Here is a 110,650-nt window from a genome sequence, read left to right on the forward strand (position 1 = left end):
GGGCTTGAATTTAGGGCCTACACTTGCTAGGCAAGCGCTCTACTGCTTGAGTCACTTCACCAGCCCTTGCCCAGCCTCTTGGTCCATGAAGGTAGGTGCTGCCCCTTAGCAGGGCCTCCAGGTGATAAGGTGCGGGGGCAACTTGTCCCCTGCAGTGTCTAGCCTAAATCCCAGAAAATGTGGCAAGGTTTTTTTTTAGGCTTTGTGTGTGTGTGTGTGTGTGTGTGTGTGTGTGTGTGTGTGTGGCACCAGAGTTTGAACTGTTTGGTTTCTGGTTTTCTTTAGTCACAGCACAGTTCTGAGACTGGCCTTCAGGTCATAGAATAGCAAGGTCATAGAACTTGGTTCCTGGGGCTTCTCAAACAGTGGAGTCCCGGCCCCTTGTTTACTCTAAGAGGAAGAGGGAAAAGGTCAGGAAACCAAGTGAGCAGGTTGGGGACTAACTCCTGTCCACAGTGGAGCCCCTCACCCTTCTCCACCCTCCCCTACCCCATGCCTTCATTTTCTATAGATGGCAAGTTTTCTGGACCTTTTTCAGTTTGTGTTTGTGTGTGACTGGGATTTGAATTCAGGGTCTCACACTCGCTAGGCAGGCACTCTTAACACTTTAGCCACTCTGCCAGCCCTTTTGGGTGTTGGATATTTTTCGAAATAGGGTCTCCTGTGTGTTGCCCAGGCTGGCCTTGAACCTTAATCCTCCCGATCTCTGCCTCCCAAGTAGCTAGGATTACAGTTGTGAGCCACTCGCACCCAGCTGCAGGTTCAGTTTTTGAGCCTGGATCTAGGTCAGTGGTCCTTGGTGAGCTAATCCACACATTCCAGGACCGGAAGGCTCCTTGCCTGTGTGCAGGCAGTCAAAGGAATTTCCTGACCTTTCCTGTCAGGCATAATATATGGGTCTACAGATGAGCGCAGGAGATTGCTGTACTTCTGAATACAAATATTCCACGTGACACATCTTTGTTAGTTTGATACTTCAGCGCCGAGGATTAATTTTCCTCTGTCCTGTGATCATGGGAGGGAGCGGGAGCTGTCCTTGAGAAAGGACCCTGGACATCTTCACTCCTGGCAGCAAGTCTCTTGTCACAGCCAGCTCACTCGAGGGCAGATTGCGCTTCATAAAGCCAGCATGGATTGTGATATAATAACTTCTGGGATATGGGAGACTTTAAATGTGGTCCTTTGATTTAGCTTCTTATACAAGATAACATGTATCAGGAAAAATTGGGAAAGACTTCAAAATGGACCCAAAAGCCAGGTGCCAGTGGCTCACGTCTGTAATCCTAGCTACTCGGGAGGCAGAGATCAGGAGGATCATGGGTCGAAGCTAGCACAGGCAAATAGTTCTTGACACCCTATCTCGAAAAACCCTTCACAAAAAAAAAAAAAAAAAAAGAGAAAGAGCTGGTGGAGTGGCTCAAGGTGTAGGCCCTGAGTTCAAATGCCAGTACTGCAAAAAAAAAAACCCAAAAAACAAAAAGCCCCTTCATTGAAAGCAGCCATTGTCCAGTGCATTCTTGTACTTGTTTGATTCCGTGGGCTGTCTTTCAGGGTCTTTGAGCTACTTTATGACTCCTAAACTGTAGAATTCTGGTGGTGACGCAAATAACTCATACCCAGAGAAATGCAATGCAATTTGTGTTCCGTGGGGGCAATGCCAGGGCCGATGATTGTCGCCCTACTGATATTGGGCAAATTTTGCATCAATTAAGCAAATTCATTTCAGCATCCCTGGTGGCAGACACTCACCTATAGATCAATCAATTGATCCATCACCCATCTATCACCTATCTTTCACCTATCTAATTGTATATGTATATATGGTTTTCGATTCTTCTTTGTGCCAGTCAGACCATCTCACTGGCTGCCTCACTAATTGATAAGTTAAATAAGGTATTTGACATATGTTCATTTTATTTCTTGTTCATTTTTTATTTGTGTGAGAGTTATGATTTTACTCTAGAAATTATCCTTCAACCTAAGGTTACCATTGAGTTTTCATTTCAGTAATAATAGCTAATATTTATGGAAATCTTAGAGCATTTCTCATGGTTTATTTCATTGAATACTGTGAGCCAAATGAATTTTGTAAAATTCATTTTACAAAAGAGAAATAAGACTCTAAGAAAGGTCAGTATACTCACCCAAGCTCCCACTGCTGGTTGAAGTGACCAAGCCAGTTGGAACCAACCCTGAAACCCTAATTCCTCACAAGGCTTGTAGAAGAAAAACACTTCAGGACTTCTTAGAATGCCCTACAATAGAAAAATCTTTGACCTAGAACAAAGACAGAAGGGGTCAAAGTATGAAAAAGTTGAAATACACAGAATGTGAAATATTTATTCACAGAAGTTATTCTAGGATGTCATCCTTCACTTTGTTCTATACAACTGTCTTAATACTTCCTGTTTCTTTACAGCTTCAGTAACTGATCACACAGAATTACAATAAATAGATGCATAAATACCAAAAAAGGCAGCGAAGTTAGAGTGTAAGAACATGCAGAAGAAACGGTATCAGGGCAGAAGTGAGATACGTGTGATTTAGGAGCAGGCCAGGAGTCTCTACAAACATCACTGATTTTAGGAGGGAGAGCACATTTTGAGATGGACTCTCCCAAATGTACAGGGCCTGATTTAATGAGAGCTGTTTGAAAATGGACCACTTGCTCAGAGAAACAGACATCTGCTAACACTGAAAACCTGGACATAAGTGTTCACAGCAGCTGGATTTGTAATTCAGAGTTCCTGAAAAACAGGAATCAACTGGGAAGTTCTTCAGTGGGTGAATGGTTAAATAAATGATATTACATCCACAGCATGGAATATTACTTAGTAATGAAAAGGAACACACTGTGTAGATACACAACTTGGGTGGATCTCCAAAGAAGTACGTTGTGTAAAAAAAGCCAATCTCCCAAAATATGAATTTTATCTATAAAATATTTTTGAAATGACAAAAGAATTTTAAATGGAGGGCAGATTCCGGGTTGAATCCCCAAAGTCCTCACAATTGAAATCTACACTGATTTAGAATCAGTGAGTGCCATGTGTTGACATGAGTGGAAAATTCCACATCATGAAACTTTGTTTCATACATAAGGTGATTTAAAATATTGTTTGAAATCAGCTGCAGGATGTGCGTAGGAAGCAGGAGGAGTCTGTGTTAGGCTTGGGGCCTATCTCTAAGCCATCTTATTTTTATATGTGCAAATATTCCCAAATCTGAAAAAATCCAAAACCCACAATGCTTCTGGTTCTAAGAATTTCGTATACAGAACACTCAGCCTGTAGTTTTTAACACAGGTGTGGACTAGGGGCTGGGGAGGAAGAGGGGGCGACTACCCAGGGGTGAAAGGAAGACTCCATGTGCTGTTGGAACTAGTCAGTGACAAACCTGAGGGACTTTATCCCCACTCAGGCACAAATGAGAGGTGCCACACTGGGGAAGCTCAATGATATCAGCACGAGTGTCTTAGGCGTGACCCTATGCTGTCATTGCATAAAATATCACGGCTGGGGAAAACTGGGTGAAGTGGATATCTCTCTGTATCTCACCATGAATGCATGCAATTCTACTATTAGCAAAATAAAAACAGCTATTTTTTAAAGGGGGGGTGTGAGTTTCCTGTTTGTGGGACACAGGGTACCAGTGGTGATGGGTGATCCCTGAGGCCAACATTGAGGGGTTACCACCTCAGGGTCCCCATGGCCTCAGCTCTGGAGGTCTCTAAAGGTCTTAGGGTAGGGAGATCCCTCAGGCCAAGGAGTGGTACGTGGAAGTACTGCTTCCTGTGGTCCAGCCTTTGTACCAGGGGGAAGAGGTAAGCTGAACTGTGACAAAGGCCTTACTCTGTTGCAACTGGCTTTCCCTCAGGCCAGTATTTCTTTTTTTTTCTTTTTGAGACAGAGTGTCACTATGCAGCCCATGCTGTCCTTGAACTCACTATGCAGTCCAGCTGGCCTTGGACTCTCAATCCTCCTACCTCCACCTCCCAAGTGCTGAGATTACAGGTGCCCACCATCACACCTGGTTTAAGACCAGCATTTCTGGGAGATCTCTTAGGACAATTTACACAGAAGGACCATCAGGATAGGACCAGCCAGAGGACTGCCAGGCCTGGCAGTGCCTGGGGACACCCCAGCCAGGGAGCTTCCTTCATTGTCACTGGGATCCCCCACTTACCTTGTGTCCTCTTATCCCAACACCTGACGCAGGTTTATGGGATTCCAGGCCCCACGCTCTGGCCTGGGCTCTGGCCTCTAAGGACTTGTCTGTACCTCCAATCCTCTGAAATCAGAGTCCTCCTGGGGCCTCAGGCCGGAAAGCCCACCCCCTTGAAGGAGCCTTTGCCCAGACAAAGGGACTTTGCATTTCAGTTTTTGTAGCCGCCTTGGGTCCATTTTTAAACCGACTGGCCTCGAAGGAAGGGGAAAAGCAGGGCCACCACTCAGCCTAGAGGCCACATTGTTCTGCCTCCTGCATTGTTCTGTGGCCGCTGACCCAGCCCCCAGGGCCCTGGGGAATCCAGGGTGATTGTTTTTCCCAAGCTGGGGCCCTTCAGGTGTGAGCTGCAGGACTCAGGCCACGTAGGTTCCTGTGGCATTTCTGCCGCAGGAAAGAGGAAGGAACTGTGACCTGAGCAGCCATGCCATCAACAATGCACCCCAGCAATCACAGGGAAGGAAGCAGAAGAGAAGAGGGCTCAGTTTCCATGGTGATCCGGCACCAGACTGGAGAGGCGGCCAGAGGATTTTTCCCTGCCTGGGCTCCCTGCACACACATCCTGATGCCATGGGGATTGGATGCTGGGCCACTCCAGATCCGCAGGTCAAGGAAGGAGGAGGACGAGGCCTTGTGAGAGAGATTTCAGCCCCAGGCAACTCAAGTTAACAGAGAAGCCACAAACCTCCCCAGAAGGTCACCCAGGCTTCTATCTGAGACTTTCTCTTGCCCAAACCAGATTGTTTTCCACAGAAAACATGCAAAGTTTTTGTTTGTTTGTTTTTGTTTTTTTTTTTTTAAAGGCTCTGAACTGTCATTTGTCTCCGTTCTCAGGCCTCTAACCTTTGCAGGTGCTATTCCCTCTGTTTGGAATGCTGTTCCCTGCTTCTCCCCCCACCCCCAGGAGAGATGCCTCATCCTACCTTCTCAGGGGCTCAGACACCTTGTTTTCTGGGCTCCTACACCAGGAGGCTACACAGAGCAGTGGGAAGAGAAAAGGCTCCTCTAGTCTCAGATTTTCTATATGATCTTGAGGGACTTAACCTCTCTGTGCCTTAGTTTCCTCATAGGCAAGATGTACTGAATGACTCATCTCTGTATGATGTAAGGCCTGGACGTCAATACACATACAGCACAGGGCTGGCGGTGCGGCTCCAGCAGGAGAACACATGCTCTCCACAAGGCCCTGAATCCAATCCCAGACACACACACACACACACACACACACACACTCACACACTCACACACACATGGGGGCACATTGTTCTCAATAAATGTGAGTTGCTAAAGAATGAACTTTGACCTGGTACCAGTGGCTCATGCCTGTAATCCTAGCTACTCAGGAGGCAGAGACCAGGAGGATCACAGTTCAAAGCCAGCCCAAGCAAATTAGTTCTCCAGACCCTATCTCAAAGAAACTCAACACAAAAACAAGGTTGGAGGAGTGGCTCAGGGTGTAGGCCCTGAGTTCAAACCCCCATACTGCAAAAATAAAATAAAATAAAATGAATGAACTTTGTGCCAGTCCCAGGCAAATAGTTCCAAGACCCTATCTGGAAAAAACCCAACACAAAAAGGTCTGTGGTAAAGTGACTGTCTCACAACATGAGGCTTTGAGTCCAAACCCCATTGCCGCCAAAGAAAAGAAAAAAAAAAAAAAAGAACTTGTTAAACCAGGAGTCATCTTTCATGCATGCCCCTAGATCAAGATGCTTTGACCCTTAGGAGCGCTGAGGAAAGGTGTGATTCTCTGGTGGGTGGTGGTGGTGGTGATGGTGGTGGAGGTGATGGTGGTGATGGTGGTGGTGGCGGTGGCTGTTTTCCAGCCACCAGCACCTGGCTAAGCACCTTGACTTGCACTATTTCCTTTAGTAAAGCCACTCCAAGTGACCAAGGACCACAGTGTAGCATGAAGAAGTTCAAATGTCACTTCCAATGGTCTGACATGGCACACCTTCCTTTCCTTCCCTGCCCTGGCTAAGTCTAGAAAGAGCAGGCCACTCTCAGCTCACTACAACTGGGTGACCTGTGTGGTATGTAAGTACCCAGATTAAGACAATACACTTACCTGCAACCCACAGACTGCTCAAATGACAATAGACAAATTCCACGGTGGACAGCCAGTCTCCTCTGTGCTGTCACTTGAAAAAATGAAACCAAAAGCTTCATGCAAATATTTAGCAGAGAAACTAAAGCAGATACCTTAAAAGCAACTGAGGCCAATAGGAAAAGGGGACCAGGAACTAGAGAAAAGGTGAGATCAAAAAGAATTAACCTAGAAGGTAACACCCACGCACAGGAAATCAATGTGAGTCAATGCCCTGTATAGCTATCCTTAGCTCAACCAGCAAAAACCCTTGTTCCTTCCTATTATTGCTTATACTCTCTCTACAACAAAATTAGAGATAAGGGCAAAATAGTTTCTGCTGGGTATTGAGGGGGTAGGGGGAGATGGAGGGGGTGGAGTGGGTGGTAAGGAAGGGGGTGGGGCAGGGGGGAGAAATGACCCAAGTCTTCCATGCACATATGAATAATAAAACAATAAAAAAAAGAAAGAAAACTTCATAGCCCATCCCCCGCCCCGCAACATAGATCTTACCACTCAGATCAAGTTCCTCCAGCTTTTGACTGGAGTTAAGAGAGTCTAGCAAGGTTGTCCCTGGTCTATTGGGAACTTAATTAATCAACTTTTTAATTTCTTTTTTTTTTTTAGTGCTGGGGACCCGGTCTGGAGCATTGCATGTATGCTGCGCCATTGACCTACACAATCAGAATATCAGAGCTGAATTTTTTTAGGAGTAAAAGAAACTAACTTGTTCCCAAGCACCAGTCTTTACATGCATTTGATGGGATTTTCACCTAAGGACTAAATTCCATTGCACTTTATCTCTTTTCTTCCCTTGGACTGAGATGGAAGAGAATTTTTGAAGGGAGGTATTAGAGGTTAAGCTTTTTTTTTTTTTTTTAATTTCAAGTGACTTAAAAGAAAAACAAACAAAAATAAAAAGAATACCTGATAGAAGAAAGTTAGTGGGTGGAGGTTTTCTTTCCAAGCTTTATGAAACTATAGGAATTTGACAATGGCGCCATCTAATGGAGGAGTGGAAACGTGCATGACATTTTTAAATTAGCATACATCAAAAATACAAAGGGACTTCAATCTTTTATGTTTCAAATTTATTAGTGGTAGCTCCTCCTGAACACCTCTTTATCACCTTTGGGCATCCTCATTGCGTATTTCACTTTTAAGTTGTTTCTAATAGGGATACACCACTGATGTTAAACAAAACAAAACAAAAAAACTCCACAAAGCAGCGGCTCACGTCTGTAATCCTCGCTATTCAGGAGGCAGAGATCAGGAGGACTGAGGTTTGAAGTCAGCCCAGGCAAATAGTTCAGGAGATCCTATATCAAAAAAACCCATCACAAAAATAGGGCTGATGGAGTGACTCTAGTGGTAGAGTGCCCGCCTAACAAGTATAAAGCTCTGAGTTCAAACCCTAGCACTGTCAAAAAAAATATATATATATATAAAATATATAATATGTGTCATATAGAAATAGTATGCAAAAATACATAAAATTATAGATTTCCCCATTCCTTCCTCCAGAATAGTACTCTATGCATACACAATAAATTAACAAATACAGAAATAAATGTATAAACAAAAACATGTATATATTTGTGTATATTTTATAAATAAATATGATAATATTTATTTATTTTCTCCAACACACTTTTTGTACTGTTTGCCCATCACGAATTTATTTCCACTGACATACATTGTCAAGTTCCCATAGTTTCAAAAAGTTGGGAAGGAACCACCAGTGGCCTACTAACTTTAGGCTTCTAAGATCTTGTTTTTATTTTTGCTTGTTTTTCTTTTGAATCACAGGAGGCAGGGTCTTATTATGTAGCCCAGGTTGGGCTCAAATGCAACATCCTCCTGCCTCAGCCTCCAGAGTACTGGGATTACAGCCAAGTATCACCACACCCAGCTCATTTTATAGTGGCTCCAGAATATCTCATTCTGTATGTAGTTCTAAATTTAGATTGGGTGATGACAGTACAGCTGTATAAATATATGAGGAAGCACTGAACCATATGCTCTGAATGGGGGGGGTATGCTTTGTGAATTATATCTCAATAAAGCTGTTTAAAAGAAAAAGCAAGCCAGGTGCAATGGCACATACCTGAGGCAGGAGGATTTCAGTTCAAGGCCAACCTAGGCTATATAGCAAGATTCTGTCTCAAAAAAAGAAAAAGAAAAAGAAAATAAAAAACCCAAAATAAAAACAAAAACCAAGTTGAGCGCCTGTAATCATAGTTACTCAAGAGGCAGAGATCAGAAGAGCTGTGGTTCAAAACCAGCCCCAGGCAAATAGTTGTAAAACTCTATCTTGAAAAAATGCCCATCACAAAAAAAGGCTGGTGGAGTGGCTCATGATGTAGGCCTTGAGTTCAAGCCCCAGTACTGAAAAAAAAAAAAAAAAACAGATGCAAAAGTAGCCCAATGTGATGGCCATTTAAATAGGTAGCTCTCAAAGGCAGATGACACTAGGTGTTTGCAGTTTTTCACAATTATCAATTATAAACAAAAACCTCACAGATACCCTTGGATGCCTGCCTTTGTACATTTGTGCATCTCAGTGTAAGATTCTTGGTCCATGCAAATAGCTCTGGACCTGAAGGAAGGAATTGTAATGTTAATCGGTGTGGTAGAAACCATCTCAGATTTCTTCCAAAGAAGAAAACCCAAAAATATAAAGGGTTTGGGGTTGTTTTCTTTTCTTGGTGGTACTGGAGTTTGAATTCAGGGCTTCAGGTTTGCTAGGCAAGCGCTCTACTATCTGAGCCTTTTCACTTCACTTTATCTTTCAGATAGGGTTTTGAGCTTTTGCCTGGGGCTGGTTTTGGACCATAACCCTACATCCACTTCCTGAGCACCTCGTATTAATGCGTGTGTACCTCCACACCCAGCAAGAATACAAAGGGGTTTTTGTGTTTTGACATCACTGAAGTTTGAACTCAGGACATCATGCTTGAGCCACCCGCTAGCATTTTTTGTGATGGTTTTTTTCAAGATATGGTCTCCAGAACTATTTGCCTAGGGATTACAGAGCTATTTGCTAGGATTACAGGCATGAGTCACAAAGGTTTTTAAGTGTGCTGAGGAAAATTTTCCATGACAATGGGCTCTTGTTCCCCTCAGTGACCATGGCGAGGGCAGGACTGTGTTAGTTTTTGTTACTATAACAAATACTTTAGATAGTTAACTTATAAAGAAAGAAGGTTAGCCAGTTGCTGGTGGCTCACACCTGTAATCCTAGCTTCTTGGGAGGCAAAGGTCAGGAGGATGGCAGTTTGAAGCCAGCCTGGAAAAATAGTTCATGAGACCCTATCTTGAAAATACCCAACATAAAAAAGGGCTGGTGGAGTGGTTCAAGGTGTAGGCCCTGAGTTCAAGCCCCAGTACTGCAAAAGAGAAAGAAAGAAAGAAAGAAAGAAGGTTAATTTTGGCTCATGTTTTTAGAGGTTTCCATCCATGTTCATTTGATACCATTGCTTTGGGCCTGTGATGGCCCATCATGGTGGGAGGGTATGGCAGAGCAAAACTTCATGCCAGCAAACAAGAGAGAGAGAAAAAAGGAGGAAGATACAGAGGAGGGACTGGGTGGGCTCATCTGTGGCCTGACCTTTGGGCATGGGGTACTCAGTAAATACTAGTTCCTTCTTTCTGTCTTCTTTTTTTTTTTGTGGTACTGGGGTTTGAACTCAGGGCCTTCACCTTGAGTCACTCCACAGCCCTTTTTTGTGAAGGGTTTTTTCCAAGATAGGGTCTCATGAATTATTTCCTCAGGCTGGCTTCAAACCACGCTTCTCCTGATCTCTGCCTCCTGAATAGCTAGGATTACAGGTGTGAGCCACTGGTGCCTGGGTGCTAAGTCCTTCTCTTTACTCCTTGATAGATCTAAATGAAAGCACAGCAAACTCAGAGAGGCAGTGAAGACCCTGTAAACCCACTCACAGATGGTGTTTCTCAGTAGTGACCCCTAGAGTTGGAAAGTCACCAAAACTCACTTATTCATGGATTTGTGAATTATCCCAGGACAAAAGAGGAGAAAGGGGCGAGGCCAGCAACTGGCCTATGTGACCTGACCCAGCTTCCCAGAATCCTCAGCATCCCCTTCCTTGAGAGAGGGCTGGGGGTCAACAAGTATCACTTGGGGCCCAGGCCTCTTCCTTGGCAGCAGCCAGGGCCATCTTGGATACAGGGGAACAAGGTAAAATTACCAGAGCCTCTTGCCAGCCTCCTGCCCCTCCAAGGGCATTATGACCTAAATGAATAGCCCTGTTTGTTGTAAAATATAACTATTTAAATAAGAGAACAAATTTTGGAAAATTTGCAAATTAGGGTCATTACAATTTAGTTTTTTGGCAGTACTGAGTTTTGAACTCAGGGCCTCGTGCTTGTTAGGTAAACACTGTAACACTTGAGCCATTCTGCCAGTCCTAAATCAAGCTAATGAAACTTGTGTCATCATTGCCAAAGATATAGTTATTTCTGTATTTTAAAACAATAATGTGCAAAATTTAAGACTTCAGGGTTTTTCTCCTTTTTTTTTTGGTGGCACTGGAGTTTGAACCCAGGGCTTCACGTTTGCTAGCAGGCACTCTTACCACTTGAGTCACTCCACCAGCCCTGTTTGTATTTTTTCGAGATAGGGTCTCATGAACTATTTGCCCTGGCTGGCTTCCAACCGAAATCCTCCTGATCTCTGCCTCCTGAATAGCTAGGATTACTGGCGTGAGCCATCAGCGCCCAGCTTTTTTCTTCTTTTTAAAAATTTCTTCCCAGCTTGTTTTTGAAAATAATTAGAAGCTAACTATGGTTATACAATGTGAATATGGTGCTGTAATCCCAGGTCTTGAAGGCTGAGACAAAAGGCCAGTCTGCAATACACAGTGAGATTCTGTCTCAACCCCAAATTTTATGGGAATACACTAACAGAGTTTTTTTTTAAAGTGCAAAAACTAGGAAACATCCTATAGTTCATTAGTTTTGGGACAGATCAGGAAGACCTAACTCTTCCTAGGGCATTGGGGCAAGGGTTAAGCACTGTCAAACACTGTTGAACACCATTAAATGTGGAGAACGTTTTTTTGGTTTTTGTTTGTTTTTTGTGGTACTGGGACTTGAACCCAGGGCCTACATCTGGAGCCACTCCACCAGCCCTTTTTTGTGATTTTTTTTTTTTTTTTTTTGCAAGATAGGGTCTTGCAAACTATTTGCCTGGGGGCTGGTCCCAAACTGTGATCCTCCTGATCTCTGCCTCCAGAGTTGCTAGGGTTACAGGTGTGAGCCACCTGCGCCCAGCAATGTGGAGAATGTTAACTAAGCCTTTGTTAAGTATTTTTCTGCAAGCATCCTTTGATGTTCTTCTGTAAATAAGTGAAGCTGAGGGAGCAGCCATTGCACAGACCTTCCCCTTACGCCTGACAGCCTTGGGCCAGGAACATCTAGAAAGAACTGCACTCCAGTTGCAAGGGACATTGTAACCATGGCTGTTGGAGACATGACTTGTGCTTCAGGGGGCTTGTTCCAGTCACAGCCTTTACTCCAGGCAAGGCAAGCCTCCATGAGCCATAGCCAATCTCGCTTGCAGCTACCCAGAGACTTCCAGAGACCCCTGCCTCTGGTTTCTCAGGGACCTTGCAGAGGCTGTCTTGAGTCAGGTCCAGAGGAAGTAGTGACTCTACTTGTGATGGACAGCTGGGAGAAGTGGATTTACCCTCGGTTGTGATCAGCCTTGGTGAAACTGGAAGTTGTGCAGTAACTGATGCAAGTTACAGTCAGCACATTTGCATGCCTCACCCCCCTTCTGGTTGAATATCCCCTCACACTTTTTGGGTAGCCAGGAAAGCCTCTTTTCTGGTTCTCCCTGATGTCAGAACATTAGGTCTCCCCTCTCAAGAGAATTTGCAGGGTCCTGGATGCTGAAGGAATTCCAGGAAGCTGCAAATGCCTAGAAAGAAGGGTTCTGGCCCCTGAAGGTTAGGAGCTGTATCACTAGCTGCTAGGAAGAGCCAAGGGTTACCCACGCCAAAACTTGAGAGGCATAGCACTGGCCATCGAGTTTTGTTTCCATTGTTAACAGCTGCCACAAGCCATCTGTTACTGGCTGCTGAGCCGGAGGCCACTGCCAGTCAAGACCCAAAGCAACAGGTTTCTGGCCTGAGTACCTACAGCTATAAGTCCCTCCATCCTGTTCTTGGAGCCATAGTCTCTAGCTGTCCTCTCAGGAACCAAAGCTATAAATCTCTCAATCTATTAGTCCTTACCACAGGCCCTTGGCACTCAACGAGGAAGCCACCTTTTGCTTATTCACAATTTCCATCTGGATAGAGCTAAAAAACCCCAAAAAACCCAGCAGCAAACTGGTGACACTTTCACTTCTTCTTCTGTTGGCTTCTTAAACCTTGTTGTTAGTTCTGTGCTTTTTCACCTTTCATATTGTTAATAATATTTTAAATATTCATAGCTACATCTCTAGTTCAGATCTTCCTCCTGAGATCCAAACTCACATATCAAATTGCCTACTGGGATCTCTCTCTGGAAGTCTCACAGGTTTTCAAACTTCAGTAAGCCCAAACTCAGCACAATATTTTCTTCTATTAACCTTCCTCTATTTTCTAAGTGAATGATACCATCCACCCAGTTCCCCAAAACTCTAAAACCTTGGAAAACTCCTTCCCCTCTCCCCTCACCCCAGCTGTTAACAGCCTGTGTATGACATTCTTCTAAAATCTGTTGGGTACTTTCTACTCTTCTGCTATTTAATTTGGAGTCTTGTTTTCTATTTTTAAATTTTTGATCTGAGTTCTGTATTATCATTACTTTACTGATTGTTAAGGATTTTTCATACTTGTACACCCCTCATTTCAAGTTTTCTAAGGATTAAAAGACCTTTATCAGTACACAGCTCTTAGCTCAACAGAAAGGGGCACACCACCTTCATTGTGTGTTAACTGTATTTATTGCTATCAGTTTTATAGTGTGCTAAATTACATAGGCCATGATAACGTGCCTGGTCTGTGGATGAACTTTTTCTCTGTCAGTCTGAGACTTCGCCTCAGATTTATTGTGTCACACTTGACAAATTAGTTTTCTTTTCTGGGGCCTAGCTAAAGTGCTCCTAGCGACAGCTATCAACAGCTGTAATCAGTGTTTCACTGCTTTGTCTGTGGTCAGGGAGCTTCCGGCTTGCTAAGGATTCTACTCTAGACACGTCGTATTTTCTGTGTCTGTTAAGTTTTTAATTTACTTTTGTTTTTATTTATTTTTGTGTGTGTTTTTGAGAGAGGGTCTCACTAAATTGACCAGGTTGGCTTCAAACTGGTGATCCTCTCCTCTGCCTCTGCCTCCCTAGTGCTGCGTTCACAGGGGTACAACACTGCACCCAGCTTGACACATCATCTTTTCTGAGAGAGTCCCCATCCACCCAGGCATGATGGTTTTTAGGGTCCCAGCTCCATGCTCTGCCTAGGCAAGGGTGGGAGACAAGGTGCCGAGAAAAACGTAGAAACAGTAATGCCTGTCAAATCTCCAATTCCTGTTAGCGGAGTTTTTAGCAACTTGAACTTGTGAGGCTCTTTCCATATCCCTTTATTTGGTGAGAGAAATGACTATTACAGCCCAGGTTGAGCAAACCTAATCAGAAAATCCAGTGTACAGAGAACTCCCAGATGCTTTTTTTTTTAGTATTGGAGTTTGAACTATACCTTGAGCCACTCCACCAGTCCTTTTTTTGTGATAGGTTTTTTCAAGATAGGGTCTCCTGAACTATCTGCCCCAGGTGGCTTTGAACTGTGATCCTCCTGATCTCTGCCTCTTGAGTAGTTAAGATTACAGGCGTGAGCCACAGGTGCCTGGCTTAAATATAAAACCACTGCCACACCTAAATAAATTAACCATCATTTCTTTTTTTTTTGGTGGCACTGGAGTTTGAGCTCAGACCCTGAGGGCCTCACACTTGCTAAGCAGGTTCTCTACCACTTGAGGCACTCACCCAGCCCCAAATATTTTGAGTCCTGATGCCACAGTAGGAAATTTCACACTTGACCTCATGGGATGGGTTGTAGTCAAAATGTCAGGCTCAAGCCTGGAATCCTACCCACTTGGGAGGGAGAGATCGGGAGGATCAAGGTTCGAGGCCAGCCAGGGCAAATAGTTCATGAAACCCCATTTCAACCAATGGGTGCAATAGTGTATACCTGTCATCCCAGCCACTCCAGGAAGCATAAATAGGAGGATCTCCATCCAGGTCAGCCCTGGCATAAAGTGAGATCCTATCTCAAAAAAATCACCGATACAAAAAGGGCTGGCAGAGGGCTCAAGTGGTACAGCACCTGCCTAGCAAGTGTGAGGACTTGAATTCAACCTTCAGTACTGCTAAAAAAAAAAAAAAAAATGCAGACACACCGCACACACCTTATTCAGGCTCCCCCAGGGATAAAAGACCCATGAAGTTCCCTTCAGCTGTGATCTCTCTTCCACTTCCACTTACACAGAGTCCTCCATGCAAGCACGCCCACACAGGGTAATAATATGACACATGTGAAACAGGTGTCCCAATGGCGTGTAACTCATGATGCCTGCATGGGGCCAAGACCTCCGTGCATCTCTCTCATGGTTTGTTTTTGCTGTTTGCTTCTTCTCTGCTCTGTAGCGTGAACATATTGTTGAAAATGTCAAAATGGCCCTCAGATACTCTAATGGGTAACAGTGATAAGAGAAAGAGGAAGCAGTGATGTTTATCTGCAGCACAGGAAGCCAGGCGGCTGGGGAGAGTGGACAGCGGTGTAAGTGTGGAACAACTTACAGAAGGGTGTGGTGGGGACTGACCACCAACTATGACCAGAAGAAACAGAAGGACGCACTCTTGAAGTTCCAAGCTAAAAGTAATGAACAGAACTGAGAGAAAAACAGAAAAAACACTGCTTAAAGCTAGAAATGAAGACCTTGATGGTGTGGGAAAGCCACACATCAGTATCTCAGGGAACATGTGACGCTTGATAGCATGCAGATAGTGAAAAAAGAAGGATCTATCAGGATGAACCAACACTGAAGGATTGTAAGTATTCAACACCCAAGTTACAGAAATCTAAGAAAAGGCATTACATTTTTTTTCCTCTTTTTTTTTTAATAAATTTTTTAATTAAAAAAACTGGTAGTACTGGGGAAGTACAATCAGGGCCTCCTACCTTCTAGGCAAGTGCTCTGCCACTTGAATCACATCACCAGTCCTTTTTCTTTCAGTTTGTTTTTGAGGGGGCTACCCTCGAACTGCGATTCTCCTATGTCCATGTCCCAAGTAGCTAGGATTACAGACACGCACCACCATGCCTTGCCCTGCATTTTAAAAGATTTGTGATGAGTGTCTACTGACGCCGGATGGATGGTCTTCTTGTTCCTTGATAAAGCAGTGGAAAAATTCACTGTCAAGGTTACCAAGGTCATCGCTGATGAAAATCTCACGCAGGAACAAGTCTACAGTGCTGAGGAAACACTGCCGTTTTGGTGCTATTGCCCAGAAAGACCCTGCCTGCCGTCTGCAAGGCAGTCCTGCAGGGAGGAAGGACGCGAAGCGCAGAACAACTGTGTCCCGGGTACCAACGGCGCAGGTGCGCACGAGGGGAAACTTGCTGTGGTCGGCCAAAGATGTACCTCACGTTTTAAACCTCACGTTTTAAAGGAGTGAATTGTCAGCAGTCCATTGCTAGGCTAACACAACGGCACGGATCACCAGGGACATCTTTCTGGTGGTTCCCATTGTGCACCAGAGGCTCCTGCTGACTGCAGGGAAGCCGGGGGACGGTCTCCTTATTCCTCGATTACCATTCTGCTCGTCCTGCTGCTGAAATTCTCGTCAAAAATAGTGTTCGCGACACGTACTTTCCACCAAATGTAACGTCATCGATGCAGCCACATGACCAGGGTGACTTCAGGTGAATAAGGGGTAAATATAGAAAGACTGTCCCGGTAGCGTGCTGCAGCAGTGAACACAGGTGGGGGTGTGGGAGGTTTGCAAAAGGAGTTTGGCAAGAGGATGCTGTACATGTTGTCACAGCTGGGGACACAGGGGCTGAGGACACTGTTGTGCACACCTGGAGCCAGCGATGCCCCAAGACTGTTCAGTAGCAACCATGAGCAAGGTGGTGACTTTGAAGGGTTCTGAATATTGAGCGAGAAAAGAATGACCCCTGACTTCCTTACATATGTAAAAGACAGGCCTTCAGAATCCCTCACAAGCTGGAGCTAGTGGCTGTCACAGGTGCTTTTAGCATTGACAATGAAGCGCCAGTTATTCTCACCTAAAATAATAAAATACATAGACAGGTGTGCTGATGCACGTCTGTAATCTCAGCATGCAGGAGCTGAGGCTGAAGAATCATGAGTTCGAGGCCAGCCTGGGTGGCATAGTGAGACCCTGTCTCAAAAAGTAAAAGAAAGGTACCATTCAGCATCCTTTTAATCAAGACGCAACATTGTACTTGGACACTGGAAACCGCCTTGTTGTGTGACAGCTCATACAGGCATTCTGGGACACCACTGTGCTGCTTGCTGAACTCTGTCACTAGGAACACATGATTTTTTTAAACTTTATAAACGGCACATCATATTTTTACTATCATGCACTTAGTGTGAGGAAGTGAAAGAGTCAGGAGTGACATGGTCTCTGCTTCTGACGGCTGATACACAAAACTTTGTTTCATGCACAAAGTTATTTAAAAAATATCTTATAAAATTACCTTCGGGCATGTATATAAGCTGTGTGTGAAACAGAGATGAGTTTCGTGTTTAGATTGTGGTCCTGTCTCCAAGACAGCTCATTATGTATTTATGCAAATATCCCAAAGTCAGAAAAACACCTGAAATTGGAAACATTTGTGTGTCCCAAAGCATTTGGGATGGGGACATGGAGACTGTGTCAATAGCACGGTGATTCCAGCCTTTCACTGAGTGTCACCTTCTTCAGAAGAATGGGTACCTGAGAAGTAACTTGGAATACAAACCTTCTGGCAGCTGAGGATTGAAGATGTTTGCTTCCAGCCCCTGGTGGCCAGGCCAGGAGGAGGTTGGGGTGATGGCAACAGGTTCTGGCTCTGTTTAGACCCTGGCAGTGGCTGCTGTGGGCTCTGCAACAACTGGCCACCGTGGGCTGGGAACACTCAGGGGGACCTGGAAGGTGATGTTGTCTTGCACCTGCTCACAGGATATCTGCCTGTCCACAGACGTGGGGTATCTACTGGGCCTGCCTGGCATGGTCACAAGAATCAGCAACTCAGGTGTCCCTGCCAATCTTAGCTTCCTTGCCTCAGGGGCCCTTCGACACCCCCTTCTCCTGGCCTCAGACAGGTGAGATGACAGACAGTGCTCTGCTTACTTCTTGCACATGTCACACAGCCAGGAGTTTCTAGATCAGGTAGAGGTGGAGCACAGCCACTCTGGGTTGTCACCTGGACACTGTGAGGCCCAAAGTCAGGAGGTTCTCGTCTGAACACTGGGCAGATGGATGTATGGAGAAGGCTGGGAGCCCTGGCTGTGACTCCAGGCACATCAGGCCTTGAGTCCGCTGTGCTGATTACTAGTTGAGTGTCCCCAAGTACAAAAGGGGAACAAGAATCCTTCAGAAGGTTAAAGGACAGCCTGTGAGGAAAGCCTGTCACACAGGGCTGATCTAGGTCATAAACTATAGGTTGCCACTCTTAACCACGGTCAATGATAACCTGTCCCTAAGCACACATGTGGTCCCCTGCAAGGAATGGTGTGGAAGCTGTGGAGGATTGGGTGGAAGCAGAATAAAGCTGTAGACAGTCGTGAGGCAGAAATGATAAGTGGGAATGAATTATGCTTTTACCTGTTGGACATTTTCTTTGTTTAGTGGGATGTTTCCATTATTATAATTTGCCAGACTTCTTAGCACAGCATAGCAGGGAGGCACAAAGCTGTAATCCCAGCACTGGGGAGGCTGAGGCAGGCGGGTCAGGAGTTCTAGGCCAACCTGGGCTGCATAGCAACTCTGTCTCAAAAAAACAACAAAAAAGGAGGTAAGGGCTCTTATCTGTCAGCCTATGGGCCGCCTGAGGACAATCTAGGCCACAGATGGGTGCTTCCAGGAAGGGATAGCTTTGTCACCTTCCATGTAAGACTCACTTTCTCCTTATCAGTAAGTTAGCGGTTTTGAATCCTGACCTCTGGGGACAGTCCCTGACCTCCTGCCCTTGCTGAGTCTCATGTCCTCCCAGGCTTAGAAAGATTCTTCCCCTTCTGCTGAGGACCAAGAGAGTGACAGGTCTGATCACTCCCTCTGCCACCCATATAATTACAACATCAGTGCAGAAAAGTAATTCAAAGCAAAGCTAAAATTAAGAGAAACCCTGCTGTTCTAATGCCAACGATGGCTGTCGTTAGCATTGAGAGAATATCTTTCCAGATGGTGTATCTCTAGGGTGCAAACGACACGCTTCTGTACCTGTGCAGATAGTCAGTGCCATTGCAACCGCTGAAAACTACATTTTCTCTGTCTCAATATGTGAGGATTCCCTATGATCGCGAAATTTTCTTTTACGACGCCATCAAAAATCTGTACTAAAAATGTTGAAGGGCTGGCAGAGTGTCTCAAGTGGTAGAGAGCCTGCCTAGCAAGCGTGAGGCCCTGAGTTCAAACCCAGAGACCAAAAAGAGAGGGGAGAGAGAGCCAGAGAGAGAGAGAGAGAGAGAGAGAGAGAAAGAGAGAGATTGAGAGACTCCCCAGACTAGCACCCTTGCTGTGTCTCACCATGTGATTCCCACATGGTGTTGGGACCCTGCAGAGTCCTCACCAGCTCGGCCTTCATTAGATGCGGCACACCCACCTGAGACCACAAGAATCACGGGTGACTACACCTTCTTTAACATTTGAAAAATGTTGAGAAGTAGATCATTTTTTGGTTGATAATTGTGATGATTGGGTATTCACACTGTTCCGTGACAACTGCCTCACTCAGACTACACCATCCACACCACACCCACACCACACCACTCCACACCACTTCACACCACACCACACCACTCCACATCACTCCACACCACACCACTCCACTCCACCCCACCCCAGACCACTCCACTCCACTCCACTCCACGCCACACCACACCACTCCACATCACTCCACACCACACCACTCCACTCCACTCCACACCACACCACTCCACATCACTCCACACCACACCACTCCACTCCACTCCACACCACACCACTCCACACCACTCCACACCACTCCACTCCACACCACTCCACACCACTCCACTCCACTCCACTCCACACCACTCAACACCACAAAACTCCACTCCACTCCACTTCACACCACTCCCCTCCACTCCACTCCACTCCACTCCACACCACTCCACAACACTCCACTCCACACCACTCCACAACACACCACTCCACACCACTCCACTCCACTCCAGTCCACACCACTCCACTCCACTCCAGTCCACTCCACTCCACTCCACACCACTCCACTCCACAACACTCCACAACACTCCACTCCACTCCACTCCACACCACAGCACTCCACTCCACTCCACACCACTCCACTCCACGCCATACAACACCACACCACTCCACTCCACGCCATACAACACCAAACCACTCCACTCCACTCCACTCTACTCCACTCCACTCCACACCACTCCACATCACTCCACTCCACTCCACTCCACTCCACTCCACACCACTCCACTCCACTCCACTCCACACCACACCACTCCACCCCACCCCACACCACTCGACTCCACTCCACCCCACACCACTCCACTCCACACCACTCCACACCACTCCACTCCACTCCACTCCACACCACTCCATACCACTCCACTCCACACCACTCCACTCCACTCCACACCACACCACTCCATATCACTTCACTCCACCCCACACCACTCCACACCACTCCACTCCACCCCACCCCACACCACTCCACTCCACTCCACTCCACTCCACACCACTCCATACCACTCCACACCACTCCACTCCACACCACTCCACTCCACACCACTCCACTCCACTCCACTCCACTCCATACCACACCACTCCATACCACTCCACACCACTCCACTCCACTCCACTCCACACCACTCCACTCCACTTCACTCCACTCCACTTCACTCCACTCCACACTACTCCACTCCACTCCATTCCACACCACACCACTCCACTCCACTCCACTCCACTCCACTCCAAACCACTCCACTCCACTCCACTCCACACCACTCCACTCCACACCACACCACTCCACACCACTCCACTCAACACCACTCCACTCCACTCCACACCACTCCACTCCACTCCACACAACACCATTCCACACCACTCCACTCCACACCACACCACTCCATTCCACACCACTTCACTCCACTCCACACAACACCACTCCACACCACTCCACTCCACACCACACCACTCCACTCCATTCCACACCGCTCCACTCCACTCCACACCACTCCACTCCACTCCACACAACACCACTCCACACTACTCCACTCCACACCACTCCACTCCACTCCACTCCACTCCACACCACTCCACTCCACTCCACTCCACACCACTCCATACCACTCCACACCACTCCACTCCACTCCACTCCACTCCACACCACACCACTTCACTACACTCCACTCCACACCACACCACTCCACTCCACTCCACTCCACACCACTCCACTCCACTCCACTCCACTCCACACCACTCCACTCCAGTCCACTCCACACCACTCCACTCCACACCACTCCACTCCACACCACTCCACTCCACTCCACACCACACCACTCCACTCCACTCCACTCCACTTCACCCCACACCACTCCACTCCACTCCACCCCACACCACTCCACACCTCTCCACCCCACACCACTCCACTCCACTCCACTCCACACCACTCCACTCCACTCCACTCCACACCACTCCACTCCACTCCACTCCACTCCACACCACTCCACTCCACTCCACTCCACTCCACACCACTCCACTCCACACCACTCCACTCCACTCCACTCCAAACCATAGCACTCCACTCCACACCACTCCACTCCACCCCACACCACTCCACACCACTCCACTCCACCCCACCCCACACCACTCCACTCCACTCCACTCCACCCCACACTACTCCATACCACTCCACACCACTCCACTCCACACCACTCCACTCCACTCCACTCCACTCCACACCACACCACTCCACACCACTCCAAACCACTCCACTCCACTCCACTCCACACCACTCCACTCCACTTCAATCCACTCCACTTCACTCCACTCCACACCACTCCACTCCACTCCACTCCACACCACACCACTCCACACCACACCACTCCACTCCACTCCACTCCACACCACACCACTCCACTCCACTCCACACCACTCCACTCCACACCACTCCACTCCACTCCAAACCACAGCACTCCACTCCACACCACTCCACTCCACCCCACACCACTCCACACCACTCCACTCCACCCCACCCCACACCACTCCACTCCACTCCACTCCACTCCACTCCACACCACTCCACTCCACTCCACCCCACACCACTCCACACCTCTCCACCCCACACCACTCCACTCCACTCCACTCCACACCACTCCACTCCACTCCACACCACTCCACTCCACACCACTCCACTCCACTCCACTCCAAACCACAGCACTCCACTCCACACCACTCCCACTCCACCCCACCCCACACCACTCCACTCCACTCCACTCCACACCACACTACTCCATACCACTCCACACCACTCCACTCCACACCACTCCACTCCACTCCACTCCACTCCATTCCACACCACTCCATACCACTCCACACCACTCCACTCCACTCCATTCCTCTCCACACCACTCCACTCCACTCCACACCACTCCACTCCACTCCACACCACTCCACTCCACTCCACTCCACTCCACACCACACCACTCCACTCCACTCCACTCCACTCCACACCACACCACTCCACTCCACTCCACACCACTCCACTCCACTCCACACCACTCCACTCCACTCGACACAACACCACTCCACACCACTCCACTCCACACCACTCCACTCCACTCCACACCACTCCACTCCACACCGCTCCACTCCGCTCCACACCACACCACTCCACTCCATTCCGCACCGCTCCACTCCACTCCACACCACTCCACTCCGCACCACTCCACTCCACTCCACACTACTCCACTCCACACCACTCCACTCCACTTCACTCCACTCCACTTCACTCCACTCCACACCACTCCACTCCACTCCACTCCACTCCACACCACTCCACTCCACTCCACTCCACACCACTCCACTCCACACCATTCCACACCACACCACTCCACACCACTCCACTCAACACCACTCCACTCCACTCCACACCACTCCACTCCACTCCATACAACACCACTCCACACCACTCCACTCCACACCACACCACTCCATACAACTCCACTCCACCCCACACCACTCCACACCACTCCACTCCACTCCACTCCACACCACCCCACTCCACTCCACACCACTCCACTCCACACCACTCCACTCCACACCACACCACACCACTCCACTCCACTCCACTCCACACCACTCCATACCACTCCACACCACTCCACTCCACACCACTCCACTCCACTCCACTCCACTCCACACCACTCCACTCCACACCACACCACTCCATACAACTCTACTCCACCCCACACCACTCCACACCACTCCACTCCACTCCACTCCACACCACTCCACTCCACTCCACACCACTCCACTCCATTCCACACCACTCCATACCACTCCACACCACTCCACTCCACTCCATTCCTCTCCACACCACTCCACTCCACTCCACACCACTCCACTCCACTCCACACCACTCCACTCCACTCCACTCCACACCACTCCACTCCACTCCACTCCACACCACTCCACACCACACCACTCCACTCCACTCCACACCACTCCACTCCACTCGACACAACACCACTCCACACCACTCCACTCCACACCACTCCACTCCACTCCACACCACTCCACTCCACACCACTCCACTCCACTCCACACAACACCACTCCACACCACTCCACTCCACACCGCTCCACTCCGCTCCACACCACACCACTCCACTCCATTCCGCACCGCTCCACTCCACTCCACACCACTCCACTCCGCACCACTCCACTCCACTCCACACTACTCCACTCCACACCACTCCACTCCACTTCACTCCACTCCACTTCACTCCACTCCACACCACTCCACTCCACTCCACTCCACACCACTCCACTCCACTCCACTCCACTCCACACCACTCCACTCCACTCCACTCCACACCACTCCACTCCACACCATTCCACACCACACCACTCCACACCACTCCACTCAACACCACTCCACTCCACTCCACACCACTCCACTCCACTCCATACAACACCACTCCACACCACTCCACTCCACACCACACCACTCCATACAACTCCACTCCACCCCACACCACTCCACACCACTCCACTCCACTCCACTCCACACCACTCCACTCCACTCCACACCACTCCACTCCACACCACTCCACTCCACACCACACCACACCACTCCACTCCACTCCACTCCACTCCACACCACTCCATACCACTCCACACCACTCCACTCCACACCACTCCACTCCACTCCACTCCACACCACTCCACTCCACACCACACCACTCCATACAACTCTACTCCACCCCACACCACTCCACACCACTCCACTCCACTCCACTCCACACCACTCCACTCCACTCCACACCACTCCACTCCATTCCACACCACTCCATACCACTCCACACCACTCCACTCCACTCCATTCCTCTCCACACCACTCCACTCCACTCCACACCACTCCACTCCACTCCACACCACTCCACTCCACTCCACTCCACACCACTCCACTCCACTCCACTCCACACCACTCCACACCACACCACTCCACTCCACTCCACTCCACTCCACTCCACACCACTCCACACCACTCCACTCCACACCACTCCACACCACACCACTCCATTCCAATCCACTCCACTCCACACCACACCACTCCACTCCACACCACACCACTCCACTCCACTCCACTCCTCACCACTCCACTCCTCCCATCAAATGTGAACATAGAAGGTCCTGTAGCTTTAAAAAAAATGAAAATAATGTTGAGAAGTATAGAAGAGGGTTGGGGACGGACCTAGGGGGTCCACACCGCCTGACACGTGAAAGGCCCTGGGGTCAACCTTCAGCACTGCAAAAATAAAAACTAAAAAAGCACAGCAGGAGCTCTAAACGAGCAAGCACTCTGCTTATGAGAAGCGGGTACTTGCTCTCCGTTATGCGGCACAAGTGGTAGCCCTTTGAACATCTGTCTCACTTTCAGTCATCCTGCTCTCCACATGCCCAACTTATGACAGGTTTTGCGCTTTTCTTTTTTTTTTGGAGTGAAAATTTATATGGACACTAAGAAGCAACTCTGCAAACATAATTCAGGTATCAAAAAACACGCATGCTGTGTTAAACATGTGTTTTGATGGCCGTGTTGGCTTTCTGTCCTGTGACAAAATGCCTGAAACAGTCAAAAGAGGAAAGGTTAGTTTGGTTCACAGCTTCAGAGGCTTCGGGCCGAGGGTGGCTCCATTGGCACCTCAGGTGAGGCAGAAATCACGGCAGCTGGAGCCTGTGCTGGAGGAAGCTGCTCACCTCATGGGGCCAGGGAGCAAAGACAGGGGGAGGGGCTGGGACAAAATACTGTCCCAAAGGCACACCCCAAGGATCCTCTGACTTCACCCAGGCCCCACCCCCTAAATTTCCAACACCTCCCCTAGTCCATCAAATTAAGAACCTGTCTTTGGATTAATCCATTGATGATGTCACAGCCTCATCTTCCGACCTCCTCCCAACAGTGTCACCAATGAATACTGCTACAGCGGAAAACAAGCCTTCAACCATGATCCTCTGGGGACATTTCAGATCCAAACCATAAAAATGGCTCCTACGGGAGCATTGTTTCCAAAGTGAAATTCAATCCCCGTTTCAGTAGCTGTACAGCAGTGCTGCTCAGATGCACATTTAGGGTTCAAGTGTCTTCCTGCTGTGGAGCTGCCACCTGTTCAAAAGCCTGCTCACATGTACACGTGTCCCTGTGCCACACGTGTACATGTGTGTGCACACAGCACACATCTCTATGGTTTGCTAGACGTTATTTCGTTGCACTGATCATTTTCTTCCCAGTGCAACTAAAAACATCAGTCCATAGTGCGTTATGTAGTCCAGGCTGGCCTTGAACTTGTTATGTTGCCCAGGCTGGCCTCACTCCTCCTGCCTCAGCCTCCTGAGTGCTGGGATTACAGGTGTCCAACACCACGTCTGGTTTCAGGACCTTTCTCTCTAGATTGAGAGTCACTGTCCAACAATTAGATTTTTCATTCACTAGGTAGTTTGATAGGGAAAAGTTTATTTGATCCAATTCTGTCATTTCCCAGGTCACCTGCTTCCTGTCTCTGTACCTTAGGTCTTTGGCCATATTCCTTTTGTCCTGAAAGAGAAGCCTTTGGCCATATTCCTTTTGTCCTGAAAGAGAAACTTGGAGCTGTCAGGCCCTCAGATGACACAACACTTGAAGCACAGCTGGGGATGTAGCTCAGTGGTAGGGTGTGTGCTTAGGTTGCCTGAGGCCTTGGGTTCAATTCCTTGGTCCAAACCCTCCCCCCCACTTATACATCTCATGCATTTTAAAAGATGTCTCTCTTTCCTACAAAACACCTGGGTTCTTGCCTAAGAGGCATTCGTGTTTTGATTACTGCTGAGGTAGCCCTCAGCTGCGTCATTACTCTGTGGAAGATATCACACAGCCTCTCATAGAACGTTCCCTGGGAAAGAAAGTGAGTCTGACCATTTCCAGTGCAATCTCAAATGCAAAGAGGGGTTTCCATCAGAGAAGGGCCTGGCTGGGAGAAGTGGGTGCAGGTGTGGTGTTGCACTCCTGAAATCTTTGCGCTGGGGAAACTGAGGCAGAGGATCTTGAATTCAAGCCAGCCTGGGCTACATAGTAAGACCCTTTCTCAAAAGCCACAAAAACAAAATAAAACACCACATTTTGATTCTTAACCAATTTATGTAGGAAAAGCTATGAGCAAGAATGGACCCACGGTCTCTGGAGATCTTCCCATGGAAGGCGAAGTGTCCGCAAATACCTAAAAGTCAAGCAGGTAAGGGCTTTGTTGGGTACTTTATAGATTTTCCTGGTTGGTTTGGGTTTTTGTTTTTAAAAGCCATCTATTTCCTTGGTTAAACAATAGAATCAAGAGGGTGGAGTATAAACGTCCTCCTTCCACCTCCTCTTGTTCTCTTTTCCTGGGGCCGTGGCCAGTGTTTAGGTCCCCACATGCACCCTCTGTGTGTGCTGGCCTTTAAACAAATGGTGGCAGTGACACCGTGACTCAGATGCACCGCTCTCCACCTTGAGTTGTTCTTTCTTTCTCTTTCTCTCTTTCTTTCTTTCTTCTTGTGGTACTCAGATTTGAACTCATGGCTTTGTGCTTGCTGGGTAGATACTCTATCATTTGAGCCACACTTCCAACCCTTGATTTTTTTTTTTTTTAATTGACAGTACTGGGGTTTGAACTCAGGGCCTCACACTTGCTAAGCAGGCCCTCTTACTGCTTGAACCACTCTGCCAGCCCCCCACACTTTTTTTTTTCCTTTTAAATTGCTTTTAATTTTGCTTTCATGTTTGCTTTTTTTAGTTTTTGTATACTTTGAGGGTTTTTTTTTTTTTTACCTCCAGTGAATCCATTTTCCACATCTGAACGCTAGGCCTTTGGCTCCACTGGAGGCATCCAACCTTGTCATCAGACAACCATTTGGCCAGATGGGACCCCACTGGGAGTGGTTCTAATGTGCTTTTTTAAATGTCATGTTTTAAAGTTTATTTGAGTATTTTTTGGTGGTACTGGCGTTTAGTTAAACTCAGGGTTCCTAGCTTGCTAGGTAAGCACTGTACCACTTGAGCCACACCTTCAGTCATTGACTTTGTGTTGTGTCAATCAGCTTTTTCTTTTTTGTCTTTTTATTTTCTTTGGATGGTGGATTGAACCCGGGGCTTGTCACAGACCAGGCAAGTGCTCTTCTGCTGAGTCACACACTTTATAATCACCTTTATTAAGATATAATTTATATATAATAAATTGACTTATTTTAATTGTGCAAATTGATTAATTTTGACAAGAACAACCACCACAATGACAATACAGAAAGTTTCTGTTGCCCCGGAATGTCCTTTTTAGGACTGCCTCTGCAGTCACCACCATTAGTTACCTGAGAGCTGCTTATTTCAACCATGTTGCTTTCACAGAACTTCCTCCCAGCCCAGTTGTTTTTAATAAATTTATTTTTATGTTCAATGTTTCTTAAAAATAAAAATTTATAAGATGTATTTATAAGTTTCTTTTATTTCTCTCTTGTAAAAACATTTTTCTTAGCATATATTAGTTGTACAGGGGCTTTCATTGTGACATTTACATATGTGCTTGCAATATATCTCAATTAGATTCACTCCTCTCTTTTATTGCTCTTATTTGTGTATTATGCTACACTTTTTTATATTGAAAGAGGTTATTAGAAACAGTCCATGAAACTCATTATTGAGTTACCTATAAGAATATTCTTTTGTTTCGTTTTGTTTTTTGAGACAGGGTCTCACTATGTAGCCCAGGCTGGCCTGGAACTTGCTATGTGGCCCAGATTGTCCTTGAATCCTCAGTCCTCCTGCTTCAGCATCCTGAGTGCTAGGATTACAGGTGTATTCCGCCATACACAGCAAGAATGTTCTTGAAGACCTTCGTTGGTTATGTTTAGCATGTCCCCACATGAAGAAGCACAGAAGTTTCTCTCAGATTTAAATGTGAGGGATTCTTGATTTCTCCTGAACAACCTGTTATTATGTCATTACAGTCAGCTGTCTGCATACACAGATTGCATCCCATCCATGGATTCAACTAACTGCAGATCAAAAATACTTAAAAAAAAAAAAAGAAAGCCAACCCTACATCTGGACTAAATATGTACAGATGTACAGACTTTAATTCACTAAACAATAAAATATAACTACTCATATAGTATTTCTATTATACTATGTGTTATAAGTAATCTAGATTTGATTTAAAGTGTGCGGGAGGATGTGCACAGGTTAAATGCAAATACTCTGCCTTTTATATAAGGAACTTGCACATCTATGGGTTTTCACACCTAGGAAGGTCCTGGAACCAATCCCCCATGGATACCAAGGGATAGCTGTATATATTTGTTCATTCCCAAAGACACATAAGTTTAGGTGCTAGAGATATCTTAGTGAACAAAACAGACAAGGTTCGTCTAGCAGTGGAAGATGGAGACAGAACAGGCGGTTAAGGTCATGAACGTAACTTCAGATAGTGTTAGTGCTGTAAAGGAAACAGAACAGGACAGTGTGCAGATAAGGGCTGGGGTAGTGTGCTCACACAGGTGGCAGGGAAGGCCTCTGAGGATGTGACATTGGCGCTAAGCAGTTTGAATATCCAGGGTGGCACATCTGGGCAGGAGGACTGGCAGGTGCTGAGACCCTTACCCTTCCTTAGGGGGGGAAGGTTTGGGGTGCAGAAGGCAGGCCAGAAAGCCTGGAGGAGAGTGAGCAAAGGGAGACAGGGAAGTGGTCAAGGGCTACATCCCTTACAGCCATGGGGACCAGAGTGAGGAGTCTGAAGCCACTGGGGTGGAAGGGGACAGTTTAAGCAGAGTAGGGACATAATAGGCTTTTGAAAAGACCTCTGAGTGTACAGGAGCAGAAGGGAAGCAGGGAGCCCTGTGAAGTGACACTATCCATAGCCCAGATGGTGGTGGCCAGAACAAAGGAGGTGACCCAGCAAGAGAAGCCCCTGCTCTGGTCCCTGCAATTTAGAGGGAACTGCTCTGGCTTTTCCCTAGCTGTGCCCTTCTCTGTGGGATATCTGCGGGGCACACAGACATCCTAAAGGTTTATGTGCTACTAGACATCCGTTACTGTCTGTGGTAGTGTGTACTGGGAAGGGGTGAAAGGTCAGGAACTTGTCCATTTCCCTCCAGGACAATGAAGGAGAAAGAAGGAAATCAGCTCCAAGCATCACACACCCACTGTTGGCTGTTCCTGTGCTTAGTTCTCTCCCCTAAATCCTTAGGGAGAAGCTGTGCTGAGAGAAGTCAGCCTAGCTGTAATCCCCCTGGGGCAGAAGAAGCAGGACACATGATTGGGGACAGCTGGTAAGATTCATACCTGTTGACAACTCCTCCATCTAGCCAGGTTCCTGTGTTGACCTGGTGGTACTCTGCAGCTAATGCCTTTTCAAGTCTTCTATTGGATCTTAATGATTTGTAAGAGTTCATTATGTATTATGGAACTTTGTACTCTATCTGAAACCTGGGTTAAAAATATTTTCCCTTATACTTATAACATATTTTATGATTTAATTTTTTTTGCTGGGACTGGTTTTGGTCATTTTTATTTTTGCCATAGGAGTTTGAATTCAGGGCCTCAAACTTGCTAGACAGATGCTCTACCACTTGAGCCACTCTTCCAGCCCTGTGACTGGATTTTGAACTCAGGTCTTCATGCTTACAAAGCAGGTGCTCTACTGCTTGAGCCATACCTCCAGTCCATGCTGTTCTGCTTATTTTGGAGATGGGGTTTCATGAACTATTTGCCCAGGCTGACCTTGAAACTTGAGCCTCCTGATCTCAGCCTCCTAAGTAACTAGGATTACAGGATTGAACCACCAGTGCCTGTCTTCTGATGCTATTTAGAAATCCATACTTAGGTGGCCAAACTGTAAAGAAAAGCAAAGAGGTTTCCATACATGAGGAGTTGAGATGGGGCTGTTATTACAAAGAAGTGGGCAGAGGATTTCCAGGCCTCTGGCAAAATTCCACTCACCACCATGGTAGACATACTATAGGGGTTTCTTGATACAATTTATTAAACTGTACACATATGTTGTGCACTTTCAGATAATGTGTGCTCTATTTCACAACCAAACAATTTAAAGAATATGTGCATTTGAAAAATAACCAAAGTGAAATTCTAGACTTGGAAAACATGGCTATTGAAATGAAAAGCTAAGTAGAACACTTCCTCTTCCTCTTCTCTTCCTGAACAATTCAATCCAGGGGCCACTAAGCATCTGTGCAGGAGGAGTAGAACCACAGTAACTGGCAGCTGGGAGTCAGGACACTTGTGGAATGAGGCAGAGTTTACATGGCGCTTGGTGACGCTGAGCAGGGTGCTGGGTGTCTACACAATAAAGAGTCAGTTAGCATGTGGTGCTGAAGCCTTCAAGGGGCAAGAAGGGGAGGCAGACTGTGGCAGGTGTCAGAACCCATGTGGGGTGGGAAGAGTGGCCCTGTGGAGGGGAATTCTGGAGGGATGTGCATTTAAGGGGAGGAGAAGCCTGAGTGGATGACAGTCTCTGCATGGGGTGTGGACAGCATCCATATGGGGGGAGGGTGGTGTGGGTATCAGAGCCCCAGCAGGGTGATGGATTTGGGGGGGGTGGCTGTGGTTCAGATGTTAGAGCCTGAGAAGGTAAAGGGACCTGTGAATCAGAGGACATTCTTATGGGGCATGTGGTGTCAGGGTCCAAATGGGTGAGGAGGGAGTCTGTGTGGGAGGCTTATTATGCACTGGGAAATTAGGCAAATTCAGCACATTTACTGAGGGTTTTAGGAGCCTCATTTCTCAAAAAGATAATTATAATTAAGAAAAGGGAGAAAACCGGAATGCGCTCTGATATTGATTGGAACAGGAGATATCAGTATAAACTAGTGGTTTTCACTGCAGATATAGAAATATAGACATACACAAGCATATATACACAAATATATTCCTGATCTCGGAGCACTGAAAGGGTCTAGAAGAAGCAATACCCTAAGAACAGATAGCTAGAGCCCAGACCTGCTCCAAATGTAGAGCTCACCCAAAAGAACTGGGGATTCTTGGAAAAATGGCTCACTCCAGAGTGGAGTCAGAACAAGGACAAGCTGAACCAGGAACATCCTGCATGCCAGAAAGTAAGAAAATGTTCAAAGAATGATGGGAACATGTCAAAAGAGCACAGAGCCAGCACAGAGGGGTCTTTGCCCTTCAATCTAGGGCAATTTGAGCATAATAAATCATGCTAGTAATGGATTATAACTTACTGAATAAAATAGGAATCTGTGGCTTCATAGATACATAAATGATAGATGATAGCAGACTCCAAACTGATACATAGTATATTCACATAGTTTCAAATTACCTATCCATAAAGTACTAATTAATTACAAGACATTAATTACAACAGAGAAACCTAGCAGACAGCACTTTAACCAAGTGGATCAAAGGAATCACCAGTTTTGAGAGAAAGTGAAACCACTCACTGCTTGATAGAACAAATGAGAACCAGGCATCCTTTGTGATGTCCCCACCAAAAATGCACGCTGAGTCCTAATCATGGGTTACATTAGGCAAACTCAAAGTGAAGGACATTAAAACATAATTGTCCTATTAGCTTCAAAAGTGTCAAAGACAGGGAAAGATCAAGTTGCTATTCCAGATTGAAGAAGACAAAACATCTTGGTGCTGGGAGGTGGTACACTTCTTTATCTGGCGGCACATCTGCATCCTTTACAATAAACTTTTCTGAGTCCTGTGAGCAATTCCAGCAAATTATCATGCCCAAGGAAGAGGTAGTAGGAACCCCCAAATTATACCCAGTTGGTCCAATGTATGTGGGGTTGGGACTTGCAACTGTCATCTGAAATGAGGGTGATCCCATAACGTGTGGGGTCTGATACTAAGTGTGGGTAATTAGTGTCAGAATTGAATTGAATCCTTGGATACCCACCTGGTGTCCAGAGAGTTGAAAGATTGGTTGTCAGTATGGGAAAAACCTACACATTTGGTGTCAGAAGTGTGAATAATGTTTTCTGCATAATGGTAAATATTGTTATTTCGAGACTGACATTTTAGGAGTTGATATCCTGCCATCCAACTGGGGCCTGCTGTTTGTTGGCATGTATTTTTATGCCAACCTGTATTTCCATTGGTTTCACACAATCATAAACTCTACCCACCTGCTGAACACCCACTCGATCCACCCCCTCATCCCTAGAACCTGCCCAACTAAGCCATTCCTCCTAAAGGATTCCATTGTCAGAGACTTGTTCTGCCTGCTTGGCCCTTCTCTCTCCCACTCTTCTCCCACTGGTTTTGCCCTTGACCATGAGGTAACCCACATCCTGTCTGACCTTGACTGTCCCTGTGACCTGGTTCCATAAGCCCTGCTCTGAATAGCCAGGTGTCCATCTCAGAAAGTTATGGTGTAGGCTATGATGTCACTCAGACCTGAGTTTCTTTTCTGTCTCATCAGGTATTACCTGAGTGACCTTGTGCCTCAAAAATTTTTTTAATATGAAAAGAGGGAAATAAAGGTAGCTTTCTCAAGGAATTGTTGCAGTAACTACATGAGGACAACTACACAAAGCACTTAGTGCCTAGAACACGGTACAGGCTCAAAACACACCAGATATTATTGTTGGCATTATTTAATTGTTTTCACAAAGGAAATGTTGAGGATGGCATATCAGTCACATCTATGTCCTTTGTCACATCCTCTGGATTTCACCTCTGACCCCAGCAGCATCTGAGGTTACACCTACTTTGTGTTTGCAGTCTACAGTCCTCCACTCTACCAGCTGAGCTATCGAAAGGTGCACAAGGTTACACCCACTTTGTGCTGACAGCTTCTTGCTTCAGTGCATGGCACACGCCATTCATTTTTCTTCCCTGGTGCTATGCAGTGAGGTTCCAGTGGAAACCTGCTCTGGGTGCCTCCATCTACAGCTAGAAGTCGGGGAGGTATCCCCTCCTGGGGCAACCTTCAGCCAGTGGGAGTTGGAAAACAATGGATAAAATGCTTCTTACCATCAGTGCTCAAAGGATAATTCTAGGACAGTTTCTTTCATTCTCCAGAAGGTTCTGGTGAGATCAAGCCCCAGTTGTCCCACCTCAGTAACCAGCTCAAGAGTGTACCTTTGCATTGACTTTTCAGCCAGTCCCTCAAGTCCACTCCCTGGGTACCTCCCAGATAAATTATCTGCACAGAAAGACTTATCTCAGGCTCTGCTCTCAGGTCTAGTCCAAGGCAAGACAGAGGAGCAGAGGCCCTAGAAAGCAGTCTTGGGGAGTGGAATTACTCCCTGTGGACAGTTGGCAACAAGGACTCCATAGCCAGTGGTAAGTGGAGGTGAGAAGCCTTAGCTTGCTATGGCATCACAATTGCTAAGCCTTTTCCTGTGTGGAGAAGCAGGGAAAGTGAGGTTACCCAATCGTTCCAGCACTTAAAAGGTTTGGCGCAATGGTAATTATGTGGATGTGGAGTTGGTTTGCTTCTAATACCTGCATTAGAAGCTTTGTAAGGAGAAAATGAGAGACTATCAATTTAGGGCAAGCTGGGAGACCCATGAGTCCTCTGGACAGGCAGAAGCTGATTCCCCACCCTTGCTAGGGGACAACACCCCCCACCTTGTCAGAGGGCCTCACCTGAAGCAGATGCTTGGCGATATTATTTATTATTGTGCTAAACAGATATAACGTAAAATTTAACATTCCAACAATTTTAGGTGTGTAATTCAGTGGCATGGAATGAATTTATGGTGTGACACACCCATCCCTGCCATCTATCTCCAGAACCTTTTTCATCTTCCCAAACTGGAATCTGTACCATTAGACAGTCACTCCTCAATCCCTCAGCTGCCAGATGGTTGCCCCTGGCAACCAGTATTCTATTTGTTTCATGGCATTTTGCATGTTTACTTGAAGATTCATCTCTTCATAGAAGGCAGAGCTGGAGTAGGGAAGGACAGGCCCTGCCATGGGAAGCAATTGCTTCTCTCTCAGGGCTGCAGAGTCAGCCAGGAGCCAGGGGATCACAGAGGGGAGTGGGCTAGAGTGTTTCAGAGCAAATATGGAATATAAGATTGAATTGGGGCCTAGTGCCATGTCAAAGCCACTTGGAACTGGTCCTACATATGCTGCTGGGATGTCTCATTGAATCTTGAACCCAATGGTGGCCTACAGCAGGGTGGTCCAACACAGTAAAATCAGAAACAATGCTACATTCTGTGTAGCAGGGACTGTGGCACGTGCTCAGATGATAAGATTTTGGATATATACTTGGATATATTCATCTAACTCCACCTGTTTCTTCTCATTTTTTATTGTGGCTATTAGAAAAATTTTAAAGTACTGTATGTGGTTCAAATTGTGCTTCTATTGGAAGTCAGTGCCAGCCTGTGGAAAGTACCATGGAGATGCCAAGAGGGCTTGAGCAAAATATCGAAGAGTCAGAAGGCTCAGAGAGGAAGACACACAGGATGAATAAATCACTGTGGACACCTCAGCACAGATGACTGGGCTCTGTATCAAGAAACAACTTCTGCCCCAAAGAATAACTCACCATTTGAAATATAGCCTTTGGGAGGCACTGGGTCCTCCAAGAGACCAGGGCCTGAGCACAGAATGACACAGGACCAGAGATGCCCACCAGATGCTCTACCATTTCAAAAGATCAGGTGGGAAAACAATGAGCCCATCACATGTTGGAAGCTTTGCGTCTGAGCAGGTCCACAGGACAGAAAATGAGGCATAAGAGCAGGTGGGACAGGCTCTCCTGTCACCTGCTTCTCTTGCTCTGTTAGCTCACATAAGACCTGATGAAGGACACTCAGACCTGGTGTAGTTTGGTTGGCTTGCTATTTGGTAAGGATCAGAAATGGACCACTGTGGGTACCAGGCAGGGCAGCCCTACAGGTGGAGGGGAAGGAAGAATCTTCCCCGTGGGCAGAGCGTCAAGCAGTACATGGGGTCACCTGTTCTGTGCGGAGGGAGGAATGTCTGCAGTAGAAGATACTCAGACTCACAGACAGTGCCAACTGGCTCAGATGGTTGATCCAAGGATGACTGGAAGGAGCAAGATCAGAAGATCAGAGGTCGGGAGATGGGGGGAAGAGAGTGTGGGTGAGCCCTTGAGGGTGAGCAGAAAGTGTGGAGATCGCCAGGGAGCACACAGGGAGGAAGAGGCACTTACCATCAGTTTATAAAAGCCATTTGTCAGGTGACTGTCAGCTACTTGGCCACCGTATTGCCAAGTGGATCCATAGAGCGGCCACAGGGGCAGACAATACACAACTAGGGGTTCACTGGGGAGGGGACATCTTTTGATATTTCCATTCCAGGTGACAATAGAAAGTGGTCCAATAAGGATCCAGCATCTAGGGACTCAGACGCTATAGGGCTGAAGATATGGACCATCGTCACCATGTAGGGCAGCTGAGGGGAGGGAGAGGGCATCTGGGGTAGGTAATGGGGGGTATTAGAAACATCACTTAGCACCCAAGGACCGCATGCACCAGCTTCTTCCATGAAGCCTTCATGTGAAGTCTTTTGGGGAGACTTTGATGGGACCTGTTGGGATACTCAGTGGCAGATTCAACTTCATGGGAGGCACGGGGACAGTGGGCTGGAGCTGGGTGGAGATGTATCTGCTTGCTCTTGTGTACCACCTCACGTCCTCTGGGTCCCACCCCAACGCCAGCCACAGCTCTGGAAAACAGTTCTGAGTGATCTTTGGTCACTTTGCAATCACAAAAGCAACAGCCAGGCAGAACCGTCCTAATGTTGGCGGGCCAGCTCCTTTGGCACATACATCTTTTTAGGAACCCTCAATTAGTAGGCGATGGGAAGCACTGGATAAATACCTCTCCCTACCCTCCTCCCACAAATGATTCTGCAGGGCATTCTGAGGACTTGGAGACCTCAGATCTTAACAGAATCCAACCCAGTGAGCCCTAGGGCCACCAAGTCAATAATGCCCCTGTGTTGGCTTGTCCTTCTCTGTCTCACACCTCCTATCCCTCGCTCCTGCCCTCTGGGATCAGCTCGATGAAACTCCCTGCTCCCTGGCATTGTCTCAGGCTCTGCTTTGGGAGGGAGCTCAGGTTAAGGCAGATGAATAAACCAGTGGTGTCCAAGACACCAGGTTTATGACATCAAAGGCTTAAAGGTTTTTTAAGAGTAGTAAATAAGCACCATTGTCTTTGAACAGCCAGCCGTTTTCGAGGTCCCATTATGGGCCTGGTTCTGTTCCAGGCTCCTTACATTCATTCTCTGAGTTCATTCTCACAACAGTTCCATTCTCTCCTTAGGAGAACACAGAAGCTGAGAGGGAATAGAATAGGTGACTTATCCAGAGTCACAATTGGCACAAGTCTAGATTCAACTCAGTCAGTCAGACTCTGGGAACTGACACTTTTAGCCTTGGTAATATATTGATTTCACCAAATAAAAATATCAGCAAAGAAAGAGAGGAATGCCATTCCTGAATGCTGCTTTACTGCCAACAAAATCCTCACCTTCACCTGGCCCTGGGTATCCCTTTCCTCCCTGAAGAGGCCTTCCCAGGGCTGGTCATTCTGTTGCTTGCTAGGATTGAATTCCCACCCAGTTCAACCACTGACCAAACTATGGTGGCCTTGAAAAATGACATAACTCACCTGAGTCTGTTTCCTTATTTATAAAAGCAAACTAACAATACCAGTCTTGCCTGCTGTGGTGGTGCATGCCTGCAATCCCAGCACTTGGGAGCTTGAGGTAGGAGAATTGTGAGTTTGAGACCAGCCTAGGCTACAAATGAGATCCTGTCTCAACAAACCACAAACAAGAAAAATTGCCTTTGTGGGATGCTGCCACAGAGTGTCTAAGTAATGATAGCTGTGATTTGTCTGGTCAGAGGTTCCTTGTCAGGAACAATTAACACTGAGGCTCAGGCTACCACCCCTGTTCCCAATGAAGAACAGAGCAGAAATACTCTGGTCAAGTTGTTTTGTTTTTCTGGAACCCTAAAAATGTCTTTTGACTTTTATTGGACTTATAACTCCTAGAAAGAGAGACTCAAGCTAGAAATCATTTTGTCCCCTGAATGGTGGTGCCCCCAAAACATATGTCCATGTCCTGACTCCTGGAGCTCATGAACGTGACTTTATTTGCACAAAGGTGATTTGAAGATGTATTTAGGTTAAGAATCTTGAGATAAGATCATTCTGGATTATCTGGTTGGCCCCTAAAATTATGTTTTTTCCTTCTTTCCTTCTTCCCTCTCTCCCTCCCCCACTTCCTTACTTTTGTTTCTTTTCTTTGACACAGGGTCTTACTGTGTAGCTCCTGGACTCAAGTGATCTTCCTGCTTCAGCCTTCCAAGTCCTGAGACTACAAAGGTATGCCACCAGACCTGGCCTCTGCCCCTAAATTACAATAACAATTATCCATATAAGAGCCACAAGAAGACCATATGAAGGGAGGCAGAAGTTGGAGTGAGGCAGCCACAAGCCAAAGCACACCTAGAGCCAGCCAGAAACTGGAAGAGGCAAGGAAGGAGTTCCCTTAGCACCTTCACCTTGACGTTGGACTTCTGGTCTCCAGGACTACAGGATAATTGATTCTGGTGTTTTAAACGCTCATCTATGCTGATTTGTTACAGCTCACCGCCCCCAACTCCACTCTGGGCAGTTCCTTCTGCAGCACACTGCCAGGAGGCCCAAGTTTCCCTTTGGCATTGGCTGAACCTTGAGGACATAGAATGGCCATGAAGATCAAAACCAACGTGTTTGTAGCCTTACAAAATCTGAGAGCAAATTAAAACATCAGTAGCTAAATAAAGGCACACTTGACTAATCTTGCTTTTTCTCCTGGTGACCACAGACACTCCTGTCTTAAGACCCATTTTCAAGGTCACCTAGTTTTAGATAGGGATTTTGGTTTGTGCTTTGCTTGTGAAACCTTGCTTGGCTGGGGACAGGGAACCTGAAAGACTGTCATTGCCTCCAGGTTACACTTATGGAGAGTCTGTGGTCTCAGATTATTCTGTAAAAATGATGTTGCAATGGGGCCCACACCTACAAACCCAACGCATGTTACAGCCACTGCCAGTGGGGTCCCACTGACCAAACTGTTGTCTGATGACAAGGTTGGATGCCCCCAGAGGAGCCAAAGATCTAGCATTCAGATGTGGAAAATAGGTTCACTTGAGGTGACCAGATTAGACGTTTCTCAGTGTCCGACAAATCTGCTGTGTCTTTGTGTAAATCAGCTTCCTAGACAGCAGCTTATACTGAGATGGAGTCGGTTTCTTTACATTTCATAAGGAGTTCGGAATAGACATAACCAGTTTTGCAATTGTGACAGGCTTCTGAAATTTACAAAGGGAAATAGTCAGTAAACTTAGGCTAGGTGGCCAGAGATGCTCTACAAAGAAATCTGACTTCCAGGAGACTGGTGCCTGGCAGAACCAAGTGTTAATTGTTTTTTCCTGGACTGATTAAATAATCCATTCTTGAAAATGTTTAGTAGTGGCCTGCATCTTCCTCCAGGCACTTTCAGAGGATGCTCCTCACTCTATCCCTCCCTTTGCCCACCCCTCCATCTTCTGACCGATTTGTGGAGCTGTGCTGTCAATTACTGTTGGCCTCCTGGGAAACTTGTGGCCCCATCCATCCCATCCTTGGGTCCACTGCCCCTACTTATGGTGACATCACAGGGACCTGCATCTCATTCAACAGCATCTCTTATCTAGAGTGGTGGCTCACCTTGTTCCCTGGGTCCCTCCTGGAACACTGGGGTGGCATAGTGTATCTCCTGGAAGTGTCCTGTCCCTGGGCAAAAGACAAGGCACAGGAGTTATTGGGTCAATTCTGTGACTCTTTGACCACAAGAGGGCAGTGGCCTGGAGCTCGGAGACTGTGGGGAGCTCTTGCTTTCATAGCCCTTGGGACTATGAAGCGGGCTTTGGCTCCAAGCCTAGCACAGAGGCCTTCTTCACCAGCTGAGTGTGGTAGCAATGGAAGGCAGTGGTGGTGTGCTACATAGGGCGGTGAATCGCTTAGCACTGCACCCTGAGTGTGGCCAGAGCTCCATCAGCACTGGCTGGGATAGAGCTCCTTGTTAGCCAGCCCCTGTCTCCTTCACCGTGAAGAAGCCTGAGTGTGATGCCTGCTTTGAGAGGTGATTGTGTATTGTACAACATGGTGCTTGGAGTTAACAACAAGGCACTGGATTCCTGAAAATCGATACGGAGCAGGTTTTAGTGCTGTCACTAGCACGGGCCTAATGTGTGTGAGGCTCTGGGTGCAATCCCCCACACTGCAAAAACAAAACAAAAATAATGTGTATGCGTTTTTTAAAAAGCCATGTTATGCATGACAAATAAATACAATTTTTATTTGTCAATTAAGATAAATAAAACAATGTTTTTAAAAAGGAGGTTGCCAACTGGGCATACATGCCTATGATCCCAGCATTCAGGAGGCTGAAGTCAGAGGATCAGGAGTGTGAAGATAGAGGTGACCGGGAAGGACTTTGGAACAAGTATGATGGATCATTCCAAATTTACATAAACACTGATGGAAAAGCCAGGTGGTTCTAAACCAGCCTGGGCAAATAGTTCATAAGACCCTATCTCAGAAACACCCATCACAAAAATAGGGCTGGAGTGGCTCAAGGTGTAGGCCCTGAGTTCAAAGCCCAGTACTGAAAAAAAAAAAAAAACTGATATAAAAATTCTTTGAAACATTCTAAGTGTAAAAATCAAGGTTAGCGTGTTACCATTGTCAGCATCTGTTTAGGTGGCAGCAGACACAGAAGGCATCTGTGGGAGCTCTAAACACAGGCTATGGCCCCTGGAAAATGAGACCAGAATTTGGAGCGGGAGGGGACATTGTACTTTACTGTCTGGTTTCATATTTTTCACCCATGTGTCCTCACAATGTTAAAAAATTTAAATAAAAAGAAGAGGACTGGGGCTTAGCTCAAATGCTAGAGTGCTTGCTCTGCATGAGCCATAGGTTCAATCCCCAGTACCACAAAAAATTTAAAAAGTAATAATAAAGAGAAGACGCCCAAAGGCAACCAACCAAACCTACCAAAACACCCAACAAAGCTCTCTTACCTGCTTTACAGATATTTGCATACAGTTCGCCTTCCATGGGAAGATCTCCAGGGCTCTTGGGTCTGTTTTCTCTCATAGCTTTTCCTACAGGAATTGGTACAGAAGCATTCAATGGAACCAATTCAGTCACTTTTTCCTTCTCTCCTCTGCCAAGATACAGAATCTGAAAGCAGCCTGCTCAAGGGCCTCGACTGTTGTCTAAGGAGGGAGAGCCATAGATGCGTCTAGAGCACCTGCTTCTCCCAGCCAGGACCCTCCTGAAGGACCCCCTGACCCTGCCCTGTGAGGAATGTTCTTTGCCTTTGAGATTACACTGGAAATTCCCAGGGAACGTTCTATGAGAGGCTGTGTGATATCTTCCACAGAGTAATGACGCAGCTGAGGGCTACCTCAGCAGTAATCAAAACACGAATGCCTCTTAGGCAAGAACCCAGGTGTTTTGTAGGAAAGAGAGACATCTTTTAAAATGCATGAGATGTATAAGTGGGGGGGAGGGTTTGGTCCAAGGAATTGAACCCAAGGCCTCAGGCAACCTAAGCACACACCCTACCACTGAGCTACATCCCCAGCTGTGCTTCAAGTGTTGTGTCATCTGAGGGCCTGACAGCTCCAAGTTTAACCTTCTGGAGATGAGGGCTACATCTGTCACTGAGTTCCTTGTGGGTTCTGACAGTACCTCCACACCAGCCCGTTCCACAGCCCAGAACACTGAGGCTCAGCCAGACAGAGGAGCCCGTCTAACAGGCCTCGGCTGGCTGGTTTGTGCGCTGAGACAATCTTGATATTCCTTCACTCGTGTGCGCCAAGTGACAGGTCCACTGTGACATCTTCACTGAGGATGTCATAAGAGGGGAATAGTGCAGGGCAGCAACTGAGGCTTCTCCTGGGGACACTGCAGACTGTGCTGCCAGATGTGGCACTTAGGGCAGAAGAGAGGTGACACGCTTGTTCCCTGTCAGGCACTGAGCTTCCTCGCAGGGACAGACGTGGTGAGGACTCTGGGAAGTGAGGCTCTTGTCTGGAGCAGACAGGCGCAGGCCCAGCTAGGAGGGGGCCCAGTGTCAAGTGACCGAGTTCAGGGGCGTCCTGTGAACAATATTATTCCCTGTGCCACACCCACGCTCACAGCAGCACTGCTGTCCATACCCAAAAGGTGGAAGCAACGGGCATCCGTGCGGGATGCATGGCTGTCCCAATGTGGCACCCACGCACACACAAGGGAACGGTCCTCAGCCTTAGAAAGGGAGAAGCTCTGCCACCTGCTGCCAATGGAGACCCTTGAGGACACTGAGCTGAGTGAACCCAGGCAGACACAGCAATTGAGGGAAAGGTGACATTTAGAGAGAAAAGCAGTGGGAGCTCCGGAGTGGGGGTGCAGAACGAGGCTGCTGTTTCATGGCTGCAGAGCTTTACTTTGGGAAATGGCAAAAGCTGTGGACGCGGACGGCAGGCAGGGGGGGACCACGACAATGTGACTGTACTTAATGTCTCTCGACTGTGCACTTCAAATGGTCAGATGAGGCTGGGGGTACCTCAGTGGCAGAGCGCTTGTCTAGCATGTGCCAGCCCTGGGTTTGATCCCCAGCACTGCAAAAAGAATAAAATGTATAATGGCAAATTTCTTGTTCTGCATATTTTACCACAATTTTAAAAAGAGTGCAAAAATTATTAAGAATTTTGAGGTGGTGGCAAAAGAGCATTAAATCAATCGTGGGACTCTTCTGGGCGTGGGGCTGTGTGACACAGCCTCGCACCAGTGAGGCCATCTCTGCCTGCCACCTAAGTCACAGAGCAATCACTGGGCCATGGGCGAGTCCTTCAGGAAGTCTGTCTCACTTGCCCTCCCCTTTCTCACCTACTCTTCCACTGTTCATTTTCTCCCCATTCCATTCTGAGCCCTTTCCCTTCCTCCTCACCTTCTGCCCAGCTGTCTGGACCCCACCCCACGGCAAACAACGGTAACCAACTCACTTGCTTTGTATTTTGGTCGGATGCAAAAAATGAGAATTAGGATTGTTGCCAGTAGCATCAGTAACAGCACAGGAATTAGCAGCATCGGGAGGCACAGAGGACAGCTGTCTCCATCTAGAAGAAGACAGTGTTCATTGACTACCACATAGGTTTCTCTTCCCGTGACATTGACCTGCTGTGTGTTCTAGAAAGGGCAACCACGGTTGTTTTTCAAGTTCACCAATGCACTATGCACTGCATCCCCAACTACAATCACCTAGGCAACTCATGATGGTTATCTTGTTCGTTCACAAAGTTCTTAAAGTCAAGATCAAGTTTATCTCCCACAAGGCATCACATAAGGCAGAGAGAAGCAGCACAGCATTTAACAGAACAATCGCCGGCAGCATTGCTGGCATCGTAAGTACCAGAAAGGCGTGGGTGTTTCTTCAGCAAAGGCTTAGTCACCCCGGCATGATTTGTGTCACTCAAACAACTGCCATGTATTGAGCATTGGGTACACGCTAGACACAGTGTTAAGCACTTTACGTGGATAGCCTCGTGAATCTCATTAATATTATTCCCATTGTACAGATGATCCTAGTAAGGCTCAGAGAGGTTAGATGCCTTTGCTAAGGCCACACAGCTAGTAAATGGAAGGCCTGTGACTCATCACCAAAAGCCTGACTCCTGTAGGCTGTCTCACTTGACAGAACTTACTGACACCAGGGGACAGGCTGCGGTCTTCCCCAGAAGTGGCTGGGTGATGTGCTCAATACCCAAGTGTCCCTCTGCTCTTCGAAACCTAGTTTCTGTTCTACTCTGCTCTTCCCTTGACAAATGTACCTGGAAGGCCAGGTTTGCCTCTGGAATGCTCAGACACTTCAGAGGTCTGCCCCTGGACATGGCAGTATGCAGAGGGCCAGTTCCACCTTGTTCCCCTTCTCACCAGCTCTGCCTCCCCGCAGTGGGGCAGAGCACAGGCCTAGAAGGATGGAGGTGCATGGTAAGGGGTGGCGATCCGGTTCACTCTCTGTCGTAGTCCCCTGTTGTGCTGCTGTAGCAAAATGCCTGAGCCTGGGTAAGACACAGGAAGTCTATTTGGTTCATGATTCTGGTGGCTGGGCGTCCAAACAGCATGGCACCTGGCTAAGGCACCTGGCTACATCACAGCACGGTGGCAACGCAGAAAGGAGATGGCACATGAGTGAGGAAAGAAAAAGAGCAGGGAGGGACCAGGCATGCTAGTTCATAGAAAGCTGGTCCTGCAGAACTACGCTAATCCCTTCGGAGGGCAGTGCCGGTCACCTGATCACCTTTCATTGGGATGTATCACCTCACAGTCCTGTAACAGTGGGATCGAGCTTCTGGCACAGAACCTTTGGGGAGACACGCAAAGTATATCCAAACCCTCGCACTCACTCAGTCCACAGATGTGGGTGGAGCCCTTACTCTGTCCAGGCTGTGGACCCAAAGATGGATGACCCCCTTTCTGAGAAGTCAGGCTGGCAACCTTGTGGCCAAGGCCAATGGCTAAGGTGGCTAACCCCATGCAGTGTTGCAAGAGCAAGTGCGGAGAAGGCAGAGGGTAAGCGTGCCTCTGCGTGAGGAACTCACTGTGAGCTTGCCTTTCACAGATTTCACCGTGTTTGGTCGTGAGTGTGATTTTGTCAATGAAGTTGAGAGCTGCCTTTATTCTCATTCCAAAAATATAATTTCTCTAATTGTATTTTCGTTCATAGAGTTCAGCTGCACAGTTATGTTTTACTTCCTCCAACAAAAGCAGAAGTAACTCTGCTAAACAGATTCAGGGGAATCTCAGGAAATAAAGAGGTCTGCTTTGCTCTGCCATGCCACACTGGCAGCTCTATGTTTTGTTATGCAGTTCATTAAAATAATATTATAGGAAAAGAAAAACAGCTGTTGAGTATCTGTCCTGTATCAGGCATGTTAATCACATGACCTTATTTGACCTTCACCATAGTCCTACAAGGTCAATAGTATCATTTGCATTCCAAAGATGAAAGCTGGTAGAGTGGCTCAAGTGGTAAGAGTGCTTATCTAGCAAATGTGAGGCCTCAAGTTCAAACCCCAGAAAAGCCAAAAAATAAAGTAAAATAAAAACAAACAAAACATTAGCAGCAAAGATGAACCAACTCCTTTTCAGCAGGTTACAAAAAACAACTTGCCCAAGGTCACAGGCTGGTAAAAAGTAGATTCGGGACCAACTCCAGAATCCAAGATTTTTTAAAAGTAATATCTATTTGGTGTAGAAACAGTGAAATATTCCCCCCAAATTTTTTGAAGTCATTTACCATTTCCTTGCCCCCCATCTCTCCCAAACACAAATCCCTATGACATTACTCTTGGCAAATGGCACCCAGTGGTGGTGGCCATAAGGGTGAATTGTGTGAGACTCACACTGATAGGACATCCTGTGATGAAAGGGAAGCAGAGTGGGGGCTCATCTGTGGGATGGGATGATGCAAAATGGAACTGTGTCTGGAAAATTACAGACTTCCCTAACAGTGGGCAGAAGGACTGGTTCAGGGCAGCCCGTGGCCATGACGATCTAGGGAAGGGAGGTGCAGTGAGTTTCAGTTCTTCAATGAACTTGCTCTATTTTTAAAATTTCACGGAGTCCTTTGTTCTTATTCATCTGCCACTTTCCCTGTAAGACCTTTCCTAAATCCTCTAGGCAGAAGAACTTCCTTTCCTCTCCTCCTCTGACTCCTCTAGCACCTGCTCCCATTCTCTTGCAACTTTTACTACCTCTTATGATACAGTTGTCCACTTGGATGTCTTATGGTTTCCTCGTACATAATCTGTTTGAAACAGAACTCTAGTGAATCTGCTAGTTAATCAATCAATAAAATGCTGTTCTCCTTTCATGTTCCCCCTTGCATGGATGGCACAACACTATCTGCTGATAAAGGCAGACACTGGAGGCCATTCTTGCTCTTTTCTTACCTTCACCACCTGCAACTCCAAATCTAATCAGTCAGTAAGTCCTATTGGCTCTTCCTTAAAGAATTTCTTGAATTGACCCACATCTGTCCATCCCACCATGGCTTTTCCTTGGATGACTGCAAGAGACTCTAAACCAATCCTAGTACTTGCTCCCTGGCCCCGCTTAAATGCGTTAGCTCAAGGATACATAGGCCCTCATATTCTCTGTCTGCCCACTGCAAGTAGCAGTCTAAACCCTTCCCACAGCTCAGTTCCCTCCTTTGGCTCCTCTGTCTCCACTTTCACGGGGGTGGGGGGCAGAGGTCACACATCCCTTGTCTGATCTTAAACAACACCAGCTTCTTGATAGGTCCTTGAGCCAGCCCAGCTCCCTCCCAAGCTGGAGCTCTGAATGTGCCGTGGGCACACAGACTCAGCCTTAGGGATCTACTTCAAGACTGTCCCCTTGGAAAGGTCTTCCCTAACTACCTTACCCAGGTAGGTCCCTCCCCTTGCCCTACCTTTCTCCACCACTGTGCCACTTTCCTTTCCTTTGCAACACCAACACAGCCTGTGATTGATTGGTTTGGGTAATAGATTTTGTGTCTCCCCAGACAGTAAGGAGACAAGGTGCCCTTGTCTATCCAGGGTTGGCACATCTGTGTTCTCATTCAGTATTTGATGAACAAATGAATGATTAAAGAATCTGTGTTTATGGTTCCTACCCTACCCTCAGCTCTCTCTCTGTTTTTTTTTTTTTTTTTTTTTTTTGCAATACTGGGGCTTGAACTCAGAGCCTGCCCCTTGAGTCACTCCATAACCCTTTTTTGTGATGGGTTTTTTAGAGATAGGATCTTGTAAACTATTTGCCCAGGATGGCTTAGAACCTTGATCCTCCTGATCTCTGCCTCCTGAGTTGCTACTACCTTTTTACTCTTACTGGGTTGGGGATACTCCATGTCTTGGGCATCACTGAAATCCCTGGAGCACGGTTGCTCGCACTGATCAGGCACTCGATAGATACCTATTGATATGACTTAATTGAAGATGACATAGTTTTATAATCTACCAAAACATTTGGATAGGACATTGAAATTCACTCTACCAAATTGCAGGAAATGTGTTCACAGAAAACATATGCATTCAACGATTTACTGCCCACTGCTAGAGAATATTCCCAGCTAAGTTAGTGCCCTACAATAGCCACCATATTTCAATACCACACTTGGGGGTAGGAGTCCTCCTTCTCCATATTCCTCTTACAAGTATGACTTCTACTCAGTTTACACCTGAAGACTGTTGGTTCTAACCGGGAGCTCAAAGTATTCTTTAAAACCCTTCCACAAAAATATAGTATCTACATTACACACATGAATGCTTATAAGCATTTTGCTGGGACAAGTGTCCATCATGGTCATTATATTACTAAGACAAGACAGTTACAACCTAAAAGCTAAGAATCATTGACCTCCGGCATGTGGTCCAACAGAACTTTCTATGTCTCTTATCCAATATGGCAGCCACCAACCTGTGACTACTGAGCACTTGAAATGTGACTAACAAGACTGCCAAACTGAACCTTTCACTTCATGTAATTTCAAGTAATTTGAATTTAGATTTAAATGGTCACATGAGACTAAAGCAAATGTAGAGAATCCCCCAATCAGGACATCAGAGACCTTGTGTTTACAAAACTCCAGGTACAATGTATGTACTGAGAATATATACGCTCATTCTCAGTCTCCTTCCAGGAGTCCATTATCATGGTCACCTTCACAGATAGCAGTCACTAATGCTGAACTAGAAGAGGCTTAGGAAAATGGCAGAGAAAAATACAGAGTATTCTGAAGTACAACTAAGTATTTTGAAATACAGAAGTATCTATAAGATGTGGTTGGGCAGTAGGAGTGCTGGCTGATGAGATCCCTGATTGCACGGGAAGAGTAGCCCCCTCTACCCAGTCCCCACCACTGATTCCTGGAGTTCTTTATTGAGTCTTCAGAAAAAAAAGTGATTTTTTTTTTTTGCCATATGGCAGAATAAAGCATCTAGAAAAGATCTTCACAAATTAAATGTTGAGGTCTAGTTTTGCCTGAAGATCTAAGACTGTGATCTGAAATAGCAAAAGTCTTTAAGAGAGAGTGAACTGGTACTATTAGAATAAAGATCTCAGGGCTAGAGACATTGCTCAAGTGGTAGAGTAAGCATAAGACCCTGAGTTCAAACCCCAGTACTACCAAAACAAATAAATATAAATAAGTAGTTAGATAGATAGATAAAATAAAATAAAGATCTCAAGCCAGGCGTGTTGACACACACCTGTGATCTCTGAAGAATTCTTGGGAGGCTGAGGCAGGTGGATTAAGAGTTTGAGGCCAGCCTGGGATACATAACCAAACCCTGTTTCAAAAGAAAAAAAGAAAGAAAAGAGTAGAATAAAAGAAAAGATTAACAATCCCTGACTTACTTTCCAGGCTCCTGAGAGTGTTTACAAGGGGCACGGGGAGCCCTTCATAGAAGAGGAAAGGATCCCACTGATGCCGGTGTCTAAAGGAGCAAGCAGTCTACTCACCAGCAAGTGTGAAGTTGAATTCACTACTATATTTCGAGCAGTTGGAAACTTGGGCTTTGCATTTGTAGGGCCCTGACTCACTGGCTTTGGAGATCCTTATATTAAAAATCACGGGTTTGCCTTGGCCTTCCTTCTTTGCCAGGTGTTTCTTGTGTAAAAACAATGAGTAGATGGTCTCGACTGTCTTGTTCTTGTTGGAACAAAACAGAGACACGTTTTGACCTATGCTGGCCGTACTGGTATTTGAGGACAAAGTCGGAGCAGAGAATTCTGGAAAAGAAGATGACACAACAGAAAGTCCTTGTTAAAGCCTTTGATAATTACTTAGTGACCATCCAGTCCCATTTTGTGGGTCACAGGGGACATTCGGTTCCTGAGGGACTGCACAGCAGACAGCGTGCTGAAGAGGCTGGGGCCACAGAGGCTCCTCACAGTGACTGCAGCGGGGAGGTGACAGGAGAACTCTCCTGTGGCAGGTGCCTCTCTGGCTAGGGAGACCCTGAGTAGGCTCCATGAAGACTCGGAAATGACAGCTCCAGTCCCAGACTGAACATTACATCTGATGGCTTGGTTGGTCCATCAGTTATTTTAATGTTTTAATCTTGGAAAATTTCAAACATCGCAGTATAGAAGACAGTGCCATGAACCCATGTGCCCACCACCCAGCTTGGACAAAGAGCAGCTCCTGGTCAATGGCATGCTGTCACCCCGTGCCTCTCGTATTGCTGTGGTTCACTCCTCCAAATCTCACGCTGGAATTTAACCCCAGTTGGGAGGAATGAACAGGTGGAATCTCCTGCTAACTGTGGTGTCCAGTGGGGACTCTGGGAAGGGATTAGGATTATATAAAGTCACTGGGGGGAGTGGGGGAGGGGTGCCCTCATGATTGAATAGTGTGGCCTTACAGGAAGAGAAACAGGGACCACAGGCACACAGTGTGCTCCCTGTCTCTGGCCATGTGATGGTCTGAGCGGCCTTGGAACTCCGCCAGCAAGAAGACTGTCACCAGATGCAAACCCTCACTCATGGAACAGAGCCCTGAGCCAAGTAAGCCTTTGCAAAAGATGATTTATTCTGCAGCATTATGTTTTCATTACTAGAAACCCAAGACCTTTTTTTTTTTTTTTTGCTTTGTCCTGCCTCAGCAGGAATGCTGGGATTACAGCATGTACCACCATACTTAGCTAAAGTCATTTCTAAAGCTAATCCCAGATTTCATGTTGCTTTCTCCATAAATAAGAGTACTGAGAAACAGAAAAGTACCACTGACAGTCAGGACCAGGCCTGGTGAGGAAATGACCTGTCACAGTGAGATCTTAATGTCCTCTACTGAAAGTAAATGACTCCATAGACCACACACTCTGTGGCTGTGATGCACTGAGACAAAAACAAGACCACTCCACAGTCATGTGCAAACACAGAGGCTGTCATGAGTACTGACTGAACACTCCCCTAAATGGCCACTATGAGTGGCTGCTTTATCAATCAATGGGAAAATTATGGGCAAAATGGAGTCATTCCTGTCACCCCCACTACCGTGGAGTCCATGGGCCACAGGGCAAAACACTCAGGTCAGGCAGGGACTGCTCCAGCATCCCGCAGACCAGCCAGAGAAACAGCCTGCCATGATGTGAACACTAACTTTACTTAGCAGCTACTTGGAAACAGCTGGCTGTGACTGTAAGGCTGGTTTTACCTCTGCAGCCTGTCACCAAACAGCTCAGCAGCTGTCCCCCAGGGCCACAAGCGCCAGTGAGCTTTCTTTCAAAACACCTCTGGGAAGTTTTCTCTTTCCCCAGTGGACCCCAGCTTTCCGTTTGTTCCTCAGAAAAGCAGAGGCCACTCCGACCTGTGCGTGTGTCCCAGACTGAGTCCTATTCTTTGCCTATTCCCAGATAAAAATCAGGTTACTGCAGACTTGTGTCCATTTTTTTGTTTGACTTTACAACAGCTTTACCCTCCCTCTTTTTCTTGCCTTTAGATAAGAATTGCTAAATGAACAATCCCCAAATGACTCCCACTTCCTATCAGAGGAAAGTCTGCTGGGCTATCTTTCTTTGAATCTCCTGCTGGAGTGTGGCTGGCGTGGTAAAGCCTTGCCTAGCCAGCGTGAGGTCCTGAGTTCAAACTCCAGTTCTGCCAAGTCTCCTCGAAGTGCAACTCCTTCAAGAAGGCCTGGAATGCTCTCCTTCTGGGTGTCCCCATTTCTCCATAATGTATGTTTCCTGCATGGAAACACCACCATACACCCAGCTTTGCTTAGCTCCTTGGGTGTCTTGGAGATCTTTGGCTGTGGGACATTTAGAATCTGTATAATGATACCATTATCAACGTAAAAGTTGAAATTAAAAAAAAATAATCAAATATGTACTTAGCATTCAAATTATCTCAATTGTCTGGGGTTTATTCACTTTTTTTTTTTACATTTTTTCACTTGAATTCAATTTCATATTATAGTCCATTGGAATTGATTGATTCATAATCTCTTGGGGCTGGCCTAGGGTGTGTGAAGCCCTTGGTTCATTTCCCATGTCACACAGAAACAGAAAGAAAGGAAGGAAAAAAGAATGCTTCTTTTTTTTTTTTTAATGGGCCTGGAGTTTGAATTCAGGGCTCCACCCTTGCAAAGCAGGCACTCTACCACTTGAGCCAAACTTCCAGTCTATTTCACTCTGGTTATTTTGGAAATGGGGTCTTGAGAACTATTTGCCTGGGCTGACTTCCTAAAGATGTGAGCTTGCCTACATCTGCCTCCAAGTAGCTAGGATTACAGGCATGAGCTGCTGGTGCCCAAGAAGAAATGAGTTGTTTTGTTTTGTTTTTTTTCTTTTCCTCACTATGATATTGAATAGAAAAAGTTAATTACTAGTGGTTGCTTCTGGAAGCAGAAAGGGAGCAAGACCAGAGGAAGTGTAACAAACAGCACTTTCAATTTTATACAAGAATACTAACTAGCGATTTGGTGGCTTACACTATGTCAGGCACATGCATGGGTTGTCTCATTCGATCCCACCAACAACCCTCCCAGGCAGGCGCTTTTATCATTCCCACCTCACACATCAAAGAAATTAAGCTTAAGGTGGTCAGGCCACACGCCCAGGCTGTCAACTGGCAACAGTAGAACTACCTCCCAATACATACGGGCTGAATTACCTTACGATCATTATGTGTGGGCATTCTAGCTGAAAAACAATATGAACGTTATGAACGTTAGAAAAGGGCTTTTTTTTTTTTTTTGTGGTACTGGGGTTTGAACTCAGGGCCTACGCCTTGAGCCACTCCACCAGCCCTTTTCTTCCATGGGTTTTTTCAAGATAGGGTCTCGCAAACTATTTGCCCCACCTGGCTTCAAACTGCAATCTTGCTGATCTCTGCCTCGTGAGTAGTTAGGATTACAGGGATGAGTCACCAGCGTCCAGCTAGAAAAGGTCTAAAAGGGTGATTCACTCTTGTAATCTCAGTTATTCGGGAGGCAGAACTCAGAAGAATTGTGATTAGAGGCTAACTGGGGCAAAAAGTTAGTGAGACCCTATTTCAATAAATAGGTCAGGCATGGTGGTCCTTGCCAATGAGCCCAGCTACACGGAAGGCAAAGGTAAGAGGAATGCAGTCGAGGCTGGCATGGCTCAAGTGGTAGAGCACCTGCCTAGCAAATGTGAGGCTGAGTTCAAACCTCAGTACTGCAAAAATCAAAAAACCCAAACTTAATATTTTGTCACTGAGTCTCAGAAAGAATTCCCCGCTCCGCTAAATCAGTTTAACAGTAGGCAACTGGAAAGACCTCGCTGTTTGCTTGTTCATCCAAAGGCCCAGAAAGCTACAAAGGAACAGTTAGAGCCGGCATCTCACGATCTCCATGAGAAAGGCTTCAGTCAGAGAGGAGTCAGCGAAACTCACCATTCCTTCTGCTCATGATCTCGCAATCCCAGGCAGCTGTCAGAACTGAGAGAGAAAAAGCCACATGAGAAAGCTCACTTCCACACGACAGGACTCACGGCCCAGAGTGACGAGTGGACTTACATGTGACAAAAGGAAAAATGCCCCCGAAGAACAGTGTGTTCAGATGGCTCCACATTCTCTTCAGCGAAGAGGGGTCGTCCTGGGCCCACTGATGGTGGCGAGTCCCTTCGAGAACTTCCTCCTTTTCTTGACCAACTAAGGAAACCCGAGGCTCTGGATGAGCTTGCTTAAGATGACTGGTCTAACTGATCTCTGCTCCTCGGTGAGGTCTCCTGAAAGAGAAAGAGGGGAAGGCTGCCTGCAACTCAGGCTGGCTGGGGATTTGGACAGTGGAAAAAGAAAAAGAAAGTGCCTGCCACGTCGTCTCTGTGTAAACTAAGTCCACCTGATGAGCTCTGCTTAGCGTGTGACCCGATGAAGAGCTGGGTGTGACTATGTGATTACAAATTCCCCCTGCTGGTGCTTTCTTTGTACTGCTGTTTACAGTACTTGACCAAGTTAGGAGGAATGCACGGTCAGATACATGGGCCCAATCCCACTGACCTTTTCTTTCCTTTGTGTCATTCAGCATCCCGTCACTGTTCAGCGATCACTGCTGGTTAGTTGGGAAACTCCAGAATAACAATAGAGTCATTTGGGGACCCCATTTCCATACAGAAGTGTGGAGTGGCTCCCATCTCAGATACAGTACAGCTGGGGACATGTCTTAGGCAATGAAAAGAAACATTGGTGACTTCTATTCGTTTCAAGCTTGAGTGTAGTTGTCGTTTTCCAGCTCTCCTTATGGGAACAGATCCAGGACAGGCTTCTCTTTCAGGACAAAAGGAATATGGCCAAAGACCTAAGGTACAGAGACAGGAAGCAGGTGACCTGGGAAATGACAGAATTGGATCAAATAAACTTTTCCCTATCAAACTACCTAGTGAATGAAAAATCTAATTGTTGGACAGTGACTCTCAACCTAGAGAGAAAGGTTCTGAAACCAGGCGTGGTGTTGGACACCTGTAATCCCAGCACTCAGGAGGCTGAGGCAGGAGGAGTGAGGCCAGCCTGGGCAACATAACAAGTTCAAGGCCAGCCTGGACTACATAACGCACTATGGACTGATGTTTTTAGTTGCACTGGGAAGAAAATGATCAGTGCAATGAAATAACGTCTAGCAAACCATAGAGATGTGTGCTGTGTGCACACACATGTACACGTGTGGCACAGGGACACGTGTACATGTGAGCAGGCTTTTGAACAGGTGGCAGCTCCACAGCAGGAAGACACTTGAACCCTAAATGTGCATCTGAGCAGCACTGCTGTACAGCTACTGAAACGGGGATTGAATTTCACTTTGGAAACAATGCTCCCGTAGGAGCCATTTTTATGGTTTGGATCTGAAATGTCCCCAGAGGATCATGGTTGAAGGCTTGGTTTCCGCTGCAGCAGTATTCATTGGTGACACTGTTGGGAGGAGGTTGGAAGATGAGGCTGTGACATCATCAATGGATTAATCCAAAGACAGGTTCTTAATTTGATGGACTAGGGGAGGTGTTGGAAATTTAGGGGGTGGGGCCTGGGTGAAGTCAGAGGATCCTTGGGGTGTGCCTTTGGGACAGTATTTTGTCCCAGCCCCTCCCCCTGTCTTTGCTCCCTGGCCCCATGAGATGAGCAGCTTCCTCCAGCACAGGCTCCAGCTGCCGTGATTTCTGCCTCGCCTGAGGTGCCAATGGAGCCAGCCTCGGCCCGAAGCCTCTGAAGCTGTGAACCAAACTAACCTTTCCTCTTTTGACTGTTTCAGGCATTTTGTCACAGGACAGAAAGCCAACACGGCCATCAAAACACATGTTTAACACAGCATGCGTGTTTTTTGATACCTGAATTATGTTTGCAGAGTTGCTTCTTAGTGTCCATATAAATTTTCACTCCAAAAAAAAAAGAAAAGCACAAAACCTGTCATAAGTTGGGCATGTGGAGAGCAGGATGACTGAAAGTGAGACAGATGTTCAAAGGGCTACCACTTGTGCCGCATAACGGAGAGCAAGTACCCGCTTCTCATAAGCAGAGTGCTTGCTCGTTTAGAGCTCCTGCTGTGCTTTTTTAGTTTTTATTTTTGCAGTGCTGAAGGTTGACCCCAGGGCCTTTCACGTGTCAGGCGGTGTGGACCCCCTAGGTCCGTCCCCAACCCTCTTCTATACTTCTCAACATTTTTTTCATTTTTTTTAAAGCTACATGACCTTCTATGTTCACATTTGATGGGAGGAGTGGAGTGGTGAGGAGTGGAGTTGAGTGGAGTGGTGTGGTGTGGAGTGGAGTGGTGTGGAGTGGAGTGGAGTGGAGTGGAGTGGAGTATTGTGGAGTGGAGTGGAGTGGAGTGGAGTGGTGTGGAGTGGTGTGGAGTGGTGTGATGTGGAGTGGAGTGGAGTGGTATGGAGTGGTGTGGAGTGGTGTGGAGTGGAGTGGTGTGGAGTGGAGTGGTGTGGAGTGGAGTGGAGTGGAGTGGTGTGGAATGGAGTGGAGTGGAGTGGAGTGGAGTGGTGTGGTTGGAGTGGTGTGGTGTGGAGTGGTGTGGAGTGGTGTGGTGTGGAGTGGAGTGGTTTGGAGTGGTGTGGAGTGGAGTGGAGTGGAGTGGAGTGGTGTGGAGTGGAGTGGAGTGGTGTGGTGTGGGGTGGTGTGGAGTGGTGTGGAGTGGAGTGGAGTGGAGTGGTGTGGTGTGGTGTGGAGTGGTGTGGTTGGAGTGGAGTGGTGTGGAGTGGAGTGGAGTGGAGAGGTGTGGAGTGGAGTGGTGTGGAGTGGAGTGGGATGGGGTGGGGTTGTGGGGTGGGGTTGTGGGGTGGTGTGGAGTGGAGTGGAGTGGAGTGGTGTGGTGTTGAGTGGTGTGGAGTGGTGTGGAGTGGAGTGGAGTGGAGTGGTGTGGAGTGGTGTGGTGTGGAGTGGTGTGGAGTGGTGTGGTTGGAGTGGTGTAGAGTGGAGTGGAGTGGAGTGGAGTGGAGTGGTGTAGAGTGGAGTGGTGTGGAGTGGAGTGGAGTGGTGTGGAGTGGAGTGGAGTGGAGTGGATTGGAGTGGAGTGGTGTGGAGTGGAGTGGTGTGAAGTGGAGTGGAGTGGAGTGGTGTGGAGTGGAGTGGAGTGGAGTGGAGTGGTGTGGAGTGGAGTGGTGTGGAGTGGAGTGGTGTGGAGTGGTGTGGAGAATAAGGAGACCGTCCCCCGGCTTCCCTGCGGTCAGCAGGAGCCTCTGGTGCACAATGGGAACCACCAGAAAGATGTCCCTGGTGATCCGTGCCGTTGTGTTAGCCTAGCAATGGACTGGTGACAATTCACTCCTTTAAAATGTGAGGTTTAAAACGTGAGGTACATCTTTGGCTGACCACAGCAAGTTTCCCCTCGTGCGCACCTTCGCCGTTGGTACCCGGGACACGGTTGTTCTGCGCTTCGCGTCCTTCCTCCCTGCAGGACTGCCTTGTAGACGGCAGGCAGGGTCTTTCTGCTTTATCAAGGAACAAGAAGACCATCCATCCGGCGTCAGTAGACACTCATCACAAATCTTTTAAAATGCAGGGCAAGGCATGGTGGTGCGTGTCTGTAATCCCAGCTACTTGGGACATGGACATACGTGGATGGAGCTTCAAGGCCAGCCAGACAAAGCAGGCGGCCTTAGCTCAAAAGAATTCACAAGCAAAGCCCGAGGGTGCAGCTGGAGTGGAGAGTGCTTGCCTAGCCAGGGTCAGGCCTCCGAGTTCACTTTCCAGTAGTGTCAAAAACGTTTTTTAATTTAAAAAAATGTAATGCCATGTGCTGTCTTAGAGTTCTGTAACCTGCCTTCTGAATACGTATAGTTTGTTCAATTTCAGCTCCTCCTGACCTTCCTGGTCCCCGATCTGCAGACATCATGCATCCCGCGTTGCGTGATGCTGACATGTGGCCTCTACACACCATTGAGGGCTGCCTTTCCAGCCCCTGTGGTGTTTTTCTGTTTTTCGCTCACTTCCCTTCTTCACTCTCAGCTTAGATCTTCAAGCGTTTGCCCTTCTAAACTGGGTGCACCTGTAATCCTAGCTATTTGGGAGGCTGAGATTGGATCGAGGTTCGAGGCCAGCTTAGGCAAATGGTTTGTGAGACCCCAATCTCCAGAGTAACCAGAGCAAATGGACTGGAGGTGTGGCTCAAAAGTAGAGTGCTTGCTTTGCAAGTGGGAAGCCCTGAGTTCAAACCTCAGACCCACCAAAAATCAGTGTGTCCTTCTGATTCTTCTGATCATAGCTGGTGGTCAGTCCCTAGCACGCCCTTCTGTAAGCCATTCCATTACACCGCTGTCTACTCTCCCCAAAGGCCTGGCTTCCTGTGCTGCATATAAAGGTCATTGCTTCCTCTTTCTCTTATCACCGTTACCCACTTGGGTACCTGAGACTTTTTTTTCTGGACATTTTCAACAATTTCTATCGTTGAAAACAGAGTGTAAGCACACAAACAAACAAACGTAAGAGACGTGGAGGTCTTGGCCCCACGTGAGATACCACGAGGAGCACGCATCCTGCTATTACCCTTGTGAGTGTGCTTGCATGGAGGAATCTGGGCAGGTCTTTTTTCCCTTAGGGACCCCGAATACGCTGTTTGTTGTGTGCCCGCACTTTAACTGAGACCCATCCCATGAGGTCATGCAGGTGTGAGCTTCACTTTGAGTCATGTCAGGACTCAAAAATTTTTGGATCTGGTGCTTGCTTCGGCAGCAGATATGCTAAAATTGGTACCATACAGAGATTAGTGTGGTCCCTGTGCAAGGATGACATGCAAATTCATGAAGTGTAAAAAAAAATTTTGGATGTGGGAGCTCTTTGCATGTTGGATTTTCAGATTAGGGTCACTCATCCTGCCCTGAAACTGTAGCAGTTTCTCTCACTAAAGAAAGGCAATGTGGAAGTGGGGCATGGTGGTTCACTCCTGTAATCCCAGCCCTTGGCAGGTTGAAATAGGAGGACTGTGAGTTCTAGAAAGTTCTCTCTAGTAGGCTACATAGAGAGACACTGTATCCAAAAAAGAAAAAAAAGGACAAACAAAAACCTGGGGACATTTTCTGGACCACCATTAGACACTAAAAGGGACAAAGTTGTCTCCATACCTCATCACCTGCAGATCCATCTCAGGGGCAGCACCTACCTGCTTGGCCCAGAGAGCTGGGCAGGAGGAGCCTTCAGGAGGAGCCATTGCTCTCTTCTGACAGTGGGTGGAGGGACTGGGTGAGGGCCGAGAAAAGCAGCCCCTGGAGCAGGTGTGGTATTAGCATCTTTACTACTGCTGTGGAAGCAGCAAGAGCAGCCACGGCTCCTGGTATGTAGTAAAGACATCTATGCCAGCCCCATGAGGAATCCTTGTACCCTCCTGGGGAATTGTGGGTAAATGGCACACCGTCAGTGGGCTGTAGCTAGGTGAACATTTGTTTCAAAAGAGTTCTGATCGAGGTCAGCCCGGGCAAGCCCTTTTAGACTTTGCCTACTGCATATTTTCATTAGTGACTTGAACCAGGACTCTGGTGACGTTCTGATGAGGTCTGTGGATGACACAAAGCTGGAGGGAGGAGACCGAGGATAGAATCAATCATCAAAAAGATCAACAGGCCCAGACGCTGAGGCAGGAGGGTCTCAAGTTCCTAACGAGACCCTGTCTAAAAAAATTCACAGGGCTGGAGAAGGCCTGCTTAGCATGCGGTTCGATCCCAGCGCCACACGCACGCACGCGCACACACGCGCACGCACATGCACGCGCGCACGCGCACACACGTACACACGCGCACACGCACGCACGCGCATACGCACGCTCACACAAAGATCAGTATGGGCGCTGCGCTGTAGGGAGACGTTGTTCTCCAGCCTGGAGAGATGGGACCTAGAGAGCCACAGCCCAGCAGCCCCACTCACAGGGGCTTTTCCACTTGGCTCCCAACACCAGGACATCTCACAGAGCCATCTGCCATCTGCCGAGGGGCAGGCCGGGTGTTTGTCTCCAGGTGCCAGCATGGCGCAGGCAGGGCCGAGAGATGCTGACTGCCACCCTGGCTGCTTCCTCCCTGGGCCTCCCTGCAGGGTCCCAACCTGCTGTGTCCCCGCCTGGCCTGGAGAGCAGCGTCTTGGCTCCTTCTGTTCTCCAGCCTGGCTCTGTGCCCTGGTTGTCCTGGTGCCCCTCAGCCACCTGCCTTGAAGGAAAAACCAAACCAAACCATGGGGAAGCAGAGAGAGCTGGCATCTCTGTGCGACAGGCTGCCTCCCGGAGGGGTCCTGAGCGAGGGCTGTGGGACAGACATGGGATGCCCAGTTGCCTTTGAATTTCAGGGAAACAGCAGGTCACCGTCAGCAGATCCCATGAGGCATGCAGTACATGCTTATGCTGAAGGAGGTGTCTTGTCATCGATGGGAAGTTCAAATGCATCTGGCTGTCAGGTATTTGCAGTAGTAAATCTGGTGACCCTGCTGTGAGCACATCCCAGACAGGTCCTGCCCTCTCTTCATGCTGGATCTTGCCTCTTGATGTTAGTGACTGATGCTGGTGTTTTTGTTTTTGTTTTTAAATTGTTGTGTTTTTTTGAGACAGTCTTGTTATGTAGCTCAGACTGGCATGGTATTCCATCATCCTCCTGCCTCATCTTCCTAAATGCTGGGATTACAAGTGTGTGTCACTATGCCCGGCTATGTAACATTTTTTAAGTAACAGTTTTGTTGAAATATACGTTACACACTGTACCATTCACCTTTAAAAAGCATAACATCGAATGGTTTTTTAGTGTATGAAACCATCACCACAATCCATTGAGGGACATTTTCATTATTATTTTTCTTTTTGTAGTACTTGGGTTTTATATCTTTTGTGTGTGTGTGTGTGTGTGTGTGTGTGTGCGCGCGGTACTGGGGTTTGAACTCAGGGCCTCATGCTTGTCAGACCGGTGCTCTACCACTTAAGCCACTCCCCAAGCCCTATACTTGGGATTTGAACTCAGGGTCTCACTCTTGCTAGGCAGGTGCTCTACCACTTGAGCCACTCCTCCAGCCCTAGGACATTTTCATTATTCCAGAAAGATACCATTTAGCTATCACATTCAAATCCCTAGCACAAGGCAACCACTACTCTACTTTCTATCTCTGTGGATTTGTGGGTTATGGGCATTCCATATAAATGGAATCATGTGGCCTTTTGTGCTTGGTTTCCTCACACTGAGCAGTTTTCAAGGTAACCCATGTAGCATGTATTGGTACTCATCTCTTTTTCTTTTGAGACAGGGTGTCACTATGTAGCCCAACTGACCTTGAACTCAAGACTTTCCTGCCTCAGTCTCCCAAGTACTGGTATAGGCCTGTACTTCCACACCTGATCCAGTACTTTATTCTTTTTTTTGCTAAATGATTTCCCATTGTCACCCATTGATTACTGATGGACATTTGGACTGTTTCTACTTTGGGGTTATTTGAATAATGGTGCTGTAAAATCATGTTCAAGCTTGTGTGGACAGTGATTTCTCTTGTATATATACTGCTGAATTAAAAGGAAACACTATTTTTAACTTTTTGAGAAACTGCCAAACTTCTTTCTAAAGTGGCTTTGAGATCCATTTTACAATCCCTGTGGCAGTGTATGGGCATTCCGGTACCTCCTCATCCTTGCCATCCTCAATGGTCCATGCTGGACCATTCAGTGATATTGAACCAGGACCTTGAGTGTGCTAGGCAAGTGTTCTTCAGACCCCAGCCCTGTCTTTAATTACAGCCATCCTAGTGGTGTGAAGTGCTGTTTCACTGTGGTTTTGATTTGCATTTTCTTAATGACTAATACTGACTTCCTTTCTTTTCAAAGTTAGGTAATGGTTTCAGTTTTCCAACTTATTTTGTGGGGGCAAATCTACTACAAGCTTGCTTCAGTCCAAAATGAGTATGCCAGGTTTTTTAATGGCATTATGGGAGAGTATTTCATGATGTGGCAAGAGAATAATATAGCCAATGAAACAGATGACCTCTTCTATACAGTTGAAATAAACTATCCAGAAGAATATTTTCTCAAATATCTCGATGTCAGACTTATGGATTTCTCTTATTTTAGTTTTTAATTATTTGGTGGGACTGGAGTTTGAACTTGCAAAATTGCCACACTTCCAGTCCATTTTGCTCTGGTTATTTTGGAGATGGGGTCTCAAAAACTATTTGCCCAAGCTGGCTGAGAACCATGATCCTCTTGATCTCAGCCTCTCAAGTTTAGCTAGGATTACAGGTATGAGCCTCCAGTGCCCAGCAAAAATCTTTCCACATTCACATTCTTATAATAGAGAAGGGGAATAAATGGGATTGATTCAAAACCTTGGCAGTTTCCCTTGGTTCTCAGCAGAAGGGGAAGAGTCTCCAGTAAGCCTGGTAGAACATGTGAATAGCTGGGACTACAGATATGCTCTGCCATACCAAGCTAAAAGCCTCTTTCTAACAGTGAGCATCCTAATACCCAGAGTATGGCTTCCAAACATGTTTTTTTCCACTAAAAATCCAGTGGCCACTTGTGATCATGAGTCAAAAAACATAAAGACAAAAATCAATATGCTGGCTGGTGGACTGGTTAGAAAGCATGAGGCTATGAGTTCAAACCCCAGTACCATCAGGGGAAAAAAATAAAACAAACAAACTCAACATACTAAAGAGCATCAGAAAGACAGACAGCACCTGGATCCCTAACTATGAAGTTATACCAGCTTTGAACCATCTATTCCCTGGTTTCTTCTGTTTGGTTTTACTTTCTAAGCCAGAGTCTCAATATAGCCTCCAATTTGTGATCCTCCTCCTGTTTCCCAAGTGCTGGGATTGCAGGCCTGGGCCACCATACCCAGCTTCTCTTGTCATAAGAAAAAAAACAAATCCCAATCTGCTTAATGCAGTGTAGTAGGATTTTTGTTTCTCATAGCTCGACATATTCTCGATACAATGAAATACACCAAAAGTACAATTAAAAAATGAACCAAAGCATCAAAAATATCCACTTTATGCTCACTCTTGCAGCACATATACTAAAACTGGAATGATATAGCGATTAGCATGGCCCCTGCACAAGGATGACATGCAAATTCGTGAAATGAATTCATAAATGCATAGGGATAAAACAATCTATGCGAAGACAACCAAATCAGGAGAGAATATTTATTATACAAACACGAAAATCTATACGTTTTTAGCTGATGATATACACTTGATTAAAAAGTCCTTTAACTTGGAGATGTGCATCATCTCCTTCATTGTGGTGTCTCTACTTCTCAGATGTACTAATCCATTCTCCAGAGTGGAGTCGGTAATCAGAACCGTGAAGAGAATACTCATCTCATCATACCTGAGGAAAAAGGAGTTGAACGAAATACGTGAGCATGAATGTGAGTTACCCGACTGCATTACCAGCTTTAACTGCTCTAGAGCCCAGCCACTGTCGCTCAAACTCTACGTCAGGCCCTGAGAGATGGGTCAGAACACCCAACATTTTTGTTTCTGAATCATACTCAAAGTAAGTTTTGATCTTATTGTAATAACTGAAAAGTTCTAAAAGAAACTAAAATCTAAGAAATAAACCCTGGCCTCTCAACACATCATTTGGTGTGACATTACAGCTGAACCTCAGAGTAACCTCAGCCTTTGGAATTTGACTGTATATATAAACCATATTATATATATATATATATATTAATATATATAAACCATATTATAATACAGACCTAGCATACAACAAATGACATCAAATTCATGATTTGTTTATAGCTTAAGAACTTGCAGTTTCTAGTTCACCAATCATTGAATATATCCACACTACCTATCTGCTTACCAAGTCACTCTATCTCATTAAATATTCATTTTCTTTGTAGGAGTCCAGGAGGGACTACTTTATTTAATTAGTTATTGTCTATTTCGGGTTTTTAAAAATTAGCATATATTCATTGTATAAAGGTTTCATTGCTTATTGTCTATTTTGTCCCACTAGAATTTAAGATTCTTCACAAGACCAAGAAACTTTTGTTCACAGCTGTATCTAAGTGCATTAAGACACTTAGAAAGCCTAGACCATGTAAAGAACAAGTATAATTTGATCACGTCCACATGACTCAAAGAATTAGATTTTAGAAACTGTGAGGACTACGAAGTTGTCTACCCCTTCATTTTATATATTGTAAAACCATTAGCTGCTCTTCCCCCCAACCCCTACAATGCTGGGGATTTAACTCAGGGGCTTGGGCTCTGCTACTGAGCTATACCCCCAGTCCAATATAGGTTTTTCCTTTTTCTTTTTTTTGCCTGGAACTTGCCATCCTCCTGTCTCAGCCTCCCAAGATGGTGGGATTATAGGTGTATACTACCACACCTAGCAATTAAAATCAGAATTTAGGACTCGGGGAGTGAAGCTTAAGTGGTAGAGTATGAGGCTCTGAGTTCAACTCCCAGCACCAACCCCTCCTACTCCCCCAAATCAGCAGTTCATGAAACGGGAGATTGTTTCAATAATCCAGGCAAGGATACTGGCAACCTTAACTTGAGCAATGGCTGCAAAGACAGAGAAATGAGGAGCTAAGGTCTATCTAGGGGCAAGCTGATGGCAATTGGGGGTGGACTAGAGGTGGGGGATAATAAAGATGATACACACTGAATATCCCTTATCACAAATGGTTGACACCAGAAGTGTTTTGGATTCTGGAATAGTTTCATCTACATAATGATATATTTTGGGGAGGGACCCAGGTATGAACCCAAAATTTATTTTTATTTCACATATGCCTATACACATAGGCTGAAGGTCATTTTTTTGTGTATCTTTTTTTTTTTTTTTTTGCAGTACTGGGGTTTGAACTCAAGGTCTCACAAATGCTACTAGGCAGGCGCTTAGTCTACCACTTGATCCACTCTACTAGCCTTGTTCTGTTTTGACTGTAACCTGTCACAAGGTCAGGTATGGAATTCTCAATTGTTGGAAAATGTCAGCATTTCAGATATCTGGGTTATGGATGGTCAGCCAGCACCAGTTTTGATCTTGAACAACTGGTGACCAGAGGTGCCAATCACTGAGATGATTTGTTCTAATTGACCAGGGTACAATTCTCTTCTGCTTAGCCTTGGATGAACCACAATGCCAGCAAAGGCAGGCATTTCATTCACAGTCCTTCAGTCCTCATTCAACAAGTGCATTACATGTACCTAACTTCATCCCTGATAAACTGAGGCATACATACTTCACGACATTAAGTCTTGGAATTGCATGGAGCATGTGCTCAAATACACCTGCCGAATACTGTTCCCTGCTACTGTAATTAGTTAAGGGCATGTGGTTCTATAAAAGGGAAAGCGAGGAACTCCTCTAAATTATATGTAATATATACATGCATATATATTTAGTAAAGATTCATTTCTATTATCACAAACTAAGGAGACACATAAGCAAATGCTCTGAATAAAACTTTTCTTTTTTTGCAGCACCGGGATTTGAACTTAGGGCCTCATGCTTGCTAGGCAGGTGCTCTTACTGCTTGAACCACTCTACCAGCCCTGCTTTGTGATTTTTTTTTTTTTTTTTTTGAGATAGGATCTCAAGAACTATTTGCCCAGGGCTGGCTCTGAACCATTTGATCTCTACTCCTGAGTAGCCAGGATTACAGCTGTGAGCCACTGTCGCCCAGATGAAACACATTTTTTAATGACAAGGAAGAAAATTCTTACTTTGAATAGAGCTGTTCCAAGGAAGACTGTGCAGTCTCCAAATAACCAGGCCACACAGAAATGCCATTTTCCAGCAATTCATTAAATAGCCCTTGACAAACCTGGAGAAAATAAAAAGACTTCAAATATGAAAGAAATAATAGTAGCTACAGTGTCCTATTTTTGTAAAAATCACCTTCAAATCTCTAAAATGGACATAAAATCATTCAGTTGTGTGGGATTAATGTTTATAATTTATGTATTGTATACTTTCTAAATGCTAAATACAAAACTTCTGTTATTTTTATACCAAACAAGAATTTTTATCATCATTAACAAACCATACCAGATTCTACTAGAAAAAAAAACATTAGGTCCAAAGAGCTCTGCTAAATTAAACTCCTGGGAAAGGTGAAAATTGTGTCTTAGGGCTGTACTATCATGTCAGGAAAAGAAGGAACAATCAGGAAGGAAAAAGTCTAAGAAAACCAGCAGTGTGGCATTCCAGAAGCCAATTATGGGAAATATTTCAAGAGATTGATATTAGTGTAAAGCCGGAGACAGAAGCCTGATTCAAAACATAAAAGCAGTAACAAGTGCATAGCTCAGTGGTAGAGTACCATGCCTAGCATGCTGGAGGCTCTGGGTTCAATTCTAGCACCAATAGTAATAATAAATAACAGACATGGTAAACTTTACTGTTTTCTTAACAAGCAATGGCAAGGCAAAACTTAAAACCCCCTACACCATATGGAACTAAGGCTTGGAGCAGGCCTATCACTTTTGGGCTCTGGGTCACAGCCACTGTAGCAGCGTCCCTGGTCATTAGGTGCCTGCAGCATCATCCCACTGCCACCACCACCTTGTTACAACCAAAATTGCCCCCAGACATTACCAAATAGCCCCCAGGGGAGGAGGGTGATGGGTGGAGGAGAGGTGAACTAGGGCACTCTTTTTTGAGCCCTAGGAACTTGTGACAAGGGTGTCTGGGGCACTGCTACAACCCAGGGGAAACAAGCCATTGTCTTCTCTTTGCTGGGTTCACTATCACCCACTTTCCCAGACCTCTCACAAGAGCCAGGGAAAGCTGGGAGACACGCCAGGCCTAAATCTTTTCAGGGTCCCCACTCAGGTCCTATGGAGGTCTGAGTCCTAGAGACAGAAATGAGGACTGTTGAAGAAGTGTCAGGAAAGAGATGAAAACCAGCTCCCTGGCTTTTTGCAATAATATTTAATAATTTAGAATCAGTAGATTAGGAAAATCAAAAATTATCAATCTAAAACCTTTGCTTATATTGACAAGTATCAAATCTTAAGTTAAAAGGGAAAGATGTCATTAGATATCTACAAATGTTTTGCTTACTAAAAAATGAAAGTATGGGCATGACTTGTATTCAGTTTCTTAATTATGCTATACTTCAGCTTATCTATAATTAACCATTTATTCATAGTTCATTATTTCATTCAAACATTTTAAAAAGCAAGTAAGTCAAACTAAAACTTAAGTGGCACGCTGATGATTACAATTAAATCAACAGCATGCAGACGCATTTAGCACACCTGTCTGAGCTCAGCTGCTGGGCCTCTTCCCACATCCAAAGCAGCCTTCATAGGGGCCAAGCAAGGGTGGAGTTTCAACACCTAAGCAATGAGGGAGAGGGGGCAGGGAAGCACAATTAACATAAAGGAGGAGAAAAACCCACACTTTTCATTCTCCAAGTCTACTGTTTGCAATATCAAAGGTACCTTTCTATGGAGGTTTTTCTTCTTTGAAAAGGAATTCTCTGTGAGTTGGAAGGAATCGTAGAGGTAAGCCAGCATGCCTACGTCTAGATCCCCGTTTATTGATAAAACATAAGGAACCACATTTTTCCGCCCATCTCGGCCCTTCACAGGAAAGAACAAAATAAAGTATCATTTAGCAGAACTCTTTCTTTAAATTATGTATTTTAGACTTACGCAATCAGAAAAAAACGACAAATTCATCTTACAAAGCATCTACTCTGAGCCAGGCTTATGTGAGGCACTGGGCCCAGAGACGAGAAGGTAACCTCAGGAATTGTGGGTTCTCAGCTGGCCCACATTACACTCACATACCTGCGTTCCACTCCTAGAGAGGATGAACTAGTTCAGCTGGAGTACGATCTAGGTGTTACTATCTTTTCAATGTTTTCTAAGTGACAGCTAATATTTGGAAAAGAAACTTTTTTTTTTTTTTTACTTTTGAGACTCTCACTATGTAGCCCAGGTTGGCCTCAAACTCGCAAGCCTCCTACCTTGGGAGAGTGCTGAGATCACAGAGATGCACTAGAACGCCTGTAAAAAATAGTTTACACAGTTCTTCCTTTCTACCTTCATTCTTTTTCCCCCATTACCATTGTTCACCTGGACAATCATGAGGTTTTTTTTTTAATACGTAAAAAACAACCTAAATCTCAACTCCTCAACTACTGATTATTCATGATCAAGCACATAGTACATTATTCATCACCACAGACATGCACTGATAATATAACAGTTTTAACTTATATGATATCTAAAAGGTTAGTGAAATCTTGTCCTCCAAGGGCAGTAAGCTTTCTGGTACCTGTGATTCTATTCTGACTTTACTAACTGATGTTTTTCACACGTTTATAGAATTGACATTTAATAAGATAATCCCGAGGCACTACAAGACTCTGTGGTGCCATTTGAGCCAAAGAAAGACTAAACCATATTTAAGAATGCTTTAATGTTTCTAGTTCTTAAAAAACTGATTAAGAATGTCAACTGTTCTCAGAACACCTGATTTCTCATGCCTTTCAGAGTAAATTTCTCAATGTTAACTGTTCTTCAGACTTTAATGATCTGCTTTATTGTTTTCTAAAAATAATCTCTCCAGAAATATAGATTTTAACAGTAAAGTTAACAAAAACAAACACACAATAACATAAGAAACCTTTCAAAAAAGGACACTACATGGCAGGAATTCTACTTAATATTTTACATGTTCAACTAATGAATAATTTTGTGAACTATGGAAACAGAAGAGCAATTTCAGGGAAGAGTAAAAATTCTGCAGTAGAAAATCATTTGTGAAAATTACTCCATAAGGAATACAGTAAGAGAGTAATAGCCACTACACAAAAAATCCCTACTCACAAGGTTTTGGTGGTCTTTAACTATGAAGGTTAAACAAGTAAGATTTCATTTGAAGGGTGAATACACCAAATGATGTGTGAAGGTGGAGGAGACATGGGAAATGTTTATGAGTAAGCCTTTTATTAGTTACCTTACTCATATTTAGATATTCATCTACTTTCTACTCTTTATAGTAACTACAGATCAAGCATTCCTAATCTGAAAATCCAAAATGTTCCAAATTCAACTTTGTGAGCCCCACTGACACTAAAGTAGAAAACTCCCCACCTGACCTCATGTGATAGATCAAAGTCAAAACGTGGGTACACTAAAAATATTATATAAAATTACCTGCTGGCTATGTGAAAAAGGTGTACATGAAATATGAATGAATTTTGTGTCTAGACTTGGGTGCATCACCAAGCTATCTCACTATGTATATTTAAATATTCCAAAATCTGAAGAAATCCAAATTCAAAACATTTCTAGTCTGTCATTTCAGACAACATACTCAATCTGTACTGTGTTTTCGTTATTATAGTGTTTGAGTGGTACAGCAGTTCTACCTGTACACATGGATAAAGTCTAGGAAGACAAGGTCTCTTTAAAGGAATATTACCTGCTTTAATTTTTGAAAATTGTTTTACTTTATGAAGTAAATTAAGCTTTTTTCCTTTGTGCCAGGGTTGAGCTTTTGGTCAGCTGGCTGGTACACTTAGCCTGGGGCCAAACTTTTGATAAAATCCACTTTAAGCGAAGCAAGGAGGCCAAATATTCGGGGCCAAGCTTTCTATCCACCTTTCCTTCTCTACATTCTGGTGAGAACACTTGGTGAGGGGGGAATCTAGAGGAGAGAGTAGCATGTCCTGGATCAAGTTTTCAAGCTAGCCTCACTTCCTTCTTCCTTCTCCTAGACCAAACATCCATCCACAAGGAGGATCTAGAAGGACTGGTTTATCTGGAGCTGATCTTTGCCTAAGCTCAGTAGGAAGTTTGGTTACATACAAGAAATGAAAAATAAATTGTACACTTAAAAAAAAAACTTGGCAGTACTGGGATTTAAACTCAGGGCCTCACGCTTTCTAGGCAGGCACTTTTACCACTTGAGCTACACCACCAGCCCCAAGAAATGAAAAATAAATACACTAAAGATACAGACAGGTTTCTCACTGTCAGAAAAAAGAATATTTATTTTTGGCGGATTGATTTTGACTGGATTTGAATTGAGGGTCTTGTGCATACTAGGCATTTGAGCCTCAATCCCAACCTTGAATTATAAATTTGGAAAGAGAGAAAGCTAGGATAAACCCTGTGTCATTGTACTAAAATTTGAAGAACTAGTATGAACTCATAGATTTTAATAGACAGATACAGACATAAACATAGGTGAATGTGTATGTAAATATGTATGTAATCATATACAAAATTTCCTTGTTGCGTCCACAAGAGGGCCTAGAAGCAATGGTATCCTGTTATAAGGATACATTTTCCTTTAATTGCAATCAAGGCTCCTTAGAGAAATAGCTGCCTTCACAACTAGGTCAAGAAAACAAAAGATGATTTTGAAATAATTTGCTGTTATAGAAAGGAAGGCAGTGCTATTAGACGGAGAATGATGGTGTTATGGCAAAAGGACTGGCCAAGTCTAGGATAATTTGAGTACCAAAATAAATAACGACAGTAACAAACTGTAACCTTCTGAGAAAACTAGGAATCTGTGAGTCCATACCAATATAAAAACTAAAAAAGGGGGCAAGAGGGAAGCCTCTACCCTAAAGTATGCTGACCAACAAATCTAAAAGGAATGATAGGAATAGCAAACTAAAATACAAACAAAATCACCATTCAGCAAACTTGATAAGTAATGACTTATTTGGGCAAAAATCCTCAGTGGATACTATACCTATAAAATCAAAGTTTGGTGACAAAGAGGTTATGTAAATAGTCTTAAGGTATCTGCTCACAAAGACTTATCAATACTCTTCAGTAAATATGAAACAAATATTAGCTTTTCATTGGGGAACCCTGGCAGACATGGTCTTAACCAAATCATCAAAGTTGACCTGAGTAATACATTCACATCACGTGCCTCCAATGATGCCGAGAAGAGGACAGCAGGCTTCTGTGCTATTCCTGGCAAAAATGCATAAATCATGAGGAGGAGACAGCAGACAAATCCACACCCAGGGACATTCTACACAGCAATTAGCCTGCGTTCTTCAAAAGCGTCATGGTTATGGAAGATAGACAAAAGGAACTGTTCACTTGGAGGAAACCAGAAACATGATAACTACATGAAATACACAATCCTGGCTTGGATCCCGGACCTGTAAAGGGCATTATTGGGATGATCAATTATATTCCAAGAGTTTTGTGGAATGGAAAGTAGTAATGGGTTACTGGTAATTTCCTGACTTGGATGGTTGCACTGTGGTTGTGTGGATGTCATCTGGAGATACACAAAGAAATATTAAGGGGTCATGTGACACCATGTCTATACTTATTCTCAAATGATCCAGAGATGACCACAGAGAATCTGGGTAAAGAACACACAGAAGCTAGAGGTAAAACATACGTGTAATTTAGACACATTTCCAGGATACATGTCTAAGAGTTCTTGATCTCCTAGGTTCCACAGGGTCTCTATCGGCTCCTTTCCCCAGGGAAAACTGTAGTAAAGTTTGTTTCCTTTTCGGCCTTCTTCATCTTGACAATCACTGCTGCTGAAGTTGGACGGACTCGTGGCAAACTGGAAAAGAAAGTTTACATTGTCTTGTTAATTTATTAAACAAATGTTAACGTATCTCTAATTTCATAATTATCTCTAAGAATTAAAGTTGCCTGAGCCTTTTCATCTAGCAATGGATTAAAACCTGGCAAGTTCCAAATAAAAATTGTGAAATTTAACTAAGTGAATATACTGCCAAACATACTGGTTTTTGATTCTTAAAGACTGAGAAAAACTATTGATGCTATCTACTCTTCGAGTGGCTGATTAGTAAGAGACGTTAACCAAGAACTAAATGAGATAAAGCAAGCATCGTATGGTCAGATTCCTCCCCTTCTGTGAAGTGCGTGGTTATTTGCAAATTTTCCATTTAGCTTAGGTGACTTGAGGGGTTTTAACAAGTTGAGGAAAGGTAAAACAGCAAGACAAAAATACTTACTTCAACTCTTCTCTTTAGTGCATACTAATCATTATAAATTATAGACCCAAACATGGACAGTTTGTGGAGGCAGAAAGAAAAAGATGAAACTGTTAAGTGTGGGCAAGGGGAGCTGGCAGAGTGGCTCAGTGGTAGAGTGCCTGCCTAGTAAGTGTGAGGCCCTGAGTTCAAATAAAAAGAGTGGGCAAGGGTAAAATTCTGTACCAGTCAGGAACGCTAGGTGAGAGGTTTGAGCTCTACCTTAAACATAAATGCCATTAGCAAAGTATCTGAGCTCAAGAAATCTTTACCAGGCTCACACCTGTAATCCTAGCTACTCAGGAGGCAGAGATCAGGAGGATCACAGTTTGAAGCCAGCCTGGGCAAATAGTTTGTGAGACCCTTTCTTGAAAAAAACCCATCACAAAAAATGGCTGGTGGAGTGGCTCAAGGTGTAGGCCCTGAGTTCAAACCCCAGGATCACAAAAAGAGACAAAAATCTTTACCAAAGTAGTCCTGTTATCTGGAACAATAAAAACCATTGCAAAGAGCTTTTTATTTGTATTTACTGATTTATTATAGTGTCTCTTACAAACATAATAGGGAGGAGGTGTTAGGTTCAGGGGGAAAATGGCTAGCTAACTTGTACAAAGCCACAAACAACAACAAAAATAACACAGCTACATCAAATCAAATTTCATTTATAATATGGAAGCACTAACTCTGACACATTAATACAATTCACCTATTAGCTATTATTGTAGTACCTGTCTCCACCATAGGAGTCGATGACGCAACCAGAAATCAAGCCACTGGCTTGAAGTCCTTGCAGAAGTAAACCATACCAATGAAGCTTCAGTCTTCTCACCAATTCTTTAAATATTAAATATATCACAAAGTTAGCTTATCTGAAAATTTATAATCTATCCCAAAGTAGAAATGACTATTTCAACACAAGACCAGGTTATTTTTCACATTTTTGTACCTTTTAACACCATGAGGTATCTGCTTAGTGTCACAAACAGGATGAAAACACACTCCAATCTGAGCGAGGCCATAAGGTAGCCTCCTGTTTACCAGATCCAGGCAACTAACATAGTGCTCTAAGGCACCTGTGAAAAGACAAATCAATCATTGTACAAATATATTCCATATACCCAAAGTGTTTCTGTTAATTTTACAGACATATATCTAGCATAGTAATGTTAGGGCTAGGTGTGGTGGTACGTGTTTGTAATCCCAGCACTTGGGAGAGGTTGAGGGAAGAGGCTCTCAAGATCCAGGTCAGCCTGTGTTACACAAGAGACCCTGTCTCAAAAAACAAAATTAACATTAACACAGCAGTACAAGCAGCATGGAGCTAATATGGGTAGATCTTAATTACCACTTAGTTAGGTAGTTTCCCAACAATTAAACTTGAGGATTTTCAAATCTATAAGGAAGTTGAAAGAACAGTGTAATAGACACCTGCACACAACTGTACACCTTTCACCTACTTATCAATTAACATTTTTGCCACATATTCTTTTTTGTATTCACTCCTGAATACTTCAGCATGCATCTCCTAAAAATCATTTTCTATATACTATTTACTGTAACATAACTTAACCATAATGCCAGATAATCTAACAGGACTGGTATTTTATTTGTTCCAACTGTCACTCAAAATATCATTTTTGCTCTTCTCTAATGAAGGTTCACGTATTACATTCTGATTAGATCTCTTCAACCTCTCAATTGAGAACATTTCCCGGTTCCTTCCCCATCAACTTTGCTTCCAATGACATAGATTTTGTTTTTAAGACAGAGTCTTGCTATACATAGATAGTCCAGACTGACCTGGAAATCTCTATGTACCCCAAGCTGACATGCCTCCACCTCGCCAGTGCATGTGCCACCACACCCAGCTCAATAACATTGACTCTTGATTGGAGTCCAGGTTAGTCACAAATAATCTTATGCTTGGGATTTGTCCAATTGTTTCCTTGCGATTTAATTGCAGCTAATTATTGTTTAGTGGGAATATACTGTTGATGCATATAATGCTGTTGCATCATAACAGGAGGAACATAGTACTGCACTACTGGCAAAACCAAATTTGATTATTTTGTTAAAGTAGTAAATATCTACTGCCCAACAATATCCTGCCCCCTTCAAATCTGTCACTCAGTATTTTAGAATCTTCAAGATGATCCTTGCTTGAATCAATTATACCGGGGATTGCAAAATTGTAAGGTGGTCATTGTTCTACTCTTCCTTCTACATTTATTGTACAGTTTCTGTAAAAAATGTAAGTTTTCTCTGCCCCTTCCCCCCTACCCCCAGCTTCAGTTATTTTTTGACCAGCTCTATGAACTCTCAAATTCTTAACATGATCCACTGCCATCAATATTTGTTTTAATGTTCATTTCTTTTCGTGCCAAATTTAGCAAGTGGTAGCTCTCTTCAAGCCAGCAGCCGTGTCCCTTTGTGTCCCACTAGTCTTCAAGCAACTCTTGGCTTTCTAGCACCATTAAGTGTTCCAAACTTACCTTGTGTTTTCCCTGCCCCAGACCTGGAATCAGCCATTTCTCCATGCACTGGTTCATTTTAGAAACCAAGATCTGGGAACTAGATGTGCTCAGTGCTATGACTGTCATTGCTTCTATGCCCTTTCAATGAAGAAAGCTAGGAAATATGTATTTTTAAAATCGTGAGTTCATACTGATATAACCAGCTCATATTTAACATTACATTTTATCCTTGCTTTTATATTTTTCTTATACAGTAAAAATCTTGGTTCTAATACCATTAACCTATGTATTTGATGTGTCATTAACGTACATGAAATAGCTTCAGAATAATTCCAACATTTCTTAGAATAAATCAAGAAAAAGTTAAAATGTCTTTGTTGCTCTTTATTGCATGTAGGTACATCCACTAAATTACAGACAGTGGTGTGTGTTACTTGATTTGGGTAGACTAGGTTGTTTATAATGAAAAAGGCTGGCCCAAAAATATTTTAAAATCTGCTTAAAGATACGAAAGCTACCAAGACAGCAAGGAACTTGAGGGTCCAAAATCTGGAGAGCAGGGAAGAAATGAGAGGTAAACAACATTTAGTGCTATTTTCCAAATTCTCAAATATCAACTGAGAAGGTGAAATGCTGAGCAGCAATTCCTGATGCGTGTGGGGACTGGGAAGTACAAAAATTGTAGTTCTTGGCTCATCAAAGAGAAAAGACCTGGTAAACACCCCAAGGTCTCCTTTGGAACACTTACAGAGCTCCACTCTAGAACAGAGGTGAAGTGAAAAGATTAAAACCCAGCCTCTAATAAGCTTAGTCCCTGATTGTGTTAACAAAATAAGCCCCCATTCTTTTGCTGCCTTCCAGAGGCAAAAAGTCAGTCATCCCAGGAAGAAGAAACCACTATTTAAAGCTTCAATATATTTCTACAACTTTTTATACACAAATTCCTGAAACTATCAGAAGTCCAAATGACCAAAACTTCAAAGAAAAGTTACTTGAGTTTTTAAATATGGACTTAAAAGTGTGATTAATGACGTGTTCAAGAAAGGTGAAGAGGGCTGGGGGGGGAGTGGCTCAAGAGATTGATGATAAGATGGGGAGGAGGGCTAATGTGTAATTAGTTACAGAGGGAAGAAAATGGGCCAGTAATTGTACTTGGAGACAGAATGGCTAAGAATTTTTAAAAAGCTGTTCATAATGAAAGGTTGCATAACTGCACACATGGACAGAAGAGAGGACGGGCACTAGCAACGGGCAGAGACAAATTTGGTAACTAACCTAAAAACACTAGACAACCAGAGGATCTGGCAATTTGGTAGATTTCTAAAGGCTAGAAAAATTACATAAATAGATGCTTGAATGAATAAGACAGCTAAGTCTTATTTATTTTCTAAATCTGTACAACAGTAGTAGTGGTTTCATTTAACAGAGATAGCAAAAAAGACTGATTTGTTTTGGGATATGGTAAATGAGCAGTGATTTTAATACCTCCAAAGCAAAGCTTTCCTGGACGTTTAGGATGTTTTAATTTTCTCTATCAAAATGGCAGCATTTCACAAAGATGAGAGACCCTGAGGCAGCAAGTCTGTCTTGTGAAGAACCTCAGTGCTTTTTCAGTGTGTTATGTTGTGTTTGACTTTTAAGGTCAACAAAGCCTTACAAATTACCGTGTGTTTACTTCATAACCACCTATGGCAGCACCACCTGGGATACACAGTGAGTTCAAGGCCAGGCTGTTAGACATACATACTACTTACATACTGAGACTGTCTCAAAGGCGGGCGGGGGGCAGGGGCGGAGAAGAAAAGAAAAACCTATAAAACTAAAATTTTGTAATTGGCAAACTAAAAAATTACATAAAGGGTCAAGCAATAGGTTTTCAGGAAGGAAAATGGGCATGGGGAGGCATTTTCCTTGTGCACTAGAAAAATGAGCTCTTGATTAATTATGTGTAAAATCGAAAAGTGTGGAAGTATTTGTAAACGTTTTGGTATCGATGAACAGATGTTTCAAACACATGATTGAAACTCTTAATTCTAGAGCTGCTCAATATGGGTCGCTTCGTAAAACTGACAGCTTTATATTCCTTGAGGACAGATTCTCTAAGGAACAGCAATGATTTCATGGCCAGCGTGCTCCAAGGTAGAGCAAGATTAATATACTACTTTCTTTGCATAGGAATAAAGGGCCAGTTGCAATCCTCAAACTCGAGCGACACTGCCTTTCCATCCCAAACTTGTTTTGAAGCATGAAATCGTGAAGAACCATACCGTGAAGAAGATTCTCCCGTAGTTTCCCAGAAGTTTTTAGTAAGTTCTCAAGAAATGCTACTAGCTGGTCCTTACTCAGCTCCTTGTCTTGCAAGACTTCGCGTAGAGTTTCTGCAGAAACTAACCTGAAGGCACTGTCCCCGGGAAGCGAAGGGCCGGGTTCCTGGTGGAGGGCGTCCACCGCAAAGACCTGCTCCCTGAACACCACCACCGAGGACCACCATTCTGCCGCCAGGTTCTTCCGCAACTCTACGCCCAAAGGCCCAAAGCCGGGGTGGCACCCGCTCAGAAGAGAATCTCGGCTAAGCTGCTGCTTGGTTCCGCTAAGAAAGTGCCTTCTCTGACAGACCTCTAACAGCGCCTCGCTCCCCTCGGCAGGCTCAGGGGCTACAGTCTGCTCGCTGTCCCCAGGAAGCTCCGCGTGGGACCTCGGGCGCCCTTCCGGACAGCTACTCCTTTCCGGCAACCGCTCCGGCTGCCCTCCATCTGTTCGACCCCCAAACCCAGACAACAGACACCTGCAGACTTTATGGTAGGCTCTGATGACTGCACTACAGCGCATCTCCTTCAGGAGTTAAAGACCATAATACTCCATCAACCTCCTGATCCCAATAAACCGCCACAATGGAGCTCAGGACGCATGCGCGACGGAAGTGGACGTGCGCACGACCGGCCACGCCTCCGCAGCGCGTCACTGCGTTCTGGTCGTAGCCTCCTTGACACGCCCCGCCAGCCACGGCAGAAGCCAACCTCTAGAGCTCTTCCTTGGTAACTCGCGGTATTTCGCGTTTGGCGTCTCAAACGTAGCTCTTGCTCCCCCGCCCCCATTGTTGCCCTCTGGTTATTCCTCAGCGGTACTGATAAGGGTTCCCAACTACTTCTTACTGCTGCCCCATAGCCATCGTTCAGCATCTTCCTCCACTTTCTTGGTAACCCATTAAAGTTAGTGGTTCTTATTTAAATAACACTTCTCAGAGAAACTAAAGCAGATACCTTAAAGCAACTGAGGCCAATAGGAAAAGGGGACCAGGAACTAGAGAAAAAGTTAGATTAAAAAGAATTAACCTAGAAGGTAACACCCACGCACAGGAAATCAATGTGAGTCAATGCCCTGTATAGCTATCCTTATCTCAACCAGCAAAATCCCTTGTTCCTTCCTATTATTGCTTATACTCTCTCTACAACAAAATTAGAGATAAGGGCAAAATAGTTTCTGCTGGATATTGAGGGGGGGAGCGGGAGGGGGTGGAGTGGGTGGTAAGGGAGGGGGTGGGGGCAGGGGGGAGAAATAAACCAAGCCTTGTATGCACATATGAATAATAAAAGAAAAAAAAAATAAATAACACTTCTCAACTTTAGATGCCTACTAAAATGATAATTTGGTCCCCATTTTGAGTAAGCTTTAGTTCTTTATGATGGTTTTAACCCGTAGCAACCATCAACTCCAGATTAATGCAGTCACTCCTCCGGTGCACCTTTGGCGAGGGGCATAAAACGCGAAGGGTTTCAGGCACTTGACTCCCAGAACGCAGTCCTTACCTGCATCCCCCTGGGAACCTACTGGACGGCCAGCAAACAGCTGAGGAGCCCAGCAGCCTTATTTTCCTCATGCTGCATAAGAATTCCTAGTGTGTAAGCCAACCTCTCACCTCTGGTGCTTTATAAACCTGTTTTAAACAGATCCATGACCACACCTATGCAGGTTTGTGACCTTAAAATTGCCCAAGTACCGTAGAAATACAGTGTGTAATGGTTGAGTCCAAATTTTTTCTTCAGTACTGGGATTTGAACTCAGGACCTCATGCTTGCTAGGTAGGTGCCCTTACTGCTTGAGCCACCTTGCCAGCCAAAAGCCTGTTTCTTAATAGCTTCCCTATATGGTTATGGAAACCCTGTAAGATTAAAAATGAACAATACCTTACTCTAAACTTCCAAGAGGTAAGAGTAATTTAATAATAAAGTTAATGTATAATACATAGAATGCGTGACTGTTGGTAAGATGCTGTAGGACAGATTAAGAATTCCTCACAAGTGCATGCAATGGTTAATGAGTGCAGTCTCATCATAATTTACAAAGATGCTTGCCACTCAGGAACTCACACCAGGGAACAGGCCTCTACGCAAATAAATGAAGGAGAGAATGGGGAGAAAAAATCACATTTATTAGTTAAGACAACCACAGGCTGGACACAACACACATGCTAAAAAGTGGACTGTCTTTTAAAACTTCAAAAGTAAATAGGTATGTTTTTTCCCACAGCCCCACAATCATTTCCATAAATGTTTACAAATTAAAAGGCCCACATTAAGACATTGACAGTAAAATATGCAATAAATGCTCCAACCTATCCCAAAACCTTCTAGTTTAAAAAAAAAAATTGACTAACCATGCCATTGAAAACCACTCAGGGACTAGAGGCTGAATCAGTTTTCGATGTTAGCCCTAGAAACCACCATTCCCCTCATTCCAGCCCCCACCCCAAGCATATACTAATTTGGTTTCGGCATAAACACCAAAGCCTCAGTTTAAAAATGAGAATTTAAGTGAGGTGTCCTGAACCTCCCTTGTCCTGGGCAAAACATACACCAAACTTTCTGGGAAGACATTCAGACTTACTTCTAGCCATTACTGAAATACACTATTAGGATAGTGGGCCAAAGTTAAATCTAAAACTATCCCCTGGATCTTTCTATAGCATTGAGTTCATGTTTAACTTAATGTGAAGACCTGTACTGTATTCACTGTGCTTTTGGTTATGGCTACCTTCTGATTAACCATTAATTTTTATGAGGTTTCTTTTCCCCTTGTATTATGATTAGACCTTACAGTTTGAAGACCTCTAGAATTCCCTGAATTATTGTAGAGACATTCATGACTCCCAGGTCTAACAAGTGCGTGCCCAGGGATGTCTGTGAAGACTACAATCTGCAAATAACCTGCACGAAGGATACTGTGTAAATTGTTACTCAAACTTAGCTCTTGGACAAAATCAAGTCTTTCAGTTTTGTTCATTTTGGTAGTTCACAATGTATATAGCCAAGAGCATTAACAAAATTTTCTTGAAAAAGGTATTCAGAGCTTCAAATTATGAATTTTGCCAAAGAATAAAGGTCATCCATGTTGTTGCCTCTCTTTAATAGCTGACTACTTTCTGTCCTAAGGTTTCATTTAATCATTCTTACTTACAAAGAAAATAGGTTTATTAAAAGAACTCTGATGTTGCAAACTACTGACAAAGCTTTTATGCAATTTAGCCTAGAATTACAAACTTACCTAAGTCAATCTCCTTTAAAAATTTGCATTATCAATAGATCACTGTAAGAAGGACCTTCTGATTCCCCCATCCCAAATCAAAAAATGGAAAGCAGTCACTTGTTTTAAGATTAAAAAAAAGACCATACCATCTTAAGCAGTTTTACATGACATTATATACGTAAAATAAAGTACAATTTCCACTTAATTCAGTCTTCAAATATCTTTTATTGGAAGGCCATGCATTGCCTTCATTTATTGTATTTCAAATCACTGTACAGTTACTTTTGTGAAAACACTGCCTGCATTTTCTAGTACAAAAAAAACCTAAAAATTGTTTCAGGAATGTAGAGAAATATCCAACTTAAATAGCGAAAAAGTGCACCATAATTACTGCTGCACTGCAGTCATTTTCTGCATTTCCCATGTTTCTTAAATAACTATCTTGTCTGATAACACACAATATAAAGAGCAATTATGAAAAACAGACATTTACATATACTTCTAAAGTCTTATTGAGAATACCCTGTTGGCATTGGATAGCCAATCATAGGCGCAGCTGCAGTAGCAGGATACGCATATGCCTGCTGATTCATACCATTGTGCATATTTGCAACATTACTTCCGTATTGCTGAGTGCTATCATAACCATTCTGGTAAGTCCCTGTTGGATTACCAGTCCTAAAACTGGTTTGTATACCAGCAGACACAAAATTACTTCCAAAGCTCCCATTGGTGTAATTTGCAGCACTGTAAACACCATTCTGAGTTTTTGCCCCAAAATCTCTCTTAAGCAGACTAGAATAACCTCTGTCATAATTTTCCCTGTCTCTAAAGGTATTAAATCCACCCCTTTTGCCTGCAGAGTATCTGTCCCGACGGTCATCCTTCATGCCTCCTCTACCCCTGGAACGACCTGCCAAGAAAATAATTGCAAATTCATCAATTATGTCTGGCACAAACAACTGTTAACACATACAGAAATCAGGCACCTCCATTCATGGTAGGTTTGAAGTGTATTTACAATTTCTCAACTTAGGTAATGAAGAACTTACTTACCCTCTCATCCCATTAAAAATGTACTTTGCAGACCATGTGACCCCAAAACTATCAACATTTCTTACTGAAGGTTAATCTTACCTGAACCTCTGTCTTCGACCAACTGAAGCAACTTGGGATTAATTGCTTGATTAGCTTCCCGAAGCACAGAGATAAGGTCGCTCACTTGCTTTATATTATTAGGTGTAAAGAAAGTGTATGCTGTGCCTGTTTTGGTACTGCGAGCAGTTCTTCCAATTCGATGAATATAATCCTCTGAGGAGTTAGGGTAGTCATAATTGATGACAAATTTCACATCTTCCACATCTGTAAGGTGTTGCAGTGTGGCAAAATAGCAATGTACGGAGTTTTGCACACCACAACAGCCAGACCAAAAATAAAAAGTTAGACAATTGTATTCCCAAGAAGGTACGGGCTGTAAAAAATACAGTTAAAATGGTTATCCATTCCCTGTAGGAATACCATTTGAGGGTTTAAAAACAAAAAACAAAAACAAAAAACAAAAAACAAAAAAGCAAAGCACATGTCATCTGTGTAAGTCATCACCCGCCCAGTGATAAGAGTAAGAGCCTGTCAAAAGGAATGTGTATTCTCTCTAGCACATTCCCCTATTGGCAAGTCCCCTTACAGCTCATCAAGTGACATCTGAATGCTTCTGCGCAGTAGGGCCACTTAAAAGTTTCACAGCAACCTCTTCATGTGCTCATTTTGAGGACCTTTAAACAAAAAAGTACAAGGTCCTTTGCATTACACACTCATCAGAAGTTCAAAATGCTGGCCACACTGCTTGTCTTGCCAAGACCTTACAACCGCAGCTGCAAGAAAAACATACCTGTCCCCCAAAAGTTGTTTTTATGCACTGTGTCTCGTCTAGGCAAGCGCTTCCAAGAAGCCAGGATTCACTTGAGAATGTGTCTCTCTCTGGCAGGTCTCGACATGACGACTACTGTGTAGGTGAGGGAGGATCTTTCAAAGCACTGCTTTCTTATCCCACTGACTAAGTGTGAGAAGTTGTTCCTGCTCTAGGTCTCATGTGCCAGTACTCACCAATTTGTAAAAGGCTTAGTACCTTTTAAAGCTGCTCTCTCCATTTCAAACTTGAACAAAAATTTCATTGAACATTGAAGTTTGGAAATATTTCTTCGACATTTCAGCAAACTCACTGAAACTCAAAGACCCACAGATCACAGTAAACAGTTTGAAACAAAGTGCTGTACCATGGCAATCATGCAAAGCATGGGACAGAAGAAATACCACGGCAGTGAACTGTGAGGGTAACTTCCATTTTTTCCCCCCGGAGAGAACAGTTTATGGGGCAGAGGTGGTATGTTCTGCCCTTTGAAGATTACTGGCACACTTTCAGCTTTTCACCTCTCTAATCGACTGGAAGCAGCCAGCCGATCACTAGTCCTCCATCCCCCTCGAGTCCTCCGATTGTCATGCCTAGGCCTTGCCACAAAGACTGCACCTTTATGTGAAAAAAACTTGGAAAAAATGCAGAGGTTAAAGAAAGCAATAAACTTTCTTTAAAAAAAACCACATAGATATCTTCTGGGAAACCAAGCCATGAATGCGAGTTTGTACTAACCTAGCCCTCTGGAGGCCACATCTGTAGCAATCAGAATAGGAGCTTTTCCATGTTTGAATTCTACAAAGGAAGGCATATATATATATGTGATCATTAATCTGAGCAGGAAAAATCCTAAGCCAACAACCATGAAATTTTATTTGAAATACTTACCATTTAGAACCCAGTCACGCTCCTGTTGACTCTTGTCACCATGGATACCCATGGCAGGCCACCTAAATTAAAAAAGTTGTTTTAATATACTCACACTTAAAACCCAAAACAAATTCTTTTTTTTTGCCACAAATCACTAAGTTCACCAGAAGTAATGTATGGTTTTACCTCCTATCACATGATCCCCATAAATGAAATCCATTCTTCCCGATCTAAGTGTTTGCCCTTTTCTAAGCTCTGCTTCAATAGAGGAAGCCCACATACCCATCTCTCCTCATTTTTCTGGTAAGCTCATCACATCTTCTTTTGGTTTCAACAAAAACAATGGTTTTATTCTCCTTCTCACTCATAATCTCTTCCATTAGGCGAATAAGTCTGGAGATAAAAGGAGAAAAATTTTTTTTATAGTGAATGGAACAAAGTTCAATGCATATGGGCACAACTCAAAAAATGCAAATGTTTACCAAACCACTTATCAAAGCAATTCTTTCCTTAGTTGTTAGTAAATCATGGAATACAAATTTCCTTTTCCTACAGAAATACTAAACTATTAATAGACCATTTTCTACAGGATCCAAGAGATTTTAGGTAAGGATTGGAAAACTTTTTTTTTTTGCAGGATCAGGGACCAAACACATGGTAGGCAAGCACTGTACCAATGAGCCACTCCCAGTAGACCAAATTTAAATGAACATACTCAGTTTGCAACAACTCAGTCACTTTTAAATGGCTCTCCCATAGTATAAACAAGATTTCTAAAGAGTTAAGATTTAATACTTACTTTTCATCCTTTTCTACATCATGACATACATCCACAATCTGAAGAATGTTGTGGTTTGCACTCAATTCTAGTGCGCCAATGTTTATATGAATGTAGTCTTTCAGGAAATCCTCAGCAAGCTGTCTTACTTCTTTTGGCCAAGTCGCACTCCACATTAGGGTTTGTCTATCAGGCTAAAAGATTTAGGGGGAGAACGTTAAACTGTACCCTTAAGAGTGATTTAAAATTAGAATTTGTAAAGGTAAAATACATAAGGGTGCCTACTCTTATCTGATCCACAATCTTCCTTATTTGGGGCTCGAAGCCCATATCAAGCATTCTATCTGCTTCATCAAGGACAAGGTAGGTTGTTCTTCTCAGATTGGTTTTTCCACACTCTAAAAAGTCAATCAGTCTTCCAGGTGTTGCAATACAGATTTCCACACCTTCAATTAAATGCATAAATATAATTATATGTAGAGCTCTCATCACTGTCAGTGAACGCTTAAATGTAACTACAGTACAGACTCTTCTGTCACTGAAACCTAAGTTTCACATACCTCTCTCCAAATCCCTTATCTGTGGTCCCTTGGGAGCACCACCATAGATGCAAGTGGACTTCAAGCGACAAGCTCTACAGTACTCAGCAGCTACTTGCTGCACCTGCTGGGCCAGTTCCCGAGTTGGTGCCAGCACCAAACACTACAGAAAGAACAGCTTTTTTAGCACAGATCTGGATACAAAGACTTTCTGGGGGAGGTGCATGCTGGGGATTGAATTCAGGTGGATACTAGTTTTAAATTACTAGCTTATATTGGCAAATCCTTTTTCCAGTTGTGCTATATGATACTCAAAAAATTGAGACTATTAATCTCTATGTAAAAGCACCACAAATCATAAAATTTCTTGCTATGTGTTCTGTAACTCTCTGCAGTTACCTTTCTAATCAAAAATTTTGAAGATATACTTACAATAGGCCCATCACCTCTTTCTAGGAATGGCTGATGATTGATGTGGACGATGGCAGGCAGCAAATACTATTAGGAAGAGGACCAAACAAATTACTAGAATACTGTAGTTTCTTTTTATTCCAATTTCATCTTCTCTGGCATTTATCTCCCAGTAATTCAAGAGTTCTCCCAAACTTACAGACAGTGTTTTCCCAGAACCAGTCTGTGCTACTCCAACCATATCCAATCCACTTAGAGCAACTGGCCATCCCTGAGCTTGAATAGCAGTGGGTTCAGTGAAGTTCTGCCTTGCAATCACGTCCATGACATTTGCTGTAATCAGTTATTAACACGTTAATAAGAACTTCTAATTCCAAGAAGGGGTGAACGAGTAAGAGATGGTGGAACTCAAAATTAGCACTTACCAGGGAAGTTTGCCTCATAGAAATTCAGAACTGGCTTTGGACAGTTGTGACCTCTAACTGTAATTTCCTTGCTTCTTCTGTATGTCTCTACTTCTTGCTGCAAAGCAAATTATCATTTCAGACTCATAATCACCTCCCCTAACTAAATATGTACCTGCACGCCCCTGTAGTTTAGTAACTCTTTTAAAGTGGAGTTCATTTTTACCTGAATTCACATATGAAAACCCATAAAGCATAAAACCAACTGTTCTATCACACTCAACTGTTTTACCTAGGAAAACTCAAAGTGTCCTGTTTGGAAAAGTCACACTGTCTCCAAGTCAGAAAGACTAGGCTGAGTTACTTGTTAAGACACTGTCAGATTCTGATTTACTAAGTGACTCTAAGTTATAATCAATGAAGGAAGCCATGTAAGTTACTCACTGCTGTGCGCCTAGCCAAATCAGGGTGTTCCTGATAAAAATTCTTCTCAAATTTGGGCAGTTCATCAAGATTCCACTTCTTTTTAACTAGCTTCTCCCCAGGATTTCCAAACTTCTTTCCAGATAGGGGTCCTGCCCTACTCCCTCCAAATCGAGGTGCGCCAAACCTGTAATTAAGGAAAAAGATATTCACGTTTTAAAATCTCTAGGTAGGTATGGATTTGTGTACACCACCTTACTAACACTCCTTGAACGAAGGCTAAAATAGTTTCTGAAGCATATGAGGGGATCCTTAGCGATAATCTTGATAGCCACAACTGGCACCCTGTATACTATTTCTTTTCGTCTCAAGCACACACTATTGAGGCCAAGCAAGCAGCACTTATCAGGTCGGAAACTGGCCGCCCCAACGCCCCAAGTTTGGATTACTAGGCGACAACAGCTTGCGGCTGTGATATCTTTCCCACGAGCTTAGGAATTAAGTATCCAGGAGGACACGGAGGAGGAGTTTAAGAACAAGGTTATTTTTACTTTACGGCTATTTTCAGGCCCAGAAGCTTTGGCGTTCACGGATAACGGGACAGCACGGGCAGCGAGAGCGGCAGAACAAGGACGACCTCGGGGGCGCTCGGCCGGCGAGCCAAGCCGGGGGAATCCCGCGCGAGCGCTCCAGATCAAGGTAACAAAAATTATATAACGCGAGGAAAAAGGGAGGAGGAGCCGGGGGCTACCGGGGGAGGAGTCCCGGGCCGGGCGGAGCCGGCCGGGCGGCGTTCCCGCTGGGGCGGCGCTTCCCCCTTTGTCTCGCATTTCTCTCTGCGCCACATTTTCTCGACGCTGCCATTTTGAGCTCCTCCGCCGGGCGGGGTAACAAAGGCGCCGCCGCCATGTCCGAGGCCGGCATTTTGTGTCCGCGACTCGGCCACATGGCCGATTCCGCCACCCTCCGCCGCACCGACAGCTTCGGAAGCGGCCCCCCGACACTGCACAACAACCGGCGATCCCAAAACACCTCCCCCAAAGCTGGCACCTAAAAGCAGCCCCCATCGTCCGCCCCGAAACGTCGCGCCTCCCTTCCCTCGCAATACGCTCCTCCGATTCCCCAACGGCCGCTAAATGGCCGACGAGGCCGCGGCGGCTCCTCGCGGCCCCCACAAGACACGGGCCTGAGGACTGTTAGCAGGCAAACCTCGCCTACCGCCTTCCAACCAAACACCAAGCAGACCGGAACCCTCCACGAAGGAGCCCAAGAGCAGACTGAGAGACCGAGTTCCCTCCGCGACGTCCCCGCCGGCCTCCACCCTCACCCGCCCTCCCATCCCCCACCCCGCCGGGCCTGACAGGTCCTTTCCCACACTCACCCTCGATCCCGGCCGCGGTCTCGGTCACTCGAATAACCCGACATGGCGTCAATGGTTGCGGTTGGCGGAAAGAGATGTGAAGAGAATCAGGCGCGACGAGTCGCTAAAAGTGGCTTCGGCGACGGCGAAGCCTTGCGGGGGCGGCAGCAGAGGAGGGATGGCGATGACAAGAACCTGAGCTGTATGACCAGAGACCGGTGGAAATGAATGAGGTGCCGGCCGCGTCCCGGCAGCCGGTTTTATACTCTGGACCGCCTCCGCCACCGCAAAGAATGCTGGGAGCCGCTCTATGACCTAATCACCCCGCCCCCCGCGCAGAGGCCGCAACGCCCGCGGGCGTTCCGGAATCCGCCATGTTCTTGCTCAGACCCCCCCCCACCACCACCACCGCGGCGCTCCCTCACAGACCCGTTTTTCATCCCTTTCAGGTCTGGGCCCATCTACCACTGGGATGCCCCATCCTGTGCTCTCTTGACTTCACCTTTTTTCGTCTCTTCACACCTCAAGCAAGTTACCCCACCCTTTTCTAGGGCCTGCTAGGTAATAAAATGGCCAGCACACGACAACACGGTCTCTCCACTTAGAGATGTTTACGTCTCCACAAAGCCCTCACGCCCATAACCAAATAAGACGGGGAGGCGGAGCCTGACGCTGTCACGTGACCACCCTCCACCGGCCGAGTAGATCGCGCTACTTCCTCAGTTGGCGTCGGCGGAGGAATACATAACAACATAGCTCACCGGAAGTGCTCTTCTAAACCTTCCCCCTTTCTCCTCCCCCCAGGGAGACTCGGCGGGTCGCTGGGTGACCGAGGCTGCCCAACCCGCCGACCTGAGAACCTTCAGCGGGATCTTGCCGCGGAAATGGTATCTAGAGCCCGCAGACTGCCGCTTAGGAGTGTGCGGCGAAAGGAAGTGCTTCAGCGACGACCAATCAGCGGCGAGAAGCCGTTTAACGTCCCTCCCTCTTTCAACCCTCCTTCCGCACTCTTTGGTGCGCACCCCCTCCCGCCGGCGGGGGGTCTGCGCGGTGTGGTCGTTCCCGGACACCGTCGCCCGCGCTCCTGCCTCGGTGTCTGGCGACGACCTGTCTCCCGCGACATGGCCGGCTCAGAGGCTGGTGAGTCTCGCCCCGGAGTCTTGGTGTGTGTGGACTGTGGCCGTCCAACTTCCCGAAGGCCTCGGGCCGGCCTGAGTTGGGTCTAGGCTGCCGGCGAGTCGTGATTATCAGACGTCCTGTCGCAGTCGCGGGGTCTCTGGATAGGGTTTCTCAGCTTCACTACTTCTTGGTTGCGAGGCCGTGGGACAGCGACACGGGTGTGAGAGAGGGGCCCTCGTGCTGGTGTTAAAGAGCAGCCACAGGACCTTCCTCGGACTTGTATTTCTTTGGGATGGCTGTCAACGCGCTCTCTCTCTCTCTCTCTCTCTCTCTCTCTCTCTCTCTCTCTCGCTTTCTCTCTCTCTCTCTCCCTCTCGCTCTCTCTCTCTCTCTCCCTCTCGCTCCCTCTCTCTCTCTCTCTCTCCCTCTCCCTCTCGCTCCCTCTCCCTCTCTCTCTCTCTCTCTCTCCCCCCACCCCGCGTTTGCATTATGGGGACCGAGCAGCAGTCCACATTTGCATTGGCGCTAAGGTGTGTTGATGTACCCTGCCGAAGGAGGATAGTGGTGGCTTTTGGTCCTCAGTGCCCTCTGGAGTCCCCGGCTTTGTGTAGCAGCGTTCCGGACCAGTGAGTTGATTCGGTTCTCTAGGACGCTTCCATCCTTTGCTCCGGCACCGCGTCCTAAACGGTTGTCCTGCGCTGGTCAGCCTGAGAAACGGGCATGGAGAGGAGGGATAGCGTGCATGGCAGATGCACACACCCATTTGTTTCCAGAACGCCTGCGTCCATAAAGTACTTTCCCCTTAATCGCCAGTGATTTCGGGAAACTAGTGTTTGAAGCTTTCTAAATTGTCTTTAGTCGAGAACCCTTAGCCTGGGTAATTCCAACACTGCCTGGGGGAGGGCAGGTTGGGTTCCAGCACGTGGGGCGCTTCAACAGTACTGGTACTGTGCTAGTTCTGAGCTGAGGAGTGTTTTTATGTATTTCCCACGTCTTCTTTCCTATACGTCAAATACAGTAAAAAGAAAAATAATATACACTAGCATTGGTGGTGTCGTTATTCTAGTTCTTAACAGCCTAAATGAATCACCTATTTGGGCACCAGAGAGATCCTGACTTTCACAAGATAATTGGGTAAAAACATGACTAATACCACTGGGAATTTGAAGCCACCTCCATTAATTTCTAGTAACAGACTATCAATTTGCAAACTCCCTTGTCTATGACAAGATGATTCCGGTTTATTGTAAATACGTCTTAACTAAAGGCAACTATGTAAGGCTTACAAAATAACTACTGGTAAATAAATTAAGATTTCAACAGTTAAGATTGGGTTTGCATTATAGTCTTGACTACAATGAAGCCATAGCACTCCAAAAATCACGCCAAGAAATTAAATACATCTTTTCAAAGATCTTGCCTCGCAGGGTCTTTGAAATTCTATCACAGTTCTATAAATTCCTTATCTTGAACAGTGTTCAATGTCTGTTTTTTTGTGGGGTGATAATTGGTTTTTTTTAAATATGTATATGACTTTTTTCAAGTGCTACTGAAGACTGATTTTCTCCCCCTTCTTCCCCAACAGAATGGGTAACCATTGCCAATAACCTTCTTTTTAAGTGTCACATACACCTGAGGATACATGAACTTGAAGATTGTGATGCTAATGTTTTTATTGCTCTTTATCAGTCCATTTTGGGAGAAAAGGTACCAGGTAAGGGTACAGGAAAGTGGGAGTAATTGTGTCTATATCTTAGGCTAGAAGTTTCTAGTGCCCGTAGTTAGATCCTTTCATATTTACAAAATTTTGTTTTCCCTTTCTGCGTCTTATTTCTATCCAAGTATGGCATTCATTACATTAATGAAGACCTTATGGGGCCCACCCATAATAATGACCTTGATCAAATCAATTTGACAGGTCATGATAATCCCCAATCAATCCAATAATGCCTAATGCCTTGTAAAAGTCACACTGTTTTTCAAAAGTTCTAAAATTCAATGGAACTTGAAATTTTTTTGGTGGTTCTGGGGCTTGAACTCAGGGTCTACACTGTGAGTGAGCCACTCCACCTGCGATTTTTTTTTTGTGATGGTTTTTTTTCAAGATAGGATCTCTTGAACTATTTGCCAAGGCTGTCTTCAAACCTCAGTCCTCCTGATCTCTGTCTCCTAAGTAGCTAGAATTACAGGCGTGAGCCACGAGCACCTTTTTAAACCTTTTTTGTTGACAACACCCAATAGGTTGTTGTAATAGTATATTCAAGAGCTCTCCTTGAACACTGGCTGGGTTTTTGTTGCTATCAGTTTCCATCATGGAAAGCAGCTCAGAGATGGGGGTAAAAGTCTTGTTTCATATCTTGCCTTTTTTTTTTTAATTTTATTTTTAGCTTTTTAAGGTAGGGTCTTGCTATGTAGCCCAGGGTGGCATTGAACTGTGGTCCTTCTGCCTCAGTCTCTTGAGTGCTAGGATTACAGGTGTGTACCATCATGCCCAGCTTTGCCTTCCTTATTAGACTATTAGCATCTCTTTGAATTTAGGGACTTCTATATCTTCCTTTGCCTGGGGCTTGCATAGGACACATTCATATTAAATATGAATTCATATTAAAGATTCTACTGTGTAGATTCTAGGCTCTGTTAACTGCATCTGTATTTTGTAGTCTGTTCTGTTTGGTTAGAGCTTGCTTTCATAGCAGTTGAGTTTACTCAAAAGCCTAGTCAGAGATTAATCAAAACTTGGCCTTTAATAGATACAAAATAATGTGATTTTTTTCCCCTCACAGACCTTATAGCTATTCCCAGAAGTCAAGAAGATCATGCCCACAATGTACAAGCAGTGATTGATTCTCTAGCCTTGGATTACCTTCAGGTTAGCTTGTCTCACATAACAGGTTAGTATGTACTTAACTATTTGATAATTACACATTTTAATAAAATGTTAGGTAGAACCTTAGACAGTGTTTTATGGAATAGAAAAACTTAAAACTGAGCCAAGACAACTGGTATAGTTATGGCCACCATACCTGAGAGCATTGGAAAGTTGAACATTGAGTTTATGATGGGTCTGGGTCTGAAATGTATTTAAGGTATGTTTTTGTTACTTTTAAAGCATACCAATGCTGCATGTTTGTTGTAGGTGAATGTTAGAGACATCTAAATGTCCATTAATTGGGACTGGTTAGATAAATTTTAATAGGTCTGTAGAGTGAACTACTTTACAGCTGTAAAAAATGATTGAGGATGCTCTTTATGCATGATGTCCCATGTCAGGAGAACAATCTCCAGTATATATAGTGTGAGAAAAATGTGGTGTAGTTGTAGTGATAATGTACAGAGTATGCTACAGCTTGTTAGGACAAAGGGAGAATATATATACAATTGATTGCATTTAGAATTCTTTCTAGAAGAGTTTAAAAAGCATAATACTGATTGCCTTCAGCAAAGAGAATTTAAGGGATACAGGAAGAGGGATAAGTGTTTTCACTGTATTCCTTCTGCATTTTTATAATTTTAAACCATATTATCTATTCAAACATTTTTTAAATGTAAACTGTTTTTGAAAATTTTCCTAAGTAGAATATACTGTGCTGTATTCCAGAACCCAAACATAGCATATATATTTACAGATCCTTGTATTTGTGGATAGTAAGGAATAATAATTCCAGTAAATTATTTCAAGCTGATGAACAGAAGGAATCTTAGAGACTTCAAACTATATTTCAATCACAAAATGGCTTATACTGTCAATTTGTTCTTTGGCAGTAGTTAAAGGAGATAAATGTTAATCAGGATAGTCCATTTACATTGCTTAATATGATAGTGACCAGAACTAACACTCTGTAATATTTGAGTTTGGTTTTCAGAAAATGTGGAAAATCAGTTGCAGAGAATGTTAAAGACTAAGTGTGCAGTTTCCCTATTCTTCTGATTCAGTGGAAAGGGAAATTTCTGATATTCGTGCGTTTAAAACATACTGTTGCATATGTATGCTTAGAAACATACATATGTTTAGAAAACATTTTAATGTAGAGCTGCCATTGAAAAATCACACTCAGCCCATGAAAAACTGCAAAACTGCTTACCTACTTCAGCAGACTGCAGGGCTTTCTACTACCTAACACCCCCCTACCCCCACCCCAGGTTAAAGCAGTGTCCTCTACCCTATGAAGCACCACATTCTGGCCAGCAGTCTAGTTGCTGGGTTAGCAGAATGTACTCCCCATCCTGGAAACTAGAGTATGCCCTTGGGGTATACTTATGTATTATAAGGCAGAAAAACACAGGGTTTCAAAACAAGATTTCTGGTTCATTTATTTTAAACAGAAAAAAACAAAAACAAACCTGTCAAACATTGTCTGTTTTTACCAATGAGAGTATAAAACATTACATTTCTGGTTTAGGTTTGTTTTACACCGTGGCTGATTTCCCAAAGGATGATCAGAGTGTCAACTCTTTTGAGTGTCATCCATACCTGGTGCTGATGGAGTTCACTTTAGGTGACATTAAACATGTTAAGTGTACATGCTTTTGCCAACCCATTTCTATTCAACATTTCAACTTAACATTTATTGATATACTCTATTATGAGCCAGGTGCTGTGCTTGGGACATTTTAAAGATTACCTTCTGAATATTAAATAAATGGAGTAGCAGGTGAGACAGGAGAGGTTGTGGATGGCATGAGATTAGAAAGGGTTGTATATGGGCTGTGGGGTGTGGCTCAAGTGGTCAAGTACTCAAGTGCAAGACCCTGTGATCAATAATCCCTAGTACCAAAAAAAAAAAAAAAAAAGACAGTTGTATATGCAGAGCTTTGGAACATCAGAATTTTTTTATCAGAAAAATGGTTTGAACAAACAAGCCTCTGGAGGTAGGATCTCCCAATCTGAAAAGTGTTGTCTTTTGCCATTTTTACCAACCTAAAATAAAGTTCTGCCTTGCTGCTTTTGGGCATGCATCTTAATAGAGGATGGTTCCTTTCATCCAGTTATTTTGCTTCTTGAAAAAAGAAGAAATCTCCAGTGAATAATCCAACACTATTCAAGGTGACACCCCTTTTATTTTTTCAGATCTAACCAAGTGGCAGGAAACTGGTGTTACAATAATATTGTTTCTCCCTGTTTATTTATGATCTCTTTTTTCTTGAACAGCATCTTCACAATGTTAAATCCATTTCAAGATTATGAGACTTTCAGATTTCTTGGTTAAAAATTTTAATAGCTCTGTATTCTGTGTTCAGGAGAAAATATAGTGAAAGGAGATAAAGAATGTATCAAGAATCTCTTAGAAATATTTGATGGATTGCTGGAGTATCTTACAGAACACACCAGTGAAACATCTCACGATAAAAGTAAGTTTAAGAATGGAGGGGCTAGAAATGTAGTTCCGTGATAGAGCCCAAGGCCCTGGGTTTGGTCCCCAACACCACAAAAAAAGAAGAATGGAAATGGGTTTGGTCTACATCCTGTGTGTCCCTTTTGCCCTTTATCTTTTGCCTGTTTTTCTTTGAAAGCAGAATCACAAATACCATACACCTAGAAGATTTAATTATAAATTTCCAATTCTTTCTGTTCTAGGTGATTAGAAACTCTTAGACTGCCATCATATCTTCTGTTAACTTGATGTGGGTTTAAGTTGCTTTAAAGCTAATCTATAATGGAAAGTAAAAATTCTTACTAAATTGTTTATTGTCCCATTATTGCATGCAATTTTCTATCTCAGAACTGCTATTTTATATTACAAATTTAGATGTTCCTGAGGCGTCATCAGGAGGAACTGGTGCACCTCTATGTTCAGCCTACACTGAGTATTGTTATTCTTTGAGTAACACAATTCAGATTTGTTGCATAAAATTCTTGTTTTATGAAGATCAGCTTGCCATATTTTTATTCAAAAGAGTTATAGTTATTTAAACTCAATATTAAGTGTCTAAAAGCTTGTTTATCATATTTAATAAATAAATTCCATATATAAGAATTTATTCTAAGGAAATAATACAAAATAAAATTATACGCTTGAGCCAGGCATGATGGCACAAGACTGTAGTCCCAGGACTTGGAAAGCTGTGGCAGGAGGGTCATGAGTTTGAGGCCAGCCTGGGCTACAACATAGTAAAATCCTGTCTGAAAAAAAAAAGTCAAGTGCTTAAAAGTGTTCATTACATTGTTATTTATCATTACTAAACAAAAAAACCTTACATTTTGACAATTTAAGATTAAGTAAATAATACTGTTGGTCATGGATGCAATAATATACAGCCTGTTCTTAATCTGCAAAGTTATTTTAAAAAAAGTTTTCAGATTCAGCTTCCTGTCAGTGGCCTGAGGTGACCCATGAAAATGGTCTGATATTCTCTTGACCCAGAAAAATTCCACACGGGGGATTAAAAAAAAAACTCTTGCAGATCAGGCCATGCCTGTCTGAAAAGCCATCAAGTATCTGAAAGCTGTCACTTCAAAGAAGCAGTGTTTGCCATCCCAGTGTTACAGTGGTGGAGTTGGTAGGTGTGCCCAGGCCAAACAGTGGGGCTGGACACGGGGTTGGTGGCCCAAAAAGAGTGTTGAATTTTTGTGCACGTGCTTAAACATGCAGAGAGTGATGCCAACTGAAGGATTTGGATGTAGATTCTCTGGTCACTGAACATATTCAGGTGAAGAAAGACCCAGGATGTGCTGCTGAGCCTACAAAGCTCATGGTCAAATTAAACCATGTGTAAGTTTCCCCACCACATCGAGCTGATCCTCACTGAAAAGGAACAAATTGTTCCTAAACCAGAAGAGGAGGGTGCAGGGAGGAAAAAGATGCCCCAGAAGAAACTGAAGAAACAAAACTTTCAGCATAAAATAAATAAAAAAGAAAAAAGTTTCAGCAGCAACAGTAACATAAATTCTAGTACAAATGACAACAAAAAATTGGGGTAGGCTTGTCCTTGATTCAATTCTGCTATTGTTGATGGTGAAGTCTGTGTTGTTACTATAACATTTGAAATTAATCTTAAAAGTCTTCAGTTAGAGTTCCCTACCTTCAATCAGTTGCTACTGAAAACATTTAAAAGCTGGGAGGGAAGAGTTGAAAAGTGTGCCACACTGGAAATCTCTTTATTTCAAAAACATTGTGTAATATGTGTTAAATGCCAGTCTGGATACTTTGGGAGATTGAAAGCTAAATGTTTACCATTTTCAAAGGCACCTGTACTCAAGTCAGGGAGACAGCCATGATGCATACAATAAAAACATAAAATGGGGAAGACCATTAAAAGTGAATGACACGTGGAACTCACCTAATTCACGCCTACCAGTAGGTATTTGGATGCTCTATGCCTTTTTTGTCTTTTTCCAAAAGCAGTCAGGGTAAGATACACAAAACTACCTCTAAGTAGAGATTGAGATTAATTTGGAGTGCTGTACAATGGATGGTAGTATTAGGCCAATTACAGAGCAGTAGGGATCAAGGGAGGATGCCAGAACCTAGAGATGTTTTCATGAGAGTCTGGTGGTAGTGAAAGCCTGAGGGATATTCCCAGGACAGGTTGGTAGTACGTGGTGAGCTGAGCTGTGCTAGGAGGGAGTTACTCAGTGGGCCTTTTTTCATAATCCTTAGTTGGACAACATTTTCCGAGGTCTAGTTTTCACTTAATGCAGGTTTAAAGTATTTCTATTTTGCGGTATTACCTCAAGCCGATCAGATTCTTCAAGTGAAAGCAATAATGTAAAACAAATATTTACGTTACAAATCACACCAGCTGTACAGGGCAGCTTCTACCTGGAACTTGGAACCAGGGGTTTGAAGGCAGCCCATGCATTTGATGCTAAGTTGCCCCTCACTATACTACTGAAGCTTTAAACCTCTTAAGAATTCTTATCTGAAGGTTGTTAAGGATAGGTGTACATAGTTTAGCACAGAGCCTAGCTCAAAGTAAATGCACAGTGTTAACAAATGTTATTAAAATGTTGCTTAGTGCTAGAGGTATGTCTCAATTGGTAAGTGTGGGGCCCTGGGTTCAAACCCCAGTACCACAAAAAAAACAAAAAAAAGGTTGCTTAAAATGTTGCTTGGTGGATACAGAAACAGAAAAAAATGAAGGTAGATATTTGAACAGCGAGTTCAAATAGAATAGAAATGGGATGTGACCCAGGGAGATAAGTATGACTCATAGGTGGATTCTCCCACATCTCCTCAAATCATTGAGCTAGTGCATTTCTGCCTCTGGTGAAAATGTATATTCTTCAGGCATTTGTGAATTGGATAAAAATGGTCTTAAGGAAATCTCCACCCAGGCCATGATGTGGTCTGACTCTTAACCAAAGGTAATTGTCTTGGAGCTTGAAGTAGGCTGACACAATCATGTTTTACTGCCATCTTAATTGGTTATCTCAGACATCCCTTACAGACATGGAGTTATAAAGAATGATAAATGAACCTACCACCCAGCTTAAAAAGTAAAACATTGCTATATGCAACCATCAAACTTTGCTTTGAAAGCAATATGATTGTTGTTTCTTGGATACGAGAACTAACTCATTACTGGTGAAGATTCGGCTCTTCGTGCCTCGTTGTTCTTACATTCCCCCAGCCTTTTATAGAAAAAGAAAAAAGGTTACTAACTTTTTTTGGTATTGTTTTTAATCTGTTTTAAACAGGTGGAACTGAACAGTATTTTAGAGAATCCCATCAAGAATCTTCAGAAGACCCAGAAAGTTCTAAGGAATCTAAATCATCATGGAAAAAAGTTTCACTTGGAAGGTAGTACCCGATGTCTGTGAATTTCATCAAAACAACTAGTGCAGGCAGGAGGTGTGGCTCAAGTGGTAGAGTGCCTGCCTAGCAAGCATGAAACCTGACCCTGATTTCAAACCCCAGAACTATCAAAAACAAAAAAAACAAGAAACAAGCTTTTTGCTGGGCATGGTGGTGTCCATCTGTAATCCCAGCACTTTGAACGGTAAGGAGGATCACCTGTTCTAGGCCAGCTTGAGTTACACAGCAAGACCCTGTCTTTAAAAAAAAAAAAAACAAAATAGAAACATAAAAACAAAAAACTATGAAGTAAAATTGCACACAAAATACCAGAGTGGTACCTGAAAAAGCTAATGTGAACATTTTACTAACTTCTATTTTATACCGTCCCAAAGAAGTTTTAATAACTTTAAAACTGAGAATTGCTGTAAATTCTAGGTCTTAACTACCTACTAATTTTTAATTTTCCCTTGATGGTCAAAGTAGTATCTTCCTTGCAGAAAACTTAGAAAATACAGAGAAATTTTTAAAAAAGAAGAAAAAGATGAAATCTCTCATTCAAAATTAAACACCACTATTAACTCTGTTACATTTTAGTTCTTTTTACTTTCTTTTTGGATTAAGTCACCTATATAATTTTGTTTTTTCTTGCATTTTTAAAATTTGAAACCAAGTCTTCTCAAGTTACTAAACTTTATTTTTTTTTTGGCAGTTGTGGGGTTTAAATTCAAGGGCTTTGGCAGGTACTCTACTGCTTGAGCCACACCTCCAGTATTAAACGTTCTACGTTTTTGGTGGTTTTGGGGCTCGAACTCAGGGTCTTGTGCATGGTAGAGAAGCACTGTATCACTAAGCTGCACCCCCAGCCCTATAATAATCACTACATAACATGCTGTTAATATGGGTGCATCATAATTTACTAAAGCATTCTAAAATGGAGGTTTGTTTCTGGTTTTTGCTTTTGGTTTGCTTTTTATTAAAAAAAGTTTTTCCTTCTCATATCTTTAGACTAGATTCAGATTTTAAAAAGTATTATTTTAAGGGTATTAATAAAATTTGCCAAGTTTTCTAAAAAGTGATAACTATTTACACATCCACCAGCAGCATAAAAGTGCTGAGTTACTGCACCCTCTTGAACCAGTATCATTGAAAAATTAGACTTTTAAAATTTGTGCTAGTTTCATAGACAAAATGTGTTGTCATTACAGAGCTGATGGTATTTATGCTGTGATATTCTTTTAAATCTCTTTAATTTTTTTAGTGGAATTTGCCATGGCTTGAAAAGCACAGGTAATACCTTTTTTAGGTGTAGTACACTGTGAAAAATGTCTCAAAAGTCACTATTTTATGAAATTCTTGACTTTATTTTCACTATCAGATTTTTAAAAAAATAACAAAGTGGACTAGGACTGTGGCTCAAGTGGTAGAGTGTCTGCCTAGCAAGCATAAGACCCTGAATTCAAACCCCGATACTGCCAAAAAAAAGGTCTGGTTTTTTTTTTTTTTTTTTTTTTGTATGTATGTTGGGGGGTAGTTGCTGAGGAGTCTAGGGATCTAATCCAGGCTTTGTGCATGCTAGACAGGTGTTTTACCACTGAGTTACATCTCCAGCTCCTAGCACATCCTGGATAGGCCCTCTACCACTGAGCTATACACCCAGCCCTAGTCCTTTGGTTTCCTTCTCCTAGCAACGAGCAGTCTGAGTACCTGCAGGTTGGCTCTTTAAAGCAGCTAACTGGCTGCTCATAGAAAGGGCCCTGGGTGGTCAGACTGGATCCTAAGTGAGTGAGAGATCTCTTTCAGGTGCTCCTCATCTGATGCTTTGGATCCCACTTGGGATGAAGATGAAGCCGAATCCACAGGTGAAATAATTCGACTTGGAGACACAGCACACACCTTTTCTCTAAGAAGTAATGGTGAGTAGTTAAATTTTAAGTATCAGTTAACATTATTCAGCATACAACTGTAAACACATAAAGGTGGGTGTGATGGCTCACGTCTATAATCCCAGATGCTTAGGAGGTGGAGATTAGGAGTATGGCAGTTTGAGGTCAACCTGGGCAAAAAGTTAGTGAGACTTACCTCAACAAGTAAGTTGTGCGTGGTGGTGATATGCCTGTGGTTTCAGCTATGTGGGAGGCTGTAGGTAGTCCCTGGGCAAAAATTTGAGACCTTACCTTTAACCTAAAGGGCTGGTGGAGTGGTTTGAGTGGCTCAAGTGGCAGAGCGCAAGGTCCTCAGTTCAAACCCAAGTACCAGGTTTTAAAAAAAAAATAAAGTTGCCAGGTGCTGGTGGCTCACACCTGTAATCCTAGCTTCTGTGGAGACAGAGATCAGGAGGATCGTGGTTTGAAGCCAGCCCGGGAATAGTAGTGAGACCCTGTCTCTAGAAAGCCCTTCACAAAAAAGGGCTGGCAGAGTGGCTCAAGTTGTAGACCCTGAGTTCAAATTCCAGTCCACAGAAGAAAAAATTTTAAAAAATTTTAAAGTTACACTCTTTAAGGTTGAGATGAATAGAGCCCTAACTAAACATCAGCATTGAAATTCCAGAATACTACCATTATCCACTAAATATGAACATTACCTGAAATCACAAGCAAGTAGGAGTCGCAGGTGCGCGGGCAGGTAAGTCCAAGGAAATCAGTAGATGCAAGGTTGCCATGCAGTTTGTGGGACCTGATGTCCTAGGAAGAGAAGTTTGGATGAAGCTTTATGGTCCAGTCACACTCTCAGAGTACTCTTTAATTGTAGCTTCCTAAACTTGTTGGCTTATTTGTTTCATTATTTCAACTAACCATTTTATACTCCCAATGGCAATTTTTCTCCCACACTTTCAGGCCGTATTTCCAACAATCTACTGCTTATACACAGTAGACTGGACTATCTCTCAGGCCCCAGTTTGCCCCCTCCCCCACCCTCCTATCCCACCTCCTATCTCCTGTCCTACTCTACCTGTGTGAATGGTGTTACAGAAGAGGCCACACTGTAGGAACATAAACCCTCCTCAGTTGCCATTCTTTCCTCTGGCATCATATTGTTTCATCCGCTGGGTGTTTTTCCTGTTTCTGGAAAACTCCAGCCTCCCCCGACCCAAATCAGGCTTTGAGGGTTCATTTTCCTACAGTGAAGGTTTTTTTCTTTTCTGTAACACTGTTCACATACTGCATGGTAACTTAGTTTGTCTGTTGTAGAAACTGTGAGTTCTTGGGAAAACCTGAGTTCTTAGCCATGTCATACTTATTTAGCAAAAATTTTTTCAGTGTTTTCCCTGTGCCAGGTAATGGTGATTAGAGTAGGAAACGCTGCATGCTAAGTAATTGTGTTCAGAGAACCTCAGTCTAAGGTCAGACAGCAAACCAAAGACATGTGCTTGCCTTTAAGATAGGCAAAGTACCTGAATGATCAGAGTCAAGTGTGGTTAATGAAAGAGGTTTTTGAAGGAAGTCAGACAAATTGACAGAATGAAAGAAATGGTGGTTGTAGAAATGGGTTCTGTGATAATCAAGTGCCATGTTAAAAGGTACAACTGTAAAAAATGAATTATTATTTGAGTATCTCTAATCCAGAAATCTGAAATATCCAAAATCCAAAAATTTTTTAGTGCTTATTTCATATTACAGGTCATGGTCAAAACACAGGCGCACTAAAAGTACTGTATAAAATTACCTTCAAGCTGTGTATTGATGTGTGTATGGAACATAAATGATCTGGGTTCCCTCCTCCAAATTTCTCACTATGTATATGCAAATATTTGGACTTCTGATCCTAAGCATTTTACATAACATACTCAACCTGTTAGTTGTTTTCAGATTATAAGTAAACAGAGGACTTATTTAATACAATTAAGGCAAAAGAGAAAAGGTTGAGAGGCCTGGTATGCTCGTTGGGAGGCATATTTGTGTTTGATGTAATAAAAGGGCTTCAACACTTGCCTTTCATTTTTAATTAAGATGTCAGAACTGTCATACACATTCACAGGCATCTAATATTTAGACTTCAATTTCTGAACTATAATTCTTTAATTGTGGTGCTTGCCACGACCCAGCTGTTCCTCTCTTTATATAACAGTCAGCGTTTCTGTAACTCTGGCACCTATTTTTCTAAAGCAAAGTAATGAGCTGGGCAGGGTGGTGCACACCTGTAATTAAGGCACTCAGAAGGCTGAGGCAAAAGGTTCCTGAGTTCAAGGCTAGCCTGGGATACATAGCAAGATCCTGTCTGAAGCAAACAAAACAGACTTAAGCAAAGTAATGAGACATTGAGTAAAACTCTGCTTTCGAATTACATACCTGATTCTGCAGAATTGCCTCTTACTATATGATAATTATTTAAAATAATTGGTTGAGCCAGTATTGTTCTTTCAGTATAAATGCTGTGTCTGTTGACTTTTAGTGTAATATTTAGCAAACTATTTCGACAGCTTAAAATTTTTACCTTTACCATTTCTTTTCCTAGGTCCTCAAAGTTCTGACATGCAATCTAGAAAAGCCTTGACATCCCCGAGTTCTAAACCCTATGAGGATGCATTAAACCCACCCTCATCCAGTTTTCTGTCCAAGAACAGGACAGCCTTTCTTGAAGATGGTGAGTGGTAATGGGTGTTGGTTCTTTAGACTACTGCTGGACTGGGAACCACAGTTCTGGGGAGGTTCTCTGTTGCTAGTAGCCTCTTTGCTTTTATTGCCCAGTTCTGAGATTCTTTTTGTTTTTACATGCTATTTTCTGTAAATGTTTGCTGTTATTACAAGCTCTGATTTCTGCTTAACATGATCTTTGGTTCCATATTGTTGTGCCAACTATTTTACTACCTAAGTCCTCTCAAAGACTGTTTTCTTTTAAAGACAATAAGGGTTTCTGATACGTTTGCATATCATCTGTATTGTAACTGGAAAAACACTCTCCTTCCTTATTGTTACCCATAGAATTTTCATACGGTATTATTACATAAACTCTATTAATGGCTAGCTAGCTTTCCAGCTACTGGAAATGTATGTAGCTGCTCTTCAAGCCGTTAAGCTGCCTCTAGTTTTTCATTATTGTAAAATAACTTTCAGGGAATACTTTTATGATAAGAACATTAAAATTACATTCATACTGACTTAATTAAATCCCTATTTGGCTAAATACACATCTGCAGTTTACTGTGTATGTGCTTCATTTTAAACAAGTTTGAAAAATATTCCTGGGCTGGGGATAGAGCTCAGAGATACAGTGCTTGCCTAGCACATGTGAGGCCCTGGGTTCAATCCCCAGCACCACACACACACAAAAAAGAATGTTTATATATAGATATGTATATGTAAAAGGATTTTTCTCTCAGAATTTCATTATAAGATCCACTTTCATTTGTCTTACCAACAGAAAGCCCTTCTGTGAGCATGGTTCCAAGTGCTAGAAAGCTAGGGGAGCCTATCCGACCAGCTATTCCTTTACACCCTCCCTACCACCCTTCAGAACCGCGAGCACCCTGCCCCATAGGAAAGGAGTACTTACGCTCAAGCTACTGCTCCCCTGCTGTAAATTCTAGTGGAGAGCACACTGCAGTTGTTGTGGTAAGTGGAAAAACTTGCTTGCAATTGGCTAGAATTCCATATATTTTTCTACTTTTAGTGTTGGCCGTTGAGCCCAGGGCCTTGTTTATGCTAAGCATATGCTCTTCCACTCAGCCACATACACCCTGAGCCCCAAAGGCCTGCATACTTAAGGGAGCCTCTGTTAGAAGAGAAGTCAGTGATACTGCACCAATCAAAGCACTGTTAGGAAGACAGAGACAAAACGAGTCTGTGAAGGGGAAATAAGAGCCAGTACATATGGAATGTTATCTGTCACAGTTCCGGGTACTTCACAGATATTGAAGAATGTTTTCCTCAAAACAATTCTGGAATGGGTACTATATTTTCCATGGGAAAGTTGATGTAGAGAGGTTAGTATCTTGTCTGAGGTTAAACAGCAAGTGCAGAAACAGGATTTGAACTCAGGCATTCTGGCTTCAAAACCCATTTTGTATGTCCCTAATTAAATAATAAAGGACTGTAAAGATACCAGAAAGAAAACAGCCATCCATCTGTATTCCCACCACCTAGCATGATGCATTGGTAATACCTTGCCTACTTGCTTTTACTCCTTTCTTGGGGAAAAGAAAAATCATGCTGTCATCCTCTCCCTAGCTTCCTAGAAAGAATAGGAAGATACGTGCCAGGGTGAATTTATAAACAATGATACATTCTCATTAAGAAATTCAAACAAAGCATGGTGATACATGCCTATAATGATAACTACTCAGGAGGCAGAGATTAGAAGGATCAAGATTAGAGGCCAGGTTGGGCAAAAAAAAAAGTTAGTGAGACAACACCCCCCCCTCCCACCTGTCTTCACCATCAAGCCAAGCATGGTTGTGTGCATCTGTGGTCCCACTTAGGCAGGAAGCATATGTGGGAGGATTGCAATCCAAGACCAGCCCAAGCAAAAAACATTGAGACCCTATCTGAAAAGTAACCAAAACAAAGAGTTTAGGGTTGTGGCTTCAGTGGTAGAACGTCTACCTAGCAAGCCTGATGCCTTGAGTTCAAACTCAGTACTGCAACAAGAAAAGAAAAAAGAAAAAAAATTCAAACAATGTAGGAAAAGTACAAAGATAAAATAAGCATCATTAGCACAATACAGCTATCATTCTAAACATTCTGTACAGATAAGAAAATGAATAAATAAAGAAAAATGGGGTTATAGGCTAATAGTTACCTTTGGGGGAGTTCAGTGGGAGGGCCTCTGAATTATTGGCAACACTCTTGTTTCTTCATCTGGGTTGCAGTGAATGAGAATATTCATTTTGGAATAATTCATTGAGCTGGGCACTTCATTTATTTTAAACTTCATTTAAAAAACTTAAAAATGTGATTATATTTGTTATTTACTAAAAAGTATTTAAGTAGAAGGATAGACTCTACTTAGCATGTGTGAGGCCCTAGCTCCACTCCCAGCACCAAAACAAACATGACTCCCTTTAAGATTAAGAAATAAGTCATTAAAAATATCAAGAGTTTCTATTTTGGGAGGTTTCATCTTTGTTTTAAGTGCATTAATTTTGGACAGTCCCTGTTGACTCTTTGGTACAAAAGATAACAACTTGAATACTTTCCATTTGGGATCTGATCGTTTTGTATTGACCATGTGTAACTACAACCCTGAATCTCATGTTTGAGAGCCCCTTGCCTGCCTCATTTAGAATGACATCCTGAGCCATACTTTTTCTCTGAACACAAGTTGATAGACACTGCGCTCCAGTACTTTGACGTTAGGTATCAATGTGGTGTTCTGACAAACAACTGTGTTTAAAAACAAACATGGAATTGGGTGGGTGGCACGTTCCTGTAGTCCAGCACTTGGAAGGCTGAGGTGGGAAGATTGCCAACCTGGGCGAGATAGCAAGACCCCATCTCAAAAAAACAAAAAACAAAAAACAAATCAACATGGAGATTGAAGGACCCGGCCTTGTGTCATCGGTCCTTGTTCTGTGTGACTTCTTTCTAGCTCTTTCAAATCAACTCTTTTCTGTTGTTAATAGGAACCAGAAGATAAAGTTACCTTAACTTCCAAGCTGCCTAACGATAGCGAACAGGAAATATATCTAGCACAGGTTCAAAGCCCCAGGACAAGGAAGCTTCCCAAAGGAAAAAGGTAATGATTGCAATAGACTTTGGTGTTTACTGTTGATTTGCATAAGGATTTGAAAAATAAAGGGTACAATTCTCCAAATTTAGCTGTGGAAACCACGTGAAGTATTTATTAAAGGATGTGTTACAGTTATTTTGAACGACTTAAATGGCTACATAAATGTCATATGGCCACTTTATTAACAGGAATGAAAACAGAGCTTCAGCCTCATCGTGGGATTCACCTTTCCCCCAGAGGCCAAGAAAGAGGTTAACAGAGCAAGAACTACACGCAGTGTCAGAGAAACTCTCTCAACGGCTCTCTGAACTGGATTGGGCAAGTCCTGTTTTTCAGTGTGTATTGAGATTGGGTGGCAGGGGGATTGAAAGTTCAAGCCCATCCTGGGCTACATATTGAGACCCTGTCTCAAAACAGTAATAAAAAACAATCAAAAAAAATAAATGAAACCTGTCTACTCCTACCAGTTTACATTCTGTTGAAATCAAAGAAAGATGTTGAAAAGAATTTTCCCAACAGATGTTAAAAAGTGCCCTAGGTGATCGAATTAAAGAAAAGACGGATCGTAAAGAACATCACACTGGAAATGAAGAAGTGGACAGTGGAAATGAGGAGGCACTGTCTCAGCACAGTGACAGCATCATGGAGTATGGGCCAAAGAAGCTAAAGCCAGGTACTTACCTCAGAGAGGCCTAGATGGGGCATCCATATGAACTACTAACGACTTTCTCATTTTAAGTACTTCATAAATAGATGAAAGGATAAAAAAGGGTATCCAGGTAACAGTGGTGTTATTTCTTCTTACCACCGCTTTTATACTTTAACTTATACATTACTTGTCAAAATATACTATTCTATGTTCTTTTTAAATTTTACATAGATACTGCATATATTTATTTTTACATATTACTTACATTTTACATAGATAGTGCATATATTTATTTTTGTTGATACTTGGAGATCCGGGTTATTCATTGTAGCTGCTGTGTAACTGAGTTGAGACAATGTGCTCCATTGACACTGGCACATATGTCACTGTTTACCCTTGAGGGAAAACTCAGGACTGTTTGCCTCTGTTAAGTTTTGCTTAGAGGCACGCAGCTCTGTAAGTATTCATATGATATTCTGCACATTTTTACACCCCTCCTCAGGACCTGGACAGGAAAAAGGACAGCAGATACAAAGCTCAGATAGCTCACCTTTCTCCCTCCCTATTTTTCTCCATCACCAAGAGCACCTTCTGTAGGACTTTATGCACAGAAAGCATTCCATGAGCTCAACATTGAATATACAACCTAAGTACTTACTTGCAATAAGTGTTCCTTTCTGTCTTTCTGGAACTATTTTGAGTTGGCACATATATGTCCATTTGTCTGTTTACTTGATATGACTAAACATACAAATACAAATTACAAAAGAGTCCATGTACCATGTTTACTCAATATTCTCTTTGGATTTGGTAAGAACCAACCATTTGGTTTTCAGCTTACCATTTTTAACTGTCAGGAAATAATGGTGAAATGCCTTTTTGTGTTACAGGACTTTCCACACCCAGAAAGCCACCTTTCAGGTCCCATTCGCTCTCTCCAGCTCCATCAAACAAACTCAAACAGTACCAGATCGAGAGAACAAGGCAGCACAAGCCAAAAGCATCAGACACCCGCCAATTCCAAGCTAAGGTACGTCCTCATCTCAACTGCCATTGGCAGCAGGAGAACCATATCCCCTCAGCCAGTGCTACTGTGAGTACGCCACTGATTAAAGGTTTAAAGTGCACTTTGTATGGCTGCATCTGAATGGACGGTAGAGAATTATGTGATGTAATTTATGAATAGAACATAAAAATTACACTCATGAAAATAACCTGGACAGTGTTAAGTGGATTAAGAAGGAGGAGATCATTGTGGGTTGGTATTTTCAAAGACTGTCAGAGATGGAGGAAATTAAGGTAGATTAAACAGGAGAAAGTGCCCAGCAGAGGAGATGGTTGGGCTCTGACAAGGACTGGTACAGATACCAAGAACACATTCTGCTGTGGAGCAGGGATCTTGAAATGCTGTGTGAATTTGGAACACTTAGCTGTTTTCCATAATGGGTTTTATAATGTAGTATTTACAATGGTGAAAAGTGAAGTTAATTCAGATGTCTTAAAATAGTTCTACTCAGTACTTAACTTAGGATGTTAACTTCCACTCGAAAGAGTTATCAAAATAGTTATAAAACCCATAAGAACAAAAAAATGCATTATGTCAAATTTGGTGTTCTAGTTACATTTCTGTTAAAGCAGTACTTATGATACAGAGCCTGAAATGAACTTTTTTTAAAAAATGTGAATGAGCCCAACATCTTAAGGGTAATAGGATCCTAGGTGAGTTTTTTTCCCCTTCATCTTCATTTGAATATGTTTTTAAGAACTATAGTATTATATGACCTTTTCCTTTCTAGGTATTAACTGAAGCATTTGAAAGGGAACTAAGAAAAAATAAAATTCAAGAGAATATTGGATCTCAAGTGATAAAAGACAACAGCGAGGAGGAAACAGTGGGTAAAAGTCTCCCATGTAGTAATTGCCACTTGATCATATCAGTGGAAAATACAGGTGGTCTTTTTAAAAGAAAAAAGGACCAATATGGCCTTAATCATTAGTTCTTTGGGAAAAGGCAGGATTCCAAGGCTGAGGAATATAGCAGTTGACTGTCATGCCGAGGCTCTGGGTTCAATTTCTGACACCACAAGAAAAATAAAAAAGGTGTAGAATTTTCTCTTCTTTGTGAATTAGTCAAATTGCTTAGATAGAGCAAGAAATGGTAGCAAAGAAAACTAGTGTTTTTTCCATCTGCCTAAAACTTCCATCAGTTTTTAAGGGTTTCTACTGCTTAGCAGCTCACCAGAAGATTAAAGTATGGTCTTGGGTGACAAAGTTAAAGGAGTAAGACAGTGAACCCCAGGAGCTCTGTAACCCAAAGCCTAAGTGTTCAGTGCCTTTCAAACGGACAATTATAGAAACCAAGTGAAAACACAGGGGAAAATGCTGTTAATGAAAAAACTGGCTCTAAAGTTCAGTGTGGTTACAACTAAGCATGCTGTATAGTTGCTTGGGAAAAGGTTGTCAAAGAAACAAGGACATCAAAACATTAATAGTGGTTTTACTTAGGGTGTATGGGACTACAGTGGCTGAAACTTGAAAAAGATTCAGTGCTTTTTCAAATTCCACGGGATGCCAGAGGACAAATATGTCTTTAATGTAGAATAGATGAACATTAACCAGATTTAAAAAGTTTGAAGTAAGGTTTGGTTAGAGATTCGTTCACTATTTTTGTCAGCAGGTAACATTTAAGATGATTATGAGTTAGCCCTCTGTTTTATTTCTATTCTGTTTTATGTCTGCTTCTAAGGAAAAAATATACAGAGGTGTTCATAAAGGAACTCCAAAACAAAGTCAGCCCTGGAAGATTTACTCTCGAAAAACCACAGCTCCGAGTCCAAGAGGTGGCTTCCCAAACTCAAATAAAGCGGTTCCAAGTAAGAACCACAAAATTGTACTTTATGGAAAACTGGCGACCTTTGAAGTATATTCTGCATTCCAAGGACACAGCACTGAAAACTAACATCCATCACTTAGCAGCAGAAAGTTCCTTTTTATCACTGCCATATGGCTGGTTTTCTGTAGGGCGCGAAACTCGGCTGGAGCAGTGACTCAGGTGGTAGCATGCCTGCCAAGCAAGCACAAGGCCCTGTGTTCAAACTCCAGTATTGCCCAAAGAAGTGGGGCAAGGGGGGATGTGGATTTAAGGGGGAAAAAAAGTATATTTCGAATAATTCCTGTCAGGATCAGCACCACGTCGATTGACTAAGCTTTGGTCTTCCAGGAAGGTCGGGTCAGGGGAGCGTTCTTGGCAGCAAGTTGCTCAGATTAAGAGCCTCTCACATTTCCTTTCAGTGAAAGTAAATGAACACAGTCTCTTGCCTCTTATGCTGGAGCAGTTTCCATTTCTCTATGTTTCTGGCCCAACACTAAGCAAAATGTGGAAACAGCAAATTGCACAGACTGAACAGCTCAAAAATGATGCATATAGACAAAATCGATCAAGGAAGAAACTCCAGGATGAAGTAAGTTAGCATCAGTTTGAGTCTAAGAATATAAACCCAAGAGGAGAGCTTGTCCTTCAATGGCATTCTTAACCTGCTTGCCTTATGTCCCCCCCTTAAAGATAGAAGCAGTCCTAAGAAGGCATGACCTCCTTACTGCCCTTGTCAAGAAAGAATATGAACATAACAAAAGACTGGTATGTCAATGGAAAGTTGGACTTTGTAATTTTGAACTTAAAAGTTGTATTTATTTCCTGTATCGGGTACTAGCTAGGCAGCATATACTCTTACTTCCAGCACTTACTGCAGAAGTATCTAGGGCTTTAACCAAAATTGATGGGGGTAGGGGAGGACATGCTAGGTACTTTATATCCCATTTTAATTAGTCTAGTGGCAAATTAGAGAAGATATTTTCTATGAAGGAAAACCCATAGGCTTTGAGACTTTTAACTTTCCTGGGTCTTGCCATGATAAGCAGTGGGTACAGTTGAGATTTAGCTCAGTTCTGAACCTCTACAGCCTCTTCTAGGTGCCGAGTCATTAGAGCTTGGTGCTTTTTGCCCTGTTCTGACTCTCAGTATCTCTCTGACTATCTCTGAGATAGTTTGCTACCTTTCATTATAGTTTGGATTGGGACCATTTTTCCCTGTAAGTAGAGTGAAGGGAGAGGACAGGTAAGATCATCTGTCAGAAGAGATTTAAAGATCTTTGGTTGGGTGTAGAGTAGATAAGCCTCAAGAACTAGAATCCTAAACAGTTCCAAAAAGCCATTAAGACTCGCATGTGGTATTTTGCTATGGGGAAAAACAAAACAAACAAAACCACTTGAGGTGGAGACTTTATGCCCATGGCCCACTTAATCCTTACTGCTTTGTCAGGTATTTTCTTAACTTCCTTGGTTATGGCCTAATTGCTCTCAACTCAAGCTTTGCTTGAAGCCTCAAAATGCCCTTTGCCGCCTCCTGCTAAGCTGCATCCATGTGCTTAGTGGCCTGGGGTGGGGGGGTGATGAGGCCCTCACTCAGGAGTGCTCGGGGTCAGGCTGCTCTTTGCACAGTGGGGGCTGCTCTGTACATTGAGGTGACGAGACTACAAAGGCTGAAGGATTCCTGGAGCAGGTGGCCTTTCATTCTATTCCCAGGCAGTAGGTCCCTGGGCCACCATGCTTGGCTTACTTCTTGAAGGCATCATGATGAGAGTTGAGGGGATGGAGAACAAACTCAAAACTCGTCCTTCCTCTGGTTCTTGGCCCTTTTTCTAGCAAGACTTCAAGGACCGCATTCATAGACAGAAGTTGACCCAATCAAAGATAAAAGAAAATCGTCAACAAATTGTTCGTGCACGAAAATATTATGATGACTACAGAGTTCAGTTGCGTGCAAAAATGATGAGAATGAGAACCCGGGAAGAGATGGTAAGTTTGTCCAGCACTGGTAAGGAGGCAGATGTTGTCTGTTACCCTTCAGGACTACTTTCTGTTTTTGTGACTCTTGTCTCAGTTTGAATCCAGATCCTACGTTCTGCTGACCACCAAAAGTGCTCTTTTCCATGCTTCATTTTACTCCCTGCCCCACCCCACCCCTGCCCCTGCTGTGCATTGCCATCTGTTCTCAGACTCAGCCCTTTCTTAATTTGAAGTCTTGATTCCCTTGACCTCCAACACATAGATGCTCCTCCAGTACAGCTGATGCAGGGGTTGGGGAATTAAGGTCTGATGTAGGATTCCACATAAAATCAAGAATAGCTTACTGTGCTGTGAGCTGTTTTCACAAGGTATTTGCCGTCTCATCCTGATCGAGATGAAATGATTTAATCTTTGGGGATCCCAAATTATCAGTAAGCTTTGTCTCTGGAGTAAATATTATATTCATTATTGGACTAAATACCTGAGATATTTCTAGAAAAAGACACTGCTGACCAAATACTCTTGACAACTCAAGCTTTGCTTAAAGACCTCAGTGCCATTTCCTGTTCCTGCTGAGCTGCAGCTCTGTTGCTTAGTGGCCTGGGGGGAGGGAGATGAGCCCCTTCTTACAGAGCATGCCTCTAATCCCAGCACTTGGGAGGCTGAGGTGGGAAGATGGTAAATTTGAGGCCAGCCTGGTCTATCTACATACTGAGTTCCAAGCCAGCCTGGGCTACATAGTGAGACCCTGTCTTTAAAAATAAAAAAAATGTTTTTTTTCTTATGAAGGGAAGACAAGCCCCTTGAACACTTGCTTTACTATGGCTGCTGAAATGCCACCTACCTCCTTCACAGTCACACACTTGTTTAAGTACAGCACATTTCTGCTCTGGGGTTCTTGACTTATGTACATGGCTATTTAAAAATTCTTTTCTGAAAGCATTAAGGAAGGGAGCTTTGCGATGAGAAGATGGTGAACACCATTAGTTATTAACAAATACAAATCAAAACCGTGAGACCATTCACCTACTAGGAGAGCTAAAACAGACAAGTTGGTGAGGATGTAACATTGGAGCCTCCTGCAGGACTGGTGTATAAAATGGTGCAACTGCTTTGGGGTGCAACTGCTTTGGAGAAAGGTTACCAAAAGGGCATGGAGTTAACATGTGATCCAGTAATGTCATTTCTAGATATGTATCCACATAAAAACCTTTAAACAGATGTTCGTAGCAGAACCATTTATAATAACCAAAAAGGGGGAAACCCATATGTCCATCAGATTTAACAGATGAAGAAATGTTACTTATACAATATATATTCAAGTAGAATATTATTTGGTAACAAAAAGGGAAAAAGTACTGACATATTGCTGTGATAATGCTAAATGAAAAAGAAGTGTCTAAAGTAGGCAAATCAATAGAGATAGGAAATAGATTAGTGGTGCCAGGGGTAAATGGAGAATGGGGAGTGACTGCTGATGGGTGTGGCTTTTCTTTTTGGGGTGATGAAAATGCTCTGAAACTGGGGGTGATGGTTGTACATTGAATATACGAAAACCTACTGAGGTACACACTTTTGAATAATACTGTCATTTAAAAAAAATCTTTGTGAAATACAATCTGTATATACCTCTAACTAAGTAAAATGATTATGTTCCTAAATGCAAGTGCAACATAAATATATCTTTATGGTTAAATAACTAACAGATATTTAAGAAGCTGTTTGAAGAAGGTTTACAAATTCAGAAGCAAAGATTACGAGACCTAAGAAACTATGCCAAAGAAAAGCGAGATGAGGAAAAGAGACAGCACCAGAATGAACTGGACTCACTGGAGAATTACTACAAGAACCAGGTGGGCTCACTGCAGTGAGCAGCTTTCCCAGAAGGTTGGCTTAGGCCAGTGACAATCAGTCTCTCACGTTAATTCAGAACTGTTCATTCTACAGGTTACACTGACCCCACTTTTTTAAGACTGAGATTTAAGATAAGCTAGTGCTTGCCCATAGTATATGGTATATATGGCCCTATTTCCATTAAAATAATGGAAATATTTTAAACCTATGAACATTAAGTACAAGAATTGCTACATTGGGGCTGTAAATATTAAATACAAGATTTGTTTTTTTCTTCCCTATAAAGTTTTCATTGCTGGCAGAAGCCATATCACAGGAACGTGAGGAACTCAAAGCCAGAGAGAAATCCCAGGCCCAGGTAATAACAGGATATATTTACATTTTTAGGAAATATCTATATTTATTATATCTTTTAAAGGAATGGAAAGAGTACTAATAAGAATATCCATCTACGAGACATTTACCCTATGACTGTGACTTTATTCAGAGCTCCATAAGAGCTGCTGCTAAGTTATTAAAATTACCGGAGGAGTTTGAGGAGCTGGAAGGTGGAGAGGGCCTGGATACATGTGAGTAACAGGATGCTGTGGATTCTCTTCTAGACATTACACAAGGTGAAGAGGGAGCTACGGTCTAAGATGGAAAAGGAAACTCACCAACTACAACACATGATAACGCAGAACGATGACGACGCTTTCTTCAGGGAACTGGAAGCTGAGCGCTTCAGAGCTCGGCTTCAGCTGGCTTCCCTTCAGTACAGTAAAAATCCCTACCCATGAGGCCAGACCTCACAGGTGAAGTCTCTGAGGCCTTTACCAGGACAGTGCTAGAACTGAGCCAGTAAACAAACTGGGAAAATCATTTTTTAAATGCCTTGTGTGTTTACTCTAATACTTAGAATTTTTTTAAATAAAATTTTTTCTTAAAGCTTTTTGCTTTTGAATTTATGGCTAAAACCTGGAAAAGGGACATAATGTTAGTCGTATTTGTGCTAAAGCAATGAACAAGTCTTGATTGAGCAGCCAGCTCCTGAAGCCTATTGCTGTAAGTCAACAAAAATAGTGTGTATTTAACAAAACAAAGACACTTGAGGACCAAAAGAAAAATCTAATTCAGAGAAAAGCTAGAAATGTGGATTGGTCATCAGAGGTGGGCTTTAGGGTTGAACCTTGGCTGCATAATGTATGTGGTTTGTTACTACATGACCTTTGGAAGATAAATTTGTTCATTGTGGCTTCGATGGGGTGGAGTAAGACAGCAGGGAGGAGGAGGAGGAGGCAAAGGGTCTGAGGCCAGAGGGTGTGTACTCTAAAGGAGCACT

At 43.9% G+C, this 110,650-nt stretch overlaps 4 protein-coding genes, 1 long non-coding RNA gene, 2 other non-coding genes and 1 pseudogene across 14 annotated transcripts; 5 read left to right on the top strand and 3 right to left on the bottom strand.

Moving 5' to 3' along the window:
- Nucleotides 1-19,207: 19,207 nt before the first annotated feature.
- On the top strand, nucleotides 19,208-19,306 carry LOC141414137 (small nucleolar RNA U13). Its single transcript, XR_012439223.1, has one exon. It is a non-coding gene; the product is annotated as a small nucleolar RNA U13 (small nucleolar RNA).
- Nucleotides 19,307-25,934: 6,628 nt separating this feature from the next.
- LOC141413695 (uncharacterized) lies at nucleotides 25,935-28,430 on the top strand. The gene is made up of 2 exons (XR_012438494.1): nucleotides 25,935-26,526; nucleotides 28,012-28,430. It is a non-coding gene; the product is annotated as an uncharacterized lncRNA (long non-coding RNA).
- On the bottom strand, nucleotides 27,460-57,138 carry Milr1 (mast cell immunoglobulin like receptor 1). Of its 4 annotated transcripts, XM_074045446.1 has the most exons (9): nucleotides 56,931-57,138; nucleotides 52,337-52,634; nucleotides 51,854-52,065; nucleotides 51,731-51,775; nucleotides 47,834-48,103; nucleotides 42,334-42,447; nucleotides 40,363-40,446; nucleotides 39,005-39,070; nucleotides 32,893-38,607 (listed from the first exon to the last, which is right to left on the bottom strand). In XM_074045446.1, the coding sequence occupies exons 3-9, from the start codon at nucleotides 51,906-51,908 to the stop codon at nucleotides 38,525-38,527; spliced, it is 717 nt and encodes a 238-aa protein (XP_073901547.1). In that variant the 5' UTR covers nucleotides 51,909-52,065; nucleotides 52,337-52,634; nucleotides 56,931-57,138; the 3' UTR covers nucleotides 32,893-38,524. The 4 variants fall into 4 exon arrangements, with proteins under 4 accessions (XP_073901548.1, XP_073901547.1, XP_020033904.1 ...); XM_074045447.1 differs by lacking the exons at nucleotides 32,893-38,607; nucleotides 52,337-52,634; nucleotides 56,931-57,138 and adding an exon at nucleotides 27,460-30,617 and having other exon boundaries at nucleotides 51,854-52,281; XM_020178315.2 differs by lacking the exons at nucleotides 52,337-52,634; nucleotides 56,931-57,138 and having other exon boundaries at nucleotides 51,854-52,272.
- On the top strand, nucleotides 56,492-56,591 carry LOC141414336 (U6 spliceosomal RNA; annotated as a pseudogene).
- Nucleotides 57,139-60,780: 3,642 nt separating the features above from the next.
- LOC141414334 (U6 spliceosomal RNA) lies at nucleotides 60,781-60,884 on the top strand. Its single transcript, XR_012439393.1, has one exon. It is a non-coding gene; the product is annotated as a U6 spliceosomal RNA (small nuclear RNA).
- A 36-nt stretch (nucleotides 60,885-60,920) lies between these two features.
- Polg2 (DNA polymerase gamma 2, accessory subunit) lies at nucleotides 60,921-75,672 on the bottom strand. The gene is made up of 8 exons (XM_020178292.2): nucleotides 74,510-75,672; nucleotides 70,715-70,841; nucleotides 70,497-70,602; nucleotides 69,159-69,332; nucleotides 65,210-65,350; nucleotides 65,024-65,104; nucleotides 63,485-63,585; nucleotides 60,921-61,121 (listed from the first exon to the last, which is right to left on the bottom strand). The coding sequence occupies exons 1-8, from the start codon at nucleotides 75,069-75,071 to the stop codon at nucleotides 60,956-60,958; spliced, it is 1,458 nt and encodes a 485-aa protein (XP_020033881.2). The 5' UTR covers nucleotides 75,072-75,672; the 3' UTR covers nucleotides 60,921-60,955.
- A 2,298-nt stretch (nucleotides 75,673-77,970) lies between these two features.
- On the bottom strand, nucleotides 77,971-85,449 carry Ddx5 (DEAD-box helicase 5). Of its 4 annotated transcripts, none has more exons than XM_074045455.1 (14): nucleotides 85,312-85,449; nucleotides 84,481-84,659; nucleotides 83,121-83,286; nucleotides 82,698-82,794; nucleotides 82,472-82,605; nucleotides 82,294-82,359; nucleotides 81,883-82,024; nucleotides 81,608-81,768; nucleotides 81,344-81,516; nucleotides 80,827-80,937; nucleotides 80,563-80,624; nucleotides 80,410-80,469; nucleotides 78,903-79,127; nucleotides 77,971-78,678 (listed from the first exon to the last, which is right to left on the bottom strand). In XM_074045455.1, exons 2-14 carry the CDS (start codon nucleotides 84,522-84,524, stop codon nucleotides 78,275-78,277), a joined length of 1,845 nt encoding a protein of 614 aa, XP_073901556.1. In that variant the 5' UTR covers nucleotides 84,525-84,659; nucleotides 85,312-85,449; the 3' UTR covers nucleotides 77,971-78,274. The 4 variants fall into 4 exon arrangements, with proteins under 4 accessions (XP_073901556.1, XP_073901557.1, XP_073901555.1 ...); XM_074045456.1 differs by having other exon boundaries at nucleotides 85,221-85,343; XM_074045454.1 differs by lacking the exon at nucleotides 85,312-85,449 and adding an exon at nucleotides 84,962-85,097.
- Nucleotides 85,344-110,261, top strand: Cep95 (centrosomal protein 95). Of its 2 annotated transcripts, XM_074045449.1 has the most exons (20): nucleotides 85,344-85,599; nucleotides 87,164-87,292; nucleotides 88,362-88,469; nucleotides 90,817-90,927; nucleotides 94,217-94,319; nucleotides 96,117-96,229; nucleotides 98,769-98,897; nucleotides 99,675-99,865; nucleotides 101,875-101,987; nucleotides 102,170-102,299; nucleotides 102,501-102,654; nucleotides 103,521-103,660; nucleotides 104,427-104,522; nucleotides 105,377-105,503; nucleotides 105,922-106,091; nucleotides 106,193-106,267; nucleotides 107,332-107,484; nucleotides 109,182-109,328; nucleotides 109,616-109,687; nucleotides 109,932-110,261. In XM_074045449.1, exons 1-20 carry the CDS (start codon nucleotides 85,344-85,346, stop codon nucleotides 110,106-110,108), a joined length of 2,694 nt encoding a protein of 897 aa, XP_073901550.1. In that variant the 3' UTR covers nucleotides 110,109-110,261. The 2 variants fall into 2 exon arrangements, with proteins under 2 accessions (XP_073901550.1, XP_073901551.1); XM_074045450.1 differs by lacking the exon at nucleotides 104,427-104,522.
- Nucleotides 110,262-110,650: the final 389 nt, after the last annotated feature.

The sequence above is a fragment of the Castor canadensis genome, chromosome 11, assembly GCF_047511655.1.
Source record: "Castor canadensis chromosome 11, mCasCan1.hap1v2, whole genome shotgun sequence".
Lineage (NCBI taxonomy): Eukaryota > Metazoa > Chordata > Mammalia > Rodentia > Castoridae > Castor > Castor canadensis.

Coding starts and splice junctions, on each gene's coding strand:
- Milr1 (XM_074045446.1), bottom strand. CDS start 51,908: ATGTGGAGCCATCTGAACACACTGTTCTTCGGGGGCATTTTTCCTTTT. Junction 42,448..47,833: donor ATTCAACTTCACACTTGCTG/GTGAGTAGACTG, acceptor GTCTTCTTCTAG/ATGGAGACAGCTGTCCTCTG. Junction 40,447..42,333: donor CCGACCAAAATACAAAGCAA/GTGAGTTGGTTA, acceptor CAATTCCTGTAG/GAAAAGCTATGAGAGAAAAC.
- Polg2 (XM_020178292.2), bottom strand. CDS start 75,071: ATGCGCTGTAGTGCAGTCATCAGAGCCTACCATAAAGTCTGCAGGTGT. Junction 65,105..65,209: donor AGAAAAACCTCCATAGAAAG/GTACCTTTGATA, acceptor CTCATTGCTTAG/GTGTTGAAACTCCACCCTTG. Junction 63,586..65,023: donor CAGCAGCTGAGCTCAGACAG/GTGTGCTAAATG, acceptor TATTTTCTCCAG/GTTTGTCAAGGGCTATTTAA.
- Ddx5 (XM_074045455.1), bottom strand. CDS start 84,524: ATGTCGGGTTATTCGAGTGACCGAGACCGCGGCCGGGATCGAGG. Junction 81,517..81,607: donor AGATTGTGGATCAGATAAGA/GTAGGCACCCTT, acceptor TAAATCTTTTAG/CCTGATAGACAAACCCTAAT. Junction 80,938..81,343: donor GATGTAGAAAAGGATGAAAA/GTAAGTATTAAA, acceptor TTTTATCTCCAG/ACTTATTCGCCTAATGGAAG.
- Cep95 (XM_074045449.1), top strand. CDS start 85,344: ATGGTATCTAGAGCCCGCAGACTGCCGCTTAGGAGTGTGCGGCGAAAG. Junction 85,600..87,163: donor CATGGCCGGCTCAGAGGCTG/GTGAGTCTCGCC, acceptor CTTCCCCAACAG/AATGGGTAACCATTGCCAAT. Junction 88,470..90,816: donor TAGCTTGTCTCACATAACAG/GTTAGTATGTAC, acceptor TTCTGTGTTCAG/GAGAAAATATAGTGAAAGGA.